Genomic DNA, 144,179 nt, shown 5'->3' with positions numbered 1-144,179 from the left:
AAGGCTTTCTTTTGTATTCTTTCGAGTTTGTTTATGTTTGCCGACGTGCAAAGTGTAAACGGAAATTCAAGAAAAAATGGCGTAAAACTGCCATTGCACGTAATCAAGTTATCCTTGTTGTAGATATTAGATGAAGATCGTTCGAATCCTCTTTACGCGCGATATAGCACGTATCAATCGCTCGTCTGTGCCGCGGGTACGAGGCCGCTCTTTTTCCCACTTCCTCTTTTATTTATCTCCACTCTTTGCGAATCTCAAATTAGGAGATCACATTTCCCAGACGCGGTAATACGCATTTCGTGTCGCAGGCCCCGTGCACTCCAATCGCACACATACGCCCGAGCGAAAAAAAAGAAATAACGAAGTAAGGCGAAACCTCCGCTATAACGATGTAAACACAAAACGTATAAAGTAACGAGATAACATAACTGCAACTAAAACTAAAAAAGAAAGAAAGAAAAGGAACCAGACTCGAAGCAAATTGGGGAAGTGGGGATACCCTCCGGACGTCCCAGCACTCCACTCCGCCTAATGAACTGAATCCGACAATAAATTCACACACACACGCACAAACACTAGCATAAGCGCACCCACATACGAACACACGCACGGACACATGCATCGTCTACGCGCACTCAGTGTGACTGGCTTGAATCGCGCACGCATGCCCGGAGGCGTGCCCTTCCCTCGTGTTGGGGGTGGCGTGCATCGTGCGCATGTCTGTGGCGGCGGCTCGTCCCGCCGAAGCGTGGATGAATTCGCAAATAAGTGCGGACATCGCCCGTCGCCGCTGGGGAAGCGAGGGGGGCCTTGTTCGACATCCACTTCACGGCACGCGTCGTCGACGTCGATGCTGCCTGGACCATGCAGTATACAGAGCTGGTCAAGCGCGGCGTTTCCAGCTGGTGGTGTAACCGTCAATTAACGTTAATCACGTACTTTATAGAAACAAAACAAAAAGAAAAGAGAATGTTAGTCCGGGAATTGAATGCGTATATTAGTATCTATGCACGAAGTATAGGTAGCGAAAGTGGCGATCTAGTTAAGTAACGACATGGTAATAATATTTCTGACGAGAAGTAATAAGAATCAGAGGAGTCAGGACAGCGCGACAAATAAACCGGTCTTATAGTGCTATCTGATTTTTTGTTGTTGTTGTTCTTTCCTTCCTAGTGTCGAGGTTCAATACCATTAAAAAAAAACATGTCTAGGTTTTTTTATGTATTCATTGCCACTGTTTTACGCGCCAAGAAAAAACTTCGTGCAATTTTAAGGGAGTGATGATTGCTCGTGAATATAGTTTTTTTATAGGCGCATAAGTTTATGGAGCATAATTGACTTCATCTCAAAATGAGGTTTTACCTAACTACAAAGACGCTTGTGGTTTTTTTTTTTTTTTTGCTTTTTTTTTTTAGTTAGATGGAAAAGCACTTCAGCGTTCGTGTGCTTGAATTTCAAGATTTGATGGTTCAGCGCTCAATAGCAGTTGGCGCACATGTAGTGCTTAATCAAGAGCTGCGCCCTTGCGCTGCAGTAGGCATGTATACATTAGCTGGGCCGTTTTAGAAAGGTTTATCCAAATCTAGCAGCACCTCTGTTTTTTTAGCACGCAGTTCACAAATAAGTGAACTCACTGTTGCTGATGCAGCGTCAAAAAATTGTATACGTATCCAGATCACCATCGTGTAAACAAAGCCCAGTTTCCCTTCATATTCATGCTATGTCTTCAACCTCTGCCCTCTCATATACAGGTAGTTCTGAATTCCCCACTTTATGATATAATATAGGAAGCCTATGGCACTGAAATAAGAAAAGTTCTTCCACAAATTTAAATTATCAGGTTTGTGGAAATTAATAACCTGGAATTTACGCTGTTTTGAAAACGCTAATTTCTAGTTTTCAAGCGCGGAATTATAATCTCCTGACTATATATATGTTACTGAATGTGTCTGCCTATATGAACTGTGACACGTCGTGAAATGTGTGAGATAAGAACTAGATCGAGATTTTATAGCATTCCAGTTAAGTATTTAGGAGTCATGCTTATTAATTAAGGTGTTTTCTTTTGGTTAGGAAAGTTTATCTTTCCAGAGTTGCGTCGGCATTGTGTTTTTTTAGCTTTCTACGTTTGGGTCGGCGGGGCCAGAGCGGCCGCGACGCGGGAGCGGTCCCCCCGCCGGTCGTTAAGAAGCGTCTCGGGTTTCGGGGGTCTGCTCGGACCGGGACCGAAAGAGCCCGCGCTGGAAGATGCTTGTGGCTTATAACCGAATGTGCGTGTATGCAGAGGGTTTTGCCGCTTATTGTAAAATTGTCCTTTTTGCCCGATGCAATAATTTAGCGGTTGGCGCCAGTCAGGCTGGGAAAATAGCAGAGAACAACTCTACAAGGAGTTTGGGTTTGGCGGTTAGGACGCCAAAATGACAGCTCGCCGACCATTGGAGAACAGTGTACCACGTGTGAGTGGCGGAATTTGAAGAGATTGGTCGGTTCCTGGGGGGAAAGGAGGCCCCTACGTGCATACAAAAGGAGCGCGGAGAGGATTTTGAGGGATTCGGACTTTGGATTTGATGGAGAGAAATTGGGGACGGGGGTCGAGACTTTAGACGAGGCAGGATGGTTTCCCAAGTTGGGACTTGTAACTAGAGTGTAAATAAATGCACATAGTTCTATTCAAGCAGTGAGTCGACCCGTCACTCAGCGACGTTCGTGCCACCGCGCTCCAGACCATCGAAGCGGAACCTGCCTCCCACACCACCGGGAGGAACAACTTTAACTGGCGCAGTCGACAGGATGGTGGCGCGATTTCCGGTGAGACGACGTGGCGGCGACCTGCGGGCAAGTACGTGAGCTTCGGCTCAACAGCGGACGAGGCAACATCCACGTGAGAAGCCTCGTGGGCTCCGGCCCGAAGTGACCAGGACGACATCCACGTGAGAGGTCTTGGGGGTTTTGACCCGACGTCAACGGTGGACGAGGCAACATCCACGTGAGAAGCCTCGTGGGCTCCGGCCCGAAGTGACCAGGACGACATCCCCGTGAGAGGTCTTGGCGGGTTTCGACCCGAAGTGGACGAGGCGACATCCCTGTGAGAGGCCTCGTGGGTTTCGACCCGAAGAGAACAAGGCGACATCCTCGTGAGAGGCCTTGCGGGTTTCGACCCAAACGGGACGAGGCGACATCCCTGTGAGAGGCCTCGTGGGTTTCGACCCGAAGAGAAGGAGCGGACGGAGCAACATCTACGCGAGAAGCTTCGTGTGCGGCGGTCCAAAGTGCAGCGACGACGCAGCATCGTCTACGTGAGGGGTTGCGTGGTGTTGCGACCCGGAGAACAGACCAGCCGGGCCCGAACCCAAAACCAACTTCGGCGGGTGACGTCCGGCGACACCGGAGAGTCTTCGCCTCAGGAGCAGCGCACTGACACAGGTGGGACTCATTTCTGTTTCCTCCGGGTTTCGCATGTCAGTGGTGACTCGGTCGATGACCAAAGGAGCTCAGGAAGCGATGAGTGAGAGCGGCGGTAAGAGCCCGGCCATGCTGGACGACGTGTCGGAGGGGGGAGGGAGTAAGAGCGAGAACGAGCTCAAGCTAAAAATTGTAGCCTTAAAACTGGAACTCCAAATCGCACAAATTAAAGCGAAGGAGGCAGAGGAGAAGTCGTGTCGCGACGGAAAAGACGAGGCCGAGAGAAGCCAGATGTCGAAATACGCAAAGGAGCTGCGCGCAGTGTTAGCTCAGATGCCAGAGGCCGAGTCCATGGTCCCAGGGTGGTTCAAAAACGTAGACACGCTGTTCGCGTCAATGAGCATACCAGCGGAAGTACAGGGGGCGATCATACTTCCGTTTCTAACGGAAAAAATGAGGGCTTTCAGCGCGAATCAGTCAGACGGACGGATAATGCCGTACCTAGAATTGAAAAACAAAATTCTTAGGGAGCTTAAGATGACCGCCAACGAATACCGGAGGTTATTCCTCACATCTCAAAAAACGGACGGCGAGTCGTGGGCACAATTTTCCACGAAACTGGAGACATTTTTTTTGTACTATCTGAACAGTCGCGAGATTCAGACTCTGGATCAGCTGAAGCACCTCATGGTGTCGGATAGGTTGAAGCAAGTCATGCCAGACGAGGTGAGAACCTACGTTCTCCAAAATGAGACGAAAGGGTGGCTTAGGCCAAAAGAGGTAGTTGAGCTGGCAGAGAACTTTGACGAAAGCCGTCGTGGGAGAAAGCCTCAAGGCAGGGAGAAAGCTTCGGACAGCGCACCCGTTCGAGGGCGAGATGGACAGTCGAAGGAGACTGTGCTGACGACGACTGGCGGTGAGGGACGCGGCGCTGACCGAACGAGGGCGATTCGTTGTTTTGGCTGCGGTCGAATGGGACATATCCAGAGAAACTGTCACCAACCACGAAGGCAAGCAGACGAAGGTCAGGGGAACCAAAACAAACATGACCCACGAAAATTGGTAGCCCAGGTGGCGTCTGTGCCAACGGAAACAGCTAAAGCATGCGTAAAAAGGGCCGGTATGAGCCTCAGGTGGGTGGATCTCGTAGTGGCAGACAGACCTCTGAAAGCCTGCCTAGATTCCGGGACAGAGATTACGGTGTTGAGATTGGAAACGGTTCCTGCAACGTGCTTAGAACAGCGTAAAGGAACAATCAAGTTGAAGGGAGCGTTCGGACAGGTGGTAACCGCCGATTTGGCCTACGTGCCACTGAGTCTAGTAGTGGAGGGAGAAAGCGCGGGCCAGCAAGTCCTCACACTGTGTGCGATCACCGACGAGTTGTCGGACAGTTTGGGAGCGTTGCTTACTCCAGAGGTGTACGAAGAACTACTGCAAGTTCGATCAGTTCTCGAGAGGGAAGCGGTAGAAATTCAAGTGATGGAAAATGAGATGGACCAGGACTTCCGACGCACACCTAAGGACACACTAGAGGATAAGGTGTTCGAGTGCGAAACCACAGAGAACGAAGATGCGACGGACGTAGATGCAGTAGAGGTAGATTTGGACCAACCCGATATTGGGCCACGTGACGAATGTTTCGCTCGCGAACAGAGGGACGACCCAACACTAAGTGACGCGTGGGAACAGGCTAGGGATGGGACCCACGGAATGCTGGTTGAGGACGGGCTGTTGTTCCACCGAGACGAGTTTGAGGGAAAGTCCTGTAAGCAGCTTGTACTTCCGAGCACGCGGAGGCGTTCCGTGCTGGAACTGGCCCATGACACTCCGTGTGGGGGTCACTTCTCGCAGCGGAAAACGAAACAGAGAATCAGGAGTGCGTTCTTTTGGCCTACGATGGCAGCCGATGTCAAAAGACATTGTCAGACATGTCACACGTGTCAGACGTTTTCGCGAAAACAGGTGACCGATCGCGTGCCAATCACACCGCTCACCAGGCCGGAGCAGCCGTTCCAGGTAGTCTACATGGACTGCATCGGTCCCCTGGAACCTCCCTCCGCACGCGGGTACCGCTATGCGCTGAGCGTGGTGGACTTGTGCACGCGTTGGGCGGAGGTGATCCCGTTGAGAGCTTTAACGGCGAAGGCAACGTGCCAGGCGCTTTTAGAGGTGTTTTCGCGGTATGGGACACCCGAAACGATTTGCTCGGATCAGGGCACAAATTTTGTTTCGAAGCTCACAGCCGAACTAACTGAGAGACTGGGAGTGGGAGTGCGATTTTCCACCCCGGAACACCCCCAGAGTAACGGAATTGTAGAGCGGTGGAACGGGACGTTTAAGTCAATGTTGCGACATGTCGTGGAGGCCCACGACAGGGACTGGGATAAGTACATCCCATGCATGTTGTGGGCATATCGCGAGGTTCCGCATGACACAACGGGGTTTTCACCGTTCGAACTTATGTATGGACGCGAACCACATGGTCCACTGAGCATACTAAAGAAGTCGTGGACAGGCGAGTGGACGCCCCCTGCTGGGCTGAACAAACCGGCAGCCCAATTTTTGAGCGAACTCCGAGCGCGGATGGCGGAGGCAGCACAAGTGGTGGACGTGCGATCAGAGCATATCCAGAGGGCGTACGCGAACAAGTATAACCTACGGGCGAGATCGAAGGAATTCCGAGTCGGAGACGAGGTGCTGATCCTTGAAAGTGGGAAGGTGGGGAAGCTGCAACCGAAATGGTTAGGCCCCGTTAAGGTGAAGGAGAGGAGACGAGATGACAGCTACGTCATAGAAACGGAGAATGGAGTGAGATGGATACACGCCAATCGGTTAAGGCCTTACCTCGCTCGAGCAAATAACGCTGGAGTTATTTTTGAGACCGACCAGGAGTTCGGTGAGGTACCGATCGTCCCATGCGGCATCGGGCGAAGTGAAAGCGCGAACAGGGTCGGTGAGGTTAGCGAGAGGCTCACTGGGCGACAGCAGCGCGATCTAGATCGAGTACTGGGTAACTTCTCTCATGTGTTCTCGGAAGAACCGGGAAGGTGCAATGTCGGGGCCCACACGATCACTCTTCTTCCTAACGCCGGATGCACTAGAGTTCACCCGTACAGTGTACCAATCGCATTAAGAGAGGAAGTAGAACGACAGGTGACCCAGCTGCTGGAATGGGGCTTCATCTATCCAGTAGATAGCCCGCACGCTCACCCTGTGGTGTGCGTAGCCAAAAAAGACGGATCTGTAAGGATGTGCATAGATTACAGAAAACTCAATGCAGTTACGGAGCCAGACAGTTTCCCCATGGGGAACATGACCGAGCTTTTGTATGAGGTGGCAAAGGCCAAGTTCATTTCCGTTTTGGACATGACGCGGGGGTATTGGCAGATCGCGCTCGATGTAAACTCGCAGAGACTTAGTGCGTTCGCCACGCCGCGAGGACTCTACGCTTGGAGGGTTATGCCTTATGGGTTGAGGAATTCCGCGGCCACCTTTCAGCGGGTGATGAACGAGGTGTTGAGAGAACACCGCGGATACGCGTGCGCGTATATCGACGATGTAGCGGTTTTCTCGGAGTCGTGGGAGGAACACGTCGAGCACTTGAGCTCCGTGTTGGAGACGATCGCTGGTGTGGGACTGACGGTGAATCCCACGAAGTGTAAATTCGCGCAGTCCAAGGTTAAGTACCTCGGCCACGTTGTGGGATCAGGGACTCATTCACCGGACCCAGAAAGAATCAGTGCTATATCTGAACTGAAGGCACCCAGGACCAAACGCGATGTGCGCAGTGTGCTGGGTCTCTTCAATTACTACAGAGACTACGTCCCCGGGTATTCCGAGATTGTCCGCCCATTGACTGACTTGACGCATAAGAGGGTGCCAAACCTGGTACCATGGACCAAGGCGGCGAACGATGCCTTTGAGAGAGTCAAAGAGGCTCTGGTGGCGCTGCCGGAGCTCACCGCACCCGATCCTGCTCGGGAGTACACGGTGACCACGGACGCCTCTGAGTTCGCTGTCGGCGCGTGTCTGTCGCAAATTGTGGAAGGCTTATCTAGACCGATTGCGTTCCTCAGCAAAAAGCTGACGGAAAGCCAGGCAAAATGGTCCGCCATTGAAAGAGAAGCGTACGCCATTGTGTGGGCACTGGGGAAACTCGACACCTGGCTGTTTGGGGCGAAGATAAAAGTCGCCACGGATCATAACCCGCTGACGTATCTTACGCACGCCGCTTCCTCCAGTGCCCGACTGACGCGGTGGTCGTTGGCCTTGCAAAAGTACGATCTGGAAATCGTTCACATTAAGGGCTCGCTTAATAAATGCGCTGACGCCTTGTCAAGGCTAGACAGGCATGACTAGGGTATTATGATCATGCACTAAAGTTTGGGAACTCTCACCACTGATTTTGCGGGACCACGGAATGTACGGGAGTGGGTCCGGCCTGTGTGTGATTGTGGGTTGCAGTTGGATTTTGAACATGACAGCTATCATGACAGTGTTTCTTTTGTGTGCCCATTCTGGTGTGTGTTGGACGTTTTGCCTGCGGCAGCCGTTTTAGTGTTTCTGGTTTGGGAATTGTAGTCATTTTCTTATTTTTATCGGTGCCGTTTGATTGTGTTGACATTTACGAATGAGCAGTTGGTGAACTTTTAGAGCGTAATGTCGACGTTGTTGCTTTTGGTTAACTTTGGGACAAGCGGTCAGTTCGAATATTTGCCAGTGCGATATTCGGGGAAGGAATTTATGTTGCGCTTACATCAAGTGTCAACGCAACAGTCTTGGTGGGGAGGAGTTAAGTATTTAGGAGTCATGCTTATTAATTAAGGTGTTTTCTTTTGGTTAGGAAAGTTTATCTTTCCAGAGTTGCGTCGGCATTGTGTTTTTTTAGCTTTCTACGTTTGGGTCGGCGGGGCCAGAGCGGCCGCGACGCGGGAGCGGTCCCCCCGCCGGTCGTTAAGAAGCGTCTCGGGTTTCGGGGGTCTGCTCGGACCGGGACCGAAAGAGCCCGCGCTGGAAGATGCTTGTGGCTTATAACCGAATGTGCGTGTATGCAGAGGGTTTTGCCGCTTAGTGTAAAATTGTCCTTTTTGCCCGATGCAATAATTTAGCGGTTGGCGCCAGTCAGGCTGGGAAAATAGCAGAGAACAACTCTACAAGGAGTTTGGGTTTGGCGGTTAGGACGCCAAAATGACAGCTCGCCGACCATTGGAGAACAGTGTACCACGTGTGAGTGGCGGAATTTGAAGAGATTGGTCGGTTCCTGGGGGGAAAGGAGGCCCCTACGTGCATACAAAAGGAGCGCGGAGAGGATTTTGAGGGATTCGGACTTTGGATTTGATGGAGAGAAATTGGGGACGGGGGTCGAGACTTTAGACGAGGCAGGATGGTTTCCCAAGTTGGGACTTGTAACTAGAGTGTAAATAAATGCACATAGTTCTATTCAAGCAGTGAGTCGACCCGTCACTCAGCGACGTTCGTGCCACCGCGCTCCAGACCATCGAAGCGGAACCTGCCTCCCACACCACCGGGAGGAACAACATTAACTATTCCATAAAATGCGCGTGCGAAAGGTTTGTGTCTAGGCCTGAAACATATACGAAGTGAAAACGATACTCGTGCCTTAGGGTATAGTAGAAGGCTGTCCACTCTGTCACGACATCAAAAGACATCGCTCTATTAGAAAGGTCCCGCAGTCGCCAGTCCGGCATTGCATGTGTCTTGCAACAGCGTGGTCTGGAGTGAAAGTTCGAATTGATTCCAACTGCTCAAAGTCTACATCCACGCGTCACGTGACCGAGTTCAGAACCACTAGAGTACGTTTGAAACATGGGAGAGAGTTACGCCATGCTAGTAACGAGGAATGTTTTCAACTAGCTGCCATGTAGATGTTTCGATCGTCTGGGTCATCACAAGGAACTGCTCACGTCTGTCAATTTTAACTACACTGTAATTTGAAAGGCAACCATTTATGTCTGAGCTTCATACTACCCAAGAACCAATAGCAAGGAAAAGGGAAACAATGTGCAGCGCTCAACGAAATTAAACGGAGAAGTAGACAGCGGGACACTACGCAGAAACAGTGACTCCATGCGACTACCCGACCAACCAAACGGCGGAGCCATTTTGTTAGGCTAGACTAGCTGTATTTGTTGGACGTCAGAGCAACTGCATACGCCCCTCAAGGGAGTTATACGCGATTGATCAAACGAGACCGTGTGCTGCGCTGGTCCATTTCGTTTCGCTGAGCACTGTATCTGAAAACTAACATTATATATGGCGCTAGTCACGATTGCTATCGAATGGCATACTTAAAAAAACAACTAGAAGGGTGAAAGGCAACGACGCAATAACGAGCTTTATTTGTACCATTTGCCCGTGTGATATACAGTTTTGATAAGTACTAAACACGTTTTCACCGGAAGAAAAAAAAAAGTTTTGCGCACTGTTGACACGCAGCGACAAGGGTTTTCTTACGAGATTTGCTTGTCGGAGGAAACAGCAATGCTTTTGGCGTTCGGAAAGTGTGTGTCTTGAAAATATAAGATATATCTAATCTAAAATGCACCTACATATATTTTAGGTATCCACATAAAGGATGAAATTAGTAATGCTCCACGAGGAGCCGGACTCTTTTTATTCCGGTTCTTTAGGTGAAAGCGGATCCCAAGAGGTTCGTGGTTTCTCCTTTCACCGTTATGTGGCGCGAAGGGCGTTCAAAGTCCCAGAACATTGCCGCTTTATTGACCGCTCGCAGTCGTACACTCAGGGTAACGAAAGAATGCCTCGCTTTAGCATTTCAACCGGTGCTTTTGACTGACAAAAGAAAGTACCTACGCTACTATATCTCGTTGGCTCCGAGGCGAGAGCGCCGGCCTAGGGATCCCCATGTGGCTGGTTCGAATCCCGGCCGAGGTGCCCGCAATCTGACGGAGGCTTATTGCGGAGAAGGCGCCGTGTAATCGAGCTTTCGGTTGCACGTCAAAATATCCCCAGGTGGTCGAAATTAATCCTCAGCCCTCCGCTGGGGCGTGCCAGATGCCCGTCGTTGGTTTGGCACGTAAAATCCTCAAATTTGACTACGCTACTATATTACAAAAGAATAGCAACGACCACACAAAGTAGCTGCTGCATTGTGGAAACGCATGTTGGAGATTTGGCTTCAGCCAGTGTGCTGTACAATGTTCGCAATTGGTTCTTTGCTTTCAGTGGATTTCATGATGGAGACTCGTGGGAGGAGATGTGTGCTTTGGTGGAATGATTGCGCGAGATGTTGCTTTGTGTTAAACAAAAAAAAACAAAAAAAAAAACTTTTCTTTTCAAAACTTTTTTTTCTTTTTAAATGGTGGCGCCCGTGCCTGCACCTGCGGTGAAAGAAGGTAAAGTATGTACGGCGAGCTGTTTTGTAGAGGCTCAGAGCACCTCTAGGCTACAGGACAGCTTTGGGCGGCGGCAGTGGGGCGGCGAGGGAGCGTGTCCGCACAGCGCAGCGACGGGAATATTTCTCAACAGGGAAAAAGGGAGAGCGTTCTCTTCGCGATCACGTGTGCTTTTCGGAACAGCGCCGGCCTACAAGGGCGAAGGGGGGAGAGCGAAAGAGAGGGCGACGGGAAGTGAGAGAGCAGTGCCTCTGCTGGTAGAATAGGCTTTTGAGTTACCGCTGTAAAGAGCTTAGCAGAAACTCCGGGGTCAGTTTCTTTTTATAGACCAGCACGCGGTTTGTAAACAAGTCAGCGGTCGCCTAGACCCCGTGAAGGCGCTGTGCTTGTGCAGAAAGCGAATTCGCAAAAAGATTGCTCTGTGCACATGCGGTGAATCGTCTGTGTATGCGCCTCTCCATCGCAGTGACGTGGCATCGGACGCGCATGTCCTTGTTTACAATATACTTCGTTTCAGCTTTATGGCCCGTTCACACGTTTTGCAACCGAGTAGGACCGGCCGAAATCAGACCGGTTTTAAGCCTCTTGCGACGGCGTAGGACCCATTGCGCTGCTGCGGAGCTTGTCCTAAACCGTCGCAAGATGCTTAAAAACCGGCCTTGTCTCGGTCGGTCCTACTTGGTTGCAAGTTTGTGAACGGGCCTTTATTTGGCAAACACTGAAAGCCACCGCTCCAGCAAACTAATCAGGGCGTCGGAACGAGCCATCTGATAACCTTCTGCCGGAGTTCACTCGTTAAGGAAGCTATGGCATGCTTTCACAGGAACCATAACCGTAAAATTATCTTTGGTCGCGACACGCACGAACCTGTGAGCCGCTATCAATGATTGCTTTAATTAGTGACAAGTATAGAGGCCAGTCTCGAACTTGAGGAAGGCTGTACTATGCCTGTCTGGAGTACAAAAGACGGCCCAGGGCGCGCACGCTACCAGGCGAGACTCCCGCAAGCTAAAACCCTTGAAAAGAAGTGCGGTGCTTCATTAGCGCGTGCCCGAGACGCAGGGGCCGCAACCCTGCTCAGCCTCTTCATTGCAGGACTGAATAGGCGGAGGAGAAAAATAAAAGCGGAGGAAAGGGTGGAAGGGGAGAGCTGCAAGAGGAGGACCACCTCGCCGCCATTCCCGAGGAACAACAGCACCGCACCACGGCGAGACGGGAAAGGACTATGCAAATGAAGAGAATCAGTTAAGCTTCGAACCTCGCGATTGTCATTAGGCCGTGTTGCCGGATATGAATATGTATAAGCGGAGCTGGCGCTGGGCTCAGCTTCAATTTCTCTCACCCTCTCTCTCATCACCTCTCTTTCTCATCGTGTGGCCCCTGGAGGCAGCGGCGGCGCGCGGGCTTGCTTGCTGGTGGTGTCCTGCACGTTAGTGTGTGAGGCAACCCGGAGTGAAGTCGGTTCCTCTGGGGAACGCACGCGCTCTGCGTATTAACGCCGCTCATTGCCAAGAGAAAACTTTGAGAGAAAGAAGACGGGATATCCCCCCTTTCTCTCCTCGTCTCTTTCTCTTCTTGCGCAGGGCGAACTCTCCGCGACTGTGGAAGTATACGGTGATCGCGCAGGAGGCTTGTCTTCGCTCGCGGGCGAAGCACCGTCCGCGCTGGGTGTGTGCGTCTGCCCGCTATATATGCAGGCGTTTCCAAAAAGTAATAAAAAAGAAAGAAAAACACGAAGGCTGTAGCGTTTGTCGGAAATATGGGCCCGCTGAGCGCAGTGTCCCGAGTACTATACCTTCTCTTCGGAAGAGAAAGAAAGGTGGTATGCGTTAATTATGGCTGGTTGCGAAGCTGCGTCCTGTCGCAAGATTTTGTTATATCCTTTTTTTTTTTCTCTTTTTTAGAGAGGAAGTCCTTCCCTTATGTCTCTGTAGTGGCGTATTAAGTCGGATGATTATCTCAGGTTCCGTTACGCGTGGCGCTCTAATTAGTGGCACCGTTGTGCGAAGTGGCGTGCCCTGCCGCACGTGTCAGTATTGCGGGGTAGCGGTGCTGTGGTGGCAAATGATGTCGTCGGAGACAGTTCGTCTCTCGCGTTCAGTAGTGCAAATTAATATAACTCGATTCCCTACGAATATATTAAAATTTTTGAGAAGACTGTATGCTGTCTTCAATGAAAGCCGCACGTTTCGGTGTGCTGGGGAAACTTTCGTTTTCGAAATTTTCGAGACAAAGAATGTCACTGAGGTCTGCCTTTCGTGAATGGCGCAAAGCTCGATGTGTCGCCGCAAGAAAGCGTTCGCAAGCTTTCCTCGGCAATAATAACTTTGCAACAATAACTGATAACTTTGGTTATGCAAATGACTAAGACAGCACGAGGGTTCAAAGGTCAATCACTTTTGACATCTTATGTTTGTTTGCTTATAGTGGTAGAGCCTTCGCAATAAGAAGGGGGTATGTTTATGATCACACATTTATGATAGGAAGGTGACAAGAATATTCAGCGTGAGGAGACTATGCGTCTTTCCTGAAAGCATCGTCCTTTGTAATCTTAATATATCCAAAACAGTTTCTGTTGAATATGTGAGGAAACTTGTGGAGGAGACAGACAACGGACGTTTAACTTGCATTTTATCAGATGCTGGAAATAAGGGTGTGTCAACATCAGGGGTTTTTTAGTTCATAATATCACACCTACGTGTGCTTAACGTTCTCAGCCGTTTCTTTTTTTTTTTCTTTTTGCTATATTAACATTATTTGATTGGTTTATTTATGAATTCCAATGAACTGTACACCGCGTTCGGTCCCGCGGGTGCCTGAAGTCTTTCAAATGATTTTATAAATATAAGCAGTGTAATCGATAATGTGCTAAACCTAGGAGCCCCTAGCGGCTCAGGGGCATTCTGAGAAACGTCTGCCAACCAATATTTTAGTTTTAATTTCCTCTATCGAACAAACGTCAGCCGCAAGCGGACACCGCGGACCTGCGTCGCGCCCCTCAACGAGCGTACCGCACCGAGTCTTCATAGGTTGGTATTCGTGTGCATGTGATGCACTAAGTATACTTCTCTTCTCGTGCCTTTATGTCTCCCAGAATGTTAGTGAAAGAGGAAGACAAAATGGCTGCTAGTGGCCAAATGAACCGGGGCAATGAAAGTGAAAGAACAAGATGACTTCAAAACGATGCTAATTTTGGTGCTGGCCCTCCTCGAAATCTGTCTGAATCGAAGACAAACACCCACAAGGAGTCGGTGCGTAAAGCAGTGTACGCCGGTCGACATTGGGTTTAGTTTCGCTCAAGCGATGTGACTTGCCTTCGCCCTGAAAATGAAAAAAACCTTCTGATAAAGCAGTGGTTCTTAAATGGGGTCCGCGGACCCTTTGGGGTCCGCGAAGGCATTCTAGGGGTCCGCGAAGTCCAGCCTCATCAGTCGAGCCCGGAAATAAAAGTTGTCTTTTCTCAGGTTCAGAAGAAACGTTCCAATTTTCGGGAGCGTTTTCTCGTGTATATGTTAATATGTGAAGCTTACTTCACACTAGCCCTTAGTTGTATCCATTTATTAAATCACTATCCTAATTAACCTATAATTTCCCTGCCGCTCACCACGAACGTGTCCTCCATCATCTCTGCCGATCCACAAGGGGTCCGCGAAACATCAATGGCTGAAAACCACTGTGATGAAGTAACGAGAAGTATATTACTGCATCACATGCACGCGTAAGTCAACCTACGTTCAATCCCCACCCCTGCATGTTTTGATATCGATGAGCATCATACCGGCGTGCGGTCTTGTATCATACACTGCGTAGTGCACGTTAAAAACCCCAGGCTAGCAGTTAATTGTACTGCACTAGCTAAATTTCTCATCTACACCTAAGACTCCAGACATCCAAAGTGGCTGACTAACTTCTCTCTATATAAACATACACACTGCATAATTATTTGGTCAACCTACAAAGACTCGGTGAGGTACGCTGCGTTAAGCGGTGTGGTGCAGGCCCGCGGTGCCCGCTTGCGCTGCAGGTCGCGGTCCGATGGAGGAAACCGAGACTAAAATATTCGTTGACAAATATTTCCCAGAATGCACCTGAACCGCTAGAGGCGTCTCGGTTTTGCACAATGTCCATTCACCTAATTTATTTTAACACAAAGGTTGGGACTTTCTGCGTAAGAAACTGAAGCAGACAGCTTAAAACTGGCGAGTTTTAGAAGTGTTAACACAAAATGTGTGTACACAAATAAAGCGGCGTTTCCTCGCGCCAATTGTAAACGGATACTAATACTCTAAAGGTCATATTTTTTATGTCTAAACCGATTCAAGTCGTAGTCATAAACACACAAAAAAAACAACGCAAAAAAAATTCTAAAAAAAAAGGCGCGCGCGCGCCTTCTTTTTATTTGTGACGTCAAAAATTATGAAATTTAAAGTGTTTGTAAGCGCCATTTCTCTAATATTTAATAGCGAAGTTCATAAAACATACTTTTTAGCGCATTTCTGAAGGCATTGCGGCCGTTCGTTTTGAAATATCAAAAATCAGGGTCGGAAGTGATGTCGGCTCCTGGCTTCTTATCCACCGTCGAAAAACATGACGGCGTCGGCACATGCACTGAAGATGATCGGTGAGTCGGGGGATCCGACGAAGTTTTCTTTTTCACGTGTCCAACGACCTCTCAGACATCCAAAAAGAATTAGTCAAACGGTCAAAACAACTGGGTTTGTTGTCTGTGTACCGTATCGGTTGCGACTCCTCCGGGACAACCTTTCACGCAGAACCGGCGCCGACGTGGCCCCTCACATCACTCACAATGGTCCATTGCGCGTTTTGTTCGACCTCATACCGTTTCAATTAATTTGAGATTGCTGAAGGGGCCCTAAAAGAACTTCAAACTCGAAAGTGAAGCGTTGTCTGCTCAAAGCGATAGGCGGCACGAACGTAGAAGGGCGGTTGATCACGGGACGCGGGCGAACACGACACTTTGTGTGGGGACAGTTCGGAGGCGTGAGAGCAACTCGTGTTGCAGGACGACTCAAATTTTGACGTCACTGCACTGGCGCGGATCGCGCGGGAACTTCAAATACATTACAATTTTTTTTTTTTTACGTACAAATATTGAGTTTCCAAGTTTCAAATTGTGACAGTAATGTCCAGGCATCGTTTTCAACGGTTTCAGATAACAAAAACAAAATATGATGTTGACCTCTCGGTGCTTCTTTACTTTCAGCTCGGCGCGCACAAAATAGTAACAACGCTAACTTCTTTTTTTTTTTACGCTGTTTTATATTTTGTTAGTGTCTGGGGTCTGCAATAGTTATTGCCAAAAAAAAGCCGTCAGCATAAAAATCACCTCAGTCCAGCGTTGGCGATGTGGAATAGACAAATGAACAAAATGTAAGGGCGCAAACGAGCTGGTGTACATTGCACATGGTTGAAAAAACCACGAAACTGCGGGTAAACGACACAACACTAAATAGTCTCTAAAGATTTTTTTAGACTTTTTAGTGTTGTGTCGTTTACCCGCAGTCTCGTGGTTTTTTCAACCATGTCGAATAGACATTTATTTTTAGTGGCTGGCGACGCCAAAAAACTAAAGAGAATTTGTTAAAAAAAAGAGACATGTTTTCGCACATCAGTACCATGGCGCCTAGCGTCAAACTTCAGTCAAATCAGCCTTTTAATTTTTATTTATCTAATTTTACAGAAGACAAATGTCAGATTTAATTTGACAGGCATGTCGCTTATATTATAATAATAATAGTACCTTTACTTTTCCTTGAAAAACAATACATTCTGAGTACGCCGTAATCAAATTTACACATAACAAATAGGTAATTGCATAAGGTCACATTTGGGAAATGCTGCTAATGAGTACTTTAGCGTGGCAGATAATTAAAGAAATTTGTACTCCGCCTAGGTTGGACTGTCGAAATTTTTTTTGACTATTTAATTTCTTTAAATAAAACTAGCCGTTACAATATCTCTTGTTTTTATAGACTCTGAGGTTTCGTAAGAGTCTTTTTTAGTCTGCAAAGTTCAAAAAAAGTTGAGTATTTGAGAAAACCTAACAGTGACTAATAAGCTCGCTTGTTCATCTGTTTTTCCCGGATCAGCAGATTGCTAATCAAGATGCCGACCTGCTTCTTTAAATTAATGTAGTAGTATATTCACTAATTCTATATATACTTTTTTAAACTAGTGTAATTGGGTATGGCCTTGGGCGATGGTATTCCTCTCTGTAGTCCTTTGGCCGCTAACCATGGCCGGAAGTAACGACGAGCGTAAATAAAAGCGTAAAAAGTTTCCGTAAAAAAAAGAAAAAAAAGGGTATGCTTAAAATTATTTTGTGGTTCTCGAAGTGGCTCGATACCAAGGTTTCATTGGTTGTGTGCTACAAGGAACACATTTGTATCACAATATTAAGCTTAGACGACACGAAACAGCAACACAGCCGCGGCCATATTGAAACCGAAACTAACCAAACTGAAGCAATCAACTGATGGCGAGTGGGTCCGTGCCCTCTATCCGTCGGTCAGGCAACTACTGAGATGAAAATGTCTACCAGGAAAATTAAATTAGAATATTACCTTGATTGTATGGAAGCAAGCGCGTAGCTTACAGCCGTAAACTTCACTTGCACTGCACACTTCAAGAGCCTGCCTTTATTATATTGCATTTAACCGACCAAGACTCAGAATGTTCTTTCAAAGTTTCGTTCAAGCGACAACCGAAGCATACCACTCGAAGCGTCAATCGGTATCCTCCCGAATAATCTAATCACAACATCAGAAGTGTAAGAGAACTTCGAGGAAGAAAGCATCTCTTCGCCAATACTGGCTCTCGGCAATTTAAAGAATACCTTTCATGGACTCCACAGCGAGCCCAACCTTTTTCTCCAACACTTGCCAACGAATTCCTTCTTTTCAATTGTCCACCCATCTGCGGCTCCTTTCACCATCCACCGAAAACGAATCCCTGAAAAGATTCAAATCTTTACAGTAGCCCAGTCGCGCAGCAACCACAATTTATACGGCGCGCTATTTATAATGCACCGAAACGCGCGTCAGATGGAAGCGGCACGTCGCCCATACGCCGCCCCTCCGCGGGCGCTCGAATTCGAATATGCAAATTGTCGCGTGGAACCGTAAACACGTGCTGCACGGACAGCATGAACTCCTCGAAGCAAAAAAGAAAATGGCGAGCTCGGAATACGTTACCGAGAAAGGCGCGTATATGGGAGAGGCGAAGATGAGCGACCACGATGTGATAAACGACGGCGTTGCGCGTGTTTGTCACGCCACACGTGCTGCCTATCTCTTGTCTGATAGGGGAATAAGTAATGAAGTTCGTCTTGACAGCCTGCCGGGCCTGCAGCGATTCGTTTCGCTCGAGTCGCTCGCGAAAACAATGCGTCGTCATAGTTTGGTCGTCCGCCGCGCTCGCAACAATGGATCTGCGTTTTCCTGTCTCTTTCGGGAAAGTGAAGGTCCTCTTCAGACGGCCTTTCGTGCATGTTAGAATAGTGTCCGTTTAGAGTTTATGGTGTATTAAAGCATTTCGAATGTGAGGTGTTGTCCGACCTCAGATAGGTCATGTTAGACATGTACCAAAGCAATATTTTGCCTTTTGCTTCCAAGGAAACATGAATCCCTGATATAAGTGTAGCGTCTTTAAATTATTTTCATCGAAAAAAAAAAAGAATCTCGTTTTTTTTTTTTTTATGAAAAATGAATTTTGAATATAAATGGTCGAAGATTGCTGAAAGTTAAAGCGGAATTTTAAACACTTTTCGAAGTTATGTTTTGTTTCAATCTTTTCCTCCTAAAGGGCATAAAAGTGAACGAATTGGAGAGAATGACCGAGATAGTGGAGGTGTAATAGCTAACTTGTGATGTCAGACTAATTCGTGCAATAGCAGTACGAAATTGCGAAGCTGGATTCATAGACAAGGATGCCTGTCCGTGCTCTGTTCTTTACGTTTCAAAACTACGCATTCGTAATTTTGATCATATTTTCTAGAGCTCCGTGTGTACATCCTCACAGTTGGAATAGAGCTGTCCGGGCCAAGCCGCAACCCCGCACCGGACTTGGCCCTCGGGTCGGCTTGGGCCGGAGCGGAGAGCACGCATCGTTCTCGGGACCGGGCCGGGACCGGGCTTGGGCCCAATACGTGTATTATCTCTTACAGTCGAGGGACCTCCACCTGGGCCGGGCTCGGGCCGGGCCGGGCTGGGCTGGGCTGGGCTGGGCTGGGCTGGGCTGGGCTGGGCTGGGCTGGGCTGGGCTGGGCTGGGCCGGGCCGGGCCGGGCTGGGCTGGGCTGGGCCGGGCCGGGCCGGGCAGGATCAGGTGGGTATCCCGTCGAGCCGGGCCCGGGTCGGGTAAGACTGAGAGTCAAAAGCCCGGACGGGGTTGGGCATCAAAAGGTAGGCACATGTGAATACCCTTCTGCTAGTTTATTTTCTTCTTTGTATTTTTCGGTTACATTTCGTAATTCAATAGAACTCGTGAGAAAGTTTGGAAGGCCTTCTGAAAGTGGCTTTGCAATTGTCAGCTTCGGAATCGCTGCTAGAAATCGCACCGGACAGATACGCATCTAGAACCTGACATTAAGCATGCGTCATGTTTTCGATGCTTACGTGTTTCTTGCGTCCTCAGCTCCGTCATCGAACAAAGAACACAGTCCACAGATAGCATGAAAAACAAGAAAGAAAATCTTTGTTTTTTTCGTCCTTGCCCGCGACCGCAATCAGCGTTGGCTTGTAGTCGAAGCCGTCCCTTCGACACCTCACCGCCGGCTTTGGTCATCGAACACTTCTCCTCGCGAGCGAAGCCTTCCATTCTCTCGTGCACGGCGCGCAAGGCGAAGAAGGTCATCGAATGTCGAAACAGCTCAGCCAGCAAGCATCTCAGTGGTGTTCAGCGGCGGCGGCCGCCATGTTGCGACGAAAACAATGACCACCTTTTTTTTTTTAAATATTATTTCTTTTTTTCTGTATCTCCAGAAAGTCCCGGCGGGCTCAATGGCTAAATCGTGATTTTCTTTCTTCCGCGTTATTGTATGGGCCACAGGTAAGCTAACAAAAAAAGAAAAAAATCAACGATAAAATAAAGCGAAATATTTTTTTTTTTCTCCTTCGAGAGCAGAGAAGAGAACGCGGCGCGTGCATGCTCGCTCCCTCCCTCCCCCTCCTCTCAGCAGGTTCTTTCTTTTGCTGCCTTTGAAGCGGGAAATGGCAACGTGGGACATTTGGCTTAATGTCTTTCTGAAGGAAGACGAAGGACGGACAGGAAGGACCCGTTCGCTCGCGTCAGGCCGCACTGTGCGCGACGCTGGGTCACAGGTGGGAGTCGGAGCGCCGTCCAAGGCCTCTCTTCTGCGCCCAAGATTTCCTCCGATGCCTCTTGGGAAGAGTCGTCAGTGCGTGGCAGGGCGCCCAGCCTGCCTTCCAGGAAGAACAAAAACAAAACTATAATGCGAGAAGAAAAAGAAAAGTATGGAGGCACGTTCGGAATCTTTCCCGCAGCGGCTGCGATCTGTGTGTCGCATCGCATCGTGGATTCGAGCATGAGCGGGTGTGTTCGGAGGCGGAGCAGGAAAAAAAGTAAAAAGAAAGATATCGTACTTTTTTACGAGGATATGAAATCAACAACGAGCAATGGGTAGCTTCCGTCCGTCCCTCCTCACCTTGAAAAAAAAAAATAAAAAAATAATAGGGGGATGATTTTTTTGTCTTTCTTGTTTGTGGCCATGGAGGCTTTCTGTCCTTTCTGTCTCGAAACATTTGATGCATATTTTGTTATTTCGTTTGCCTAATGATAGAAAATTCGTGAAAAATAAGCAAAACAAGGATTATCTGTGCCGCCCCTTCGAGGGCACAAAAGCCCGGCTCTGCCAAAACATCTTTAAAAACAAAACAAAATGTGGTTTAGTCATTTATTTGATTTTTTTTTTAAATAATTTAACGATGAGTTCAAATTTAACCCGATGAGTTTTCCTATTTTCTTATTTGGGCAAGTGATTAGTGCTGCATTTCGTCATTCTTCGTGTCTATATTTCAATAGATACCGTAGGAGCTTTCTTTCGTTGCTGATCTCATATTTATTATTTATTATTCTTTTTAATGCGATGAATTATTTAATTTATTAATGCAAATTTTAATCGTGGCGACCAGAGGGAACTATAATGGTCCACCAGAGTTACTCATACTGCGGCGAATAATAGCTTTTAGTAGTAGTTCGTTCGGTTACCCGAGGAAAGCAGTAATCAAGCATTAATACAGCCACTTACTCACAGAAACATCCAAATACTAGCAGTTTCATTAAAGTATATCGGGCCAGCCTCCATCTTTGTTTCCATAAATTATAGAACCATCTGCAAATAAAAACATTTCATATAAAAATTGATCTGAGAATAAACGGTACGTTGTGTCTTTTTTTTATAAAATGGCCTATCGCCGACGGATTAGAGGGAAAAAAATTAAGATCGAATATTTGTATGGGAGTACAACAACAGCAAACAGGGGGGGAAAGCGGGGGCATTTTAGTAGGAGTGAAGGTATTACAGAATTCGCGCACGAAAGCCAAATTGCAGATGCGTTCAAGTTAAACCTGCGTCAACAGCTGTTTCGGGCTAAGGTCGTTCAGCTTGGTGCTTCATCGTTCGCATGCGATGGAGTTGTTAAAGAGCAAGAGAGCGCAGCTTGGAAAGAGACGCTGATCGGTGGTTTTCGTTAGTACAGGTGTTCCATCGGAAAACCGGAAGCCGGCGTCAAATTTCGAGACAAAAAAAAATTTAAAAAAAATCGAGCAACGAGGAGCTGCTTTTGGGATATAAAATGACTCATTGCAGCGAGTATATAAATGAAGCTAAGCAAACGAGAACCCACCTCGCCTGTCCGCGGATGCGCATTAGCAAAAGTCCGCCTTACTGAAGGCGTACTGACTCAAGCATGCTAGATTCAATGCAGTCCTCCAGCGGATGGTCCTGGAAAAACCCTGTAATTTTTGTTTTGTTTTAATTAGCCTGGCCTTTATTTGGCCGCTCTGCAACCGACCTTTGGGAGCGCGTCTTAGTATATAACACACACAGTTGCGAGGACGTTGAAAGGAGAGCAAGCTCTAACTGTTCGCCCGCTAGAGGGGTGGGTATGTCAAGGGCATCGTGAGAATTGTGAGTCGCTCTCTGTGGGCCGAGCAACGGAACTCCTAGACCTCAAATTCAGGTTGGAATGATGTCAGAAAGGACGATTTGAAAACGAGTTAGTGTTCATGTAATAATATTAGGTTGCACCGTCAGAGTACTGCAAAATACATCGCGGGGAAGGCCATATATAAAATTGAAGATGACCGGTTCTGTATTTATACAATAGGCTTCGCTTATTGAACGCGCACTACCAGGTCCATTCCAATTCGTAAAATAAAAAGAGGAGGCGCTTTTGAAGGAGGAGAGAACTTTAGAGAGAGGGAGAGAGAAGTAAGGCGCCGTACTATATACTACATATTATAAGAAAGTAGATAATAGACGATTTTAAATTCCACCTCATTAAAGTATGCATATTTTTTTGAATATTAGTGTAGTAATGTTTCATATAGTGATTAATTACTTTAACGGAGCCTTTACATGTCTGACGACTCAGCTTGGTTAAGTGAATATGTTTACAAGCCTTTCTATTTCGCAGTAACATTTTTAGAAACGCTAAAATTGGTCTGAGAGTAGACGACAGACAATTCTGGTTAAGAAGACACAACGTTATTTTATTACCCTTAATCAAGGTGGAACGAACGACAGTTAAGATACTTCGATGTATTTCAAGAATAGGCCAATTTCTTCAGGAAGTAATTAGAGCACACATTAGGCTACCTGCCATTAAAAAAGTCCAGCAATTTAGAATGTGTCCCTGCTGTGTTGGCGATTTACGGCCGCAATAATCACAGAAAGAAGTTGCAACTTCCGAGCTTTACAACAACACACCCACAAATTGTTGTAATGGTCTTTTATGGGTATATAAGCTGATGAGTTACGCACGCACAAATGTGCTTGAAAAAACCACAGCATATTCAGCAGCTTCTGAACGTTGACGGCTGCCGCCCTGGAGCTATAGGGCCCCTTCAAGTTGCTCTCGTAGCCGCATTTTGCCCTAGTTGCCATCTTTCGTGTAGAAAAAAAAAAAATAAAGCGTATCGTTACTCCATTCAACTTGCTCAAAGAGTCAGAAAGAATGTTAAAATTAATTTTGAAATATCTATTAACATACCAAGATTTATTCGGCTGCTGCATTCGGGCCCACACAAAATTTGGATGACATGTACGAATATAGACAGCTTTCGAGCGCTTATAACCTGGCCGAAAAAAAAATGTTGAGTCACTGGGGCGTAGACGCATGCCCGTCGTCTGGTATTCCCCAGAAGACAGCTACGGCGCGTGCGCAAAACGCGTCCCATTTCTGACACGCAGGAAGCGATCATTCTAATGGCAAACACACCAAGACACTGTTTTAAAACAAGCCCGCGTTTGCCCACTCCAGCTGCTTAAACTGCGCATCCGCAAAAACCAGATTCGTCTGCGAAGAAGCGTCTGCAGATGCGCATTAGCAACAGCAGCGTTGCACAGTCGCGGAACGTCACAGACTAAATAAATGGACGTTCTACCGACCGCCAAACTAATGCAGTACTTACCTTTTGTTTTCAAAGAAAACACCGTTCAATACTATTCCCACAAATGTCATTTTAATTGAGTGTCATAATGTGATCGGGCAATAAGCGTGCGCCACTTCTGGCGCAGCATGGCGCTCGCGCGACACTCGCATAGCCAGGATCATGAGCGGATTCGCCGATCAGATGGTGTCGACTGATGGAAATGGGAATAACTTCACCGCATGGCAGGGGACTTCTATGGAGAGTACAATTAATCATTTGATACCTGCAAAAACCAACAACAAAAAAAGCCTAAAACCGCGACCTGTTTACGTGCCCGGCGGTTTGCCTGAAAGACCACGTGCAAGTTTACGAAACGCGAATTGCGTTGCAGATGTCGAACACCATTCTAAGAGGGCTTCGCGTAACTGACTCCCATTCTGAAGTCCGGACCGACTGGCCGCGGTATGCCTATACAGACTGCATACCGAGGAGCCGCAGCGAGAAAAAAAGGGGAAAAAAAATTGGTTTGCCGAGCGACGGAAAAGCGGGGCATACCGTACATCCTCGAAGAGAAAAATTAAAATAAAAAAAAAAAAAATTATCCAGGAAGAACTTACAGGTTCGAGCTCAGAACGTCTGTGGAGCCATTTTTCTTTCGTTTTTATTGTTTTTTTGGACGTCGTGACCAAAACTATATTTGCCAGGACTTCTTCCTCTAACCGAATAGAGTCTTTGACGGGAAGTATTAGGACTCTACGGCTGTGTCGAAGTTGGGCGTTTTTCCGTGCCCAGATTTTTTTGAGACCATAGATATTTTTATGCGCCGAGACCAGGGGTAATTATTAGTGTGTTACGTGGGATGATTAATATTCGTATTCTAAGAGCGCTCCACCTGAAATGGAGAGGTCCCGGGTTCGATACCCGAACCAGGCGGATTTTTTCGGTCGCGTACCAGTCACCTAGCTGTGATTGGAGCTTTGCGTTTGTCCTTTGTCCCTCTTGCTCCCCTACTTCAGGGATTATTTTCGTCATTCTTTCCAGCTCGCTCGCACCTTTGCATTTAATTGCATTATAATCAAAACTAAACGTGTAGATATTCATACGCATGGCATTCAACTGCGGAAAACCTAACAATTCATTTATTTAGGCAAGCGTCTTCCTTTTACAACTTGGAAGCGAGATTGGATGGAACAAACGCCAACGGTAAACCCCTCGCTGAAGGAGACATAAGAAGAGTTTAGAATAGACTTATGTTAAATAAGCGGAAGGGCAACAATCGGAGACCCGCGGCTTGAAGGGAAGGGGAAAAGCCGCAGAGGGAATAGTGAACCAATCGGTGAAAAGTTGCGCCAACCATGACGGATCGATGGGCTGAACGCGGTCTCTGAGAGAAGGGTTCACTCACGCACACGCACTCACACACGCAGACACAGGAGGGTGATGGATGATGACGCAACGTATATAATAATGGCGGTTGCGTGTCTTTTTTTTTTTTTTTTGTCATTGTCTGTCCGTGTTTGCAGTTTGCTGGTCCCTAAACTTTTCACTCTCGCGCAGGTGGGGACGAGACACCCACAAGCGAACGCACACGTGAACGAACTGCCGCGGCACCCCCCGTACTACGTTCGTGCACTCATACCCGTGAGCAATGGAAGGAGTCGTCGTTCGGGATCTGGAAACCTGTAGTAATAACCCTTGTTGGTGTTCAATGGAACTGAAGGGTTTGGACGATTGTCTCCCGCCGTCTTTACCGAGTGCGCGTAAATTAAGAAAAATTTAATCATTGCTGCAATAAAAAAAATCAACAGTGCGTTTAATCTGTTTTATTACACTTGGGTCAGTCGATGGCTACAATCTTCAGAACTGACGAGAATGAATATATATATATATATATATATATATATATATATATATATATATATATATATATATATATATATATATATATATATATATATATATATATATATATATATTCAGACTGCAGTCTGTCACTGCAGCACGACGTTTCACGTTTACTTAAGTTACGTTCAGTGTCACAACGCAAAATGATGTTTCTTTTTTTTTTTTAAGTTTAAACATAGCTTTTAAGTTTCAACCTTGTCAGTCACTGAACTTCCTCCGTGCAAAGTGTTCAAAGTGCAAAGTGTGTTGACTCTCCCCAGTGCAAAGTGAAAAAATAAACGCACTATATTTTCACTATTTTTTTTAGTGCTCGTTCAAAGCTGTGGGGTTCGTTATCGCATTTGTTTGCTTTCACATTGACAGTCCATTGAGTTTACTGGGAGTTCAGAGCTTCGATCGTGTCAAGCCCCTGACCCTCGTTTTCTTTTTTTTTTTTTTTTTTTCTGGCCGGTGTGACGAGAGAGCATAGTAAAGATCGCCAAGTAAAACGAAGAAACAAGCAGTGTCGAGAGCGAGGCGCAATCCCTTTATGTGCCGAAAGTATACCCTGCCGTGCTCCAAATGGGCCTACCGAACACGAAGTGATTTGGCATGGTGATTCCCGTGCAAAACGTTTTGTACGAGAGTGTTTTCCCGAGTCGTGCACATTCGTCTGCGGTGTCCGGCCCAAATATTCACCTGATTCTGGGTATTATGTAAACCTTGTAAATAAAAAAAATAAAAAATAAAAAAGAGAAAAGAAGCACTATATATTTACGCGCAGGAAACACTTTGCCATCTTTATTGACGGTAGTTAGTAAGGTATAAAGTAATGGTTAAGAATGGTTCTCAAGGACGCCATATTGTTTCTTCGCAACCAAGAAAGAATGCTGCGATTGGGAGAGCGGGGTAGAAGGGGGAAGGGAGCACGATTATGCGGGGACAGCGTGTATTCCACCCAATCCGGATCGTTGTTCTTGGCAGACAATATCGAGTTTTAGTACTGCGTATAAGAGTAAACGCAAACGCTGCGTGTCTGCTTTAGCCTTGCACGCTCCCCGCTGCGAATGCGGGTCGTCGCCATGTGCCAATCCAAGACCGTAGCTCGGGCTCCACGCACGCGCAGGGTGGAACACGCAACGCTAACACAAACGCACAGTGCTTCCGTTCGCTCATGCGCGCAACACTGAAACTCACTACTACACAGCACTTAGTCCAAAAAAATGCGTTAGGAACGACGTAGAACAACACGGCGCTCCTTGAATACCTCCCATTAGCTGACGAAGGGAAGCTCGAGTTTGGGGGAGTATATAACTTTATTTGCCTTAAAAGAAAGCTGCAAGGATGTAAGAATGAGGGTAAGTAATTCTACACCCATAAAGTTCTAAATTTGTTGTTTTTTAATGCTTACGTTATTTAACTAGGCCGTCTTGTACGCATCGCATTTCAAGGTGCACGGGAGGCTAGGGCATCGATTCGCTCAACTCCGTCCGTGGCGTCTGTATACACAAGCTATAGGTCATGAGCTGCAGGTTCGTGAATCGCATGCGTCGTTCACACACTAGCGTGGAGAAGCTTTACTTGGCCATTGTTTGCCTTCCGTGCTTTGAGCAAGAACCGAGGGCGACCTGGGCTAGCTGACCGTCGGTGGAATAAAGCCGTCAGTGCGGCGCCGAGTGCGTCGCACTCCGCGGGAAGCATAGAAGCCCAGTAGCGTGTCAATTGTTGATTTGCCCCGTCAAAGACGGGAGCCCGGTCGTTTTCTCCCCGAACTTGCATGCCGCGCCGTCGTCGACACGCGCTTCCAGGCACAAACACAAAACTGCGAAGCGAAGCGCTGTGAAATTGCCGGAGCCGTTTGAAAACCATCAGGACACAGCGTCCTTTTCTTGTCGGCACTCCCCGACTCACCAAAGGCAAACAAGCGCGGGCAAGGAGAAGGCGTCCGAAGATGCACGCGAGAGGCCATTCTTCCCGGTCGCGTATCCCTCACCGAAGAAAACAAAAACAAAACAAAGAAATACGGAGGAAAAGCCGCTCCTCTCAGAGACAAAGGCTAACCGATCCCAGATTTCTAGTTCCGAGGGATCCCCGCGGCGCTAAGGCCCCGCTCGGGGACATCTCCAAAAATGATCTCTTCACGGCGAAGCGCCCCCGCGGAACAACGGCGGGGATGACCGTGGAAGTACGGTGTCGGTGTCGCTAATGAAAGGCCCATATCTCCCCAAAAAGGGACGAGCAGCAGAGGGGAGATGGGGGGAGCAGAGAAACGCAGAGAGAGGAGGAAACGGTGGGGAACGTCGGAGAGGGGTCATTTATTTTGGGGTCGGACGTCCCGTCCCCCTCGTTTAGAAGTTTTATGGTCCTTTGACAATCGCGTTCGACCTCCCGCTACGGGACGTCCTCGAAACCACGTGCGAGCCCCCGAGGAGCCGCTGGGCTCTCTCGTTCCGTGAAATTCGAGATTGCCCCGACCGCGGTCGCTGTTCAGCAGCCGGCTCCGTTGGTGTGCCCGCCGCCGTCAGTCGCCGTCTGGTCCTCTGATGCCGGCCGACGTCGTTCGCTCTTCCCTAATCCGTAGAAAATGAGTCTCGGGGTACGCGTCTTCTTTTGTTCCCTCACTGCTACCCGGCCTTTGTCTAGCTGGAGCGTATCGGCTTATCGCGACGTGCGAGTTCTTCGTCTAAAAGGCAAACGCATTTTCTCTGCGGTGAGCGCGCACGCGCCATGGATTTCTAGGGGTTCCCGTGTTCCCTGTCCTCTCTGAGGTCAGCTCTTTCTTGCCTGAGCTGGGCCGTCGCCGAGGTGCCTTTAGGAAATGAGCGATCACTCACCCTTGGATATATGAAGTCATCAACCGTCATCGGCTCTTGCTCAGGTACGTTGGATGGTGTTGTTGCTCGTGTAATGATTCGCGGCTCGGGTTTATCGAAAAAAAGATTGTTCAGTGATCTGAATCTCTTGCACACATTTTGACTGTATTGAGAGAGAAATTGTCGTTTCAAGATGTGCTTTGTTGACTCGATATAACTATTATTTTCTGTCGTTGAATGTGGCATTTGAGAAAGCTCGCACCTTTCTATCATGTTGAGTTCACATCGCTGACTTCGTTGATTAGTATTGTGAAGACAATGGCTCGAAGATCGTGCAATAGGTGTGCCTAAAACGCTACTTACTCACTATTTTCCTTTACTTAAAGAGCATGAGCTCGCCGACCAAACGGTGTACAAGCTATGGTTATAGATGTAGGAACAACAAACATATCTTGCCGGAGACCGGGTGATGGCTTAGAGGTACCCAAATAAATTATCTTTGTGTATGGCTGACTGTGGTGTGATCGGTGTTGCTTCCTACGTCACTGTTGATGGTTTAAAAATAATGGAGCTTGAGCCACAGGGTTTCTTTAGACAAGAGCATCTCGGTTCTACAATTTGCGCTTTTATTTATACATTCGACCACTACTTCTTTTATTTTCTCAATACGAAGAGTGCTTGAAATACCCCCATTATATGAACTGAATGTTTTGTAATTACTGTGTGGTACAAACATTACCTCGCCGATATCAAGAAAAAGAAACCAAACTTCAAGAAATTAAGGTATAAAAGAACGAAATTTGGATATCTTCTGTTAAATTGGCGATAAAATAAGTGAGAAAACAAAAAGGTCGACGTGCAGTCAAGTTGGTACGTGTTGATCATGATGTTTAAACCCAGAAACTGGGAAGGAAACTTGAAGATACCTTTGAAGAGACAGTTTCTTTCCGAGTCTCAGATTTTATACGTCATGAATGACTAAAATATGTGTTCCCGAGTTCCGAGAAGTTATTTGAAATGCTATTTTCTATTCGTACAGAACACACTCTCATCTTTTCATCGCTTGTGTTAACAAACCTATGAAAAAAATGACAGACGTTGTAGGGCTCACACTTAATTAAATCATCCTTTGCTACTCGTAAAGTAATTTGTTGTTAATTAGGAAGGATGATACTATCGATTACTTCCGTCATACAAAAAATAAATCCTGTATGCATAGGTACCCAATAAGCATCCATGCACCTGTAATATTATCGGTAAAGAGTACAAAAAAGGAGTTTTAACATATAGGTTTACGGACCTTTGCATTTTTAGGTAGGTTTCTGAAATGTATAAACGCATTGTTGGAACATACCGCAATGTTTTTTTTTAAGCTGGAAAATAAAACAATTGATCAGACCTAAAGCTTTGGAGAAATTCGGTCGGAATACGAATAAGTGAAAAAAGGCATTTGCGCTAATAAATATCCTCTCGAGGTTACCTTTGACGAGTTTTGCTGACAAGATAGAGAAGAATTTAAACACGAATGAAGTAGATTGTTAATATAGTTCTATCTTATAATGGTGTGGTCGTTTCCCTCCAGATGATATCCTAACAAACAAATTGCTCGAATGTAACATGTTATTTGGTGTCTTCCAATACTCTTTTTCAGGTTTATTTGGAGTGGCCAGGTGTTCATAATGCGGGATTAATTGCGTAAACTTTGACAATTGTTTGCTAGCGCCGATTACTGTGTGATTTCAGTAAAGCGCAAGAAGAGGAGCCTCAAAATCATGCACACTGCTATCGTATCAAACTCTTAAATTTTATCGATTGCATCCAATACTTCGCTAGCCGCCTCGGTGGCTCCGAGGCGAGAGCGTTGGCCTACGGATCCCCATGTGGCGGGTTCGAATCCCGGCCAAGGCGCCCGCAATCTGACGGAGGCTTATCGCGGAGAAGGCGCCGTGTAACCGAGCTTTCGGTTGCACGTCAAAAGATCCCCAGGTGGTCCAAATTAATCCTCAGTCCTCCGCTGGGGCGTGCCAGATGCCCGTCGTTGGTTCGGCACGTAAAACCCCCATATTTGATTTGAATTGACTACTTCGCTGCAGTCCGAGAGGAGACTGCAGGGAACCATCAAGAGAACACGTCAGCACCTTAAAAAAACTAGAGCCACTGTATTACAATGGGTCGATGCAAACATTCGAGCTTCTGCCCATACAAACACAGGTGCATAGTTGAGGTGTGGGAATATAGCACACCGACGGCAGAAAAGCCGAGATCTCCTGAGCAGCTGATCGGGAACTTGATCCATGGGAGTTGCTTTGAGCGATTTCCGTCGAGTTAAGCGCCGTTCACACACTAGCAACCGAGTAGGACTGAAAGATGTAAGACCACTTTTAAACCTCGCTTGACGGCGTAGGACCAGATGCGCTGCTGCTGAACAGGTCGTACGCCGTCGCAAGAAGCTTAAAAACCGGCCTTGTCTCTCGGTCCTACTTGTCTCTCGGTCCAACTGCGAACGGCGCTTTAGCGAGGCTCAACACAGAGTTTTGTTCAGGGAAGATCATAACCCCTTGGGCGTTTTTTTATAAATACAGTACACCTAGCTCTAACGCACATAACACCACCCATACTGTGACTGTAAATTCGAGGCTTTGTACCAATTTTGTAGTAGATTTACGTAACTCGTTTATTTCACATCACTCGGGGATGGTTTTCGGGTCAAATTTTGCAGTTTTACAAAATGCATCTTTTGTGTTTCTCCCAAATAATTAACTGAGGCACATATCGCAAGTCCGGTGAATTCTTCGTTGTGAGGGCTTACTGGCTATCTAAGCGTCCATGCCAAAAATTGACGTTTCTTCCGACGGTTGGTATTGACATGCTTGCCCCCTTCCACTCTCCTCACTCGTTATTCTACCAAGTATCTAGTTACATTCATTATGCGACACTACCAAATGCGCTTCTGATACTGCGGACATTTGGGTTATTTCTGACGATTTGGAATATTCCCAAGGAATTGCCACAACTGAATTTGGCGAATCGTAAGTTGGGAAAGCTTGCAATTTTCCCTAGTCTGCAGAAACTATAAATTAACCACCGTAAGGTATCTATGCGGAAAGGTTAATGTACCTTAAAATACAAATTAAAAAAATAGTGCCACTTTGGACTCATTTTTATAAACCTAAAAATAAAGATGGGAGAACTGAGAAAGATAATTCAGAAGTTGCACCCCGCTTCAATTGAAGCTCCTATGGATATCTGAACGACTGCTAACAAATAAGCTTTAATCACGACTTTATAATATATAAAAATACAAATTTATAATTTTCACACATGAAGAAATAATCTAAAATAGCTCGGACGTATGCCGTCCACGAACATTGCCGTTGCCGAATGGCGTATAAAAACAGTCTTACATCCTTTTTATTTATGTATTTTACGGACTTTGGAATTACTTAGTAAACGAAATTGTAATTAGCGTAATTGAACTCATTTTGAAATTGTGGAAGAATATATATACCGTAGATTAAGAACTGAGTGGAGGGAAAGAAACTTGCAATCTCGGAGGGCTTAGGGAAACGTCAGCGTCTGCCTGTCCACTTGATCCAATTGTTTTCCAGTCGATAAGAAGATGCGCAGAGCTTCGCTGTTTCAGCGTTGAACGTTATACTTCTGCTCAGTTTAACAAAAAAATGCCACCGCTTTTCTTTAGCTAAAAAATAAATAACGTTAACTTCAAACTGAGCATGCATGCAGGATGTACGCAATAAATGGGAATAGGTATACGTATACACCAACTCATGTTTACAAACAAACCGGAGCGCCCCTAGCGGACGCCACCGGCGCCGCGCATGCGCGATGGATGGTGGGCAAGAAGCCCGCCGTCGCCCATAAACAAACCATTGAATTGTGTTGTTGTCGGCGTCGGTGGGAGTCCCCGTGCTCTTTTTCACGTTGGAATTGTTGATGCTACGTCCTCCTAACAATGTCTGACTACTTGAGCGGCTTCAGCAAAACTAACGAGGCAAAACTTTGCGTGAATATGACGTGCGCCGATTCATTTCACGTGGACGCCGCAGAATGGGCGCTAAAGCCTGACTCCCACGATGAGATTCTGCTCGCTGTTTTCAGACGCGACGTTGCTCGGACTGCAAAAGCGTGGACCGTAGCTGAGATGATGGATGACGATACTGAAAACCGCAAGTAGAATCGGGCATTACAAGTCGGTGATGGCCACTGGTAACAATAACGATAAACATCTTGTATCTGTTTACACTTAGCCTACTTACCCCAACCAACCTTCAAAAGTGTTTTGAGGCCTGCACTTAGTTCTTATCGCAATTACCGGGTCAACGTTTGGTTTCCGGGTCGCTGTCGTTTGAACGAGCTGACGACAAAAAGCAGCCAAGTTTGAAAGAGCAGACGACAGTTCGAACGCATGCTTAATGGGGTACGGGCAAGAAGCACCGCGTCCCGCGTCAACAAACCACTCGAATGTCGTGTTGTCGGCGTCTGTGTGAGTCTGCCTACTCTTTTTCACGTTGGAATTGTCGATTCTACGTCCTCATCGCAAGGTCTTACCACTTTAATTGCTTAAGCGAAATTATCAAGGCTCGTTACGCCGCTAAACTTTCCGTAAATAATTTGACGTGCGGCGATTCATTCGCATGAACGCCGCAGAATGGACGCCAAAACCATGATGAGATTCTTCCAGCTATTTTCGGTAGCGACGTCGCTCGTGTTGCAAAAGTGTAGAAGGTAGCGGCGATGATCGACGTCGATACTGAAAATCGGAAGCGGGAACAGACCAAGCGTAACAAGTCGGTGATGACCACCGGTACCAATGATCAACGTCTTGTACCCACTTTTTACACCGAGCCTACTTAAGTCTTTTGAGGTCTGCAATTACTTCTTATTGCAATCACCGGGTCAAAGTTTGGTCTACGGGCCGCTTTTGTTTGAACGAGCAGACGACAAAAAGCAGACGTTTGAAAGAGCAGACGAAAGTTCGAACGATCAGCCGGCCGTGTGAACTTGAAGACGCACTGAACCCGTGGGTGGTTCGGACAACTTGGCGGTTTTCTCTCGTTTATGTTGGAACAAAGCAAATACATCTGGCGACCACAAAGTGTTGCCCGCGCACGCAATCGTAGTTCGACAGCGTCTGGTTTGCCCTTTTCACGGCTACTATCCACGTTCTCGGACGAACGGAGGGGGCAAAAACACATGAAAACTGATCTTCAAACCTTTCCAGACTCTCGTGGTACAACCCCCGTCGCAGCATTTTGACGAGAAAGCAGGTTTTTTGTCTCGTTTCTTCCAAGGGAACACAGGAATGCATGTCTGGCACGGCGACTTCTGCCCACCGCCACAGACCGGAAGTGCGTCCGGCGCGCCACCACCGCGGCGTGACGTAGGAGGGTTGAGTTGGTGTATATCGCGCTAAGCGTAGACAATTAAATGTAAAAATTCCATGTCTCATGCAGACGTGCTCGGTACCGTGTTACAGCTATCGTTGGTCAGTTTACTTAGTAACTGTACTGCAATGCTTACCTTTCTTCCTGAGCAATGATATTATTTACACTTGGTATATAAGCTCAAGGACCAGGTTATTAGATTTCTATTTTAGCTTGGTTTAAGTCAAATGCATGTTTTAAAGTAAACCCCTCTCCCACCCCGAGAGAAGAAATGGCAAACCTATAGTTTAGAAAAGGAAACATTCACCAATAACAAGTTCATAGTTTATTATTGGCAGACCAAGTCGAGTCAGTATTTTCGGTTAACATTTAAATGCCGCTGTACAAACGGGACGTTCTGCAGGGAAGAACCTTCTCTCCCGAAGCTGGGAGACGGGGAGGGAAAGGGCGAGCGTTGGATGGAAAGGGCGTCTAGACTCTAGAGAATGGGATTAGGATTAACCTCGGGGCGAGCCATCCTTTCGAGAGGGAGTAGGGACGGAACAAAGCTGCCGTGGGGTTCCGGCTACCAGGTGGAAGAAAGATAAGCTTGTCAAACGGCGACCTCGAATGCGAGGACGGGCACATCAGAGAATTTGAAAATAGCTGCTTGATCAGCTGGACGACCCAGAGCGGTCTTCTGACTCTAGAAGGTGACTCGGATGAAGAAAACTCTAAAACTCTAAAAGCATTCTGGAACGTGAACTCTTGCCAAACATAAAAATAACACATGCATGAAAAACTACGAAGGCACCTAGGCTTTCTCCTATGATGTGAGAATGCGTGAGCATTACATACAGAGTTATATTGGCGCAACTTGCAATAAAGAAAAAACAAAAAAAAGTTATGTTGGCGCAACGGATAGCGCGCTAGTTTCACGATCAAGCGGGCCTAGCTTAGAAACCGGGCAGGGGATGGTTTTTTTTCTCATGTTCTTTTTTTTTTTTATTTCGTTTATTTTTTTTGTTAGGTCACGTGACAAGAAGAATCACATGAACAGACATTTTTTTTTTGTCCACGTCCCCAGAGATTTTTTCTTATTTCTCCTTTTCTTTTGTCCTTTTTTTTCTTTTTTTTTCGGTTTACGCTCCTTTTCGCAAGACTCTTTGCACCTATTTCGCGTTACCTTGGCGTTAGCCAAATCATTTTATTTATGGCAGGGAATTCTGCCGTACGTATCTTGTGTTACTATTACCCAACCCTGGCTTGCAATTCACATAGAAAATTTTGTCCGGCAACCAGTTTGGGAATGACGAGGCCAAATTTGTGTTATAAATTTTATTTTAGGTATAAGCATAATTTCGGCCTCGTTATCCGTCGGTCTCTATGATCGGCTCTTCAAGTATCTTTTGGGAAGGCAGACGACGGGCATTTTTAGAGAGCACGTGTGTCGACCAGAGTGAACATTGCTGAAGCGCCTCCAGTGTGATTTTGGCCGTAAATAACTGGAAGTCCCGGGCAAACCCACCCAATGTAGAAAAGTATCTACCTTTCTGGTTTCATACAGAGCTATGAGAGCCAGAAGGGACGAATCTCAGCCGAGATAAACAACCGGCTTGCAAACGCAATCGTGTTGATAATAGCGCAAATAAGTTTGTATGACTCTATCTGGCGGGTGTGCAGACGGTAAAGGCACGGAGGTAATATATGCTTTTGACTAGTCACCTCGCTAACGGTTGGGTATTGGCTGCAGAGATCCATTTCGCTTGGTTTTATTACCGGGATTATATCTTGATTTCTGTGTTCCTAATTTCACAGACAGAATGAAATTGCTTTTCTCCTGTGGCGTCATGGCGGGGAGACAGAAATCATTCAGTGTATCGAAATTTGACGCTTGTGCTGGTTCAAGAGCGCTTCCAAAAACCGTGCGTTCACGGCTGTGCAACATCAACATTGCGTAAACTGTCGTTACTTGTACTCGTATTGCGACGTGAGGGAACGAGCTATGACTGGGTGAACAAAAATAGGGAGAATGGGCGCGTGTGATTTGTTGAAGTTCGAATCAACAAATCGAGCTTCAACGAATGCGATAGTACTGCATTCACTCAACCAGCTATATGAGTTTTCAGATGGAGTATGCGATTTATGTTCTGCCTGTAGCACTTCAGCTAGATTAAAAAACAGAATCCACGTTGAAAAAAAAAAAAGTTTACGGTGACTCGAGCCGCTCCCGCGCCGAATCATCTTTCACGTAAGCGCAATTTTGGGTTCGATGCACGACGGGTCTTCAATCATAAAAAATATTTTGATTACGATCATTTGCAGCGCTAAAAATTTGAAAGCCAAGCAGTGAAAACAACGGTGTTCTTATAAATATTATATACATTTTATTTTACACTGTTTGAATACGCTTCCGTCGTTGGCGGACAGGGAGGTCTTGCAGGACCGTATGATAAAACCTACACTAAACCTGCCGCGCTTCGAAAAATGTTAATCCAATGCATACCAGCTTGTTCAAGGCGGACGGAGCGTTGCGCATCCGGCAATACGCATTCGGTCGCTGCCCGCGGCATTTCTTTTTCTTTTTATCTTTTTTTTTTTCTTCTTTTTCGAGCAGCGAAATAATTTTTAGTCAAGCAGCAGGCTTAACCCGCTTCGGCGGGTTAAGCTGGGTTTAACGGAGGCGTCTCCTAATCCATTCTCCGTCTTGGCCCTTCGGGGGAGGGCGGTAAACAGGTGTCGGAGGGCGGTGAAGGGAGGAAAGGAGGGCAGGAGAGGAGGAAACGCAAAAAAGTGGAAAGCGCGAACTGTACGGCGGCCTTTAAGCCGTGCTTGTCTTTTAGACTGACCATACGTCAAACAAATATGTACTCCAGCCCAATATTTCTTGCAAACTTTATTTTAGTGGTCTATTTCGGAGAACAAAAAACGATCTGATGATCAATTTTTGTCACGATTGTGAAGGAGCATCTTGTGGAAATAAATGTTCTTACACAAGGTGCTTTTTTTTTTTCAAATAAATATTGGTAAAACGTTGTACGTTTATGGCTAATATTACACTGCACGCCCGAAATAATATTCGCTCGATAGTGGTGTTTGATCCCTGAACCAAAAATGCTTTCCGAACACAAAATTCTCAAACTTTTCTTATTTATTGGTGGGTTCTGAGCAGACTTGGCGAATAATCAGAGTAGCGGATGACTTGTATTCCCAAGTTATTTTGCAATTTCCACATTTTCCCAGCAGTTATTGTAACATAATTTACTTACACAATTTAAGTCACAGAAAATTTCATGATTCTTCGCTACCTTTATAAAAAATAATCTATAACTGAAACTGGATTCTTTAATAGTGTTCCCCTAATTATGTACCTTTTTTTTTTTTTTTTTTTTTTGGCGGGAGAACATTCGGCATTTTGCACTGCACGCCACGGAGGCTAGCTCAGATGCTGTTACTCTCTCATTTCTTCTTGTTGTATAGCATGGACCGACGCGGCCATCGGTGTGGTTTGTCCCATGGGTCGTGTATTCCGTTTCACCTTGAAATGGATCGCAACGGCCTCTACGAGCAATCGGAGTCAGTCCTAATGCCGTACGACTGTCATGGGACCTTCGAAAAGGAAGCAGCTTCCCGTACTTGTGTAGTCACGCGATAGGTATACGTCTACAGCGCTGGACCTACTGAAATGGCTCATAGTTTCCGCTGCAGTTCATCGTAGGGCGTACCAATCGGGGAGCAAGGGCTTGCACCCCCCCCCCCCCCCAGTTCTCAGAGTTGGGGGGGGGGGGGGGGAGAGCAAGGCATGGGTTTTCCCACATGAAACAGCCCCCACTGGGCAGGGCAAACACTGACCCACGGCCCCCAAGAGATCACAAGGGCACCGCCCCCCCCCCCCCCCCGACCCGGGGGGGGGGGGTCAGGTTGGCCCCCCCCCCCACCCAAAAGCAAGTTGGTACGCCACTGTCGTAAGGTTAAACTGAGTATAGTGGCTGGCGTGCTGAGGTAGCGGAAGACAGGCGGGCAAAGGGAAGACAGGCGTCTTCCATTTGATCATCTGCTCGTGGGTTGAAGCAACGTTCAGTCTATAGGTTCAGTCAGTTGGACTGGGCGTGGAAGGAGCGACGGAAGTTGGAACGCGGAGAAGAGGACCGATGCGTCGCTTCACGCCTCCGATAGTGTGTGCACATAGGTGATTTTCCCTCTACAAACAAAAACGCCGAAGAGTTTCAACGGGCGGTCCGGACGGTGGCCTTCTTTGGACGGTCCGAACTCAGGCTCGCAAATTCACCCGTTGTATTTTTTTTTTTTTTCAATCTGGTTCGCGTCAATTTTTTTTCGGTGCTATAACTGGTTCCTGCGCAACCAAACTGTACCGGGCTTCATTAAAATTAATTTTGGCTTTTATTCTTTCTTTGCCTGTACAGTGACGTAAATTAAATGCCTAAAGGTAGCAGTATATTTATTTTATTTTTTGCATATGTCGATTGTGCTATAGTGCCTACCGCGCGGCCACCCCACGCTTCTCTCTTGTCAGCTCGAAAAAAAAAAAAAATGTAACTCAGGCATGTGCTTAAAGGGATGGTGAAGCGAAATTTTGATTTTACAAAATAAGGTAGCAGGAGTGTTTAACGGGGTGCCACAAACCCCAAAACACCACTCATAAACCGATATCTCGAACGGATGGCCGTATTTTTGCAAAATAAGGATGCGATTGAGTGAGAATTGCGACGTCGCGTTTCCTGCAGAATTGTTGAGGAGGGAGAAAACGGCCTCGCTTCCTTCCCTCTTCGCGTCGTCAAAGCGAGAAGAGGAGGAAACGAGAATCGCGACGTCACGGGCCTTTTTAGTCTTGTTCCCCAGCGCGCTCTTCTTTCACAAAAATACGACCATCCGTTGGAGATATCGCTTTATGAGTGATGCTTTCGGGTTTGTAGCACCCCGCCTAGCGCTTCCGCGTTGTTTTCTGAAGTCAAAATTTACATTCAGCATCCCTTTAAGGCAAGCATATTTAGAATTAGAACCGCCAAGCATTTTACAAGTCGGATATTCATTACGATACCGGTTTCCGAGGCGGTGTAAACAGAAAGAAGTTCTCGACGAAACGTCGTACAAGATGTGCCGTTAAAACCGACGTGAGCAACTCTCCATGCAATGAACGGTCGATGAAAAGTCGCAGTATAGAAGAAAACGATATGACGATGAAACGCTGTTCGATGAACTCATTGACATGGGTCGGAAACGTCATGAGCACAAGGGTATGACTATGGTGCCTGGAGCGCGTCTCCAACTGGTGTGTTTAGCGTCCTATTCCGGCCATACATCAAAACTGGTCACCAAGTGGCAACAAATGACGTCACACAAGCCGGAGTGCCATGCTATCGGATGTCGCGATCCTGGCGGTTGGCCGTAGAAATGCTGATGAAAAGCACGAGCGAAAGCGAGTGTTGCTGTCGTCACGGCGTCCCATCTTCCGGCTGTTGTAGCTTCCGTAGACTGCCACAGTGGAGAGCGACCTACAGCAGAACAGGCGTCTGCCATATACACCACAACTGTTGAGACGCCGCCAGGATCGCGATCGGCGACAACATGACACTTCTATGACGTCATCAGGCGGAAATCGAGGGACCACTTTTTTGGACGCGGTAAACACACCAGTCGGAGACGCGTTCGAGGCACCAAAGTATGACGTTTAAAAATGCTTTGATGCCCTTCAGCACCAGCGCAACCTGAGCTTTCCCAAAACGTGCGCTCTCAGCTTTCTACCGTCGATAATATTTGTAGTCTGACGAGCGCGTAACCGAAGCACGACCAAGGTTCTGCTTCCAGACTGCGCACTACAAACTGCACGGTCTGGAAGCAGAACTTTTATTGGATTATTTTTTGCTTTATTATTTTGCCACCGACTAATGAAATTATATATATCTACCATTTTTATTACTATGAACGGTCACAATAATGTGGCACTGCGTGATATTGAATGCGGTATCGCAATACAAATTTATGAGAACATCGAATTTTCGTTTACTTCTTAAAAAGTATTCGAGCAACAAATGTAATAAAAAACAGTGAAAGTAGCTGGTAAGGTAACGAGTAAAGTAATCAACTACTTTTTTGCAGAGGCTATTCGTAACCGGAATCCTTTACATTTAAGGCGGAGTAATTTGTAATTCTAATCCATTACAGTTTTCAAGGAACGGGCACACGTCTGGTTGTGAGCAAATAGTCGAGTTTCGCTTTCTGCACAGCGCCCCTTTAGAATCATTTGTCCGGTACGATGCGCTTAACTTCGACATGAGCAAAACGTTGCATTAAGGATTATGCCAACAAATATTAGGCGCAAGATGTGGCATGGTTTTATAAAACACGATCAATATGGGCGGCTTATTGCTGAGAGTGCATCACGATAATGCCTAGGAACGGTGTTTGTGTGAAATACTTACTTACACTTCACGAACAGCAGCAGATTTTTAATTAATTTTCTTACTCTCTCGCACTGTGGTCGTTTCCCAACAAATTTTACCGTAATGAACAATTTGACTTTCTGTTTTAAGTCTTTCGATAATTTTTGTTGCTAGGCTTCGAAGGTCCAGGGGTTCATTCTATTGATAATTATTGTTGGATTGAAAATTATCTGTTAACGTCGATTTAGATGACCTTCAAGCGCTAAAAGATATATTTATGATTATGTTATGTTTTAAATTCTTAATGAACGAAATACACCAAAAGTGTAATGCCGAAAGAGTTCAGCCTTCAGTACTTATTATAACTGCAATCCAAAATCCACACTACGAGACGCGATGCAACGGCAGCGACTCGCGCATATTTAAAACTTTTATTTTTTTATGTCACTGTTTTATATTTGACTCTAAATATTGTAAAGGATGCGCCTGAAAACGGGAGGTGATTTTGTTATCTAAATATCTGGAAGACCAACCTGGATATTTGCTCATTATCATGGAATTGTATTCAAAGTGCCCGAACTTACCTGACACAAGACACATATACGTTGCTATTGCAGTGGCCACCGGGCAGTGCTGGTATGCGGTCGAAAAATCAGGCGTGATGGCGATGCATTGACAAACGCGGATTAAGTGCCTATAACAGCACGCAACTAAGTTCACGCCTTTCAGCAGTATTGTTGAAATACGATTGCAGTTACCCGAAGCACAGTACATGTTATATGCGTGCGTACTAAGTCAGGGGAATAGATTAAAAAGATATTGAGATCTCACACTGAGCAGAAAACATCTAGAGCTCAAGCACATCCGTAATGCTGCCACCTTAGTCAGATTCAGCGGAGTAAGAGAGGCATAGTATCAAATTAAAAATTTATTAAACCATTCAAACAGAAAAACACAACAAAAAAACACGCTGGTGGTACGTTAACCAGAGCAATTGTGATAAGTATTTTAAAATAACAATTAAAAAGAAAAAGCACGGTTTTTTATTTGTCAGTCGTGATTCTGGAACACAAGTGTAGTTCCGTAAATTCTGAGCGATGTTTTTCTTTACATTTTCAGATTACTTTCGATACATATTGGTCTATACCACTGTCAACACGAAATGACTATTAGATATTTCTGTGATCTATTTACTGTAGTCTTTTGTAACATAAGAACTGCGGAGAAGCGATCCATCCCAAAGTTCAGACAGCAGTAGCGTCATTAATGGGGAAACGTCAGACATGCCATAACTGAAGTAGCGATGCAACACCACCGTTCACTTCTCAGGTTTCCAGCCAATGAAATTACGGCGTTAGTTAGATTTGGACCCCGAAGAACGAATCGTGAGGCGAGATGCGTTAACATAATTAGCTGCGCTACGCGTATGCTAATTAGGCTTTCAGTCATCAGGCTGGTACATCGGAGGTCTCACCTAACTTGGGAACAGTATATAGCCACACTTCTGCTCATATAAACACAGAAAACAACAAAACAATAAAACTGACACATGAAAATCAAGTTGTTAAGATATGTGCAATTCGACGCCGAAGGGAAACTTATTAAATGTTTAGTCCACCACCTCCCACTGCGCAAGTCTCAACGCTCCTTCAAATGTCTTCCCACCAAGTTTTGTTGCTTCTGAAAAACAGGACTTCATTCTGTTCGATGCCGCTCGTCTGGAATCTTCGGATTACGTGTTGCACGCAAGCGCTACCCCTGCTGTGCAATTGTTACCTTGGTACGACCTTATTCCCTACCAGTTCCTCTACGTACACCGTAAGCTCATTATTTATTTGTGCAATTGAGACAAGAACGACAACCTAGGTACGTCAGCATATATTATGCTAAAATAAAACCATATGCCTAAACATATATTATGATAAAACCCGGAGGTTCGCTGCTTTAAACTATTTCAATATTCCCTTCCCGATTCTGGAAAATGTAGTATAAAAGGCACATTGAAAGAATATATTTTAGACTGAAGGACACAAAGGGGGAGGAAACTAAGGCACACGGGTGTCGTCTCCCTGTCTTGGTGTTTCTTCTTATCATTGGGGGTGTAATTGTAATCTTTTGTTTACTGCATATCTGAAAGCTTTACAATGTCAATAACAAGACCATATGCCGAGGCGAACTTTTTCCTGGTTCAAGATACTTCACCAGCTGGATTGCACCTGTAAGAAAAAGACTACAACACCGGAAAATCAAATGAAAGGAAATTAGCTGTGATTGTTTATTTCCGTAGCAACAAGCACCCATCCACGCACTCTAACACAAACACAAAAAAATATTAATTTAGAAATCAAATAGAAATTAAAAGCACGCACCCAGCAAGTCTCCGTTCAAGACATTACGACACGACAATGCCATTTGATACTAAATGATAATAATAAAAAAAAAAAAAAAAACGCTGCATTCCTGAAAACAACTGTAGTTACAAACGACCCGTGTTCTTCCAAAGTCGCCCTCGTGAAGCTCGCAGCCGCTGCTCCATCGCCGAGTTGTCGTTTCGTATGTACCACACAAACCTCTCTAGAACCGAATTTGTAGTCTTGTTGCAGACAAATTCGGATCTACAGGGTAGATGTAGAACACTAGAGCTCAACTTGCGATGCCAACGCCGCCGCCTCGGCAAGCCCTCGGTGCCATCGTCCCGCTTGCGCTCTAGTATTTGAGAGATTGGATTAAACGGGAGGAACATTGAATAGAGCGGCCGGACCGCTGGACTCGGAGTCCAATCAGCGGGGCCCGGGGGAAGAAGAAACCGGCCGATCCGACACGCCTTGTGTCAGTCAGGCTTTCTTCTCGGAGTCGGCGGCAGTTTGTCTTCCCTAATTGGTCCCAGGAAGCGTTTTTGTCCTCCGTGCCGTGTCCCTCGCCTCGGCTGATCAGCCCGCGGACCGGCGGCCTTGTCCTCCGAGTTCTATGGGTGGCCACCGCCTCAGCCCGGTTCTTTCGGCCCGCCGTGGCTCCCATCCTGCGGTGATCTGAAACGATTGAATGAAAAGAGAAAATGAGCGCTTCATCTCGCTCTCCGGAGCTTTATTTTTATTCGTTTTACTCTACTATAGTCAGCGCTTCAATGTGAAGCGTCTGTTGGAGCGGTCGCGAGCTTGATCGACCGGGCTGTAAATCATTAGGGAGTTGAGTTTAGTACGTCTGCCGGAAAAGAGGTACCCTAAAAGAAGTTACTACTGAGTGACTTAAGAAAAGAAAAAAACAAAAACTATAGTCTATTCTACACGGTAAAACTGCATTAACAGAAGTCGACATGACCAATAATTGAATGTTGACGATGAAATATTCGTCCGATTCGAAAGCTTCGATATGACTAACTCAGTGGCAGGTGCTCACAGTCGCTGGGCGTGCCAATAGGGCTTGTAATGCCAAGGATTTACAACCCAGTGGATATTCCGTGTTTCACTTCAAGGTGTTATTTCATACACAATAAAGGGTATTGGTGTACCAAATAATGTAGTATCCCGAAGTACAGCAAAATACAAGACAAAAGAAAACAACAACAATAACAGAGATCTGTAAACAGTCACTGCGCACATGGCAGTGGAGCCACCCGTGTGATAGAAAGTTCAGCGGTACTTCAGCCGAACGCATGGTATATTTTTACTACATTTACCCCCCCTTCCGCGATACGAAACGTCCGTTAGCGCAATTCGAGACATCCACATGAGACTCGCATTTACAGCATGAACAAAATTTGTGTGCAGTCGCCTCAATGTTTAAGAGGGATTCCCACTTCTACAATGAGGCTGGGATATACCCTAAAAGAGCATCAAACTTCGCCAAGATGGAAGCACAATACGTTCCATCGTGGGATCAGACTTGGCCCTCTCAATCTTCTCCCGTGAAGTGAGCGATCGAGGAGAAAAAAACTCAATCCGCTGCGCGGACATATTGAGGAGTCAGGTTGCGATGGTGGGGATATCAAAGGGCCCCCTTTCTCTCGTCACGCATCACACCTCCTCTCCTTTCTGTCCATGGGGACGGAGCGCGCGTTGACAGGCCGCCAAGAGGGCGAGAGATGCAATGATTAGGAGGGCGACATCGAGCCGAGCTGTCGAGCACGGACCGAGCGCCTAGCCCCACTTGTGCCCAGACGTGACTCGCATCCAGGCCGGGACGGGCGCGACAACCGGCGACGTCGAGTTGTCGACAGCGGAAGAAGCTTCGAAAGAAGGCGGGGAACCCAATGAACGAGGGTCGTTGGACGTTGATCTGCGCCCGTCGCCACCTCGCGAATCCTTACTTGGTCTTTGCGAACCCGCTAAAAATCGAATACAAAAATATTATATACATATATAAAATACAATAGTGCGTCGAATAGTACCTGATGAAAAAACGCGCGCCTGTGTTTGCGTGTAGTTCGGAGGCTGCGCAATACCTGATGCAAAAGGAACCTTTATAGTGAAGCGTGCAAGACAGAAAATGCCTAAGATAATACCTCACGTTCGATGGGTGTGGTACGGTACGTTGACACAAGCAGATGCGACGGAGAGACACATGGTATGAAACACAACACTAACAGTGCTGTTCAGTAGTAAGAGTACAACAGTGCGCGAAAGAGTTAGCGCGAACACGGCTTGGGCGCTTTTTCTCATGTAACTTCGAAAGGGTTTGGCAAGCATCAAAATTTAGCCTTTGGGTTATTACCCGAACTAGGCAGGCCCTTTCCATCAGTGTAGCAGTTTTGATGACAATACTTCAATGCCGAGAGAAAGACAGTGAAAACCGGCGATGGTTTGTTCGCGCTGACAGTGTCCCAGAGTGTAGATCTCAAAAATATATTTATGTTCGTATTTTCAGGGGTTTACGAGAAATTTTGCCTTTAACCAGGAGAAACTATGGCGAGAGCTCACCGGGATCGAAAAACAAAACAAACACAAAAAAAAACAAGAAAAAATAAAGCTTTTTTTAAGTATTATATTTAGTATTAGTAAACGCTAGCGAAGTAAACGATAGCGAAGAATATACGAAGAATTCTAAAATAGCGTTCCTCCACTGCAACCCAGACTCAATTACCTCACGCTTTGAGTCCCACCAAGATGCAGTACTAGCTGTTCTTATGCACGAGAAATGCTGCCATCTGGAGAACATGTTACTTCCTATTTATACTACGCATGTTCTGTCAACGCCAATATGGTAAGGCACATGTAGCCTAAAACTGGTTTGTTGCATTTCCTCTACACCTGTTAACTAGACGATTTGAGACAACTCAATACGCTTTGGGGCGAACCAGGAAAGCCACGCTCTTTCCGCAGGATAGCATGCGCACCAAAGGCCGAACACGCGTTGCGAATCCGGCACACGCACGGTGTGGCGACCAGAAGCGTTTGAGGTTACGTAATTCCAAAACTCCCCAAGAATACTCTTCAATTTACGCTAAGACAGGTCGTCGAACAAAGAAAGAAGTACGAAAAGTGTAAGAGAACGGCAGAAGCGCCGACGGCTCCGAATGCGAGCGGTCCATCCGACGGGCCCAGAACCAGGGGAGGGGGGTGCCGGCGTGCCGCCGAAGGGCGACAATCGGGAAAGCCGGAGCCGCCATGAATCATTTCGCTGACACGAGGACGCCATCTTGGAAACCAGCCGAGCGACGGTGGGAAGCGGATAAAGAAAAATAAAGAGGAACGAAAAGAGAGTGGAAACTCAGGGGGGAGAGGGCAACGGACAAAGAGAAGGCGAACGTGGAGAGGGGCAGAACCCCAAAGCGCATAGCAAAAGAATAAAAACTGAGACGAACGAAGAGAGAAAAAAAAGAAGAAAGAACCCGGTGCAAAACACGATGTGAGAGAGAAAAAAGAAAGCGGAATGAAATGAGAGAGGCAGAACAGAAAGAGGAAGAGTCTCTTCTGGTCGTTGTTTTTCGTTTTGTTTTTTTTTTCTTCTCCGCGCGTTCTTCTTCGCTCGGCTTCGGCGTGAGGAGCAGCGAAACAAAACTTGCGCTCAGTTCATGGAACATACGGGCGTACAACCGCGAAGCAACCAACGCGCAGCCTGAGCCTGAAATATATAGATTAAAAAAAGAAAAAAAAAAGAAAAAGAAATGTAAATTTCGAGAGAGACAAAACCAGTCCGACTTCGGTGTATGCCGCCCCAGCCGCTCGCGCATTCGGCGCGGCGGCGGCGTCGGTTGCTCCTCTTTCGTTTATATCTCATTATTTCCTATTCGGAAAGTGACTAGACCTTCGCTTTTTTTTTTTACTCTCCCCTCTTCCTTTTTGCGTTCCCCCCTTCTTATTCCGGGACTGGAGGAAAGATGGAGGAATAGAAGAAGACACAACAGGGGAAAGGGACGACTTCGAAAGAGGCGAAAGCGCAGATTAAAAGGAGAAGAGGATGCGCGACAAGACGCGGCGAAACAGAAAGTAAATGAAAGAAAAGGAAAAACTGGTTTTTTGCGCGTTTCTCTGACTGCGGCGCGCGCGCGCGAATCCGAGCTCGCTGCTGCTTCTTCTCGCGCGCACACAAACACACAGACACACCGGTCGGGTTCGGGAGGTGGGATGGGCAGAGAGCAGGCAGCAACTTCGCCCCGTCTGCCTCGGCACACTGAAAACGCCGCCGCCGCCGCCGGATTTCTAGAATAACGAGAATAAAAGCGGAGGAGCCCGTGGCACCACCCCTCCCCAGCGGGGTCTAAATACGAGGGTGTAGCGACGGCGCGCTGTCTCCCCTCCGCCGCCCATCCCAGTCGGGTTCCTCTGATTGGGGGGAAGAGTCCCCCGCTGGCTGCTCCCTGGCTCGCCCTTATCTCGGTCGGATCCGAAAGGTTCCGTTCCACCCCGCGCGGCGGTGACTGCGTGTCGCCAGCGGGGGCCATTTTTAGGTTTCGAGGGGTTGTTTTCGCCCGACACTGAGACGGATGCCGCTGCAGCAGCGGCGGACTAAATGTCATTTTGATCGCCCAGCTCCGATCCTCCACCCCACGTACGGGACGCGAGGCTCTTTCCTTCTCGTCCTCTTCCCCCTCACTGGGAAAGGAAGCGAACGGTTCCTCTTCGTACGTCTATATGAATGTCTCCATCATCATCTGATCATCCTGCACTCGGTTTTGGGGAGGGGGAGTCAACGGCATTGAGCTCGTTCGGATCATTGATTCGGACGTCCAGCAGCGCCTCTTCAGCGGCCGGTGGTTCGGGTGTGCATAGTTCGTTGCAACCATGGGAAAAGGGCCCAGAAGCACGTGCGGAACAGAACACACAGTCGCCTCCCCCACACCCCAGACTACTCAATATTTTGTAGCCTGCTACGTTCTATATATCGCTCCATTTAAGTCAGTCATTTGACACAATACGCGGGACGGTTCCAACGTAAAAGAAAAATCCCAGATGAGATCTCCAAAACGCATCTTTAAATTTAAAAAGAAGAGGGAGCCACCGCCCCCCCCCCCCCCTTTTTTTTCCCCCGAAACCTCCCAAGCCTCAAGGTCAACATTTTTTAAATAAAAAATGGGACATGCATCGGCTTAATTTCGGAAGAAATGCGGAGTGTTTGATGACGTAACACATGTAAGATCAACAAAATAAACATGGGAAACGTCTCGCCTGCGACGTCATATCTCTTCTCCCCCCGCCTGACCGGCCCTGCTAACGCCGCATCGAAAACAAACCAAATGTCATGAAACCACACATGCTGCAAGTGCTGTGTATGTTCTATACAACATCGCGAAAGGGAGGCACCGATAGGCCCGACGAATATGAACAAATACAAAATAAAAACAAAGAACTCCCAGTACGTAATACCCTGAGGATGACAACCCTAAGAATTAAAATCCACTCCCTATCTGCACGCAGCCAGTCGATGCCGAAGAAGCAAAACACCACCGCCACGAAACGCCACCCGACGCGAACTCCGAGAGAAACAGAATTTCGCAAAACACCAAGATTCGAGTGTAGTATATCCTGTATATATCGCCCGCCCCACGAATCCGTTCTCTTTTCCGTACATTTGTAAAACAGAGTTAGCGCTCGTTTGTCTTCATGAATTGCCTGATTTATCGCGGCACGGTGGCCTCCTCGCCGAGCGCTCCGGGCCAGACCTCGGAAATGCTCCATCCACTTTAAAGGCGCTTTCTTTCCCTTTCGCCAACTGAGGCGCGGTATATAGCGGGACTCGCCCGCGGGACCCCGGCGGGAAACCAAGCTGCGCACACAATCGTCGGCGTGTATATATACGCTCGTAGATGTGCGTGGTATGCAGCAGCTCTGTACGCGGGGCCTACTTACGGAACGGCACAGCGCGCAGGATCCAAGGGCACCAACGGAGAAGCATGCAGCGAGCGGCCCGCTCCAGTGCCCGCTCTATATTCTGTATTTCCGCCGTATCCCACGAGACTGCTTTCTTTTTCGCAACAGATTGCTCTCTATCTCTCTCTCTTGTGTAGTTATAACTTATTCGAAATACTCGTATGTTCTTTTTTTGTTGTATTTTTTTTACATAATTCTAGAGTTTAATTGGATACCCAGTTGTCACATTTCGAGTTGCGCTGACTTCGTGCGCACGATTTGTACCTGAACAGTTACAGGGGACGTTTGCTGCAAATATTATGAAAAAGGAATCTTCGGACACGCCTCAAATGTGTTCCAAGCAACTTTGCTTCACACATATGTGTGTTCCAAACATGCTTGCGGGCAGTATTTGTATGACCAATGTGCCGACCGTCAAACAGAGAGAAACATGCCTCGCGGAGTGTCTGCACGCTGTCTGTTTTATCATTGTATTCGTAGCGTAACCGTCGCCTTAGAGCGGGCGTGTGATTCGGTGCACTCCATTCACACATCGCTGTGACTCGGTTCTGTTGTGCGGGAAAGTAAGGGTGGAGGCAAAAACGGGCATTGGCTATAAACGGCGGAGCCGCATTTACTCCGGCGACTAGTCGCGAAAAAACGATCACAGCCATAAACAGCACGTACCGCTTACCTAAATGCGTGCCGTACGATCAACGGACTCGACGAACCACTTGAGGTCACAGAAAGCGTGCGTCTGAAGGAGACACGTGTGAGCTGAGCTGCAGCGTTCCACTGTCTCCTTTTGCGCCAGAAGGAACGAGGTGGGGAGGGGGGGTCGTTTTCTTTCTTTATGATGGCACGCAGTAACAATTACGAGCCCATAAATCGTCGGCGGCGGCCACGAGTGAGGACGCTTCACGCACGCGCGTTCGTCGTTAAACGGGAACGCTCGTTGACTCTAATTTATGATGGTCGCCCCCTCGTGTCCCGCACCGACACAGCGAACGTGCTGCGCGGCCCGCGCGGCGCGTAACCCAATACTCCTGCGGGCCCGTCGACGAGCCGCCGATAGACGGCATGCCGCTGCCGGTCTTGACCTTTCCGCCGACTTCCGGGGTGAACTTCTTCGGAGATCTGCGAACTGACGGGCTCAAGTGGTACGTTGTCAAACACGTCGTCATGCATGAAACGTCGCAGTGAGCGAAACGAAGCCCTTTTCATATACTATTAGAAATACATTCGGAGGTTAAGTTATATCCGTAGTAGTAATCTATAAATAGAGGTTTTATGAGCGTATATTAATTACATCGACGGAGATGAGTACAAAAACACAAGTCATCTTTTTCTGTATGATTGCGCACGACTGACTCACATCGTTCGGCTTCAGTCGTGTGCATCAGACGTACCAGTAGACAAAATTGAGAGCTGTGCCAACGCTGACCCTCACGCACCGTAGTAAAATAATTGATTACTTTATATATATATATATGTGTGTGTGTGTGTGTGTGTGTGTGTGTGTGCGCGTGTGTTTGTGGGTGTGTGTGTCTGTGTGTGTGTTTAAGGAGAAACACTTCTATCTAATGCAAAAATTCAAGTATAGTCCGTCCATGTGTTTTGAAAGGCAGATATTTTACACGAAAGTTTCACACTGATATCTACTTAGCTGGGCTATAGTCAGCAGTTGGGAGTTCAGGGGAAGCTCCTCCCAAATCTTTCAACTTCAGCGGAGCGAACACTACACTCCGCGACAACTTTTCTTGGCAATGGAGTGCAAGGTACAGGCCTGCGTTCCCTCCCCCATTTTGAGTGTGCGTGGTTCTCCTCCTCTCCCCGGAAGTGGGGACAGGAGAAGAGCCTGCGCACACTCAAGATGAGAGAAGGAACGCAGGCCTGTACCCTCCACCGCATTGGCAAGAAAAGTTGTCGCGGAGTATAGAGAGGAGGTCGCCTCCTCTCCTCTATCCGTTCGCTCTGCTGAAGTGAAGAGAGGTGTGAGGAATCTCCACTGAATTCTTAACCTGCCACCGACTACACTTTCGTCATCGCTCTCCGTGTCAACGAGACAAATGCAATAACAACGGACACGCCCCAAAGGGGCACACTAACCTCTTGACACAGCATCCGAAGCAGCTCAAAACCACTCAGAGCAACTTAGAGTGTTATCCGCCTATTTACATACCTCGATATCGGAGAACGACTAAGGGAGAAAGGAGAAGCCCAACCAAGCCACCGGAACAGAGCAAACCGAAGCTTTCCTCCTTCCCTTGTCCCATCTTGCTAAGAGAGGGGGAAAAAAAAAGCGAGGAGGCGCGCACTCGAGCCTGGGTAAAGAACGGCGCTCTGCGACCGCTTATCGCGGTCAGGGTAGCGCAGTAAAAGAAATTAGTTGCACTTTCGGATAAAGCCGAAAAGGAGCGGGGTTAGCAGAAGAGAGATAGGAGTGCAGAAAGAGAGAGAGTCAAAGGAAACCGCACGATAGAAGAAGAGGGCGCGAAAGGCGAGCGACAAAACGGCGGCGATTTTTCATACAAATGGCCACCAAGGCGGAGAGGGGAACTGCAAAGGCAAAAGGAACGAAGAGCGCTTTTGCGGGGCCCAAGCTGTTAACGGCCCAGCGAGTACATAGAAAGAGAGGTTCCCGAACGCGTTGGAGTGTTATAAATTGCGCCGTTTAGTTCTCTCTCTCTCTCCCCCTGGCCGCGGTTTATTACGCCCGGCCATAGATATACAATATTACGCGCCTGGCGCGTGGCGGCGGAGAGTTCTGCCGCCGCCGGATTATTTCGGAGACGTGCCTTTGGCTCCCTTCGCTTATTTGTTTATTTATTCTTATTATTTCAAGCCCCCCCTCTCTTTCTCCTCTCCCTCTCTCTCTCTCTCTCTCTCTCACGCGCACTGCAGGTAGCTGTGGGTGAGTGATTTTTGATGGGGTTGTTTTAGTGTCGCTTCCCCGCCACATAAGCTCGCGGCTTTGTAATTGCGAGCCCGCTATACGTAATGACGTCGAGGGTGTGTGCGTGCGTTGTATACAACAAGTGCGAGATTTATCTTCCGGTAAGTGTTTGTACATAGCGCGGGTTGTGATTAACTCCCCGCATATTCTTTTGCCTAGTACAATTTTTGTCTTTGTTTTTAGACGCAATATGTAATAACACTCGTGCGAGGTGAAACGAACTGAATGCTTGTCAACGCGGTCTTGCGGGAAGATGGATCTGCCTCTGTTTCGACGCCAAGTGGGAACTGGCCTGCGCAGCACTTTTTAATCGTTCTCATTTCTTTGTCCATATTTATATGGCACGTAACAATCAAGATACCGGGTGCGTGTGTCTCGAAATAAGTCTGTGATGAAACGAGCTGAATTGGAGTTTAATTTTGTATGAACGTTTCGAGTGAACAATAGGCAGCGGCGGTTGATGGTGCACAGTAAAACCGTTGCCGCTTCTCTGAAATCCCCACATTGAACTTCAAACAGTTTCATTGCAATAAAACGCTCTATTATTACGCGAACCCCAGTCAGGAAATTGTTTCGATGACAATGCTTGATGATTAAAATAGAAGCTTCCTATCGAAAGAGTATCTTTTCGGTTACTTCTCAACAAGTTTCGATGTCCAGCCATACTGTTGTGAGCCCCATGCAGGAGCAGTTGAAAAATTCAATTTATATACTAAAGCTTCGTTGCCTTCGAGGATCTAGAAGAAATAAAAAGACGCGTTGACGTGAAATTTTTTCTTTTCGTGTTTTCTCCCACGCGGTTTATATAGTGTATACTCTCCTCGTTGCGATACGTCTTTTGTTCCCAGTCGCCGAAAGAATTATAGCGGCGTAAATTAACAGCGAGTCTTATGCGCGCCACGGCCACCAATTAATCACAGTGTCGCCCGTTGTAATGAATAGTCATCTTGAGAGAGTCGTTGCTCGAAGCCTTCTCAAGGCCTCGAGCAAGTTGCAAATCGAGGTGCGGCGGCGCTCTCGCACGAGGCCCCTTTGCTTCGCCGCGCTGAGCGCGGGACGAACATTCCCCGGGGGGCCGGCAAGGTGGCAGTCTCATATATCAGCATTCTTGGCACAGCCGCGCGCTGGGGCTTTCGTCACCTCTGCCCTTCGTTTTCTTTCGAGCCGGGCTCGCTGCAGCGTCGCAAAACACGCGCGCGCCCGGAGTCGGTTGGACCAAAGACTGCGAGAGAACAAACCGTGACAAGGGAACAGGAGCGGGAGCGGTCGACTGGGAGAAGGAAAAGATTATGCTCCGGTCTCCGCTAACTGACAGCACGGTGAAAGCTACGCGCTCGCCTAACCAATCAGTCGCATCCCTTTCATTGCCTGACTCCGCTTTCTGCGACACGCAGGGGTATATATGGACGGTTTGCAAGCATTTGTTGCAGTACATGGGCGCCGGCATAACCGGCCTTCAATGTTTGTTTTTCTTTTATTCCGTTTACCACAGCAGGACAGGATAATGCCTTTTTAGATTTTACCGTGTATACTTCTACCCAGCATAGGTATTTGTAAGGAGGCTCGTTAACGCCAGCTTCAGTGGCTCGGTATCTCGGTAAGACGCGAGAAGGTCCGCAATGGCGACTGTCGCCGGGTGTAAAGCGTCTAAATGGGCAGAAGCGCGATCGTGAGGCGAGATGTAGGCGTACGACATGGCCCAACAGCACGTAGCTTCCTCAGCATTGTCAGCTTAGGTGTGGACGAAGAGCTTCCCACGGCTCGACTAAGGAACAAAGAAAGGTTCCAACACCTCAGTCTTCAACTTCGTGCAATCGGTTGAGCAATCAGAGATACAGTAACGTCAGGCGTGTGATTAGGGGCCCAGATATGTAGGGTGACCATATTCCTCAAGGTAAAAAAAACAGGACATCCCAGCGTCGACGACGAAAAAAAGGGGCGGGGGGGGGGGGGGGGAGGGGGAGGGGGGGGGGGGGGGGGGGGAGGGGGGCTTAATAAAGGTTGAAGTTGAGACAAAAAATTAATAAAATAACGGCTCTTATTTCAAGACGTTGCCATATTGCACTAAGCCCTAGGAAACAGTCACACTCACAGTTCAGCTGCATGCACTAATTTGGAACGCCCTGCTTGGGGTCCTTCGTTGGTGTGGGCGTATTTTGCAGACGACTGAAGTTTCCTAAACAGGACATTACCCTTCAAGACTCGGTTATAACTGTCTGCGCACTTAAATGGTAAGTTCAACCGCACAAGTAGTATTACTCGCAATGTTGAAACAAGAAGGCGAGACTTCTCGCATGTCCACATGGAGTTCAATACTGAAAAGACGCGCTTCACTGGAGTCGTGGTTTCAGGGAAGCACAGAGCCAGTTCCAGGACCCGGGAATCTCGGCGAGCATACATTCCCTGTTTTCATGTCTTTAAAGAGTTTCACCCCATCTCTCAGAGATTGTAATACCTAAAGAGTTCCAATCCTCTAGTTTCTTTTCAATGCTTTTATTGACAAGAATCCACTGGTAAAGCACACGTAGGTTTCTTCGCCATTTTCGAAAAAGAGTGTAGTGTCGCCAACCGAGATTCAACATAAATGCTACATCTAATTAAAAAAAAAAAAAAAAAAAAAGAACAGACCCATTTTTGCGAGAATAAAAGTGTTTGTGGGCAAGAACAGTTTTACATTCTACTCTCTGGATAAATATTCTAAAGTACCTATTCCTATTTTTGAAAAATATACTAGTAACGAGTAGGCATATTTTCGGTTTGCTTCAACTCGCGTGGTGCCAATTTCAGAACTATGCACTCCAGCGAAAACCAGACATGATTCATTATTGAGACAAAAAGACGGGACGGCAGAAGCGGACCTCAAAAACGGGATTGTCTCGGCCAAAACGGGACGTCTGGTCACCCTACATATATATGCAGCAGTATGAGCCACACATGCTATAATGTACTCTGCAGCATATATATGAAGCAGACTACAGAGCGTAGACTTTTTTCACCGACCAGAGAAACAAAATGCAATTAAGCGCACCGGATAAACAAAGCACGAGTAAATTACTTCCTAAAGATAAGAGCCAATAAAAAATAATAATTTAAGCGGCCCACCTGTGCTTCGTTAAAGCGTCAGTGTTTCTCTCTTTGTGTTCAACAGAAGAAACGGAGCGTGACAAAGTCATTCCCGTCGCACTTATCGACTCATGAATTACACGCAGCGCGTGTTATTATAGAGTAGACGTTCCGCCGATTGAGGTAATGCCAGTATGCCCAGTCGCTGGCAGGAGTTCGCTTCCGAACGCAATACAAGCGAGGCCTCTGTATAGTTTCCTCGTGCGAGTAACGCCAACGGAACCCTCGCTCTCCGCTTCCCACGAACGAATCTGGACCACCTTGCTTCTATTATTATCGCGCACTCCCTCCGGAGAACGTCGCAACCGGCATTCCCGTTTCTTGGCCTGGGCTCCCCGTGACGTCGCCTGACGCAGGATTCGGACTAATTGGGACATCAGTCATTGTTTCACGCGTGGCGGGCCACAAAAACCGCGCGCGCCGAAAACCTGAACCGTGTGCCGTGCACACACGTGCGGGGCGGTGCGACTGAAGCATTCTCGGCAGAGTTTAGGCGAGTGAGTCGGTTGGTGGACAACGAACTCGGCTGTACTTTAGGAAGCGTGCCAGCGCCCTGAAAAGCTCTAGATAGAACAGTCGCGCCGACAAATGATCGTACCGAAAGTCACAACAGTGGAAAATAGCCAATGACCGTTCCGCAATGGATGCACTCTACGGTCTGTGACGTCATACCGAAAAAACGGCGTCTGAATACAAAAACAAAGAGGCGGTAACATAATATTAAATCATTTACAGCGTTTTGGCGCTTCTGTGCAATTTTGCATGCATAAGGTAAAAAAAAAACGTAATTATGTCGTGTGCTTGTTTAGACAGCGGTAATTTAGTCCAAATAGACGTCTGGCGCATACGTTGATACGAAATTTAGCCAGTGGAGTGAGCATTGCAAGCTTGGGTCCTTAACGTGCATCACGCAGTAGTCATACAGGGCAGAACCCCAGTTACAATGCTCATCTTCATCGAAACGGGCAGGAAGGGGGGGAGGAGGGATCGAACCGAGAATCTTTGGTTTCTGCAACCCGAGCTTTCGGCATACACGTGCTCCGAGCTGCTGTCTGTTAACACACACGGCCCCCGTTTCCCTACATTCGTTTTGCAAGTTAGCGAAAAACGCAATATAAAGTTTGATGAGTATACTCTTAGGTACTGGCACTTATTTTGATATGCTCAGTCACCTTTGGTCAGTATACGACGCGGAAAACGCCGCTTCCCCCCCCCCCCCCCCCCCCCCCAAAGACTCAAACGTTGAAGGTTAAACATCTCACGATCAGATTAAAATGCTACAAAGCAGATGCAATGCTGAGATCCCCCCGATCGCAACATCACCAATAAAAGACCGAGAAAAAATAAATGCAGAGAGCAATACCGACACTTCAGGCTTGCGCGCACTGCGCGCCATTCTGTTTTTTCCCAATTTCCCACTCCTGTTTTCGGATCGCGCTCTCCTCGTGGCTGCAGCTTCCAAAGGGAGCGTCCGCGCAATGTCTCCTCGGGCCCGACGTCTCGCAGTATGTGGCTTCCCCGCAGTGCAGGAGTGCACTGCCTGCCACCCCTCCGAGCCCCCCGCTTGAAACGAAGGAACGGCCCCCGCGAGAGGTTAATTAATGGCGTCGACCGCAGTAGCCCATTTGTCTCCCATCGGCAATCCGTCTTTTGGGGCCGCGAAACGGTCATTCGCTGCCCGCCATTCCATGCCGGCTTTCCCTGGAAAGCACCCCCATTGAAATCCGTGCTTTGCTTCAGAAAGATGGAGTCCCCCCCACTGCTGCTCTTTTTCGCAACAACTGACACTGCCGACTATACAGTGAACTGGCATCGCTGTAAACTTTCCTAGGGTAAAAAGGGGGATATTTTCTAGCCAGCTATTCGACAGCGTGAAGGATACTACCAAATGAAAAAAAAAAAAACCTAGTTACTGCCAGCTTCAGAAATTAAGGGCGAAGCTTATTCTATTCGCGCTCCTTGCTTCCTGATTGGTTGTCTGGCGTTCGTATTGGCTAATTCTGCAATCCCACTGGCCGAGAAGCGACAATAAGATGATTGAGACTGACCACGTCCGGCCTTTCATAAGCCTCCGGGAACTATAGGATGACGCTATTAGATGAAGAGAGAGAAATCTCACACGCAATCGCAACAGAAACAAAACATATTGAGAACTCCGATATATAGCGGAATAAATATAGTGGAACACTGTCGTCCCTACAAAAAGCTGAAAAAAAAAAATAAAGAGAATAACTTTTTTAAAAAAATGCACAGCTATCGTGGACTCGTGGAAGAGTACTACGTCATCGCCAGAAAACTAATGGCGATTATTATTTCTTTAACTAAATACTGAGCCCCTCTGGTGAAACAAACAAACAACACAAAAACGGAGGGAAAAGCATCTAATGTCGAAATGTTCCGGTGTCCACACTGGGAGCAGACCAGAACAGAAATCATACGTCCGCAGGCTTCACCGAATCTAGACGACATCGAAACGTTTTTACTGTCCCAACATAGCAACCAAAATAGCCATTTCGCACAAAAGTTACACATTCGACGACCGGTTTGGCGTTGGTATACTGTGTAATCCGGAGCCTCGAGCAACGTGACGAAAAGAAAACAAATGTGTATAAATCAATTCCAGGCAAACGTTGTCATCGATTTAAGTAAAGCGTTTATTATATATATATATATATATATATATATATATATATATATATATATATATATTAATAAAGGCGTCGAGGAAAAACGTTTCACACCTCCACCCCCCCCCCCCCCCCCCCAGCCCTCCTTACCCCCTCAGACGGACGAACGTTGAAGCTAAGAACCGGAAGCGATATTATTAGGACGTAACACCCTCAGCACAGCTTCCCCCTGCGTCGATTTTTTACAGCGTCTGCCGAGAGTGTATATACGTGAACCAAGGGGACGGCGAGAGCAGGATATTACAGCCCCGGGCCATGGATGTCGCCCTGGCAGGGTCTGGACGTACGGAGAGCGTAGTACCTACGAGTCCAAGTACACGGACTACAATAATAACAGAACGAGAAAAAAAAAAAAAAAAGAAACAGTTACGGGTTGCTTATCTTCGAACGCATCGCTCGAACAGCCCACTTGGCTCAAACTCACGACGTCGCCTGGAAACAAGCGCGCGCGTCAGCAGCAGTACGAGTAGCCCGTACACGAGCGCGCCAGAAGAACGGCCTGGACATGCGCCGCCCTATCCTCCTTCCTGGTTGCTATCTTAGGCCCGAGGTGCCAACAGAACACCATTACAGATTTGCGCGCTACGTAAGACGTGCTCTGTGGCGGAGAGACTACCGGACCAACGAGACACAACATATCCAGAGGAATGAACGATGGCAGACTTGATGTGGCGGATGGATAGCCTCTGTTTATCCGAATGCGAAGGGGCGTGAGATTGACATGACCTCCGGCCAATCACACCCACCCGGTTCTTATGTCACGAGCCCTATCAACCAATCGGAACTATGGATGCCTCCCACGGGAACACTCGCGGACTTCGATGGTGCGTGCCTTGGAGGTGCTCGAACAACCGAAGTCCACGCAGCTTCGACCGGAAACGACTGCATCGTAATGACATATGCATCTGATGAGTTGCTGATGTGGTCGTAATCGTTGCGTTTGCACCGGTGTTGATACGGCTGAGCGTTACAATAAAACGAATGCATTAAAAACAAATTTTTATGACGCACGCGAATCACAATTACGAACGGGCGTGTCGAAAATATCGGAACGAGATAATTATAACAAATTATGACCATAAAGTATTCAGCTAGCCATTCAATTTCCACAAGGGTAGAACAAGGGGCAAATTACACAATACTGTCGTATTTAACACGATGAATACCAAATAAAAGTGAGTATGGCATCCCTCTTCACTTTTCAACCAGGATGAAGAATGCGCCAAGAGAATGAAAAATGTTTACATTATCATAAGCCATGCAGTTTTCGAATAGATTATGTGCATCGTAAGTATGGAAATTAGGCGCCGATTTCCCTCTCAAAAGGGGAAGGTTTAGAAAATTAGAAAACTGGGTCCGCGGAGTTCCCCAAGTTCGCAAAACGCAAAATAAACACAGGGTCCAACTTTTTCACTGATATTTCGAAAGTCGCCTGGATAACTACAGAGAGACATCTCTAACAAGCAATCTTGCTGGATTCCCATCATCATGGCGCTCCGCAACTTCGAATGGTCTGATCGTCTTCTACGCAAAGCGAGTCCAGACTTCACGGCTTGGAGATGCACAAATAAAGTTTGACCACAAAAACTTTAACCCAAGTTAAAAGGGAGCTCGCAATGCGTATTGACACAACGATAGCACGGACAAACTCAATTGCGAGTCAATACTGAAGACATATCCAATTCCGCTTAGTACTTACTTCTTTTTTATTTTCATTTTTTGCTGCTCGTAACTTAAGACGTCGTCCGTTTCTTTAACGCGTAGGTACCTGAAAAAATTGTATACATTTATTTTTTGTGAAAATAATCTTTAATAATAACGAAAATAAGCCGCCGTCTAACATCTATAAAAATTAAAAAAAAAAAAACGCTTTTGCTTTCAGGCGCCAAAAAAGAAAAAGAAAATGAAACGAGTGTTCTCAATCTGTATTTTTTCTCTCTGCTCAGTTTCAAAGCGCGCCGACATACACACACACACACACACACACATGGATACGGGCTCGGTCGCATAGGCTGGCGAAAAGCTTCCTTCTCCGTATACCACCCGCTGAACACGTCTGGTTGCCGCAAGCAACTCCCAGCACCGGCTCTCTCCCGTTCCGCTGTTCCGACGCCCACTAATCAAAACACAAAAAAAAAAAAATACATAAAAAAAAAACAAGTTCCAGAGTTTTGCAGACCAGACGACTCGCAGCAACACACGAAGGTCGCGTTCAACTCCCGCGCCAGAACGAGTTCTTTCGTCTCAGTTTTTTTTTTTTTTTTAGCTTTCTTTGTTGTTGTTGTTTCTTTCGCGTACGTATACGTGTATAAGCGACGCTGATCCCCGTGCCTGGGGCGTTCGCCATTCTTCAAACTCAGCCTGGCGTCTTTCGGGCATAAACGCCCACGGATCGGCGGGTATATATACGTATACCGCGGCGCGCACGAGAAACCCATGCGCGGAAAGGGGTACGCGCGCACGCACGCAGCCAGTGATTAATTAAATTCATTAAGCGGGCCGCGTACACTCAAAAACTGATTGCATAATGAAGCGAGTTCCTCGCGAGGAAAGAAAATCCATCTGGCCCCGCGCGGAGCTTGCAATTCCCTCCAGGTTACGCCGAGGTATATGGTTAATGGCGCTTAACTAAGGTATCCATCTCACTTCTTTAAACAGGTAGAGTTTTTTCGTCGGCTTAGAGACGCTACTAAAAAAGAACTTAACGCAGCAAGTGCGAGAAAGGTCGCTTAGCAGTAAGAGCCTACCGACCTTCTCATAGAGCGAACTGCGTGAGAAAGGGAAGAGGTTCAAACATGAGTGCCACCTAGTGACAGTCACTGGAGCTTCGACACATGCGTGAAACGCCTATGCGGATAGAAACTGAGAGAGAGGAGGAGTGACAGCGGGAGAAGGACGCCAGACCGACTGGAATGATTATAAGTTCAGTGTTTGAAAGCGTACTCGAAAAGTGAGTAGAGACCATACTTGTACGCTACTCATTAAAATTAATCAAATTACTAGTAATTGATTACTTTTTGATATAGTAACGTGTACAAGATTGGTAGAGACGAAGGCAGATAGTTTTCTGTCCACTCACTAATCCTACCAACCAGAGCACGGTATTCTGAAGTCCCCCGCGCGCGCTCTCGTATCCTTCTCTCCCTCAGTTTCTTCCCGCAGAGAAGCAAGGCTTCCTTTGTTACCGCGTCCGCTTTATACTCGTTACGACGTGCCTTCAACGCTAGTATAGTGTCCGCGCAGTCAGCCACCATCTGCCACCGTAAGGTCGAGCAATTAAGCGGTGGAGGAGAAGCTCTATTTAAAAGCTCATCAGTTTTAGAAAGAAATTGATGGATAATATATCGTGCACTTTGGTAGGACCCGAGATGGCGAGCATAGTGTTGATCGAACAATGTGTCAAATTAAAGCAAATGGATGAATGTTTAAAATTGTCAATTGAATTATTTTTATCTGCGTTTCTGTTTCTTGCTCCCTTTTAAACGACATATAAAGCAGTGATGGCCCAAACGAGCTGGTGTAAGATCGCCATTTTTTTAACAACCGAGACTGGGTGAGGAACGTGAAGAAACCAAAGTGGAAAGTAGTAGGGACAGAACGAGCGGGTTGGTATGGATAGTAAACTTGAGGAAGAAAACGAGAAGTAGTTGTCAGGCCTGTTCCTTACAAGTTTAATTTCTTCATGTGCTTCACCCAACCTAAATTGTAGAAAAAAAAACAAAAAAATATTGTTAAAGAACGTAGTAGTACCATTTTTGTGTTTCTTTTTTTTTTTTATTGTCAACGTTCTTCTAGAAACGCTTTCCTATACATATGTGAGTTCGATTTCTAGTCATGTCGATACAACTTTAATTGCCGGGTCCAGCCCAAGGAACACAACCCAGATTTAAAAAGACGAGTCCGCTAACGCGTGAGTCCTCTGCCCGCAGCCTTACGCCATCGACAGTGCGCAATACACACATTTCACGTGTTTGAGAAGAAACCCGCAATAGAAATAAGATGAAAAAAAAAAAGCACTATGCTAACCGTACCCGTAGACAGAAAAGTCGAAACACGCATCAAATTGCTCGAAATATCATACAGAAACGTCAAAGGAAATAGATAAAAAAGGGAAGACAATAAATGAAGGGAGGGGGGGGGGGGGGTGTAGACATTTGGCTTTTGTTAGATGCGTGTGCACGCATTTCGTCGAAAACCCGAGGGCGGGCACATAGAACAAAGACAGTCGTGTTTTTCTTTTTCTGTGTGTGCACAGACGGCGCTTGGCAACTTATATAGAACAACTTTTCGGAGGGGCATGCAAAGCCATAGAGCGGGGGGAGGAAGCGGCATCGGCGGAGGCAGTATTGACCGAGCCCGTTACCCGGTAACGCTGTGTGTATACAACACACTAACGATTGAACAGCCACTTCCTCATTGGCCGATTTTCGGAGATCGAAAAGGAAGCGGCGAATGAAAGCTCTCGAGTGACGCCAAGGCCTCGCGTTTTACTCTGCGTTGTTTTTCAAGCTCCTTTTCCTGTACCAACTTTCGTGCCCCGTGCCTGCGCCTCCATTGGCTTCAACAGGCGACTTGCGACTGAGAAAGATACGACGCAGCCGTATTGCGTTTCTTTGCTGCATATCTTCGACTGTATACCCAACGCTCCAGTATTGACGCATGTTAGCAGGAATAAAAGAAAAAAAAACAATATTGAAGTATGAAAGGATTTTGACGAAAACTCCCTCTTCCCCCCCCCCCCCCCCCCCCCTTTCCCCTCCACCAAATGCCAAACATTTCATACGACCGCACGTCCGTGCATTTTCTGCTAAATTTAGCGGTAAAATTGACGTCACGGGACCTATACACCCCGTAAAGAAGTTGAAATCACGTGACCTCTACGCCAATTCAGTTTCCCCGCTAAATTTAGTGGAGAAATCGACGGCGTGACTTGCCGTCACATGACCTTTAACCAATCCAGCTTACGCGGTTAAATTTCGCGGGAAAATTGACGTCATACGACAAAAAAAAATCGGTTTCTTAGCTAAATGTAGAAATTCTTTTATACTTAGTTTTACAATGCGCGCGAGTGTAAAGGCTGCTTTACACAATTGCGTTGGAGCGCGATGAAGTGCGTTGTGATCGGCTGTAATCGCTTATGGCGACAGAACGCACTTACGCCATCTATCAGGTGGCACTGAAACTCTTGTTGTCTGTGTACACAATTTTTCACGCACCATTCGTTCACCCTGAACTTCAAAGAACACCTTAACATCGTTAAAGCAACCATTTGTCATAGATGACGCGTATACTTAATCTCGTTCCACTTATGTTCCTGTTATACTCGGAATACTTTTACAAAAAAAAGTTCTGCTTAACCAGGAGAAACCGTGTTCCGTACACTTTCGCAGTTTATACAATCTAGTGTCGCAGATAATTGTAAATACGTCAAAGTTCCTACAGAACAATGTTTCAGATAACTGATGATCTTAAACAACAAATGTAAAAAAAAAAAATATTCTGGGACTTTTAAGTGGAGCAGATTGGTGATTAAGTGAAACATAATAAGTGGAACGGCATGTAAGTGAAACGACAATCCATGCAGCACCTACTTGTGCCAAATAAGACAAGCAGACATAATGCGAAGAAAATCGGCGTTCCACATATAATCCCCGATTTACATAAAAATTTGACTTGTTCCAGATAGAATATGTGGAACGCTATCTAATAGGGGCCTATGTGGAACCAGATTTTGAGTGTAGATTTCATCTCCCATGTGCTACAAAACCTCCAGTCAAGGCATAAACAGATCGGAGCTGTTTTTAGGGCTACGTGATAGGTAGCGCGAGTGTTTCTCAGTCTGTTTTGTCGTCGTGAGCAGTTAGAAGCGAGCGGAAAGCACTCGACCACACTCAAACACAAGTGTATGACCCAGCCGTAACAGAAACCAAGAGTGAGCTACGCATTTTGAGTGTGCGTACTGTGCACGCGTGCTCGTGTGGTGGGGCAAGCATCGTTCAGGTCACCATGCTCGAGCTTGTAGCTTCTCTTTCACTGGCACTTAGGGTAAAAAAAAGTACAGGGAGTTTCTGAGAAAAGAGAACCGTGTTGTTCGGTTCGGGTATATAAAATATGCATCGCAGAAAACTCAAACTTCGTGGGGGTTCTAGCGGTTGGGATAGAACGCGAAAGTTTGGGAACATGATATGTTACCTGGATTGAAAAGATAATTGAGAAAAACAAAATTTCTCGAAGATCCGACGTTACCCTAAGCCTAATATCGTCAAAACAATAAATAGCACTCTGGGCGCCTGTAACATCTAAATCTCCATGGAAAAAAAAATTGTCAGCAATTTGTTTTCATGTTTTGCTGGCAAGCTTTTTTCACTAAAAAAAAAATGCTACAAGCGGCCACAGTGCAATTTCTTGTTTTGATGATATTAGGCTTGGGTGGACGTTGGCTCACAGAGGAATTTCGTTTTTCTCAATTATGCTGTGATCCCGGTAATGTCACGTTGTTAAACTTTCGCGTTCTATACAAACCGCTGGCGTCAGATTCTCACGAACTTCGAGCTTTCTGCGATGCGTGGTTTATTTACCAAGCCTAAATAGCACGGTTCTCTCTTTTTTCTTTTTCTTTTTTTTTTTTTTGGGGGGGGGGGGGGAGGAGTATTTGTATAATTGCTGTACTTTCAGCCAATTAAAACACGTAAGCAAAACAAAAAAGCAATGCTGGGTTTTGTTATAGAATCAGTCAAAGTTTGCCGAGCGAGCGAAATCGCAGGCACACCACCTACCACACTTGTAACGAGCTTAGACTACATTCACTAAAAATCCTCCCGTGCATATAAGAAAACTGTAGTGTCGTAGCATGGACGTACAAAAATTCACAAACGATTAGGCTACTTTTCCAAACAAACAGAAAAAAAGACAACTCTTTATCCGGTCAAATTCGCCTGGAAAATATACATGACCATCTATTTCAATAAAGCACGGTATTCCAGCTATGGGCGGCATTTCCTGAAACAAAATATGAGCTCAGTCCTTAAGACGCGGAAAGACCATAAAAGAGAGACAGCCAGACGGACAGAAAGGAAAGAGAGCGGGTTATGTTTGATCTATTTCCTACACCGAGAACGGCATTGCAGGCATCGTTCGCATTTGGCGCGGTCGTAAATATTCTATCCGTTATCCGGCTCCAAGCAACCAGTAAAAGGCCGGGTCAGCAGCGTCGCTCCATTCAAATCGAAGGGACGGCGGCCTTCCCGAAGAGGTGCCCCCGAGTCTAAAAATACTCGTTTTAAACATCGATCAGCGGCATCGACTTGTTTCGAGCTGCGGGTCGCCATAACGACGTCTGCTCGTCATCGAAAACAAACAGACCAAATAAAGATAAAGAATCAAATGGAATACGAGGTTTGTCCCCCTCCGCGAACGCTCGCCTCGGCGGAGGCCGCCTACGTCAATATTAGCGAAAATAAATGGGGGTGAGATTGACACGGAGAGACTTTTACGTTTCCGTTCAAGAAGTGCAAACTTAGAAAAAGACCCGCGGTGATAAGCGACGGGAGAGACGTTTTAGCGTTTCTTATAGTGGGGACACGTATCAAATTGTATTATAAACGTTTAGCTTCGAATTCTATGTCTTATGTTACAGGTGCGTTAAATTTCGAGTTCAAATTTGCTCTGCCACGAACGACAATATCGCGAGCGCTACAGAGGCAAAAGTGTACCTCCCTTCCAGAAGAATGTATCTCAATAACTCGAGGTATTATGAACTACAAATATTAAAACGAGAAGCAATAAAAATAAAAACGGTGGACTGAGCTATTATTTACTATTTATTGTTGTAAAAATACGTAACTAAATTGGCAAAACACAACGACACCTTGTTCCCATTAAAGTGCGCGATTGAGAATGACCAAACTTGGACAAAGCATGCTTAGGACGGTTAAAATACTTCACACAATACAGGCCACTCAAGAAAGTTCGAAATTTGTTTTCCCAGCTTCGACCAGTATTATCCAATCACTACGTCATTAGAAATTGTATGGGAAAATCCCTAGAGGAAAGAGCTTCAACGTCACGTCAAGGTCCATAACTCTACTCGCTCTCCCAACCCCTCAGACCACCAACCCAACCCCGCTTAAACTCAACCTCCCAAAACCCCAACAAATCTCGGACGCCGGTCCCCCAACACAAAATGAAACTTTCTCACACCGGTATCCGTCCTCTGCAACAAGGAAACACCTCATACAAATCTTTGAATCCTACATAATTCGGGCGGCCATTCGTGTTGGTGCAGCTTTTTTACCGCGCCGTGCCGGAGTGAGCGTGTGAGTGGGTGAGTGTGCAGGGAGTGCGCGCTTCAGGTGCGGACTCACCGCGGCCGGCCGGTCAGTGTCCGCATCTCCTCGCGGTCCGGCGGCCAGTGTGAGGCCAACCCGGCGTCGTCGTCGTCGTCACGAGGCGACCGGGACGCGAGGTCCAAGCCCTCCTCTTCGCCCGTTGTCCCAAATAAAACGCATTACCGGGGCCGCGGAAACAAAAGGCTCGCCCCTCGCCGGCTCCTCCTCGAAATCCCCGCCGCGCGGTCCTACCCTTGCAGCCAGCCAGCCCGCGTCTCTTCCCCATAAAAGCGGAGGCCGGTGCCGTACAACAAGCCTGCCCTGGCCAGTCAGCGCGCACGTCGAGCTACCTGCGTCCAGATCGATGGGGAACGGAGCAGATCGGCGGCCGATAAAGTCCGTCTAAGCGCTTTTTCTTCGGCTCTCGTCCTCGACTGCGTTCGTGTTTGCCTTTCGGGTCCGTCCCGCTACTGGTGGTCGTCGCCCGAGTCGATATAGACGTCCGCCTTTTGTGTTTCTGTTTCGGTGCTGCGCGTATGTGGCCTCTCGGAGAGCCGGCGTTTTGCCTCGCGGGGCTATTCAGAACGTGCGTGTACGCATAATCGAGTGGGAATCGGGGAGTTGCGCTAATGTTCGCTTCCGTGTTTCGTTTTTTCGTGTCCAAGACCGTACTTCGCTTTTCTTTCGTCGGTGACTTTTTTGACAACCCAAGTTTTTAAGTCTACAAAGGGTAAACTCGTTTTTTTGTGTGGGTGTTTTTTCACGTGGCAGTTGAACCGAATGATCGGCGCTGGATGGATTTAACCAATAACTTTGGGGCAATGACATACCCTAAACTAAGGTAATGCTGAGGAATAAACAAACGTTACTTCGGCATAGAAATCCTTCAAATGTCCACTCATAAGGGAAGGTGTCATGTAAACTTACACGCGAACTATAACTAAAATGCGTACCTACATCAACAGCAAAAAAGAAAAAAAAAGGAAACGGAGTTTATCTTGACAGATTTGATGTCAGTGTACGCGCACGCCATAAATGCAGCTCACTGGCGAGCCAGCAGTGTATGATTCAACGAGACCCTCTCGCTTTTTACACATTAGCCCTTTTCAATTTGGGGCTTTAATTTCCGACACGACTCGCCGTGACGCATCTAGCCCCTTTTGTGTTCCCCTTTCTCCTTCCCCCTCTCCAATTCTCCCCCCTTTCTAAAGTCTGCACGTGGAGGTCTCAAATTTTCCACATGCTGAGATCGTACAGATTCTACTCTCAGTGTCATCCATCCCCTTCGTTCTTTCTTTCTCTCTCCCAATGCGCGAATTCGCCTCCTCTCCCGTTTCCTTTGTTGCTGAGTTGGAGGCGGTGGCGGCGGCGGCACAGAGTGAATAATGAATGGAGTCCCGAAAACGACGGTCGGGATGAAACCGAACGTTATGGGACACGACGGCCAGGCAGCCGGCCATAAATGTATTGATCGTGGGTGTGTTATCCCCAACTGCGCGGGGAGAGAGAGGGAAAGGGCGACGGGAGGGCGCGACACGCGGGAAGGAAAAGGGACGAGGGGAAATTATAACACGCGACTGGCGCGTGGGGCACGTAGAAACCCACTGCACGTAGTTTGAGGCCAGAACAATCGTACCCTTAATTCGATGTCGGGAGAAGACGAACGGATTAATATGAGCATACTCGGAAAAATCCCTATACTGAGAGTGTTTAAAGGTTGTAATGGAGTCAACGCTGCAGGGCAAATAGATAGACAGATGAAGCATACGTGGTTTATTTCAAGTACTAAAATTTTAAGTTCCATCAAGCTCTGTACAAGACAGCAACAAATGTCACTCGACGTGCGCTATAAGACAAATTCAGAAACTACCGCCAGAGCACAAGTAGGATATCTTTTGTTCGTCCACATCGGCAATAGAATATTCTATCCGCCAGAGGAATCTCACAACATTCAAATGCAGAATAACAGAGCGAGAGAGAGCCTCGAGGCAAAGGCATTCCGACTTAGGGCTTCTCGTGAGGTTATGAAGACATTCAAGAGAAAGCCGAAAGGGTTTTAATGGGAGTTGCCTTCCGTTGGCCTCCACTGCTTTCCATGTCTTAAACTAAACATTGTGACTAATCTAATCATACAAAAAAAAAAAAAAAGAAGAAGGAAGCATGATTATTAGTACAACCCACGCAATCTCAGGGGAACACGCCGCCTTTCGAGTTTCCCCGAAACGACGGCCGGTTTTCAAGGCTCACATCCAATCTTCGAGAACCATTCGAGCCAAAGTCCCAATCCCTCCAGCCGACATAACGAAAACTAACCAGCGTTATTTGTCTCACGCCGCTGCCATTCGCGGGCGGCAAAAACAGACCTCCTCCCACCGACCCCCATAAATCCCAACACGTCGTAAATATAGCTTTGTGCCACCGCGCTTTCTACTGCCGGACAAAAAAAAAAATAAAAAAATACTATACGCGCCAACGAAAACACAAGTCTCATCCCCCCACCGTCAGACGTTGTTTCTCGAGCGAGAAAGTTGGCACCGGGACCAGCCAACAACACGCGGACCGAACCTTTCCTTCCAGGTGGAGGGGGGAGCTGTATGGCGGTGTTTTTCCGAGAGAAGCATTTACACACTGCCACTAAAGTAACAACTCGCTCCCCTTTAAAGAAAAAAGGAAGCCGCGTTCACACAAAAACCCCACGCACAGGCTAAACAACTGGACACGGCTTCGCTCCGCCTGCATCCAACACAGTAACAGCAGCGCCGGTAGGAGAGTTCCCCCCCACCGCCACGTTTGCGGTCAACCCTGAAACTCATCCGAGCATGCCGCGTTGGCAAGGCTGGCCGCCTCGCTTCCTGCGCGCTCTTGGCCGCTTCCTCTCGACGCACCGCCACAGGGGGACAAGGGACCCTCCTCGCTGACCCTCCCACCCACCTCTCGGACACCGCACACCTCCACCAGAAAGAAGCACCGAGGTTGCGACGGCTTTTTCGATTTTTGTATTTCCCGTGCCTTTTCGTGTGAGTGCGTGAGGACCTCTGTCGATCGGCCAGCAGCCGACCGACCAAGTCGTGACGCTGTCCTTCGAGCATTTTCCGCTCGCTCTCCCGTCGTCGGCCACCGCCGGCGCTCCACCAAAGCGTTCGCTGGCTCCGCCCCCCCCCCCCCCCCCCTTCCACCCGCGTCCTTGGTTAGCAAGGATTCCAGCGACTTGCTGGGAGGCGAAGCAAGCGAGGCACAAAGGCAAGCGTGCGGCAGGTTGGCTTCGCGGAGCGGTCAGGTGGCCGGCGGCGGCACGGCGGCCGCTTCTGGCCTGCCCGGGCTTGCCTGCCCCGTCTCGCCTCGAGTCAGCAGCCGGCGCGCTCTCAAAGGTTCCCGGAAAGATTGCTGCCGCTGAGTCAGCGCGAAATACGTCTATATGCGCGCACGAATACGGGCGGATCCTTTTGAAGAACAGAGTTCGATGGGGTAGTGGTTCACGATCCCAAGTAGGTCGCGCATGGAATCGTGTTAGTGGGATGAACGAAAAATACGACCTCATGTGATCTTAAAATCCAAGAATGGTACAGAGGGTGCGGAGGGTGCGGACTGGTAAAAAGGCTGCGTGAAAAATATAGCAAAACGTGAACCTCATATTCACAAGGGACACAACAAAAAAACTTGGAGGAAGCTTAAGCTTCGCCTTTAAGAGTGGAACGCGATAGCCTTATCCTGTCCCGTTCGCATCCCCTTTTCATGTTCTTCCTGCCAGTGAGCAGAAAGTGCGGCGGACATAACCTAGTTAATAAAGGAAAAAATAAAATTATGACCTAGTTAGTAGCGTGTCCGGCTAGCAATCGAAGAGTCATGGCTCCAAATATCGCCTAAAATTCTTGAATCTTTTTTAAGGTAAATCAATTACCTTATTAAGTGATATCATTTGAGCCATGCGGTGACCTTTAGTTCGCATTACATATTATGTTTATTAATCGTTTTCATTTCGCGCGTGACGTCATGTGTCACGTGAGCGTTGTTTCAAATTCCCGCACGAGGTCACGTGACTGTGACGTCATGACCCTATCGACCAATCAGGATTTTCCCGTCACGACGCCACCGACGGCAGCGTTTCTGCGGCGCGAGCTCCCTAACGCAATATCGCGCTAAAAATAACATACGTCTAATATCCAGCAAGCATTTAGGAGTGCCAATCGGTGCAATCGAACGAAGAGGCTGATAATATGTTAAGTGTTCGAAAAAGAAAGTGGTCTGCGCTGATATACTGAGCATAAAGTAGGCAGTGAAACGACACTCGTTCTGTATCAGCGCGCAGCTTAAGGATTTGCGGGTCTAAGCATATTTTCAGCCTCGTCGTTCGCCCAGTTCCCTCCGAATATTGCGACGATTGGCTCTACCCTGTGCATTGCGCGGGCCAAATAGGCGCATCAGGTTTCTCAGATTGTACAAAATGGTGTGGCTATTTTGGACAGCATTGCAACATTTCTATACTTTTTGGAGCTATTTCTACTTGAAACATTACCCTATAGATCTGTCATGCGTATCACTCCAGTCTCCAGCCTTCTTGACACATCTCTATTTCAGCACGAGATACCTTCACACAAATACTTCCCTATTTCAAGCATACCAGTCACACTCGTCCATTTTTGCGCATGTTTTATGATAATAATACCACTAAGCAATGCTGTCTTCCAAATATCGGAAATATGTTAAGTTCCGCTTCAAACTTCCATAGGAGGAGGGGATAGAGACAGCTGGTTTGCGACTGCATTGAATGTTTAAATCCTACAAGAGCGTGAAGCGTCCTCAAGCAGGCCGCTGCGCTGATGCCCGTTCATCCTACACACACCAAATCTCTCGAACGTGCCGGAGCACAACAACACGGTCCGGCAACATCAACGCCAGTTGCGGTCGGAAAAGCCAGCGTCGAGCACGTGCGCGCTCCAAAGAAGCCGCCGCTCCCGACTCCTACGCGGACGAACAACAGCACGAAGCTCGCGCCTTTTTAGCCCGGAACTAACTCAACGCGTTTCTCGATGCGCGTGGCTGCGCGGCGTCCATTTCTCTTCCGAAACGCCGCGTCATATTTTACTCCGACTCTCGCGCGGGGTACAACTTCTTTCCTCCCATGCCTCGTCTCGTTGGGGGCCTCGTTGCTCAGAACGCGGGGCTTTTGTCTTCACGCGCCTTTTGTTTTCTCGTTTTCCAGTCGCCCGTTTAAGCGCGTTTTTCATTGTCAGGGAGGCGAAGGTGTGAGCGTGTCAGTTAGGAAAATTCGGCATTCATCTTCATTCCGTTCGCATTTTCCTATCATGTCGGGCGAGGGAGGGGGAGAACGCTCCCTGATGTACTGCTACAACGACGACGACGACGAGAGCAGAGTGGAGCAGGGGGAGCGATGCGGGGGCGAACGGAGCACAACAAGGCGGGCGCGTGTGCGCCAGAAGAGTCGCTGTTTTTCGCGAAGCGGTCGCTTCCGGCGCTGCCTGTCTGCTGCTTGCTGCTGCAACAAGGGAATCCTTTGTCTTGGGGGCCGAGCGCGGCAGCCCGGCGCCGGATGCGAGAATGCAAAGACGAAGATGCGATGCGGAAGTGATGGAAGAAGGAAGTTTTGGAGGCTACTCCGGAGCAGATCGACTCGCGGGGGTAACCACCGCAGGGAATCGGGGTTGGCCGGCAATGAAGAGGTTTAAAGAAAGCGCAAGCAGAGACACGAACAACACGAACCGTTCAGGAACATAAAGAGAAACCGAGAATGACGCAATCATACTTGTAAGTACTCACTACAAGTAATCCAATTACTTGCAACCTTTACTTTTTCCCCCTCTCGTTGCTAATGACTCCCATTTTTGGTACAAGCTACCCACCAAGGAAATCATGCGATGAGTATATACGCGCGACGAATTATCTATCTATGGAAATAAATGTCGCACTAAAAGTCTGGGTAATTTTAGGCGGTTAACTTCCTCGACCTTCTTAATCACTCCTTTTTTTTTTCTAATAGTGTATGCAGCTTTCCTCTTTTTTTATTTTTAATAACATACTACTAATATAACAATCGTTTTATTTGTAATCATGCCCCCAAAGTCCCTTCTCCCAAACTCTCCAAATCTGACTTTAGATAGATCGCCTCACAAAGGCCATGCCTCTAAGAAAGAACAGACGGAAGAAATCTACACCACATTTCTAAACACAGAGGCCAACAAACAAGAAGCGACCCTCGTGAAAGCGGCACACCTCCTGCATTCGGAAGACTCCCCCAGCCAGCCAAACAAACCCAAACTGGCGCGAGCGTCGAAACTCCGTTCCGTTTTTGCTCCAACGCCTCTCCTCCCCGGCCGTCTCGCAGTCCAGCGCATTCCCCACCGCCAAACTCTGTCCGCTCTCAGACCCACGACGAAGCGCTGGGGCGAGGCGTCCTGCTTTCTCCGCACGACGGACTCACCCCAAACCCCGCGGACTCCGAATCTCTACCCCGAGGCCACACCCCGCGCGGCTTCAACCTACACTCTATCCTCCCTCGCGCAGCTGCCCCGCAAAGCAATACAACACCTACAAGAAAATGCCTCGCGCCTTTTCGCTCTAAACGCCACGACGCAGTTGATCTATGCTGCGCCGTCAAGAACGTGTCAGCATCAGCGTCGTCAGCACGTCTTGAAGCGTCTTACAACGACGCTAGCACGCGGTGACGCCAAACGCCGGCCTCTACTGGGTGCGTGTGTCGCTTGGTGAGGGTCGGGCATCCACTATATATCCCGAACTCGCCTAAGGATTTGCCGGCTTGTCGGGGCCTCAACCGCCGCCTAAAGGCTCCCCAATCCGCGTGGATTACCGGGCTTACTTCATCGCGCGCTAAAACTTGCCGCTGGTATATCTCGCCCCTCGCCTCGCTGCTCCCTGCAGCATCGCGGCCGGAGTAGAAGGCAAAGGGAGGAACCTCGACTCGCCGAACGCCGATGTTATCTCGCCGGACGGCTCGCAAGAAAACTCGAGACCAAGTACCAAGAGCCCCCTGCGCTAATTGGAACGCCCGTTGTAACCGACTGCGTGGCTGCCTGCTGCTGGCCCGGCTGGTTTTATTGGGGCTAGCTCTATAGACGCGTGTTTGTGCTTAGAGGTGTGTACGCGCAGGAAGAAGGTTTCAATATCCAGGCGTATTGTTGAGATGCAAATTTATCGAGGGCGGGGGGGAAGTGAACGGGGGGTTCTTTGCCGGGCCATCTGGCGGTGCATGGAGTAAAGAGCGGGTAAGTTCGATTTCGCAGTGCGCGTTTGGCGAAGTTATCAAAGACGTTCTTTAGCACTAAAAACGCCCTGAACTAAAGTCTTCAGGCTCTATTTCAGGGCGTTTTGTGGGTGACTGCAATATGACCGGGGGCTCTTGCCTACAACTCGAAGAGCAAACTCAATATTAACCAACGCATACATAAAAAAATATGCTTAAACCGTGTACCGGGTTCCCCATGCAGACCAAACTAGGATGAATCGATTAAAGGTCTGCTCTTTAATAAAAGGACGCCGTTTTTAACCGGCGTTTTGTTCAGCATATTTCAATGATGTATCACAATGTAATCAAAGAGCGAACCTTTTCAAAAGGGTAATACTACACGTCTAACCTTCCATATTAAAACGAAAAACCTGAAATAACCAGGAATACAACAAAGAACTCATTCCCCCATGGCGCCCATCCGAACCAAATGGAACTTGCCGCATCCCCTCCCCGAAAGTGGTGTAACCCGCGACTGAGACCAAGGGGATGTAGAGAGCCCGTTCTTTGCAGAATGCAGGTACCCGTGAAGCCCCGACGACCACTAATCTCCGCCGCGAATGCGCCCTCACCGCTTCGCCGCATATCTGCCCTCCCAGAGAGGGGGAAGTCCCCATTGGACGTTCGGGGCCGCACGGCTTCGCCAAAACCGCGCGAGGGGGACGACGGTCCCGTCCCTGAAATCCCCCAGGGACCAAGACGGCGAAGAGGCAAGGGACAGGCACGGTCGCAGATACAATAAGCTTTTTCACAGGAGGAGAACGTGTCACGTGTGTTATGGAAGCTCGTCCCGGGGAAGGTAGTAGTTGTTTGTTTTTATGTTTTTATTTCTTTCTTTTTCTACGAGGATTGTAGGGCGACACTAAACAGAGGTAAATCTGGCGTTTGTATAAATGCATTGGCACGTTTAGAGTTCATCGCGCCTCTGTCAAGATAGATCGTTTTCGCTATCCCACAATGCTCTGCGAAAAACGCTAGGAGTTCCAAAAAGCTTTCGCGGCGCGCATGCGCAGTAGTGGTGTCTACAGTAGGAAGAGAGTCGTGGAGACAACAAAAAACAATATACAAAAACAAAAACTCACGAATATTTTATGTAACTTTCTCGGTTACACTGTCGTATCCGCTGGCCGTCCCAATGTGCGCGACTGAACTGATTTTTTTAATACTGCATATAAATAAAAGCTGGCAAAAGTGAAGTTACTACATTTGCGAGTTATACCCGTGATGCGATTGGTCGGACACATATCGGAGCACCTTTCGGAGCAGCCAGCAGTCACGAGACCATTTTGGAGCGGGAGAAAGCAATATTTTGGAGCACTTGCATACGCTCCGTTCTCATTTATTCCACTGCGAATGCAATCTTAAAAAGCACGTGTTGGTCTTCCCAACTGAAAGACAATATCGCCTTTCGATTTCCATCCTAGTCTTCGGGGCACAGAGTTTGATTTCATCAAACACGAGTCAGCCGGCTGTTTGGTTAAACTTTAAAAGCCCGCAGCAAAAAGCTGATTGATGAGGGTCGTCAGATACAAATCCGTTAACGCTTATTTTAGAAATTGAATTAAAGGTAAGCCAAGCTATATTCCACTAAAATAGTGTTGCATCAGACTAATTTCAAGAAACAAAATGCAGTTTTTACTGCAGTTAAAAATAAAGCTCGCGTGGTTTATTTATGCACCGCATTCTCAATTTAAACGCGAATCTTCATACTGATAAATATATGTTCCTAAAGCAATGCAGGCTAACTCGCGATTCCCATATCTGCTTCGATTCCGCTGGTCAAGGTGATTTAATCTTAATTAATCATTTTTAGAGTGCCCTCGAACAGTTAGGGACTTACATAAAGGTGGTAACTAATATGAAAATAAACCTTTAGCACAACCTATATAAATCCTTTCACAATACCAGATTATCCCTTTTAAACCTCGAATTAATAGAGGAAAAAAAAAAAACAACAACGATGCGAGCGATTGGCCGCGGTTTTATTTTGCAAATTTTACAGCAAGCCAGAGTTGTCACACCAACGTTCAATAAATTCCTTTTTTTTTTTGTTTTTTTTTTTTTTTTTACATTTAAACGCAATGCGTGCGCGAGTCTTATCCCGTCTTAGAGGAGGGCTTTGCCCTTAGTACGAGACTGCGATGTGGCGAAGCAAAATGCAAAGCATTCCCATGTCTACTTTGCGGGCGTCGCTTCCCTGCAACACAGCTGTGCACGGCGGGAAGCGCACTCAACGGAGTCAACTCACTCGCTTTAACAGTCCAGAACAATGAGAAATATTGCGAAACGTTCGAACACTGTTAGTATTTGATTCGGCGGTAAAACAAAAGAGTACTCCACCTGAAGCCATAATTGTAAGCTTTAAAAACAAATTGCTTAAGCCTACCGTAACGATTCGGTAGTGAAGTGAAACTTTTGTCGCAATGTTGTCAATAATGCGTAGCATATCTTTCTTCCTTTTTTTTTTTGCGAGATATAGCAGGATGTAGCACAGCTGTAAGGCCGATTATTTTGACATAGATTCGAGGTCTTCGTGAAGAATTTGACGGACATAATAAAAGGGCGAATGGCATTCAAGGACGAGCTCGATCTCGTTTTAGTGATAGATCTGGACGCACGCTTCTTCTATCTAACATACACGCACGTTCTAAAACCGCACACTGGCTATGTTATACGCAAAGAAGCCACCGAATGACAACAGTCAAAGTGAATAGTCACTGAAAATATTAAAAGCACTCCATGGTTACTGACACCTCAAGAAACCCAGGGCATGACTTATGTTAATTCACGCTTCTTGCTTCGTGATTGGTCCATTGGCGTTCTTATCGGCTGATGCCGCAATCTGATTGGCTGCGGAAGGATAATTAGATGTTCGCGTTTCCAAAGTTGTCAGTGTCTAGAGAGAATTATATTCCCGAATCTGCCAATTTACTATTTGCGATGTCAGGAAACATCAACGTCCGTTACTCACGCTGCAATCGCCTGGATTGTCTCCCTCCGTTCCTCCTCCATCCACCACCTGGACGAGAAAAAAGAAGAAAAAGAAATTAAAACTCGGCGCTGAATACAAGGCATCGACGAAATTGGCGTTACTACATATGCTACGAGTCGCCAAACATTGCTACGGAGTTGCATTTGTCCGAAATGGCGGCGTCAGTGGTCATTATTATACAGCTAATACACTGCACACCCGTTGTCGTTCACTTTTGCAGCGCAAAACATGGTAGTGCTTGACACAGCTAAAACGCCAAACAACGGAGGGGAAAAAACGCAAAACCTTCCACGCGGCTTTTGCGTTTTCTTTGTCACCCTGCCGAGACAAGACAAATTGCGCGCGTGCTGAACCTGCAGAGGTGGCGAGTGCTCCGGGTCAGTCGACATAGCTTATATACGCCGAAACACCGCCTATGATATTACACGTAGCCCTATGGGCACCTGATCGCACATAATGAAACGACGAAAATGTAAAAAAAAAGAAATAATAAACAAGATTCACACAGAGAAAATTATAGGAAACAAAATAGAACGTTTCTGCAGAAATGCAATGTAAGAACAACCGTAAGAAAAAAAAAAGAACATGGTTTAGAAAGCGAGAAAACAGCTCGTATTATCTGCGCTAATAACCGCAACGCACTCTAACAAGGATTCGGCGAGTAGAAAAACAGAAATAAAAACGGGCCGCGAACAACTTGCAACTGCCGGTCACGACCGCGAACGTGATTCCAGTCGCAGCCCTCACCGATTCCCCGACGCCGAATTCGCCCAACGATATTCTCCCGCCCACTCGACCCGTGAGGTGCGCACGTCGTTCTGCAGAAACAGCACACGCTCGGTTTCGTGTAGAATCCTAATTCACTTTTTTTTCCCTATCCCCTCTCTTCCTCTTCTTTTCGTACATACGATCGTGTCGACTGTTGACCTTCCAATTAGAAGGAAGCTCGCTCAACTTATCTTCGTTTTTAACCCCGCGCATTTATCTTTATTTTTTTAAGTTGTTGCTTTCGCCTTTTAATCGCAGCGAACTCCAGATGTGGAACGAGATTGTATATAAAGTAGTTTGATTGCTTGTTCTTTCGGCCTAATGCGCATCCGTTTAAGCGAGAGGATGCTGATAAAACAATCTGGCGGACAGCGCAGCCGATTGTGTGTGTGTGTGCTATCTTAGCGGGTACGCACGACCTTTCCGTTACCGTTTTATTACGCGAAGGGTCGCGCAGTTGGCCGCCAAATAATTGCTCCGATTGACATAATGAAGCAGGTAAGCTTGTTGAAAGGGTGAAGCCGTTATAGGTTTATGAGGATAAAAAGGAGTCAATTTGTTATTAGAAATCTGTCCGCGGCGGGAGAAAAAAAAAAAGGGGGGGGGGAGAGAGAGAGAGGACGAGGAGGTGGTAATAGCGGGTTGTATATACGATTACAAATCACTTACGGTGATAAATCTTTCGACGCGCCGTGCTCATTATTCAACCCAAAAGCGATCGATCTTTCTGCGTTCAACAGCGGCAGTAATACTCTGAGAAAAAAGCCTTCCCTTTTTGAATTCTCTTCTTTCTTCAGAGCGAAAAACTCCGTGAACATCGGAATTCAGGCTCAATCACTAGGATCTGTAACCATATATTTGTTTTGTTTTGTAAATAATAAACACAGCTTATGCGTCAGCAGAGACGCGTGACGAACGAAAAACGCAACGATCGTTGGCTGAAGGGCACGACCTAAGCAATGTTCGAGCGACCAACCGGCGTTGTCTCACACGCCGAAGGGGATTGTTCATGAACAGTTTGTCGGGAGGCTACGACAAAAGCCTGTTAGGATTTGAAATCATGTTTCCTTCTGGCATCGTATGTTTCTTTTGGGGAGGCGACATAGCGAACCTTCTAATTAATCAGAAAGTCAAGCTTTAATGTCGGCGTATATTCAGTTCATTTCTAGAAGAAAAAATAAATACTTCCAAGTATATCGAGGATAGGTGTACTTCTACCCAAATGTACTTACCCAAATCCCTAATAGTAGAAAATATGTATTTTCGCTTCTTTTCTTTGAAAGATTCATCTTTATTGGAATAAAACAATTTATAGATGTGTGTCGAAACATGGTAGACGAAGAGGTACGCGACGAGCCAGGTTGAAATTATTGCAGGTGTGCGTATGAGAACGTTCTTTATTAGTGTACTAGTATCAAAACGTCATAATTGACAAAGCCGATTCGCGTGCCTACCTTTCTAACCTGTCAATGCCTACACGGTTTCATAATGCTGATATTTCAGGATGAATCGACAACTTGCAGGCAAGATATCAAACAGGGCACACCACACACATTGTGTGTTCTACTGAAAGCAACCAACACAACGAAATATCTATTCAGTCGTACTCTACACTATTTTTTATGTGATTTTTGGTCGGGAATTACTGCGTACGCTCTTAGAAACATAGTGCGTCTATGCACCAAATTGCATACACCAGATTGCCTACGGTGCACATACCAGTCTATCCCACGCCACATTTCGGACGCACGTACCAGAAAACAATGCTTACGACCACCTTCTGTGTCATGACGTCGAACCAACCACATATTGTCTTGAAACAAAGTTAGACAACGAGCATCAAGTATAGTTCGTCGGGAAGTAAAGCTCTAGAAAAGTTCCTTCATATTCTGTCGCAACGTCCTTTAGTTATATATTTTTTGCATCACCTATAGCAACCACGAATAGTGCAAAACAAAATCATCTACGTTTGTTGTCTCAGTTACACACACACACACAACAAAAACGAGGTTGTCATTCGTTGTTACTCGCTCCCACCCGAAAGCTGTATCGAAATATGCGTGTATCGAACACCATACAACCGTTTTAGCGGCTTCTGACCTCTTTAACCGAAAGGTAATTACTAACAAAGATATCAAATTTCTGTAATTTATTTGATGCTATTTTATTATATCTCACAACAATATACACAAAAAATTGCATCGTTCGACCAATAGCTCTAAAAGATAGTACGGGGTTGAGTAACAAAATAGACGTTTGAGTGCCACAGATAACCTTAGCACATCATAAAAACAATATAACGTAAGAACATCAGCAAATAATATATAACTATAAATGGTACTAATCCCAAACACAGGATGACAAGTCTTTGGTCTTAAGGTTACAAAAAAAAACTTAAGGTTTATATTGCAAATCAAGGAAAAACACATTCAAAGTTACGAAAGACGTTAATTTTCGCTTTCACATTGTTAGTATATCATTCACAGCTAAAGGAGGGTTAAACTCAATACATCTTTGTCCCACAGTATTCCGACATAGCGGAAAATCGAACGGATTAGACGTTAAAGTCCTCGTAATTCGTATACCTAGATTTACACAACCTCAGGGGAAAAGGGTCGTTGGATTCAAAATATTGTACGGACTGTTTGGACAGGTTTTAATTTGAATACACAGGCAAGAGGGATACCACGGAAACTGATCGAAAAAAAAGTAAACATCTCTACTTTGGAATTCTAGCGCCCTCTCTTTGTCTTACGGTAATTGCCGGTATGATTCTGCACCGTTAATTATCATCAACACGCTCAGAACAATTTCCCCAAAAATACATTTTGAAAAAAAAAAAAAAAAAAAAAAGAAAACGCCCACGAAAATGCGGTAGAACCATCGATAATCCTGGCAGCAGATCTGCCCCAAAACGTGCGAGACGCACCCCAAGGAACAACAACAACACACAGACGCCGCGCAGTTCCCCAATTTGGCGACCAAGCCAACAGCGATCCAACCGCGGCCTTCTGAAAGACTTGCCCGCCCAAGTCGGACAACGTCGAGTGCTCCAGCGTGCGCACGTTCGCGGTCCTCTCGCTTTCCTGCGCGCCGTACCGTCGCCATTTTTCTCTGAGCGGCTCGCTTTCTTTTTCGTTTCTTTTATTTATTTTTTTTTCCTTCGGCGGGCCGTTTCGTCTCCTCCCCGTTCCTTCCTGGAGGGAGTCTTTAATGCGTTTTAAATCGACCTGCGCGGACTGTGCGAGCGTTCGAAGCCGTCTCCGAAGCGTGAGAGCGCCCGACGGCCCGCGCGCCGCCTCCGTCGCTGCGGCCCGCCGTGCTCTCGAGGCTCGAGTGGCGCAAGGGAGGCAGAGGGGGCCGTCTCGACGAACTGCGTGCCCCCTGTGCTTCGTCGTCGTCGTCGAGGCTCTCTGTCTCGCTGGCTGACGGAGCTTTGCCCTCGAGCTCGAAGACGTGTGCGTGAGTTGTACGGACAACAACGGCGCGAGAGCTTATCAGCCACGTAAAAACGGTGGTCATTTTCGAAGGTGGTAGAGGAGGGGGACCCCATGCTTACGTTTTGCTTGATCCCTCTCCGCTCTTCGCTGTGTCCACTAAATGGCAAATAATATGGTAAAAAAAAAAGTTGTTTGATATTTGCGTGTAAAACAAAACGTACCTGCAAGCTACGTTTTGAAAATTTGATTTTAGACGCGGCATGATATAAAGCTATATCAAACAGGAGTGCAAAATGGAATTCAAGGCACCGAAGGGTCAACAACATAAACCCCAAACAGACGGAAAGAACAATTCACTCGAACGTAGGAAAATCTTGCATGCCTGAAGTAGACACGATCAAAATATTGTATCGGAAGTGTTGTTCACCAAGAGATGTCGGGATGAGTGCATCATTCTAGACTATACAATTTTTGAACTGCAATATGTCACACATCAGGGGAAAAAATTGCAGAAATAAAAGCCATGTAAAGGCCCCCCTCCGGCTTTGAATGTTTCCCGTTAGAACAATAACTACTCTCCTCCCCATACCCCCCCCCCCCCTCCAAAAAAAAAAAACAACAAAAAACACACACACACACAAAAACAACAACAAAAAAACGCGCTGTTTGTACGGTGATTGAGCTGCACACAAACTTCGTGAATCTGGCTCAACTTTGAATTATTGTCAAAACCAGTCTCTAAGTTAGGCTCTTTTGAAAATATTTCGCGTGTGAGCCCTAGAGAAAGCTTCTAATGAGTTATAACACAAATAGTAACGCTCGAGGCTAAGAAAACGGACCAACAAAAATAACTTAGGGATTTCACAACGTTAACGCTGCCTTTTGCCTTCACAGACATTCGAGCCTCGTATCATGACATGATTACCCGCGTCGACATCATCATGTTCCGTTCCTGGTTAGCCAAAGCTGCTATCACCGCTGATAACACCGAGTCGCAACGCTGCATTCATTTATCTTTTTCTTTTTTCCCCTTCAGAATTTAGCAAGATTTATCACTTCCGGGAAACAGCCCATGGCGGGGGAACACCAGACGCCTGCTCCGGGCTAAAAAATGCACGAGCGACGAAATTAGAAACAGGGACTGAAATCCTTACCTCTCCTCGACCCGGGGTCTTCCCGAGTCGCAGAGTTCGCGCTTTTTTCGACTGATGCGCCCATATAAGGACTATATATATATATATATATATATATATATATATATATATATATATATATATATATATATATATATATATATATATATATATATATATATATATTCGAGAAAGAAAAAGGGTGCTTGTCCGTTGGTACCGCCTTCACTGTGTGAATATCAGGCTTGGCGTACGTTTGACGGGGATATCCATTACGATCAAATGTCGAATGAACTTAGATGTTTTGTCACTCTCATAATTGGTTTAGAGGCCCGGCCATACAGTACTGCTATTTCGAAGCTAATTGAGATATTCATCAATCCGTTTTAGTGCACTTCTCGAAGCTAGACTTCCGAGTGCTGTCCACCAAGATGTCTAAGAGTGCCTGTGGAGGCTACATCACCCACATATCTCTCCAGTGTGCAATCTGCGCTCGAACGAACCACACTAACGAGATAACAACGACGCATCCGTCACGAGTACATAACTTTTCGGCGCGCCATTTTGGGCAGGGGCCTGCTGTGCTTCCGCGTCCAATTTCAGCATCATGCGACAAAAAACGCGAAAGCAGATCTAATGCAAAACTGAGTATATAGGGCTGTACAGTTAAACGATTAAGGTACCGATTAATCACATATTGCATTAGTCGTTTACTAATTTCTTAAGTGATAAATCTGTCAAAAGCTGAAACTTCAAGGCGGTTGTCACGTGCATCATCTTCGCCACGCTTTGTGCACTGTTTGCTATAATTGTGACAAATGATAGTGAAATATTATTTCGCCTTACCTGACGTCTGTCTTGTCAGAAAGGTACACGTCAAGTCTACCTTGCAGACAAGTCTCTTGTTCTTTGTATTTTCGCTGCTTCATTGACAACCGACACTCAAAGAATATAATCTTGCAGAAAAGCTCGGCTATAATTTATGCCATTTTCGTGCTGAAGAATATTGTTTATTAACGTTCCGTTCCGTTTTTTTCACGTTTTCACTAACTATATGTATACAGCAAAAATTATGAGAAATCAGGAAGACGCCACGCTTATTTTTTATTTATATTTTAAACTCAATGTTTGGCATTTCGTAATATCCTAAAAAAATCGATTACCCTTTACATTAGACCGATTAAGCAATGAATATTTACCGAGCAAGGGTCGCCGGCCAATCGGTTCAAGATTCTTAATCGCAGAACATGCCCTTACTGATCGATAAAAAAAAAAAAACATTTAAAAGCCACGCGTACAGACTTTCCAAGAAATGGTTCCATATAATGACCATATTTTAGTAATGATTATACAGCTGTTCGCGACAATCATCCACGGCTCTAGTGTCTCTGTCTACCTCAATAAGCATCCAGTGAAAACGGCACCACTCCCAAAACTAACACCCTGCTTCTTTTTTGTTTTGGTGTGTGTGTGTGTGGGGGGGGGGGGGGGGGGGGTGTATTTGTTATGGAACGCAAATGTGGTCTAGGAGCAAGTCTAAACAATTGCATACATTTCTGATGATCAAACCTGAAGGCGCAGTCTCAATGCTCTCAAACACCATAAAAAAAAGACACTGTGTTCCCTGGAGAGAGAGAGAGAGAGAAAAAGAAACGTCTTAAGAACGTTCGAAGCACGTTTTTGCTTCATAAATTTATGTCTGCAAACTGTTTTATTATTTTTTTTATAATGTATTAGCATTAAGAAAGCGGCTTGTGTGTACACTATCGGACTTGGCTATTGATAGATTCACCTTCCGATTACTCGATCGATGCTTTAATCGCGATAATCTTTTTCTTAACCAGCTAATTGGTTAGATAGGGTATGGGAAAAATATGCGAAAAAAAAATAATTGCTTTGTTCTTTTTTTTTTTGGTTGCTCATGTTTTTTTTTCTTTATGATAAGGGGGGGGGGAAGGGGGGAGGGGGGGGGGTGCAGCACAGTTGTCTTCCAGGGCAAAGCACTTTAGGATTTCACATACGACTGTCATCTACAGCGCTTATCAGGTTAAAATAACGGTATAAAGTATTTCGGGTTCAAAATTGTTTGCTCGCGTTTTAAGTTTTGTGGGTGGTTGTAGTGTCAAGTTTTATATGAGGCTGGCTGTACAGTACCGCCATCGATCCCATGCTAAAAAACCGTCGAAAGAAATAATGTATACTTCGGACGTTTTGGTATGTGGGTATGCCTTGGAGGTTAACGAACCGATTAATTAATTAGTTAAATACATAAGGGTCAGCGATTCATCGGGCTAAAACTTTTGTCCGGCGACCAGCCCTAGTGTACACCCAACCACTAATATTGGCAGTGCCTTGAGCGACTGAATACATAAGAACGATTCTTACGCGGTAACGTGTGATTAGCAGATTATACGTCACATTATTTAGACACTTCCAAACTCTGTTAAAGGAAAACCCCATAACGACCCGCAGATATAACCTTACATTATCTGGATCGCGTACTGGGGTTCAGGCTGATGCCAACCTATAACAGGTGCTTATGTTCCTCAGGGCTCGATATGTAAAATATAAGCTTTTGTTCTCTAAGATTGAAGCTTGGGCGAGTTGGTGTGACATACTGAAAAGGTAAAAACAGCGCAAACAGCCCTGTCCGTTGTCTTTTGCGCTGTTTTAACCCTTTAATTTTGTTTTCTTTCACATATATTATAATCAATTAAGGTTTCTGTGCAAAAACAAAAATTTAACTTTAACATAAACAGAACATTTAAAACACTGGTCACTCCAAGCATCAACTGCCAACAGTTTTTTCTGTTGGTACTCCAGTCTATGTAAGATCAACTGAACGAAGGCCGACAAGGATGTGCATTCCGTAAAGCTACACAGCCCGACACGCGATTAAAAGGAGTGACTAAAGAATTTGGAATACATTTTAGCGCTCAAAAAACAGGGACAAAGAGGCGCAAAATCAGAAACTCGGATGGTATAAAAGTGTCGTTTCACGTAATAAAATCAGTTGTTAGTAGCGCACTACTCTACTGACTAAAGAAGATTGCGGTGGCCGAAATGATACGGCAAATTCTCGTAAGAAAAAAAAAAAAAGACATGCCTAACTGATTCTAGGCCCTCCTTACCAGATCTAAACAAACGAAAAACCAGCTTTCGTCTTGTTCTGTCATTTTTATGTTTGCAGATTTTGAAACAACCCGTAGCCATCGATCAGTCGTCATTTTCAAAGCCTCAAGATAACAAACAAAATGAAAGACGGCTAAAAAGAAGAAGATACAGCAGCAGAAGGAGCAGCAGCCAGCCCGCGTATGACGCGTAATTTGTTTTCCGACGCAAATTACGAGGAATGTCGTTGTTTTGCTTTTTCCTCCCACTTTGTTCTAATTGCGCTACAATTTGTTGGCGTGAGCTCGTCCTCCCGCCGCCGAGCAGAGAAAGCGGAACGCACTGAAAAGCAGTCGGCGCCGTTCCGTGCTTTGTTCCTGGCTTTGTCCGGATTCAGGTATGCGTGAAGTGCGCGCTTGTTTTCGTTATGTAAGCTCGGCTGCGCCGGCACTCCGTAATAAAAGGCCACGCTTAGGAGAGAACACACTCGCCCCGATGTTCCGGTGCCAGCGAGAGGTGCAACAATTAGAGTAACCATTTACTCTCTCTTTTTTAATGAGCTTTATGAGATTGCAGCCACTAGTTGTCTACCGTAATTACCTAAGCGTATATAACATACTTAAGTAGGCCTATGTATATGAGAAACATGATGGTGCGATATACTGAATTATATTTGATGCAGCGCAGCTGTAAGAAAAACCAGACACCTCAGACGCCTGAACGTGTAGCAACGAAGCGACCTTGAAATATTCACTTCATCAAACGTAAACAAGAACGACGTTTGGTAACAACGCAAGAACTATCCCTCTATAGAGGAAGAGAGAGTCAGGAGGCGACAAGACATACGAGGCAACAAACAAAAGCGAAGGACATTTTACCGCTACAAAACCACAACGGCCAAAAAACAAACACACCGTTGCATGCAATGAATAGGCCGACATCAAAGCATGATGCAATCACGTTTCCAGGTTAACAATTAATGTTGACAGCTTGTTCTAAAAATTCTCTGTCGAACGGAACGGAAACGAAGGTGGAACTGCCTCCAAACTTTACCTACAAAGAGGTTACATATTGTTACAATTATCAGAATTCATACTCTTCTCAGCGCTGGCAAGCGACAAACCCACGGACCATCCTGCGCTCACTTATACTGCCCATGGCATATCACAACTATAGATATATACGTTGTCCTCAGTAGCGATCGCGAACTTTTACGCACTGTCTCCCTATGTTGTTTTTCTTGTTTTTTTTCCAAACTTGGGCGCCGAGAGTGGGTCCCCTCCCCCCCCTGACGCGGTCCGAGCAAGCGAGTACAGCGCGCCATGCAGAACCCGAGATCCCAACCAGCGGAGCCAGCCAACCAGGCAGCGGGTTCGCCGAGAACCGTGACCGACGTTCCCCTCCCGCGGGGGGCGCTGTGATAGATGACGTTCCAACGTCACTCACGCAGAAGCGCGGACCCCGACGAAGCGCGGCCATCTTGACGGCTTCCTGGAGAGACGCCCGCGCATGCACGCGCGTGCATGCATGCGTGCACGCGCGCGTACTCTCCAGAGGCGCGTGAAAGGGGCGGGAAGAAAGCCTGCAAGACGCACTGTATGCGCATTCCTCGTGATATTCTACGTGCCTGCACCCTATTGCCGTCCCCCCCGCGGTTCTCGATGGTAACATATTGCGACAACTCGCATCGTGTAAAGCCACGGTCACACTGTACGGTATACCTTGGTCACGCTGCTCAATGATCATACAAAAAAAAACAAAAAAAAACAGTGCGCACACAGTGACTGAGGCGTGCTTCCATACGACGTCTCAACAGATTGGTTACACGAAAACTGTCTGCACGGATGTATAAAGCGAAAGTGCTTGGAACAATGCTCGAGGTTGTGCCCGAAGATACTTCTATCGTCGTGTCTTTTAGCGAACACTGTGTCTTTTGTACGATATACCGGGTGTTTGTGAGAAATCCGAACCCGGCTTTCCGCAGTGCAAAAATAAACTAGACACCGAGGAGAGCTCAAACTCCCTCAGAACGTAGCCCCAGCCGTTCGAGCAAGATGCTAAAGTTTCAGCACCGACCGTTATCTTATTCAAAAGTTAGGAGTGATTTCTTGAAATTTTCAATGGGAAAACGGGGTTCATTTTCGCCCGTTTTCGGTTTCTGGCGCCACAGAGCTCCAAGCTTCGTCGGTGACCATTTTTCCATTAAAAATTTCAGAAAATCGCTAATAGATTTGAAGAAGATAACGGTTGGTGCTGAAACTTTGGCATCTATACTTCCTTTCACCCTACGATGGACTAAAGGCAAAGCTACGAAGCGCCAGATCCAATCACTAGCCACTTAGAAATCGCGTGGAATTTCGCTTCGATGCACGTATCGGTGAGTGCCCCTTACAAAAAATGTATATCTGGCCAGATCTGAAGATTTCAGATATGGCCATATCAAAAATTGGCCACATATAACCTGATATGGTATATCTTCCAGATATAGCCTCATAATGCCAGATATAGTCTGATATCCAAATCCCAGATCTGGCTAAGTATGGAAATTCCAGATCTGGCCAGGATTTCAGGACACAAGCCTGAAATCAGCACTTCATATATTTTCATTGTTTACAATTCTCCCAAGTGCCCCGGTCCGCACTAGAGGAATTATGGGAACGGTGATCCTTCAGCTCCCTAGTGATCGCTAATTTTGACCAATTCCATGGTTACAAAATTTCGGGTGTAATTCCTAGTCACCCTGAACACGCGTCCCATAGGGCTCAAGGACCTGTCATATAATTTTTAAAATTTTCTCGTCAATGGCTGCGCTTATGATACTGTGCATGCGATCCACCTTTCAACCAGGCTGAGCCGCAGAAATCATTTACAATATTATCATTCTCGTGATTGTTGTTTTAGCAGTTTTAGCAGCTTAAAAGCCGAGAAATCACAACAACCAAAATCGGGATTTAGCTCGGATTCAGCGGAGCTGTTTATAGCATTTTTAGCGTTTCTAACTTAATATCAGCGTCTTTTCAGCTGTACGAGAATGATAATATTGCAAGATATATGTCTGCAGCTCATCCAGGTTGAAGGTTGGACAGAATGCACCGTACCGACATCCCAAGCAGCACAGAGTTGGCCAGTCATCGGCCAATGGCTGGCAATGGTCCTTGGCCAAGTGGCCAGACAGTGGCCAGAGACTGGCCGGTGACTGGCCTTTATCTGGCCATTGGCCAATAGCCACTGGCCATCAGCCATCGGCCAAGCATTGGCCAATGAATGGCCACTCTCTGGCCACCGGCCAAAAGACCATCGCCAGACACTGGCCATTGCTTGGCCGAAATCTGTGCTGCTTGGGATGGGGGAGAAATTTTAAACGTGATATGAGAAGTACTTGGGTTATATACACTTGTTCAGGGTGATTCCGAATTACACTCAAAACTGTGTAACCATAAACTGGTCGAAATTCCCGATCACTAGGCAGCCGAAGAAACACCGTCCCTATGATTCCTCGAGTACGAGCCGAGGCGCTTCGGGGATTTAGCAAATTGTCTATTCGAGCGTAATGTTAACACTTCGAAATAATTAAGCTACATTGAAATCCTCGTGAAAATGAGCACAAATAATCCCAAACTTAAGCATGCCAAAGCTGAAGTTTGGGATTATTTGTGCTAATATTTAGCTCGCGAACAATGAGTATTCACAGTTTGCTAACACAGCACTTCTTTTAACTTGTTTTAAAAAACCTTTTTTTTATATATTGAAAACCGGCCGCTAGATGAAGCTGTATATACTCCAGATAACAAAGTATATACCTGAAATAAGGCTGTATATATGCCAGATAAGTCTGTGTATATGCCAGACAAGGCTGTCTATATTCCAGATAAGGCTTTATATTTGCCAGATAAGGCTGTATAAACGCCAGATAAGGCTTATATACGCCAGATAAGGCTGTACATACTCCAGATAAGGCTGTATATAGGCCGTATATAATCATATAATGTTTGATATGGCCAGATATGCCCCAGATATAAGATTTCCACGCGTCTCAGGTCACTGATGGGGTGGGCGGACAGTGGTTCGAAGCCCTGACATACACACTTTTTAGTGTCGAAGCTAAAGAAATGATGCAGCACTTTTTGTTTCGCAGCATTATTCGTCCACCCCTAATCAACGTTAAGCATGTCATAGTTTATCGTAGAACGTGATTGGACTTAGTGGCCCGTGGCTTTGGCTTTTAGTCCAACATAGGACGAGACGAGGCATAGCTCGAACGGCTGAGGCTACATACTGACGGAGTTGGAGCTCCCCGCAATGTCTAGTTTATGCTTGCGGTGCGAAAAGCCGGGTTCGGATTTCTCACAAACACCCGGTATATGAGAAGTGCTACTACGGCTTAAGAGGAGAACGGGAGACATCAATACGGCCGTAATATCCGTGGTTATATTCTGGAAAACTGGCGCGTATTATGTTCATATAGTCTAAGAAGTCAAGCAAACGCAGTGCCACACCGTAAACAGTTTTTTTTTCAGGTCTTTACATATATAGCGTTAGCCTCGTCATCCGCTGAGTTTTCGCTCCGTTATTGCAGCGATTGGCTGCTCGAAGTACTGTACGAAAAAGTTGATGCCCATGATTCATCAGAGTGCTATAGTGACGCGGCTATGAGATGTATTTGACCTTATATCAAATTGTACGGGCCCTTGACGTTTAAGACATTATTAGCCTCGTAATGCTGAATGGATTTTGATATCGAGGAATGCGGTCGTATATGAGCGCCGGTGCAGAACTTCGTTCGTTTGCTTCAAAAAAGGAATCCCATCATCATAATATTCCGAAAACCTATATAAATGAACATTTTTGCTTATCGGCTGCACGGAGGTTGACCACTCTACAACGTTCTGAACGAGACAGGCGAGATTAGAGCTTCTTATGAACAAAAAACAAAATACCGATTTTCTATAAAAAGTAACAAGAACAAAACAAACAAAACAGAGGCCACGTGAAAACCGAAACGAAGGTTCTACCTAAACGCCACCTATTCCTTGGAGGATCGGTAGCACTTAAGAAAGCTAAAAAATAATATACCATACTTGTAAAAGAACAAACGACATAGAGTAAAATTTCGAAACTACCATAAAAAAACCGTATATTACAAATCCTTTATCTGCGCTTACTCCCGGATACATGTAAGTCCAATGGCAAAGGCATCTGCACAGGAAGCAACAATGACAAAGTAACTTCTTTCAGACGGTCTAAGCACAAGATTTTTCTAAAAGTGCATAACTGAACAAAACCGAAAGCCTGCTTAATATATATATATATACATATATTCTCAAAAAGTAAAACTGAATATAACTATCAAAAAAACATCGCGTCTCTAACCCCGACGAACACTGAAAGTGTGGCCAGTGTACAGACGATCGGTCAGGTGCGTTAACCACCGCGCTACACCCACGTGCTCGTCGGCGGTTTGAGCCCGACTTATACATCGGTCCCGTAAAGTTGCCAGCGAGTTTCGCGCGAACAACCAGCTCCCCTTTTGCGACACGAGAGCTTGAATGATGGTTCCAGCCCTCGGCCGGAGCTCCCGCGCCCAGGGCTCGTTGTCTCGTGCCCCAGGGACATCCGTCATTCCGACTCCTTCGCCCTGCCGACAAGACAGATGAAGCCCCTGACTCACTTAGGGCATCTCGCTGAAACGCCGGCCCTGGCTATACATATATACGCATCTATGTATAGATATATGCAAACGCTGGATTGGTGTAACGAGACGAAGGCTGATTTCGATGTCAATGAACGTGTATACGGACCAACACGTTGGATCGGGCGGCAGCGCCAACTCGCTAGTAATGGTCTAGGCTTTGCATAACGACCAGAACCGATCCATACGGTTACGGAGGCATGCGATCCAACATAGCCCTAACGAGGCACTTCGCTGGTCGTTAATAACCCCAAAGTGGTTCCCAACGTTTTTGATGTGCGTTCAAACTTTAAAAGGCAGTTATCCGGCTTCCTTTCTTTGAAGTTCTAGTTACGTTGCTACTCGTTTTTCGCGAAGATGCATGATCTAGTTATGTTAACGCAAAATTGACTAAGATATTGCTATAATGCGAAAAATTGATCCCCGGAAGTGAGCGTATATACGGCTGCCCGGCCACCATTTTGTTTCTTATCGGCGGCTTCCATTCTGAAGCAGCAATTGACCGAATAAAACAAAAGTGCGTAGACTGAGCCTCGATGCACTTCTTCCACTTCATAGCTCCAACTATAACGTAGAGATATTAGCGAGATTAGCGTCACAGCCACTTTCCTAAACAACTGCTTACAAACGTCTGCTACAAACGTCCCTCGATCATCACACAGGAAATCGCGCGAGTATATGAAACACCAAGGACTGAAACATCGGCACTGCGCAGGCGTAATTTCTCGCGTCCAGCGAGACCCATGTGTCGCAATACTACGGGCGGAACCATCCTCACGGAAGCCTAAGCATCTAACCTCTCATTCACTTTGCTTCCTTCGCAAAGGAAGCATTGTCTCGTCGCTCGGACGCGCGCGGCCGCGCTTCGCAGCTGCAGCAGCGGCGAATCGAGAGGCGCTGCGTTCGTTACGAGGGAGACCCGCGGTGCCGAGCCCAACTCGGGCCGCTGCCAGCAACGGACGCGCCACGCCGCACGCAGCAGCCACCAGGCAGCGGCGGCAGGCAGCAGACGTCGGCGGCGGGTCCGCCTCGCATCTGCAGCGTGCGTTCAGGGCGGAATTAGAAGTGGGTCCTGCCTCGCTCCGGCGCGCCCCGTGCTCCGACGGGGAGCCAAATCTCGCCGAACAGGAAGAAGGACCGAAGAGGAGCCCGCGCCGCCGACACACGAGGCGGCACCGCTGCCTGCCGCCGCCGGCGCTCCTCGCTTGATTTTTTTTTTTTCTTCTTTTCCTTCCGAATTCCCGCTCCGCGAACAACACCTGGCTCCTGGGCAAACTACGCCCCGAGAGTAGTCCTTCTTTTCCTGCGTCTGTCTGATTTTCATTTCACTTTTTTTTTTTTTTTTTCGTTCGTTAAGCGCGTGCAACAACACACAGAAGCGCTCACGCTACGTTCAGCGAGGTCTTTCGGTGTTTGTATGTGTCTGTGTGCCGCGGGATTGCGTCAGCAACACACTTCCTGCTCCGTCGTCCTCCGCGTATGTATGTTCAGGGGTGTGCAGCTGTGAGTATATACCGAGTGCAGAGCGCGAACACCACGATTGTCGGCATCGGCAGCAGCGAGCGAGCGAGCGAGCGGGCCAACGTCGGCGCGAGCGTGTGCTTGTGCACGCGCCACACTCTGGGGGTTGGTTGGCTAACCCAGTTCGCGAATGCCGACCGTATAGTTTCGGGTCCCCCTTGATCCAGTTTCCCGCGAGCGACTAGAAGGGATGTCGAGAGCGACTTATCCGAGCTCCTTGTTGCTGTTGTTTTATGCTGGACGCCTCGGGCCGTCTCGAGGACATGAAGCGGCGCCACCGCCCCTCACAGAACACTATTAAACGCGTTCTCAAAAGCAAGTACTCGCATTTATTAATTTTTTTTTTTCATTTTGAGAATTAAGAAGTATTTTAAACTTGAAACCTCTAATTAGCGGCACCGGAGAACTTCACGCGCCTGATTTTAGTAAGGACACTGAACTGTGTAAAATTCCCAGAAGCAAACCCAACACTTATTTTGCATCGTCTAAAAAAAAAAAAAAAAAAAAAATAGGTTAAAAGTGAAAAGAACAAAAATAACGTATGTAATCACTTCCAGAAATATACGACATACAGATCAAGTGCGGTATCCGAAGAAAGTCTGTAACAAGGGAAGACAGGAGTCACTCAGTCAATAGCGGAGTTCAAACTGGCATGATTTTCCAATTAGGGTGCGGCGAGCAATCAATCTTCACGTCACCCCGGTCTAATTATTGCTGGGAAAGTGGCCGGATAAATCTACACTAAAGGCTGAACCGCATGTAAGCGATTTAGCGAGTGACGAGATGAGCGACGGCAGCAACGACGAGAGTCAGCGACGAGCGACAGAGATCTCTCCGTCGCTCGTCGCGTCGCTCACTTTTTGGGCTTCTAGAAAACGTCGCTCATCGCCTTGGTCGCTTGCTCCCGTCGCTTTCATGCGGTTTGCCTCGTCGCGCGACTCACCGAGCGACAGCGAAGCTGGCCGCCGTCGCGTCCCACGTCGCTCGCCAAATTGCTTACAGGCGGTTTATACATTTGTCGAGTAATGCCTTAATCGCGCGATTTGAGGACCTTCCGAAATCTGGAGAGAAAAGTTGAAGGATTATTTTTGTTTCCCACGTTACAGCGCAGGTACATGTTGTATTCCGGGTGTCGCAATCGCATTTTGCTCGTCAAACAAAATACAAGCGCAAACGCTTGTCGACACTGCCTCCGCAAAGAGTGGAAATGTTCTGATGCTCGTTGGAAGAACAAGAAATGAGCATTAACTATGTTAACTAATAGAATTCTATCTTTAGCACAGCGAGAGAAGAACCAGAGAGAAGTTGGATGTTTACTATGAATTCGAAAGGTTATTTCTCTACGCAAATGCTGCAGACTTGCTATTAAGCCCTTGTGGAATTATATTACACCCCGAAGATATTGTGTTATGGGTTAGTAGTGGTAACAAACATTCCGCAAACTTCGCTATTCTCTTCGAAAAAGTGAAACAACGGAATCGTCACGCGTACTGGTTTAAGTTCTTGCTGTTGTTGTTTTCATTTTTCTTTTTTTTTCTTTATATATATATATATATATATATATATATATATATATATATATATATATATATATATATATTACATTATGTTTTAAATCTTCAAAACCGATGCGAAATTACTCATTCATCATATGTGCCAAAATACTCGTCATATTTTTAAGAAAAAAAAAGTGTAACGGAAAGAAATTTATGCATCAAACTACGCACGTTACAACTTTTTTTGCAGCGGCAAAAGTTTGCACCCCTATTTTTTTTTTGCGAGCGCGCGCTCAGTTATGACGCCAGCGAGCGGACAGCCGCCGGACAGGAGAGCCGGAACGACCCGGTGGCGCCACCGCGCGACGGGTAGGCGAGGTACTAGTTGAAGCGTCCGCCGCTAGGGCGAAGAGAAAAAGTGGGCGTCCGCCGGCCGGAGGCGTGGCTTCTAGCTGAGGGGGCCGTATAGCGAGTCCGCGTCGCGGGCCAATCGCAAGCGTATCCATCAATGTCGGCTCGTCGTCTGCCTCCCGCAATCCATCTCCTTCACCCCACGGCGGCCATATTTCGGCGTCGAACGCGCGCCGCTCTGGCCTCCATTTTTTTGCAGCCCCGGCGGCATTCTTCGAGGCGCACACAGAAACCAGAAGAAAGGGACGAGGAGAAAGACACACGAGCAATGCGAATATAGATAAGGAAATAAACAAGACATACTAGATAACAGAAACCTTACCAACCCGCTCGTTAGGAATATAAACAAAACATATGCTTCACGATATTATGAACGCAGGAAATGAATGGGTAATTTCGGTCACTCATGCATATATATCTTTTCAAGTAAATAACAAACTTCACTGGCCACCTATTATACACGAACATTACTCGGGGTGCCAAAATACATCTATAGCGGTACTGGTAACTGAACTGCCTCCCGGTGAGCCACGGTAGTGTTCCGTCTATGGTTATCAACACGAAATGTATACTGGAATCGGACCAGGCTCAAGACCACTCTTGAACACGTTAATAAAAAAAAGCAATCGATCACAGTCCCAATTAGTCTTGATTAAAAAGTATTCAATTCAATTACTTTATTACTTAAAAAAGGGTAACGACAAGGGGTGTCCAAAAGCAATCAATCTGTTATGATTACTTTCAAAGAAATTAAATCACAATTTACAATTACTAAAAAGGGTAATCGGTTACAGAAATTTGATTACTTGCAATGAGTACCGTGTGCAATTCTGCCCAACACTAATCACCACGTCAAGGAGTTGCGAAAGTTTACTGTTCTAGCGACATCTCCATTCAACCTGAAAAATTACAAAGACGAAGGTGTCCCTTGGAGAAGGGACACTAACTAGCTGCACGTGAAAATAGAGTTAGAGGGAATTTTGGCATCTGGATTTCGGTCATGGGTCGCGAAGTCTAGTACACAATGTGTATTTCAGATTCCAAAATAGGTAGAATAAGGGAGTTCAGACTCCAGCATACGTATATACTTCGTTTCAGCTTCGGTCCGAGCGCGGACAATGTTATGAGCCGAAGGGCCAATCAAATAGCACAAAAAGCGCAGCGTCATGGCGTGCTCTCTGCGTTTGGTAGGATTAGTCGGCGGAGGAGCGTGCACCGAAAGACGGCGAATACCGGCTGGTCCTATCAACTGCAGAGAGCACGCCATGACGTTGTGCCTCTTTCGCTGTTTGATTGGCCCTTCGGCTCATAACATCGGCCGCGCTCGGACCGAAGCTGAAACGAAGTATAGTACACTGGAATTCAGGTTCCATCATACGTAGCATACCGGAATCTGAATTATTACCGACTAGAAGACGAATTGCATTTCTAGGTATAGAAGTGACAGAGACAAAAGCTATACACAGTCATTTTTCAATTACTTTGCATAATTAAAAAAAGGTACTGTGTACAAACTACATACAGTAATTGATAATTATGAGCAGATCAACGCTTTTGCAACTTGACGTCCACGAAATTAAACTAACTGTAGTTACGTGTTTACCTCCACACGCGCGTTGCTTTGTGCTCGCTTCTTTTTCTAACCTCTCGCGATGCCTCGGGAGAAGCTCACAAATTCTCGCCAAGTGCTTTGAGAAATCCCCGAAAAAGAGGCATTGCATGGTTTTCAGGTTATTTATAACTTCATCTTATAAACGGTTTTCTGGTAGTCACATCTGCGTCACGAGAGTCATGTTCGATAGATACATACTCAGATAGAAGACAACAGACAAGACAATTCTCAGTTCCCTCGTAAGAATGACATGCACGGAGATTAATCGAGAGGTTCAATTAATTTACCCGCAGTATGAGCTGCAGTAAATAGCGCATTTGGCTAGTTCGCGGCCAGCCTCCCAGCGGCGTCGGGTAACTGGACAGAAGCTCACCGGGCAAAAGCTCACCGGAGAGAAACTCACCGGAAAAAAGCTCACTGATGTTTTGGTGGACAAAACCTCACCCACTTTTCGACGGTAGGGCTTCATGCCCTCTGCTCCGCCTTCTGCTGACACGTGTGCAGTACTTTCACTTTTGGTAGAACACTGCTGTTGCCAGCAAAAACTAAAGCCCACCTTACAACATGGTATTGCGAGCATTACACGTTACCTGGGTTTTTCCACCTAATTTATAGATATTAAACTTTTACAATAAACGTATAAGCAAACGTACAGAAGCAAAATCACTTCCGTGCATTGACATTAGTGTCATTTCCGTCCTTTCTGATAAAATGTTGATAACTCACGAAAGAGACAAACGATTTTCCTTTCCACTGTGAGAAACCATTGGGCGCGGTTGGGTTGCCGAATTTACCAGGTTCCAAAATATGCGTTCATTCCTGTATTTTTACACCTTTTTATAACGCAGAAACCAAATATTTCATTTATATGTCCAGTATTTGTAAACACACGCTCGAAGACGAACGAAAAACCCCTAGACAAAAAGAAGAGAAGATGGAACAATCCTTACTTTCCTTTCTTACATATTCACAATTTAAAGGGGGGGAAAGGGAGGAGGGGCCAATTGAAGCGGAACTCAAATTCCAAAGTGGTCGGTTATAGCGTGAGTAAGACCCTTTCCTTGAACCATTAAAGTGCGCATTTCGGCCACGAAAGCAAACTATTCGTCCCATTCAAAGCGAATAAAAACCGCCAGGCGTCGGCTTCTGCGCCTTTTCACCCAACATTCCAAGCAAGCCCCTCTACCACTACCCCTGGCGGCGAATCGTGCGTTCCACCCCGTGCCTCCTCGCTGACCCGAGAAAAAAAATACAATAAAAATGAGAGACAGAAAGGAAGCCAAGTACGCAACGTCTATAATTACATAATCTTCGGGCACGCTAGGCCGGCTTCAGACCAGCTTACAATGGAGGCCGCCAGGGTCGGACGCGGCGCTCCCGGCGCAAGAAGCCACAGCGCAGCGGAGCTCACTCACGGACCGCACCGCCCTCTGGCGCTGAGTCGGCTCTCTTCACTGCGTGAGGGGCGCACGCAACAACAAAAGGACGGAGACTGGCGGCGCTATGAAACCAACATAACACAGACAACACTGCACGCAAGCCTCGAGAGACAACCCAGCAAACGCAAAAAGCGCGATAAGAAAAAAAAAAAAGTATAGAAACAAAATAATAAGAAAGGAATAGGACAGGGGCTGGGATGGCGGGACTGGGGAGGGGAGGCTCGGTGTACTACCATATAATCAAATACAGCTCTGAGCGGTGAGCAAGAGAGGAACCGTGCGTACGTTGGCAGGGTCTGCTGGCTGGGACCGGAGGGGGGAGAAAAGTTTTCGGGGAGACTTTGAACCCCACAATCCAATCGCGCGAGCTGGAAAGTCCCCCCCCCCCCCCTCTTCTCCTTCCTCCCAGCGCGCACACTTTTTTGGCACGACTTGGGACGACGGCGAGTCGTGGTCGGTCGTCGTCTCTGCAGCGAGAGCCGGTCGGTGGGATCGGCGCCGACAAGGCCGGCGCGGGACAAGCGTCTGGCTCCGCTCGAGTCATTGTTCTTTATCCCTGCGGGTCCATTGTTCTTTTTCCTAGTCCTCTTCGGGGCTGGCTTCGACAAAAGAGGCCTCTTCGCTTTGCGGCTTTTGTTTGATCGCCGCCGCCCGTTTGTGCGCTCGCTCTGGAGCGTTGCATACTCGTCGATCTGTATCTGTCGGGCGACGGAGAAACGGGATTTGGGGAAAACGTGTCTGCCGTGCGGCTGCAGGCAGCGGCGCAGCCAACGGGGTGTTGTCGAGACTTCATAAGATGCTTGCCGGTTCCCCATTGGTCCCGGGATATGACGTGTAATATGTTCATTTTTTTTTTATGTTACGCATAAAATAATACATCAGTCAGTATTTACACATCCGCGCAAAGTATCTGAAAATCAATCGCTTCGGAAGGAGATTCAAACCGAAATATGAGGCTCAGGAGTTGGACAGGTTTTTAGCGAAAATCGTAGCTTCCGTTCGAACACCGCATCGATTAGCATATTATACAAGCGTGTACTGCGTTTTGGGGTCAAAACATGCAGACGGCAATAGCTTGCTTTTCGCATGCTCTGTAGGATTTTCATTGCGCGTATATTGTTGTTGTAGTGTATACCGAGATTACCTAAAGCAGATCGCGCAGGAATAGTCCCAATAGGAACCTGCATAAATGTGATTTTTTTTTTTCGATCTTACCAGAATTTTTTGTTAATATCCTTCATAAAAAAAAGAAAAAGAAATTAAGTTTCTGTCAAGGCCGCTGGTTGCGAACGCACATTTTAAAATCCTCAAATATCAGAAGCTCATAAAAAAAAAAAACTTAGAATTAAAATGTTTCTTATGAACAAAATAAAAACCACAACACTTAAAAAAAAAAAAAAAAAAAAAAAGATACCGTGCGTCTACTTTTCCGTACACAACACTCGGAGTGCCAATCACCGCAACTTACGTAGGTAGCTCAGCGAATGACGATGCCGAAACATATTTATTTAGACCAAAAAACGCAGTCTGAATTGTTACATTAAGCAATACAAGCGTGACGTTTTGCTTTGCTTAACGTCACAATTCAGACTGCGGATTCTGGTCTAAACATATGTTTCGGCATCGTCATTCGCCGAGCTGCCTCCGTAAGTTACGATGATTGGCTCTCCGAGTGATGTGCGGGAAAATACACGCACGGGCATTTTTAGAGTTTGGGAACAACGCTTAGGCAACACCACCTAGAATAATCAGAGCCTGTGGACTCGAAGTTTGACGTCATCACGTCATCATACGGTTTAGAGAAGCTCGTTTTAGCGACTACCGCTCTACCGACCCCAGTTTATCGAATCGCGTCACAGAGAAGCTCAGTTTAGAGAAAATGGCGATGAGCCGCTTTTTAGCAAATTCGGCCGCGGCGTGTACGGGTGGAAAACCCAGGTGGGTTAACATTTTTGTGATGAGCAGTGATGAGCAACACCTAGGGGGGGGGGGGGGGGTACACCCCCCCCCTGTTTTTCTGAAGGCGCCCCCTAGTTCGCAACGACTCCTCTATTCTCAATACTCCCCCCCCAAACCCTGCCCCCCCCCCCCCTCCCTAAAAATTTAGACAACCCCCATAATTTTAATTACTGGGGAGACCCCTGGTGATGAGCCGCCGCAGACTGTCGCCACGAAGCGCCGCAAACAGGGGTGTCCGGGTGGGTTAACACGCGACCCAATGATACACGCGCGAAGCGGGGGTGCCTTTTTTTAAGAACCGTCACCTTTTCGATAAACAGCATTTCTCTAGATTGAGGTTCCGCTTTCTCTAAATTGAGTTTCGATAAACAGAGCCCTTTCTCTAAGACGTGTTCCGGTAAAATAGCGTTGGACCAATCGTAGTAAACTCCACGTTGAGACGGAGCGAAGAAACTGATTGGATACGAGTGCTGCGCCAGTGCTCGGCTGGGCCTCGTGTCCAATGAACGTGTGGGAGGACGCTCGGCATCGGGATCGGTTCAATCGCCGAGTTGGCGCCATCCGACGCTGATGAAGTTCCATGGAGGAAGAGTGGGGCATTCAAAGACCATCAATGTTCTAGATGGCGTTGGGTTAGACGATAAAAAACATACTGCCTCAGCGCGCTGGATTTGAGAGTGCGTTAGCTGCGCCAACACGGCTATGGCTGCGCCAGCAGGGATGCAATTTTGACGCGTCGAATTGAATTATCCCGTCGAATCCTCTTTAACTAGCACGTTTATATGGATTCGAATCGACTGGTGGGGACACCTCGTGTCGAAGGATTACAACGCAACCCCCGTGACCGGTCCGTCGTTTCCGGTTTGCCCAGCGCGCGGGATATCGGAATGACGGGGCATAGATGATTAGGGTAGTCCATCGGCGACGATGCGGTCTGGACGGTGTGACAAGACGCTTGAAGGTCATCCCAAAGCCTTTCGCTCTCCCTCCCTCCTCTCTCCCATCCTTCAGGTACTCGATTCGATTCGCTAGAATTTACTATGGAGGTTTCGATTGGAATTGGAAATCTCAAAGCACTCCCTTCAAACGGGTCGGATCGGACTCAGCTCGATGCGCTTGGCTAGAGCATCGAGGCGCTTGCATGGGTCGATTCGATACGCTACTGCCGCATTCATGTAAACTCAACCAATGCTTATGCGTGCAGCCTCCCCCTCCCCCCCCCCCCCCCAAACACGCACACACACACACACGCTCCCCGCACCTGAAAGACCAAAACAGTCAGATATCTTGAGCTGGGGCAAGTTCCCTGCATGAAGCAATATTAACAACATCTTCAGTGACTATTACATAACACGCAGTATTGAGTCTAGACGATGATTTTCTGGCGCACGCATTGACGTCAGAACCTGATCGTGATTTTATACTTATACCTCTAACAGGTAGATGATAAACAAAAACATTCACTTCGACACGGGCACAAGAAGAAAAAAAAATCCTAAAAAGGTAGGACTGTGATTAACTAACGGATCCATTAATTTTATAACGCAATAATCTCTCGTCACAACCCTTATGTGGGATTGTCAGAGGCATTGCGTCTGTCGCTCTCAAAATGAACATGAATCTAAATACCGGCGAGGTTTCTTGTCTTCCGATGCTCCAAGTTTCAAAGAGTACAACTGTAAAAATTTAAATGGTTAATATTGTGAAGAAACATTAGTGGGCCATAAAGTCTAGGGTTCCATGCTTTCGAATAAATCCGATGAAATCCGAAAAACACTCGCAAGTAAAATTTTCTTAACACCAGATTTCTCAAAAAAAAAAAAAAAAAAAACACCTCAGAATTTGGAGGCTACGATGGCCAAAAAGTAACAAAAAAGGAATTTTTCTACAAGTGAGTTTCGTCAGAGCAACGCTCACACATTACATTACAGCAACACTCACACATTACAGTTTCCTCAGAGCAACGCTCACACATTACAACTTTTCAAAACCCTTCATATAGTTCCAATTACAGAGCATTATAATTATAAACCTTTTCAAACATATCATACGTCTCTCAGGCAAAATCAACTTGTTTTTCTATCAATCGCCAATATAAAGCGGAGGGTGCCTGCATATGCAGGCTGTTGTGTTGACACAAGGTCAACGCCTCGCTCGAGAACAGGCTACGGCCTCCAGATGTTGCTGTACTCGTTGCTTAATGTTATAAACAAAATATATAGATTGGGCACGGATTTGATGAATTTGAACAGAAAGGATATTCGTTCAATGTTTCTCTATCTCTAGTGTTATGTGTGCCTATTCTTGATGGGACCTCCGACCTGCAAGAAATGTTCGTGATGTATGTCAGATATTTTTTTCTGCTTAATGTTGTGTGTTTTGATCCTATGTAATCCTTGTTCTGCGGGTCACTAGTATGTAAAATAGTTTCTCTCGTTGCTGGTGGGGAGGAGAAACTCTGTGAAGCGACAAGTCTGCTTTTTTTTTTCTTCCTCCCCCTCTCCCCTGGAGAGAAACAATAAAGTTGAAGTTGAAGATTCCTTCAAAATCTCGTAGTAGTGACCAAAGAAGGTTCACCGTTTATCCCGTCGGGCGGGGTTCGTCCAGGACAGCGAGGCATTGTAATTCTGGGTCGCGACACAAGCCACTCTTTTGATTTCCAGATTTATCTTGTTAGAGAAATGTAGCAGTCAAGTATCCAGGATTTTTTTTTCTTTTTGAGAGGGAGGGGGCTGGATGTCTATGGCTTGAGGTAAGGCGGAGGGGGAGGGGGGGGGGGGGGGCAAAATGCACGTGCATATTATGGAGTCGGCTAAATTTTTTTTTTTTGGGGGGGGAGGAGGGGGGGGAGGAGGGGGGGGGGCGCCCCATAAGGCTCCCCACTGGCTCTGCCGCTGCAATGTAGGGTTGTGATTTGATAACCGTGAAACCTGTGAACTCTTCGATTTCATTGGAGGGACAGCTGGGGCTTCTATCTCACCACTCCACCCCGCACACCCGCAGGGAGAAGCGGTAGAATAGGATGAAAAGAAAACAAGCTTTCAAACGACTACGTCAGGGAAGAAGTTCAGTGGTTTTAATGTGTCTTTTTCAATTTTTATCGCGGGACAGCTAGTATTACTAATGCCAAGGGCGCCAATGTCATGTACACGTGCATTTTTTATAAGTCTCGGGCAGGGATATCATACCCGCCAGTTAGTATTTTTTATTTTCAATCTTGAAAATTGAGAAACATACCAAAAATCGTTCAGCCTTTCCACTCTCGTGAAGAAGGACGACCAGCGGAGCTGTACTCGATACACTGTGTGCTTCTTTGTCGTCTGTTTTTCGCGCTGTTTCCTACGATGAATTCCCACGAACGCGCCGAACTATCCCTTCGTCTATTATAGCTCGAAAGGTTGCCGCCATCTACGAGCAACGGCGGAAACCATACTGGTTGTGTGCTTGCCGCCGTCGCTTATAGATGGCGGTAGCTGTCCAGGTAGGATTGTGTCGACATACCGGACACGATCCTGGGGAACCTAGCCCTTAACAGCTCCGCTGTAAAATAAAGGCCCTACTTTGGAGAATTGGAAATCTAACAAAAATAAACTCCGAATATTTGGCAAAAAAATAAACTCCGAAGTTCATGAGAAATAAAATCCGAAAACACGGAGCCCTAGCTATAACTGATTTCCTTGGCATGAATCTCGCCCGTTACACTTTTATCCGTACCTAACGCATGTCTCAATAACCGAGATTTCACTTTAGTAGCTGGCACTACTATAATAGGGCCAGCTGAACTTAGGAAGACAGAATATAGAGAGAAAAAGGGACAGACATACCGCTGGACTACCAACGGTATCTCTGTTCCTTCTTCCCTCTATATTCTATTTTCCTAAGTTCAGCTGGTACTATCATAGTTGTTGGCACTAACAAGCTCAACTTCAGCCCGTTACTCAGTAGCTGGCAATTGGGTATCAGCAGTATTGTGCTTTACGCAGATTAAGAATTTGTAGCCGATGAATAGGGAACCTTCACACAAATAATTAATCGGTCAATCGGTGTAACGCAGAAGCTGATATTTCTCCCAGGTATGTTGAGAGTTTAAATAAACACTATACATTTGGGGAACACAATTACTGGGATTCTTTTAGCTCTAGCCATACAGGAACAGTATACGTTTGAAAGACAACATTTTATTTATTTTTATTATAGTTTGGCATATATTCAAATGCTACGGCTAAAAGAAGAGAGAAGAAGAGAAATAAATGTGCACACCTTTTTACTGACATGAAGTTGCCAGTTAGTTGTACTCTGTAACCAACTCAAACGCATGAGGTATGTGTAATTTGCCTAAAAGTATTTCTGATCCATGTACGAGACAGCAGATTTAGAAATATTACCGTGATGCTTTGCTGATCACTCATCCCCCTTACCGTAGGCAGCAGGAACACGGAGAAGGAAACACAACGCAATAAGAATATTCTCCATCGTGAAGTTAAGCAGCTAACAAAAAATATGTTCTTTAACTTTTTAGACACGTCAGTTTATTTACATGTATCTAGAACAGATTGTCAGTGAAGCACTGATCTTACAGTGACTAAGTTCTTGGTGTTTAAGTTTGAAAACGAGACAAAGGCGATGCCCGGGAGAACATCAGAACATAAAAGGTCCACTTTAACTGATATCCCGATTAAAAAATTAGTCAGTAACTAATACAGTAATCGGATCAACGGTTGCTTAATGCATTATTTTACAGACCTAGTATTAGTCCCATATACATTGACTTTTTTTTCTTCCTACTTACCTTTGCCATCAGCAAGTCGCTTTCGAATGTATGACAAAGAAACCAACAAGCAATAGTGTTCCCGAAATATATATTATATTTAGAATCGTGATAGAGTTTATCAATTCTATGAGCACCCGGCATTATGCTGATTAATTACTTAATTTATTGACCTAAGGTCACAGATAAATATGCTAAAAATAGTAATCGAATCACAGCTCTACAAAAATTGCTAAAACCGTAATATTCCAACATCAAATCACAATGTCGAGTGCGTAGCGGAAACACGCCCTCATATTTTCGACAAATTTGTGGAGCACAACCTTCTGGAATGCCACAGCAATAGAGCCCCAGCACGGACGACCACTCCGACAATTGGAGACGATGCAACCCAGATGACATTTATAACTTATTTTTCCTTACTAATAACCTAATGAAATTGTCATAAAAAAACACAAATAAATAATTCATCTCCATCCTCGTTCAGCTGTGTGTGGCAATTAGCTTGTGTTTACGCGCGTATGTCTGTATGCGCGTGGATTCTGTACCAAAAAAGGCTAGCGACAAATGGGCATGAGGAGTAAAATAAAAACAGTTTTCATAAAGTGATGATGTGCCGTGTGTTCAAGATATGAAAACAAATAATTTACAACGCACACTCTTAAAAACATGCTAGTACGTCACTAGGAAAAAGCTAGCAACTGCTTGTCACATATGTTATTAAATACATATCGTAACAGTAGGTAGTAACGGTCAAGCTAGTAATGGGTTACTAACCAATCTAGTATATTTTCGCACCTCTAGCTAGTAACTGGCACTTACTCTCAAAAGACTCAGGTGGCGCTAGTCAACGTCAAATTCAAAATTGGCAAAAACATTATTATCACTTGGATAATCTTTTTCCACGCGGCGACACGCTAACCCAATCGCTGCCGCCAATAGCTACCCATGCGTCTATTATACAGATCATTTGAAAGAAGTCGGTTGGTCAGTGACCACCTCGTCCGTGAACGATGTTACAAACTGGGAGCTACCTTCGCATCAATATTGTTCTCCTATATTGTTACTAAACATTCCAAGAAATGTATATTTTACTAAGTAACGGTACACAGAGTAATGATTTGCGACAGCCTATAAAACAGCGTCCCCATACGTTCCCAGCAGCCATGTTTTCGCGACCCCACATAGCAGCTGCAGTTACTACTTGTCGCGCTTTTGAGGTAGCAAACATAGCTAGTTAAAAGGCAGTAACGGTCAGGAAAAGGTAGCAACTGCTGCACTTACTTTTTACTACATATCCAACCTTTGAGGTAGTAAATAGTTGGTAAAAAGCAGTAACAGTCAGAGAAAGGTGGTAACTGCTGCAGTTACTAGCTTTTTAAAAGCTCTTTTCTAAGAGTGTAACATACGCGAGCTATCAGGGAGGCCTGAAGTTTCTCAGTCTAAACTGTCTATACAAAGAATGAAAGGAATTGATTTCTTATGAAATGTAGATCTAAAGTAAGTCTACAAGATGCTTACTTGCAGATCCCCAGTCAAATCTGCATTCTTTCTAGAAACTGTAGATTACAAATCCCTGTGCCATAAATAAAAACTGAGTAACAGGCTGCATCAAGAGCTCCTTCTAAAATGAAACAAGAAAAACGACATCCTTGTTCACCGGCGAGTCCCTTGAACTGAGTCAATCTTCCCAAACGCTGGACCATGCATGACCTCTGCAATTATATTTTTCTCAATTTCAATTCTGAGTTTCATAAATTTCGTTAAAGACCTGAAAAAAAAAAGAAAAAAAGGACATTTCGCGGCTAAGGATAAATAACCTTTTTAAGGGGTTTCAGCTGCCGGATGAACGAATAAATAAGGATAATATTATTAGAATGTCAGGACTGATTCAATTAAAATCATATTTATATCAAAGTAAGAATAAACACCAAAGCACTTCTTTTTGTGAAAGGTAATGACGAAAAGCTGCCAATGAGAAATATACAACCGAACTTGGTCCACACCTTTTGGAAGTCCTATGTTTAGTGGAAAAAAAGTGAACAATACAACACTTGCACATAGTAATTCTTTTAACTGAATCTTTTCAACGACAACCCTTCGTACGTTCAGTGAGCACAATCGTTGCAATACGAATCTTACCTTTTTTTTTATAAACGATTATTCAGAGATGCTTGCATGCTGTTATTACTTATAGTTGAACCCTGATGATGTGTTCGTTTACAGTCGCCATAGTGTAAAACGGAATCTAATATGGGGAAAAAAAAAACACCTGACAGTATTTTAAGGCTATTTGTACCCACCGGGCACCGCTTCTTTCCTGTGTGTCTTTAACCATAACGACGTGTTCAAAAAATGTTTTTAAAAAGTCATAAAAATTTACAACACCGGTGGATCTGATCTTATATGACTACGCTTAAATTTAACCGTAACGGTTGAAACGGGTAGATGTTAGGAGAAGGGTAACTCTAGACTTAAAGCCTTTCTATCCTTTGTTTTTGTGGTTATTCCTGATCAAGTTTTTTTTTTTTTTTTTTTTTTTTGTGGTTATTCCTGGCCATGTATTCTTTACGCCACGTCATAAACCTGCCAAGAGACAACAGAACGGCTGTCAAATAAAATACAACATTATATAGAGTAGATCGCTAACTTCAAACAACCTAATAAATAAACACTTAACCACCAACACTCGGTTTAGACTGGAGCGAAAACATAAATATAATAAACAATTCAAATATTTACAATGCAGGAAAAACATGGAAGACAGAACAGTTGCTCGAGTAAACGTAGACATTACTAGCACCAACAATAAGGTACACAGGAGCGAACCATATTTTTTTCTAATCGGAGTTGGGTCAGAACATCACCTTAATATTTATCCCATCTGCATACCTCAATCAGTGACATTATCATTAGCGACACCTAAAAGACACCGACAAACTCAGATTCTGTAAGCAAAAATTACTCGACATATGCTACTCACCGACCTGAAGTGTGCAGCTCATCTAAGTGCGCCAAGGTCATCTGAAAAAGATTAAAAAAAATATACACACATATATATATATATATATATATACATATATATATATATATATATATATATATTTTTAGAAAACCAGATTTTCAGAAGACTAGAACAGTCGAAGCTCACCAGGTCCTATGGATACAGGTCGTGACACAGGAAGAACATTGTTCGCTCGGTTTAAATTATTGACTCTCAAACGTGGGACACTTCTATTGAACCCTATCTGGCAACAACGGTGGTGCATTGTGCACCTTGAGGGTACCAGCAAAGGCGCTAAATATGTTCTACATTCCTATAATATCTGAATAAGTGTGCTGAGAGAGCCAGCAAAATGGTCTGCGCTAAGGCATTGAGCACCGTGAAACTTAATGTTCAGTGCCAAAACACAGATAATCTTTTTTTTTTTTTTAGGTTTAAAGATATTTTTGCTTTCGTCATTGGCCGAGCTCCATCCGTTGATCGCAGCGATTGGCCCCCCCAAGTGCTATGCAAATAAACAAAACTATATTTTTTTTCTTTGTATGTCGTTAGTAAGAAACATTAAGACAGTCGCCCTTGGAGTATAAAGCTTTATATATATACGAACTCTGTTCCCCCCTAAAAATAAAGAAAAAGTACGTTTTTCTTTGTGTTGCCACACAAGCTATAGATATGCTAGTTCAACACAGAATGAGCTCTCTTTTTTACGGTAATCACGGGCTTATAGCTTGATTATTGATCACACACATTAGCGTAAGGCGGTGTTTTGCGAACGCATAGTTTCACATAATCGTCCATCCTGCTTTAAAGTAGAAACAAAAATAAAGGACGCTCCGAGCCGTATGCATGCATGTCTGATTATGAGGTAGGGGCGAGGGCCTAAGATCGACTAGAAGGGAATACGAAGCAAAACTGAGCTGCGGAAGCTCGCAAGTTTCCCCTTCTTACGAGAAAGCCCCGCTTTCGAGCCATTAAAGCTTCCAAAGTTCATGCTTGAAGCTGATGTTGTGCGGCAAAGCCCCTATAACGAAGATATGTCGGCTCATTTTGAGCGAACGGTCTGTTGCCGCTTTCCTCGCTTCCTGGTCATGCGTTTACACGATGCTTCGCCAGAAAAAAAAAAAAAAGAAAAGAAAAAAGACAGGTTTGCCAAGTCGTCGAAGAATGTCTAGGAGCTTCATTAAGTGATGCGCATTTTGACATATTTTAGTATTATTAGAAAGTGTTCATATGCAAATTGTTTATTTCTGGAAATGGTTCCCCAAACCTTTCTTGAATGACACAATTCATAGTGTCTTTTATTACTACAGAGATACATGAAATTGTATTTTCCAACATGCTGTGTGCATACCTAAGAGAACTTGTAAAATAAATTATGTAAGTTGTCAAGACGTTGATGTTTCAGTCATAAAACTAACTGTCGCAAAAAGTAGCACCTGAAATATCGTCAGTTTCCAATGCCTGAAATTGTCCTTGTTATATTTCCGCGAAACACACCTGCTCCGTGTCAATGTAGCTTGGCAAAAGATGAATGCAACGGCCCCCGTTCTTCAAATTGTGAAGTATCCTGCCATCACAATTATTAATACCTTTTTTTTTTGAGAAGTAGGTCTTCACAACTACTCTCCAGCGCAAACGTTTGTAACATCTATTCATATAATAATAATAATAATAATAATAATAATAATAATAATAATAATAATAAGAATAATAAAAATCTGCCGCGAAGGGACGTTGTTTACACGCTCATTTTACTTTTTTTTTTGTAATTTTGAAACATCTTCACAGCTGGCGAAAAATGTTTTTTTTTATTAATAATGTCCTATGACAACCACATTTGGAAAGTAAAAGCTCGATAATATGTACAATGCAACTACCAAGGTTTAACTAAATGTATGTTTTATATTTATAAAGACGTAAAAACAAATTATTTTGTTACGCCTTTGAAAATTGGGTTTTTGCGATTATAATTTATTTTCTAATAACATCGTTCTCATACATACAATTTTTGTTCATTCCACTCAGTGGTTTAAAAGGAAAGAATTAGCCTATTTGCTAGGCCCTTTTAAGTGTGCTGCCATGTCTCGCTTGCATTCGAGAGTATGTTTTGTTTTTTGCACATGTATTACATCCAGAACATAAAAAATACAAGCTATATAAGAAGTTCAGAACACGGGGTATATACGAAAATAATATAAATCTCTCTAAACTGTTAAAAGTTCATTCAATTATCGAAAAAAAAAAGAGTTGCGCTTTCAGTGAAAGTTAACAAAGAGGTAGAAAAGTTGTCTCACTAAATATTTCGTCCGGAGATATTTACATTATTTCATCATCCCGGAAAATATTTTTAATGTTCCAAAAGGAAAAAAAATCGAAGGCAATAAATAAAAGAAGTCAAAAGAGAAAAACAAGTGAACGCACACAAATGAAAGCAAAAACTAAGTCGAAGTTGATCTAGGAGTTCAGAAAACTACTCTCTCAAAAAGGTCTGCAGGTTGACTGCTCTGAAAATACGAGATAGCCAATAACGGCGAGTGATAGAAGGATCACACGAGATAGCCAATGACGGCAAGTGATAGAAGGATCCCAGCGAATAACAAAGCTCGAACACAATTAAAGATGAAGAAAAAAAAAATTATTCGCAGGAACAATGAGCATGGCGTTTGAGCGTTCGACTTGCCGACTGTCCCTGCGCAAATTGCATTTTTCAGTATAACCAGATTCGTCATTCGCTCAAAATCTTACTGTATTTTTTTTTTTACTGGCTTTTTTTATGGGCTGCAGGAAGGGGAACTAAACAACTTTCTAATTCTGAACAATTACCGACAGTTTCACCCTTTTGTGGCCAAAGTTTTAAGGGAATGGGCAGCCTAATTTATTTAGTAATTCAGGCGATAGACTGTGAGGCGAGTGTCACACAACAAAACGTATTTTTACCCGTAGTGGTAAAAATACCGTAGTGGGAAGCATAGCTCCCAACCGTATTGGGAGGCATAGCTCCCATTGACCAATTTATGGACCATTTTCCGCGAAATTTCCAGAAGCGTGGCTCTGTGTAGATAGATTGGTGCGCAGCAGGCAGTGCATGTGCACATCGTTCTTTTTTCACGCTGCTAGCTACTACAGTGCCATCACCGGTGGAAGTTGGGGTTTTCAACTTTCTTCTTGGGCAAAATACGGCCACGGATAAGTTTATTTATTTCATTTATTTATTTCAAATACTGCCAAACCTTGCGGGTTATAGCGGGAGTGGATACAGCAATATATCAAACAAGATGCAGGTGACACAAGAAATTATCATAGAACAATCATTTTCACAGGTGCAACTACTCCTCAGCAAACCAGGTCATCAACTTTTCTTCAAATTTTTCAACAGAAGTGACGTCCGAAAAAAACACTTGGGGTTAATCTGTTCCATTCTTCAATTGTTTTGACAAGAAACGAATATTTAAAAAATATCGATATTGGGCATAAATGGGTCAACTGACAATTCATAGTTCAATCGTCGAGACCGTCTTCCAGGAGATCTGATATAAGTTTGCGTGTCAATATGGAGATACTTAAAATACAAAAAAAAAAAAAAAAAAAAAAACTTCAGCCGCGCAATTTTGCATCTTGATGCTAAGGAGGATGACTGGGCTTCCCTCAACAATGCCGAAACACACTCGTGTCTGTCGTATTTAGAAAACATAAGCCTTGCCGCTAGCCTTTGAATGCGCTCCACTTTATCTATTTGAGTTTGTGCGTGGGGGTGCCATATTATCGATGCATATTCCAATGTTGGGCGCACTAGAGTTTTATAAACGCTGGTCCGGATATCGGAGTTCGTCCCTCTTAGAGATCGCCTTTTAAAACAAAGTTTCCTATATGCTGAATTACATACATTTTCAACGTGCGTATCCCAGCAGAGATCACCCGAGATAGTAATACCAAGCTACTTATTAGTGTTAGAACGTTGCAAAACTACGCCGTCTATTTCATACGAGAACATCAACGGAGACTTCTTTTTGGTGATGCTTAAGCCAGTTGTTTTATTAAACTTAATTCGCATATCCAATTTTTCACACCAGTGAAATATAGTTCTCAAAGAGTCATTCAATAATTCTTGATCATCTACAGTTATTACGGGGATGTAAACAAAACAATCATCAGCAAACAAACGCACTTCTACAACTGGGTCGATATCTTTAGCGATATCGTTAACATAGACTAAAACAAAACTGGCCCTAAAACAGATCCTTGGGATACGCCATACCTGACCGGTAAAACAGATGACGCATGACCGTCAATTTCAACGTACTGTGTCCTATAAGATAAGCATGATTTGATCCAAAGAACCAAGTTCTTATCAACACCAAGAAGCAATAACTTTTCAACTAACTTTGTATGCATGACTCTGTCAAATGCTTTAGATAAGTCGACAGATACAACATCGACTTGGCCACAAACATTTAGCACTTTTCCAAACTGATTGAGTTCATTCCTGCGAAAACCGTGTTGTTTATCATAAAAAAGGTTGCTGTCTTCTAGAAAATCAACGGGATGCTTAGAAATGATGTGTTCGAACATTTTCCATGATGTTGATGTCAACGATATTGGCCGGTAGTTTTTAACTTCAAGATGGTTGCCCTATTTGTGAATGGGCACAACTTTGGCAATTAACCAATATTTGGTAAGCGAAATTTACCTATAGTCCGTTACAAGTCAAGAAGGTAGGAGAAGCTCCTCCCACAAGCGTGATGCGCCCGTTTCAAATCTCTCCGCAGTCGAAAGAAGAGTTCACTGGAAACGCTCCTTGTTCCGCTTCAATGGATTCCAACTTGACTCCAATCCCACTTTTTAAGAAGGCGACTTTTTTGTATTTATTGGAGGGGGACGGAGCCCCTGAAATCAGCCTTTGTTTCCATCGGAGGGGGAAAAACTAATCTCCCTCTCGTGACTTCCACAATGCTAAGTCAGAGTCTAAAGAAAAAGCAAATATGTACTAAAGGAAAGACCCTCCTCGTGCGTTCGCCGCGACGTCACGGAAACGATGGGACGCTATTGGATACGGAGGTGGCGGAGGGATATCTGATTCCCTTTGAGGGGCATTTGCCGTTACCTTCTTAACCTGTAACCGACTATAGCGACTTTTGAAAGATAATGGTCAAAAAGCGTGAAACCGGTTCGCAGTAACGCCTCAAGAATTCATTTGGGATTTTATCTGGTACCGGTGATTTTTCGTCTCGCATGTTTCATTCTAGAAAAAAAAAAAAAACAACAAAGCTCATCTTCCTTGTCTCTGGTCACGGTATTGCACAAAAACGCAAGCGTCCACAACTTTAAGGTCCATCAGAGTTTGGCTCTACAAGCAAAATACGGCTTTCCTTAATTAAGACGCACGAAGGTTTTGAAACCGGACAAAAACAAACAAAGCGTTACCTCTATCTATCTACGAGCCCCAGCACACGCACTTGCCGAGAAATGAAGATAACTCGAAATCTCACTCCTTGAAATAAAAAGAAAAAGATTTTGTTTTGTTTCGTGTGTTCAAAAAAGGACATGCCGCACTCCAAAAGTGGGTAAGCGGGCATCCGAGTGGCCATGTTCGCCGCACTTATTTTTCTCCCGGATAAATATACTGCCCCCCCCTCCCCCCCCCACCCCTTCTCGCCACGAAAGGGTTAAGAAACGAAGAGCATGGGCCTCTTATATGATCTCGCTTCGTGAATGGCTCTTTGGTGTTCTTATCGTCTAATGTCGCAGTCTTGTTGGCTGTGGAGCGATAATAACAACATGCCGGCGACTCGCCACGTCCTGTGTTTCTTAAAGGCCGACGAAAAACCAGAAAGCAGAAAACCCTCCCTCCATTCCTCCTTTCCATTCGAAAAAGAGGGAGATCTTTTTTTTTTCTGCGAGGACCAACTGATGAGAGCAACCTCGGAGACCCCCTCCGGTGGGGAGAGGATAAGACAGAAGGGAGAGAAGGAAACTGGGAGCCGGTTTTCTGCCCGGCAGAAGACGATTCTGTGGGTCGGGCTTTGAGCTGTCGGCGAGTATTCAAGGTGTTCCAAGTAAACTTCTGCCAAGTCTTTAAAAAAATAAAGCTGGCGAACAGTATGCGTGTCGAGCCAACGCAGCATTCTTCACAATCCTATTGAGCGAGTCAGGAATTTGTGTGTGTGTGTGTGTGATGTGCCGAATTTGTTAATAAAAGCAGATTAACTATAAAGATTATTTATTATTAATTTTTTGCGCGGACTTTATAGTGCAAAAAATTGTGTTGAAAAATATCCCATCTTGTCGTTTCCACCAATGTGGTCTTTCTGTATCTAATTGTTTTAAATACAAAAGAAAAACACACGAAAATAAAAATACACAAAAAACCATATTTCACGTGGTTACCCGCTAGCGAACTGCGATGTGATAGCGTCCTTAGCCAAGTGAATTTTTTTTAAACCTACTCCGCTTTCTTTCAAACGACGCGGCATGATATTATGATTCACTATAAACTATCGGAAACGACACGATGGAATATTTCTCAGCAGGCTCTGCGACTTTTGTATTGAACGGCTTGAGGACAGAAATGAATGTTTAGAAAGTTTGATAAGTAATATGTGCTAATTAGCGAGTTTAACACATCGCAAAGAAATATTTTAACTTTCGCATTAGAACTGTGAAGAACACAGCGTTGGGTGGACACATGTGGCAACAACTTTTCTCCAGTCTTGGTTAGCTAGAACAGCCCGCGCAAAAAGAATCGATGTTAATATTTCAGGTTATTTGTTATTTTAGGCACGTAGCTGGGGGGGGGGGGGGGGGGCGGGCATGGGGCCCGGGCCCCCCTCGAAATCTTCCATTTTGCTCGGACTTCCTCTCCCCCTCCCCCTCATACAGACTTTCGTCATGAGCGCCCCCCCCCCCTCCCCCGAAACAAAATCCTGACTACGTGCCTGAGTTAATTATAATACTATAATGCCGCAGTGCCTTTACGAGAAATGGCACAGAAAAGAAACCTGCCTAAAACAAATAAAGTGTTACCAAAATGTTTGGACCGTTCCGTTTGAAGCCTGAGGCCCTCAATATATATAGGGTGTCCCAAGTCACCATGCTCGATCTAAAATGGACCGTCAAAATCGCCGCCTGCACCTAGCAATCAAGACATCTCGTGAAAGGTGTATTTTACAGGCCGGTTTTTTCTTGTAAAACTACAAAGCGTAGCTCTCTTTCTGCCAAAAAAAAAAATAGGGCCAAAAAACTTGCCAGGGTCAACGGCGGGCGGCGACGCAGACGACGGTGTCGAGTTTCGGGAAGCGTTTAGCGCTCGTATTGATAGATGGCGCTAGCTCTTTATCGAGACTGCTCGCGACTACCGTGGTGTATTAAAATGAACATAAGCTTTTTGTAATGTAACTTTTTTTTAAAAATAAATGCGGACAATAAAAACAAAACTTAAAGTAAAGCGCGAAACACATGAACGACGAAACCGTCCAATCCGACGTCCGATCAGGCAATACGACGGTCGGAGGCGAGGGTTTTCAACGCTCTCTGGTGCTACGGAAACCCTCTCCCCTCAAGGTCATTCCGGCAGTCTGCACGTCGGATCGGAAGGTTTCGTCGTACATGTGTTTCGCGCTTAAAAGAAAAAGTATCTCAATAACGATGGTGCTTCTGCTGCCAATGGATTTCGTCTGCGTATCGTCTACTTTCTTTCGCTGGTCGGCTATACCTTCGGGCGCTGCTTCCGACGCCATCTATCAATATGCACGCCAAACACACCTCGCAACTCGACTCGGTCGTCTGCGTCGCAGCCTTCCGTTGACGCGGGCAAGTTTTGTGGTCCTAGTTTTTTTACCGAAAGAGAGCTACGCTCTCTAATTTTGCAAGAAAAAACCGACCTGAAAAATACACCTGACAAAAAGTTTTTTTTTTTTTTTTTACGGTCAATTGTAGATTAAGCCTGGTGACTTGGAAGTTGGGACACCCCATATATAAAAAATAGTAACGGATTCATTCATAGAAAGAAGAAACACAAAGTAGTATGTCATGTTTCCCCACACAGCGACATTTAAAGGTCGCGTACTGGAGACATCGAGCATGGGACTGTCATTCTTATAGTGACATTCAAAAAAATGTAAAAAGATGGAGGTACAAAACAAGAGTATTATAAGCAATCGCAAAAATGCACACACGCACGCAAACACGAGCGCACGCACGCACACACTTACCCACGAAATTGCTAAACATATACATGGCCTGCGCAGCGAACGCGAGATAGCAAATGGCTTTCCTATGATTTTTAACGTAAATTATAAATATAAAAAAGGCAGCACGTGCATGGTGAATGACCCTCGACCGGTATCCTTCTGTGATTTGTCAAAAGTATCGGTAACCCGCGGGTATGTTGCACCAGTCTTGAGGAGTACGCGATACTCGCACCGTGATACTGTAACTCGTTATTTTTTCTTGTAACCTTTAAATGTAACTTCTTACATTCTTTGTCGAAAAAGTAACTAAAAACTACTTGCTAAGATACAGATAGTTTTCGCGATAAAATTACCTTATTTTGTGACGACTACAGCGGGTTCGACCAAGTGCTGAGGTTGGGCCCCACATTAGACGGGACAAAAAAAAACAAAAAAAAAAAAGAAACAAGAACTCAAAACGTTTTTTGTCGGAGCACAGTGCGGGCGCAGAGGACCGACGTTTTTCTACTTCTGTTCTTACTTTTCAGCGCGCGGAAAATCGCATTTAGTATTTGCCTTATTTCAACCCTTTCGTGCGTGGTTCAATCGCCCCGTCTTCCCCGTTTCCGGCCTCGCTGAATACTCCAGCCGCATCAGTCGAGGGACAGAGTCACCTCGCGGAAACACGCGACGCGTGGACACCTAACGGTGAACTGTTGAACGCCGAACGAGAGCCTGTGTCATCGGTGCCAAAGCAATCGCAGCGACAACTTTCTTTGTAAAAGCCGTCCCCATGCAGTGAACACTGCCTGACCGGGGCCACAGACGATGTTTCTACTGGGGCCCTAATCTACGCGGCGGAACCAAGCGGGCCCAAAAGACCGGGCCATCGCCGCCTGCTGTGATTGGCCAGCTCCTCAATACTGACAATCGCAGCAGGTGGCGACGTCCCGGTCTCTTCGTCCCGCTTGGTCCCGCCGCGTAGATTAGGGCTCCAGGTCGACTCGCCCGTTCCCAGCGGCCGTGAGCCCGTAATCCAGGGTGGACGAGTATTTTGTGCTGCGTCGCATAGAAGAAATTAAAGAGAAAAGCGGAACACATCCCGCGACGAGTTTGTGTTGTTTTTGTTCACTGCTTTCTTCACCTTGCTTGTTACTAACAGTCTTTTCCACCATATTCAGTTCCAAATGGTTTAGCTTTCTGCTCACTTCCCTATTATTGTAATGGACCAGTCTGTTTATCGGTATATCCCTCCCTAGTCAGCTGAAAAAGGCGAATAAGAGAGCTCTTAATATAAAGAGGGAGGTAATAAATATAAAGTTTAGTCAACTAGTCATTGTGCGGTGACATCACATTGTTCATAGAAATTTAAAAAAAAACTAATATATCTTGAAAGTAACTAAGCTACTTCAACGAAGCAACTGACTGTAACGATATATATTTATTTTTAAGTAACTGCAACTGTAACTTAAATACTTTTTTGCCAAATTATTTGTAACAAATTATTAACGGGGACCAGCATGGATGTTTTCAGGAAAGATCAGATGAAAGCAAATCCATACTCGATCTTTAATTACTCGACCCCCGTGATTTTTAACGAATGAAAAGGTTGATGCTCTATACTTTAATATGCCGAGGAGTTTGAAAATACTATACTATGCTGTATTGAAGTAAGGACTTCGGTTAAATGTTAGTACATTGGCGAGTATAAATTAGATCTATCTTCACTCGAGAATGCGGTTTGTATTTCGAGTTATTTCTTCGATTATTTCCTGTCAACATTGGTTTCAAACAGGGTTGAAGCCTGAGGTATTCTTTATTTTTTAAATAAATATTTGTCTTCTCTGTAGACGCGGCAAGGTTTTATTGCTGACTGACAACATCAAGCATTACTAATTTATTCATCGCTCTAATGCATGTGCATTGCTTGAGCAGAATATTGATTATGATTCATCGTAGCAATAATCGAATCAAATTTTTAATCACGAAACTATAAAAATTATTCCGTTATACATGAAGCGCAATTGGATATATTTTTTTTTATACCACACTGATATTTAAGACGACGATTTAACGCCTATCTGCCCTCCTTGTATCCCTTATGCCCTTGTTTAGAGTTGTGTTACATTTTAAATCACGTTTCATTAATGTTGGCTACCCCCTTATGTGTGCTGGGACGGACTTCATGCATGTCGCGCAAGTTTTCAGATTTTTCTTTAATGTGTTTTAGCGTCCTACCTTTCTTCCTCGGTACGTTCAAGCCTTGAAATTAGTTTAGTAGTGTTTGCCAACCATTGTGTGTCTTCTAATCAGAACAGTGAACCTACAAAGAGTTCACAAGCGTCTAGTCCGCCGTGTCCACATCAACACCATCTAGAATAATGAAGGCCTCCGAGTGCACCCTAGTTGGCGCCCTCTCAGCAAATGGTCCCGAAGCCGATGCCGAACGATTTTAGGCGCGTTGATTGGACACGAGGACCAGCCGAATGCTGACGCAAAACTCGTGTCCACTCTGTGTCTTCGCTCGATCTCACTGTGATGACGTCAAACTTTTAGGGCACAGACCTTGATTATTTTAGGTGGTATTGCCTATATACTCGTAGAAAATTTAATCGACACTCTTACAAAACTCATCGAAAAATCTCTTCAATGGGTTCACTTGAAAAAGCTGTCTCGACGGCGAATTATTCGTCGTGTTTTCTTTACGTGAAGTAATTTCAGTCCCACTGATGTAAGATTTCATTAGCAACTTTCGCAAAGTGTCCTTCCCTTTGCCATGCAGACGTCTCGAATTGAACACCCTCGTAGCTAAATTTAGGGACCTAATATTGACCTATATTCAGATGCGTTTTTCTAAATGGTAAAACTGTGTGCCGTTTCATGTTGTGCTTTAGTTTGGCGTTGCATTCCGTAACGTTTTGGCTTTCTCTATTGAAGTTTGTTTTGTGGTTTGCAACGCAGAGTTTGGTGTTTATTCAAGCATGTTGATATCTATGTATTGCCTGTGTTCACATGATCATAGTATTGTTCGCATAGTTTGAAAGATCAAATGGCAAGTGTGTGCAATACTTTAATGTTTGATATTGTTCCTATGGAATAGTTCCTTTGGTATTGTTTAAAGTGCATCATTCATTTGATATTGTTTATAGTACATCGCTTACTTGATACTGTTCAGAGTACAAAGAAAAGCAAGCCTCGTGGTTCTGCTGAGATACTAGCACAAAATAAGGAAAAATGATTAGTAAAATCAACTGAAGAGCGTGTTGGTGAAATTGACTGACCACAGTAAGACTAAAAGAAACTCGAGACGAAGGCCGTTTTCTTCAAATGTTTTTTTTTTCGTTTGAAAGTAAAATTTGTCGTCCTTCGTCCAGTGTTTATTTTATTCTTTCTGTGGTCAGTCAATGAATAACAACACTACATCAACATTATTTTTACTGAATGTCAACTGAACGACAAGTAAGTACAGATGTCAAGAACTTTCAATGAAATGCAGCCTATTTATATGGTCCTTCTTTTACGGGTAAAGCCCAATATTTCCCTATATTTACATCACGAGCATGTTTCTAAAAAATGATTAAACCCGATTTTATCCCGAATTCGGAACATAAATTTCAAAATTTTTCAGGTTCATTGACGTTCATAAAGTGTGGAGTGCACCAACAAAACTTGTTGAAATAACAAATAAAAAGAGATACGCAAAAAAAAAATATATGTATATATATGTATATATATATATATATACTCAATAAATATAAAAAATTAAACAATTCCATTTTTGCGAAGCCAAATTTGATAAGAAAGCACCGCCTTAGACTACTGAATGCTGTGCTGATGTTGCTATGCTTTGCAAACGGAAGCTTTGATCTTGTGAAAGCATTATCTCAGGATATGCCTAAGGACTGGACAGGTTTACTATCGGGACAGAGAGGCTGCGCAAGCAGATGATTAGGTATGTTAACAAACATTTGCTGAAGATTGCAATGAGCAAGTGGGCTTTTATACCACATTTTAATACAAATCATCCGCAGATTAGTGGGTTGTTTGTGTAAATAAAACAATATATGAAACAGCCCGGAAAACAACGAAGACGGGAAAGAAGTACAGAGGACGAGCGCTGAACTGACGACCAAATATTAATTGAAAAACACACAACAAAGTAATCTACGAAATCACTATCGCGTCAATACGTGTTCATGTTTAAGTAGGTTATCTTTTTTTCTGTTCTGTGTACATCTCTCCCGTCGCCGTTGTTTTGCGCGCGGTTTAATCTTTGATATATTGCTTAAACATGAACCAACTCGCCCACATCGCCACTCATATTCAATAAATAAATCGTTCATGTCCCAATCCCGATCCATACTCTTTATTGGTAGTTATACTTAATGGTTCTTATATAAAACAACAAAAATCCAAATTCCATAATTTTCCAGCAAGGAACAAAAAAAAATTTCTCCCCTATTACGAGCTTTGAAAATACCCCCTCAGCTTCACTCCCCCACTTTCGAAAATATAATAACCGAAAAAGAAGAACCCTTATTTAACATGGACCAGACGCACAGCGGGCGTTGGGAGATAGCCACTAAAGATGTGATGTATATATATACAAAAACAAAAAATTACTAGCCTCACACCAAACTGCTGTGGCTAAAGAATCCGTCCAGAGAAACGCAAATAAAGTACCCAATATTCCCGAGACAAGTATTTTTTACAGCGCCACGCTGACGTCACGTGAACTGACGTCAGCTACGTCACCTGGCCATGATGTGATCACATGACGGGATCGTTTTTGTGACACCATGAAGTCACATGATCGATGATCTATGTTCAATCTCTGACGTTACATCTCTTTTCAGAATCTATCCCCAGCGAAGAAAACACAACAAAGTAGAAATACATTCCAAAAGCCGGAGGTCATGTTTCAGAGTTTTACTTCGGCTTAACATAAGGGTACAAAACACACACATTTCGCCACCTGTACGGGTGGCGTGATCAGTATGCACTGGTTAAGGCGAAGAGGGGTCAACAAGTCTACCCCTCCAAATATATATCCGTACACGTCCGGTAATGGCCCCTGGTTGAGATTGCACGCCGTGGAATCATGACGGATATACTACGACTGCACGAACTTTCGCGGCCCCCACCTTTATTTTTTTTGTTTTGTTATGTTAAGCCGAAGTAAAACTCTTCGAAATAAAACGGATTCTCTTTTAACATGAGGTATATTATCTTTTCCTTTCACAGTTAAATTCCCGAAACATTGAACAGTTTTCAATGTAACAAACAAAAGGCCTGTTAAAATGCGAACCTTACCTTGAACTCTGAGAACTTCTCAAATTTTCAGGGGTTTATGTGAAGGAGACGCCGCTCAAAAATTTTGTGGGCACGTAGCCCCATAATACTATGTCGTCAAAGATATGAACAACGCACTACACATGCAATCCTACCCTAAATACCAAGTTCATCCTAGAAAGATCATAACAACTATGATGGGGGGGGGGGGGGGGGGGATTTCAAACCCCCTTCCCTTACACCGTTGTTTTCTCTGCCATGCTCAACCTTGATTTTTTGTGTTAATAAACAGTTCCCTCGGCATTTAAAGCAACATTAGGTTAATGTAACCTTCGCAGTGGGTATTTTATTTTATTTATTATTCCTAAAATAAAATAACAAAAACGAAAAACAACTAAAGTTTCACTTTTTTTTTACAAAAAAAGCCGGGATACAGGCATGATGTCTTTAAAACATGCTTTTGAGATAAGCCTTTCTTTTGAAAGGAGCTAAAAGCCTAAAACGAATACATGCAAACCTTGCTATTTGTATCCCTCCCAGGAGTATTTCACAATTGATATAAAAGCAATTATCTTTACAATAATTAATTTTTAGACGTTCCTCCGAGGAGGTAATTTCTGCAAGTTGGCAGTATATGTCTGTGGTAAAGAACACAGAATCCCGTACAAACAAGTGGACTCTGCTCAGCCGTGTAGGCGGTCACAAGACGATGTGAACCAAGCACAAATAGCAGACCGCAGTCGTCATTCAATGTCGCAATTAACTAATTATGCACTGGCCAAAGATCTCTTGTGTATTGTCGCTGATCTGTGACTTGCTCACAAAAATTGTACCGAGAGACCTCAAAGAAAAAATGCACCATACTACTGGAGACGCTAATATGCCGAGAAATGTCTCTGAGTACAAGAATCTCTGAGGCTGCCCAGCAGATAATTGTTCTTGTAAGTACACGCCTCCTGTGGCATAACACACGCCTCGCATTTGAGGCTTTTTGCAAGGGCTTACGCAACATTTGGCGCACCAACTTATTTTTGAGTGAGGGGGGGGGCAAACCAGAGCTCCCCCCTCTGCCCCCTACTCCCTCCCCCAAGGTCGGGGGGAGGTGCCCGTGGTATCTTTTAGGCGCCGTCGGCCAGTGTTTGCCCTGCCCAGCGGCGGCTGTTTCGGGGGGGGGGGGGGTGAAAAACACATGCCTTGCCCCCCCCCCTTAGAACTGGGGGGGGGGGGGGGGGGGCAAGCGCCCCCCTTGCCCCCCCGCCCCCCCCCCCCCCCCCCCGGTTGGTACGCCCATGGGCTTAGAGCACTCCGTAACCCAAACGACTATTCAAGTTGATCACTCGTGGTGACCATGATGCAGGGTTGGGCAGAAATACTTAAAAATGTATTTGGAAATACAAATACTGGGATACTTTAAAATAGTACCTAAAATACTGATACTGAAATATATCTGTAAAAGTGTATCGCGATACGTATCGGAAATACATTTTAAGTAGAAGCAAAAAGTATTTGGAAATACAAATACAGGAATACATTTTAGGGAGGGCAGAAATACAAATACAGAAATACTGATACTGCAATACATTTTGCAAATTTATTTGAGAACAAATTAGATGAAGCTTGGAGTAGGAAGTGGAAGTTTTTGATCCTGAAATTACTTTCCCGTAGGCTTGGCACTTTGCCTTGAAGGTAGTGATTTCGGACGACGAGGAGTTTTCAATGTGCTCGGAAAAAAACGTTCCATCAAGGACTGACCGTCGTCCCTCCCCTGACATCCTGTCTGTCTGACAAGGGATGCGAAAAGACTTCGACCTCTAAATAAATCCTCTGTCATCCTAAATCCCATCAAAACATCACCACGCCCCTGTCAACATTTATCACACGACGTGACGGTGGAATGAACTGGTATTCTTTATCTGTAGGTATGGCCTTGAACATGAAACTTTAACACACTGCTGTATGAAAGGACAATACATACTTTCGTTGTAGGTTACCTCGTTAAAGATCGTGCAGGATATTCAAGAATGGTGGACCACCTGAAACATCCTGGAACACATGTCTTATCTTCTGTTACGGTTGGAAAAACGGGTGGCATCCCTGTTGTGAAGGTGCTTCCTGCTGACCCTCCGCCACCGACGCATGGATTGCAGTCATCAAGTTTCGCCTTGCATACTCCAAATAGAGACCTCGTTGATTGCGACCTGATATTGCCGGCAGAGGTGCGAGCTCTCCGAGAAACAGCGCGCTCGAGACGAGTCGCAGGTGTACGAAGTCTGGGTCGGCACAGCGAGGCCACGTCTGAACTCCTTCCTGGTTTTGGATCACCAGAGCAGCGGGTCACTTTCACGTCGGCTTATGACGTACCCTTAAGCCGCGCAATATTACGGCGCTTTCGAATATGTGTTGAACTTCACTGCGTGAGTCATCCTACTATTTCAAGTCAACCACCGCCAGGCTCTTGCTGCAACAGACTGTGACTCAGCTTTGCCGGCCGGGTGTACTGCGTACGCTAAGGCAAGAGAGACGGTTAGCAGCGGGCATTGGATGTCAGCAAATAACTCAAGAAATTTCTACCTAAGGACCTGCGGCAGAAGATGCTCTGACTCCACTCCTGCACGCCACCTAGTTCGGGTCCTCGACTACGCAACACTTGTCAGAAGGGAGAAGAGGACGCATAGGAAAATAGTTGGGAGAATCGGAAGGAACCTTGGTCAGTATGGTAACAATTCCCCAGCGCCTCCTTGGCCCTGGTGCCCTCAAAAGTAAAAAAAAAAAAAATGCGTTGAATTTTCTTTCCGGGGGGGGGGGGGGGGGGTGGGGGGGAGTATTTCTCAAGAAATGTAACGAAATACATTTCACCCTGATTGTATTGCAATACAAAGGAGCATTCAAAATGTATTCCGATACAGGAATACAGATACTGGCGAAAAAAATGTATCGCGATACAGAAATACAGATACAAAATGTATTTCTGAAATACTATCGCGATACATTTGTATCGCGATACTGCCCAACCCTGCCATGATGTAATTCTTAAAACAATTGTAAAACAAAAGAAAAGAACACAACAACATGGCCATACTGCAAACAGTGTACCGAAAACATATGTTTCTGCTCGGAATGCAGCGCCGTGTGTTTTTAAAATATGATGCGACCAAGTATATTTATTAAAAATCATGTAAGCAGATCTAAATGAATCTCAAACTCCAAACTGTTTTTATATCAGCATGGTCATATAATAGACTTGTCTGAATAAACATGGTCTGTTTCACACATAATTCACATCATAAAGGTTTACGATTGTTGTGCATGGATACGCTCTAAAATTATTTGAGTTTCCCTTCCTTGCAGACCACGAGGACAACCCTTTACAGCGAACAATCGGATGGTTCTAGCGAATGACGGACCTCGGAATAGCATTAGAATTGTAATTTGCGGTGCGCACAAGGCACATTGCCCCTGAACACACCGCATTTTGAAGTCTAATCGTATTCTGACCTTCCTCATTCGCTGAAATCCTTCCATTGTTCACCATGATTGGCTGCCTCCATGTCCTGCAGAAAATTGAACACTCAGCCTTGTTTAGATTGCATGTAAATTACAGTAGTTAAAATAAAATGATTTATGAAAGTTAGGGGCTTGTACCATAAACTACAGCGGTGTCGTGCTGTTGGGACTTACCGTGTTTACTCGAGAAATGGCCGCACTGCTTATGAAGAAAACTTGAGGGTTCTCTTTTCCGCGCAGCACGCGGATTGCCAATCACCGCGATCGACAGCATGACTCTAGCGGTTTACAGGACAGAGATAACGTCTTGGCGCGAAGATACCATCTGTAAAGATTGCATTTGTATGCAGAATCGTGTTCTCGGTCTAGTTATTCGCTATGTTATTTATACGCAACGCGATGATTGGATGTATATGTGTTCCGCGGGAAAGTAGACGCAGGGGCCTCGTTCATAAACAGTGCGGTTATTCCTCGGGTAAATACGGTATTTGGTTTTCCATTTTCAACAAGTTTTTATGAACCGTATGAGGGTTCTTCTTGTTTTTCTTTACATAAAACTGCACTTTTGTGATAAATACCATATTTCGATGTGCGGGAATGCGTTCATTGTGTCACCAAAAAGAATCAGATATTGGTCCACTGACGTGATTACTATCACCACAATTTCGCCGGTAATCTCATATAGTGGTTTCTTTTAATTGAGCAAACCTAATGAATTACGTAATTTTAACATGTACCTGTTTTTTTATTATTATTTACGTTACTTATCAAGCTCATCATCTAGCGACCTGACTGGTCGGAATTATTTGGGAGCACCTTTTGAAGCAGCTAAAAGTTTGTTTTGGAGAAGCGAGAATACCCTTTGAAGCATAATCTCACTTCATTTTCATTCATACTACTGTGAATATAAAGTTAAGATTCATGTGTTGGCCTATACGTCTCTTTGCCGTGTTACTTGTGTGCAACCTTCTGTTATCATGAACTGGACAGCAGGCCTGATTCCCTCAAATACCTGTTTAGTTCAGCCTAGAAGCACCAGAAGCGGCAACAATATGCTGGTCGATGAAGGACAGTGTGAACTGCCATGAATTGTTAGTTTATGCACGCAATGGAAGGTAAACCAATAGAGTTTTACACTGAAATATTGTTGGAATAGAATAAATTTGAACACTTCGTGTTCTAAAGGTAATAAAACGGTCGTTCTCAATTCGGTAAGAGCGAAGCATTTGTCATTTGATTATGAACTTCAATTACATTTTATATGTTGAGCTTCATGATAACAAATACCAAAATTTGGACAATATATATATATAATTAAAAAAAATAAACTGCAGTCGAACCGGTTAAATGTGATTCCCAAGCTTCCATCCACTGTCCCGGATGTTTCAGATAACTTCGGCCGATTATGCCCGGTGACTATTTTTATTTCGACGACACAAATATATTTATTGACTCAATGCCTATCAAAACAACCCAAGCGTGTGTTTTGCAAAAAAAAATGTTTCTGCAAAACCTTTTTGGAAGCACACTATCAGTCCGAAGCGCATTGTGCGGATTACGGGAAGTTGGCCATCTCGGGCGCCTCCCCCAAAACAACCGCTGCGTCTACGGGTCTAAAAATATTTACTGACAACATACGCATAGAAAAGATTTTTCCCAAGTAATTACTACAAAGTAACGACGTCGTAAACTTGCCAAAAAAAAAAAGAAACAAACACAGCACATTGCGCAATAATGTTTAACTTTGATTTGTGTTGCCCTGTATTTTGTTAATCTTTGCACTAAACATTCTTCTTCTTGTTATCGGGACGAAATTATGAGAAACGCTCAAATGGGGACATTTTGCTAAATACGAATTATCTTATAAGTCAAACAAAAAAAAGGCCATCTTGAATTTTTTTATCTCCTCCAATCAAAGTTTAATGATATGCACTAACAGAATCTGCGAAAACACGTTGCATTATTTGTGTGTCTTTGAAGTCATAAAGCGAAATCTGGCCAAGTTGACGCTACCACTGTGCCCGTGGTTGACAGGCTCATTATTTTTACGCAGAAATGTAGGGCAGTAATCAAATATAAAAAAAACAAAAAAATATTCATAATTACGGCACAGAGTCAGACAGAGGGTTTTAAAGTCAAAATTCAAAGTTCGTTTTTGTACGATAGTCGCAGAATATGCGCATACGGGCCAAAAATATCGAGAGGCGCTATCATTACGGATGCTCTCAATAGCAGGCGTGTAACGTCTCTGTGCACGCCACGTAAAAAAAACAAAAAAACAAAAAAAAAAACGATTCGTTGTGTTGAACATGTTAATCTCAGCCTTTTGCAGGGCGGTAAAATGATACAGCGCGGCAGCACTGATTGCGCCTCCGCGCGGCTATCGGCTGGCGTTTCGGAGGGCCGCAAAACGGAAAAATACGTGATTCAGCCAACGGAACTCCTAAGCTGACAGCGTGGTGGAAGCTACGTGCTCGCTGATACCTCGGTTGTTGGTCACGTGATCACGGTCCCCGCTCAATATCCAGGCGGAGAGAGTGGGCTCACCTGACGAAAAAGAGGTGGCTGATTGGTCCGGCGAGCGCGTAGCTCATACCGCACTGCCAGCTAAAAGGGGCGGGGCAACGATATTCAGCTTCTATGTTTTTCATTGTAAACGAATAATTTACTGTCATTATGGGGACCCGAGTATACTCGCACACAACGCCATCTCACCAAGAGTCTTCTATGCTGCGGTGTAATTTGAAGTATAAGAGCGAGCATCCTCTTTCAATCTCTCCCTCGCACAACTTGAAGACGTAATGCTGCGTCCCCAACAACACCCCCCCTCCCCCCTCCTCGATATTCAGATGACCCTAGATTGTACACATGCATGTCAACAAAATACTTTGTCGTCAAAATTAAAAATGGTTACCAGACATGTTCGGCCAAACTTAACTGAAAACTCTCTCCCAGCAAATTTATTTTTAATTTTTCAACTGACTGTGCCATCGAACAGATTAAATATAAATAAAGGTGACAACTAAACAGAGTTGACATAAAAAGCAACCTAAAAAGCAGTCCATATAACTCTTCTCGCAATACCGAACTATACTTGCTGAATCTAGTATTTGAAGAAAAAAAAACGAAGCCAGAGTATTGCAATCTATCACATATCCTAGCCACAGTTTTGTTAAACAATTACAGCAAGGTACAGTTGTTCTAGTAGCATTTACTAAACTCTTATTTCTTTTTTTCTTTTTTCTATACTCAACGTCTTCGGGTGTAGCGACCTGCTCTGGAGAAGTGCTTTCTTCTTAGAACAAGGGTGCGCGGCGGCGAAGCAACCTGCGCAAAATCGCGATGACTACTCCGCGGTTCTCACTTCGCTGCAGTGCACCCATGAGCGGTGAGAAGCGCCCTCGGCAGAGCTAACGAACCCGTCCCGACAGAGCACGAATATGAGAAATATTGTGAACCTTCCGAGTAGTGTAAGTGTTTGATAGAGCGATAAAATCCACAATATCTTACTACCGCAGGAACTAAAAGAGTGTCTGGGTAAAGAATACGCCTGTTCACTTAAGTGCTTTCATTTAAATACAAGATCTGCAAAATCGAAATATGCTGGTTTGGAAGAATTCTTCCATGCACTTGACGTCCACTTAGACGTTATCATGTTATCGGAAACTTGGTACAAATGTGATGGCGATATTTTTAAACTATATAACTCTCATTGGATACATCGGTTATCTCTGCCCAGCGGTCGTGTTGCCATGTTCATAGATAAAAGTATGAGTTATGAACCTTCGACTGAATACTGCACCTCGACCGATGACTATGAAGTGCACTCGATAAAGGTTTACCTAGATGTGTCTCTGTTCTACCGTACCCTCAGATGGAAACATTTTGAAATTTTGTGAATACCCGGATGACTATATGTTTATCGAAGAAAAGAAGTATCATGCAATTTGGGGAGGGGACTTCAATGTTGACATGTTTAGTGATAGCACACACACACAAAAAATATTACTACGCTTCTTTAAATAAACAGGAATATGAATGTCATAGCTCAGCCAACACGTATTTCTACTACACCAGAAACGCTGACGGATTCGTTCATCAGTATTTTTGGGCCACACGTTATAAAATCAGCTGTATAGCTTGCAATATCAGTGGCACTTAGCAAAATTTATTTGTAAAAATAAAAATATTAGTATATGTAAATGCCCTCAAAATCACACGGGTTCAAATCATTACCGCCTGGAGCATTTCAGAGAAAGTCTCAACAATTCAAATTGGGCTGAGCTTTTAACCCAAACTTGTGCAAATCAAGCTTACGAAGCATTTATTCATACTTTCAAAACTGTTTACGATAAGCACTTTCCTTATCAAACGATCAGGTGTTCTAGGAAAGCTCGACAACTACGGGTAACAGCAGAATTAATTGCAAATATACAAGGAAAAACCACGCCATATCAAACTTTCATAGAAACAGAAGACCCAGAAAAACCTGAAACTTTTAAGACGTTCAGGAATAGCCCACACAAAGAACTGAAGAAATGTAAAGCTCTCTACTACCATAATTTGTGCAATACGGTATCGCACCGCACTGACGTGATGTGGAGAAAGATAAATTTTGTATTGAATCGTAACAATATGCAAACCGATATATAATCAAACTTACAACAATATTGAATTCACCGGTCGTTCCCTTTCTAATCTATTTAATTACTTTTGTTTTTGTAGACCTAGGAGGGAATTCTAAAATATCCGATGCGTGTCATTTTATCGACCGCAACATTGAAGATACCATGTATTTAGATCCTGTAGCTGAAGAAGAGGTGGTGTCAGTATTCCGCACTGTGAATATTAGTCATTGTTGTGAAGCCGATTTTATACAAATGCGCCCAGTTTTACATGTTCTGGACATTATCAGCCGTTATTTGGCATACATTTTCAGTATTTCTTTAGAAACGGCCATTTCCCGGAAAAATGCAGTTAGTCTAGGGTGGTGGTTCTTTATAGAAAAAGGTAATAGAAATGATAAAAACCCCAGGCCTGTATCACTTCCTCCGGTATTTCTGAAGGGCCTAGAAAAAGTTGTTTATAATCGTCTTATCAAAGTTATAGATAAACATAACATAATTACAAAATCCCAATTCGGGTTCAGAAAATGAAAATGAAATATTCCCTAAAAGATTAGGGAATATTTTTTATCAAAATAAACCTTTTATATTGTTGATAATTATTCCGTATACTTTTTTTCAATGCTTTGCTTGTTCGTTCGTTTCAATACAAACATAAGCAACCTTTGAAAAGCATAAAGTGTATAAAAAGATTTTTAACCCTAAATGACTTGAAAGATTACCTAAACAAATAGCGGAAAAACAAAAACAGGACATGGGTAATTTGTAAGTGGAAACATCAAAATCAGTAGGAGCTCGCGTATAAATGACTTGGCGTACGACTATCACCAAAACAAAAACCAAACAACTACAGCTTAGGTCACGCAGTTCCGTTAAGTCTACATTTTTTTTTTTTTTTGCAACGGAAACGTTTATTGTAACACATCATTCAGATATAAAAAATTTCGCGTCTTATTCCAGATGCCAACGGCATACTAAAAGTTTGATCGAGCGACCGCCACTTTGTGATGCAACGTTTTATCTAATAAGCAGCTCTAAAGTGTCGCTGGTTGTCGCCTACGGACGTGCTCAGACTTAATTAAAGCTGAGCTACAGGCTTCGCATCCTTCGGAGTGGAAATCACCTGTCGCTCGCATGATAACAGTGTCGGTGTTCGATTTCCCGGATGACGGATCGAGTTCTTAAACGGTATAAAGAATATCAGTTCAACGACCATGTTCAGGGAAACGCTGGCTTGGTATGCGCCGATATTATGCCGTATTCAGTTTTCGTTTAGGGATACCAAGATTTTAGGCTCATTTTCTATTCTGGCAATGGTCATACAACCTTAACCCTTTAGTTTCAGGTGAAGAAAGCCATCAAGTGAAAGCCCCAGAAACTAGCGCCAGGGTTGTAAAGTTCTGCGTGTACTGATGTTCAACGGTTGTTCATTCAACAGTTACTGAGCAGCTCAGAAATATATTTTACAGGGTCTAATGAGGCAATTATTTTTAATATGAACAAAAAATAACTTTTGGTATGTTTATCTGTGCGGGCATATAAAAACCTTTCAAGTTTTATTTGCAGAAGAAATAGATTCTAAAACGGGATGCGTTCGGCCCGACAACAGAAACATTTCGAAAGTAAGAAAGTAAATTGATTTAGCACATCCTTTAGAATATTATGGCAAGTATTTTGCTCGAAAGAGCTAAAGAAAAATTCTGAGCAAGAGTCCAGTAAGAATGTGGGGATAATCATGTAAAACTGAGGAATGGGCGCTCCTTAGGTACACAATATGTAAAAATGTGTCATTTGTGTATTTTTTCTAGCATAAAATGGAGGGGTGGGCACTTATTGTGGAGTGGGCGGATGCTTGGTATCTATAATTTTAGAAGGTACAAGAAAACATGTTCCCTTTGAATCAATACATTTTATTTATATATATATATATATATATATATATATATATATATATATAATATATATATATATATATATATATATATATATATATATATATACATATATATATATATTAAGGACTATTTTTGACGAGAACAATTACCTTGTTCCGTTATTAAGTGTGAAAGAGAAAACATGTTTATGTAAAATATTATTTATGCTACAACCCAGGTATGAAACCAAAATGTGGGGAAAGGGGAAGAGAGGGGGGGGGGCAGGTTCAAAACAGGAAACGAAATGTATAAGACGAAAAAGAACTATAGACAAGCTCTGCTCCGTATTCGTAACCCATTCTGGCAACAATGGTATGTCGGTTGTTAAACCATAGAAACTACACATGAAAGGAATAATTATTCGGTTATAGGAAAGAGAAGCATGCATTCAATTTCGTGTTCTCGAGCGGACGTCCAACATCTTCTAGGGAAATGATGAAGTAAAGACATGAAAATACTATGGTCTGTCGCCATAGAGGTATAGGGAATTTCGAACCCGTTATTACTTTCCCGATGACCATGCCTTCTGGTAATATGAATAAACAAGTACGAAATCAGATATTCGTAGGGTTCCTATCAGTTCGTATTCGGTATTCGTGACAAAGGACACTCGAATATTGAAAAAAATGAAGACAAGAGGATATTGGTGTTCACTATGTCTGTCAAAGTCAGGACAGTGACACCTGAGCTTCCAGTGAGAAAATAACAAACAAATGTGCTTGTGGAGCGAGCATTATGTCCATACGTTTCAAAAACTCCCCAAATGTAGACTGGTTCATTAACAAAAGTAAAATACCTTAATTTCGGGAACTGCGCAAGTGGGCATGTTACACAGAGTGCATGGGCACGGAAAACAAGCTCCAATGAAGTCGCCTAAATTTACCCTTTTTCATGTGCAGCTTAGAACCCTGGCATTGGCAGTGGCCTTGCAACGTCCCCCTCAAGAACAACCGTCACGCCGGCGGCGACAACAGAGGCTGCCCCGCTGACTTCCCTTCCCGACACACTCGGTGGTGAAGATAACGGTGCTGGAACGTTGCTGCAGTTACTACCATCCAACGTTACTTAAGCACTCAGATGGGAAACTCTTCTTTGAAACCTGGAGCGCTGGCGTCCACTAAGACCAAACTAAATACAATAACAACGCCACCGTTTAGCGACGAGTCAAAACATGAACGTTGCCTTGTATAGCTGCTGCGAGATGGCCCTGCGAGATGGCGCCACCGGCCCTTGCGCGACTGGACCTGAACCAATGGGATCGCCATTAGTTCGGTTCTCAAGTACGAATCCGAGCCACTTTTTCAATGCAGGCTCCCATGGCAGTTTCCCAACTGAGCATTCTAGTAACGTCACCACCAGCTGTGTTGGCGGCTACGGAAGTCTCCCCGACATCGACATCATGCGCACAGTCTTCAAATGCCTTGATGCGGAATTTTTCGACTAGCGGGCACGGCGAACGAGCCCCTATAGAGTCGCCGAATATTCCGCTCCTGTTTTTTGTGCAGGTTAGTGTACATGATATTAATTACTTTAATAGAAGTAACAACGTTTGTCTAGTTATATTGCCGTGCCCACGGACGTGTTTCAAACGTTTTCTCGACTTGTGGCTTCTGGGAGGGGATGTGGAACGTAATCCTGGTCACATGTCTCAAGTAGAGGCCACGAGTCACTTGCAAACATTGAGGCAATTTTATTTCAAATACATACTGGCCTGTCAAGCCTCATGAGCGAGTTAAAAAAAAAAAAAAATGACGAGCAAAAACGTACAAATGACTCATTACCTGCCCTGACAGCGCATGTCGGGACTATTGAAAGTGACCTTGTAATTTATAAATCTGAAATGAACTCGACGGAATAAGTAGAACGAACAGTTAAATCCGCACTTTCAGAAATACCATACCCCATGGTTTAACCATGAGTAAACAATGGGGAACACTTCAAAGGAGAAGTTTGCGGCTTCGCTTATAAGAGAATGTATGCGTCGTGTGAAAAAAGAGTCATATACAACATCCCAGTATCATGCGGTGAACCCCACTACATAGGACAAACCAGTCGTTGCATCAACGACCGGGCAAGAAAACATGCTGCTTCATTAAGCAACATAGCAGGAGCACATGTACCAGTCCATTGTCGAGAATGCCGGTGCACTGCAAGTTTGCGAAACATCAAGGTTCCGGGAAAGAACAAAGAAAATCTTGCGCGTGAAATCCATGAGGCATTGGCCATTGATGAAAAAGAAAGTGAATGTGCCAATGCCCCTTCTCTGGCGCTGCACAAGCGAGAAAAACTGTTTCTGCGGGGGTCCTGAAGAACACCAAGCAGCTCCGCGTTTGTAAATAGGTATAGTAGTAGAGGAAAAAGCCTTTAATCCAATTTGTAAATAAGGAAAACGACGGCTTCAAGCCAGGTTGTAAATACTGATAGTAGTGAAAAAAAAGGCTTCATTATAGTTGATAGCCCAGCGGTTGCATATTTTTCTGTTTATTAGTGTTCACTTGGCACCACCCAAGAGTATGAACCAACTAGCTCTCCTCCAACCATTAGTAAGGCAAAAAATAAACCCATAATCTTCTCACACTACCCACGATACGAGGGTATTGTAAGATTTATCTTTCTCAAAATTGAGATTAAATAATAATAACTTGGCATACTAGCCGCACTATTATTCGGCAATATTTACACAAAGGTAGAGTTTTTAGATAAACGCCCAGTGAACTCTACTTTTTTTTTTTTTTTTTTTTTTTTTTAATACACCATATTTCAGCGTGTGCGACATTCCGCTCTGTGTGAGTGCTTTGCCCTCAGGACGCAAATATGCTGCGGCGAAGCCAGACACGCAAAATCGCGATGCTGACTTAGCGGCGTTTGGTTCACTGCAGTGCACGACAGCGAAGTGAGAAGCACACTTAACGAAGCTAACCAAACCGCCAGAAAAGACCACGAACTTCAGAAATACTGCCACATTTCCGAATACTGTATGTGTTTGACACGGAGATCAGATCGCGTAGAGCATTATTTAAGGCGATCTCGGCATCCACTGCAGGAATTGCGGGTGCTCAGCATATTTTGAGAAATGTACCGTCATAGCAAAGAGTAGGAATCAGCTCACCAGGGAAATAATGGAGGCAGAGATGATCGCGCGCCTAGAAGATAATTGTGTCAGTAGCCCACCCTTAACGCTATCTAAAAAAGGTAGAATATTTAGCGCGATGATCGCAGTGGCTTCTGAGAATGATTTTGCTTTTTACTTGTTTTCAGTTACAAGCGATCTGGTAATTAAACTTGTTTCGTGAAGAGTAAGTCGAATACGAATAGAAAGGAGTTGTAAGTCAGGGCTTGTGTTTGTCTCTGCGTGTCTCACGCTTTCTCCTCGTCTACTGCGCTGTAACCTTTAAATACCCATATCAATAGCTCTCATACGCAGCAGCTTTCCTCAACAGTGAGGTGTTCGGGACCTAAACGTAGCCAAGCTAAAAATATCGCGACACACAAGCGGCTCGATAGCAGCCACAGACTGGAGCCGGAAAGGAAGTAACTTGTTTTCGCAGTTGCGCAAAGTCCATATTTGCGACACAATCGGTGTGCCGGCACGCTTGGCCGCGCAACAACACTGTCTGCGCTCGGCCGCTCCCAGCTAACATGTTTTGATCGATGGTCCGCTCTCTCATTGGTCCGTTGAAAGAGGAAAATAAACGCGATACCTCTGTCCGAAACTCGTCCTTCCCGACTACTCCCAGAACATTCCCGCGCGGCTTAGAGATGAGCGAGAGATTGGTTTAGCATTCAAGGCCTCCTCGTCGCTCATGCGCTCGCGCACGAGCCCACCCATCTGTCGACGAGGGAAGTTTGTGCCTGTCAACGCTACAACGTCAAATGATGGATGCCGGCGCCCGTACCCCCGGAGAGATGCGCCTTTGAAGCGCTCCTATTGGGTGGGACTAGTGGACGAGGAAGCCAGAAATATGTCCGGGCACTACGTTCCACCCATGCATCCCTTTTTTTTTTTTCTTTATATACGTAATCTGCGATATGAATTAGACGGTTTACTTAAAGCACTCAAATTTCAGAAATCGAAGGTCAGTGACCCCGAGGATGACATATTTACGAAGAAAGGGCAATATGTGACCAAAATGTAAATTACAGCTTCAAGTGAAAAAAAAAAAAAAGTTTTCAATAGTTAACTTATTGCGCTTTCACAATTTATATAAAACGCGCCTCTAAAAGATTTTTTTTTTTTTTTTGCGAGATGTCGGAATCCTAAAGTGCCACAAACCACGGTACTCAGAAATACCACCGGTAAGACATCATACTAGGTACCAGACTAGGTTTCCGCGACATCCCTGCACTTTCGATAACGTAGAACCGAAAGAGAGCCTCCCTCCACGAAACCAGCTAGCCGTATATATCGCAGCGAACGAAGAAACAAACAAACGAGCAATCACAAAACAAAAGCAAAACCAAGCAACACCCGGCACGTGATAATTACTTCGCCAACAGCGCGCGCTGCGACCACCGGACGGCTTCATTAACAGGAGGGAGAACCAAAAGCAAACAACACCCAAGTGTCTATGGGATTACCGCGCAACGCGTTCGAGCCCCCATTGAAACCTTCTGCCTCTGGATCGGCTTGGCTCCGGACAGCTTCGGCTATAGACCCGGTCCAACGCGCCCCAAGAACGCCATAGAGCCAACGCAGGTGGGCCACACTGGCTATCGGCGAGGCTATGAACCCACTTCACCCGGGTGGAGAGAAAAGATATCCCCAGCGCGTGCAGCTGGCTAGCGAGTTCCGGTGAGGTGATTAAATTCTCCTCACGACGTCTATCCCAATTAGGGCTTCGTGCAACAATTAACGGAGCACTGTGTTGAGCGGAGATGGCCTTGGCGAGTGAATGGGGCGAAAGGGAATCACGTGCCGTCCGTTGTTCAATGGCGCGCCAGGCGGAGTTTTGTTACGTTCTTTATTGGAGCAATGATAGCCGTTTGAATTTTTTTACACGAGTAATTGTCAGCAAACTGCATTTCGGCTCGCGAATTACGTATATTTTTGTGACATGCTTATTTAACGCATGTCGTGAGCGTGTGAAACACATGCACGCAATAACCGAGAGCGAGACAAGTATTAAAATGGAGGCCTGAACACTAACGACCTTCACCTCATTTTTGATCGTAGTTCCCAAGCTGATTCCAGTTTCTCGATTTTGTCAAAGCTTTCGATAAGGTATCACAAAACCCACTGCTTCTAAAGTTAAATGCAGTAAACGTTGAATCCAGCACCGTTTTTTTTCTTCTGTTGTTGGATTCATGCCCGTTTATATCTAACCGGTCACAAGTTCTATTCGTAAATGACTCTTCCTCGCCTTTAGCTTCTGTAACCTACGGGGTCCCTCAAGATTCTGTGCTAGGCCCTCTCTTCTTTATTATATACATCAACGACCTACCCTCCCGCGTTTCATCCTCAATTAGTTTATTGCCTACGTTCGCGGCGATATATCGTGAAGTGACCAATGATTCCAATGTATTTTCTCTTTAATCTGATCTTAACCGCGTGCTTGAATGGTGTGACTTATGGAAGGTGGACCTTAACTGTGCACTAACAAATGTAAGGTAATGAGGGTTTCTCGAGTTCTATAATGGTGTTTCATGTTACTACCTAAACCACACTTCTTTACCGCATATATCATCCTACAACTACTTGGGCATTCATATTTCATCTAACGTGCCTTGGGAAATTCCTACCCAATACGGCACAACTAATGTCCAATCGGACGTGAGGGTTCACAAAAACAAAGTTTTTCGTCAGTCCTCATATCTCTAAAACTACCTCCTCAGTAAGACCATCGCCTCGTTCGCTCCCAACTAAATACGCATCTTCAAGTTGCGACCCCGGTACTGATATATTAGCATGTGCAGTTGGAAGACATTGGAAATAGACCTGGTCGCTTTATACTTATTAACTATCATCGCAGTGCCAGCGTTACATCTTTGAAATCTAGTTTGAACCTGCCTAACCTTGCATCACGTAGAGAACTTTCTCGTTTGTGTTGGTCTCCACACAATTTATCATAAATCTCCATTACGTGAAAGCTACTATACCTATCTTCTACATATCATCGCATCCCGATCACGAACACACGATAGGCATACCATCGCGTAAAAATCACTTTTCACAGTTTATACATATCCCCGAACCACGCTTTCGTGAAATCATCTTCAATATCTGTGCAAACTTCGTCTGATGGCGTCGCCTTTAAAACTGCCTTAACAATGTCACTATTTTCGTGTATTAGCACCTAAATATTTGCATTCTTAGAATTTGTTGTAGTTCTTTGTTTTTGCTCTATATGACTGTGACCCCCCCCCCCCCCTGCAATGTCATCGTAGCCCTAAAATATTTTAAATCAAAATTAAAAGTAAAATGCAAAGGGGATTTGTTGGTTTCATGTTTTATTATAGAGAATAATGATTTAATCTTGCTATGTTAAATTTAATGAGAATACTTTGTTATAAATTAATTAATTTACTCCTTCAATCATCTAAAATCAGTACGAACGCAAACGAAAAAGATATCAGTATGAAAAGTGGGATTGCACAGACACCAAACAACATTAAGTTACCAAATGCTTCTCAGGAACGAACACTGCACTGACTTTGTGTCTGCCCTCTTTAGATGCACTATTTCTCAAAAGATACACCTCGAGGCATGCTGTCTACATCTGTACATTAAAATGTACACGCATGTAAAGGTAGGTCTTAACAGCAAAATGTAGAACTACTAAAAGGAAGAATGTTAAAATGCGTCATTGCGCCTCAAACATACGGGAAAAACCAGGATAAACATATCCATTTAGGGAATGTTTCAAGAACAGCGTAATATGCCTTGTCTTCAAGTCCTCCGTCTTGACAGCGCGATGAGTTATATTAATAATTCAGTGTCTCATTTACAGAATAACTAGTGAATGTACGCTTAGGTAAGGACACCCTGAAGTATTTTCACAATTCAAAGTCTGTACCCTGATATAATTTGACTCACAGCTTTGTAACAAGATTCATTCGAATATTATGCAAAACTTCGATTAGCGACTTCACTTGTTGCGAATAAAGGTTGATAATATTGTCCAGACTAGTAAAAAAGCATAAACTTGCGTATGTAACAAGTTCTATTATCTGGCACAGCTACGTATGTATCGACAATGTACGTTAGGGGGCTGGATGTATACGCAAGATTTGCTTCCTGAACGCCCTCATTAGCCATATCAGAAAATTTAGAAACGCCTAAATTACTTTGCCAATATTGGACCCCCGAGGCAGAGTCGTATCTTCTTGCTACAGCACAGCATGCAATGATAAGGCATGAAAAAACGGAAAACAATTAAATTAAAGCAATCTATTAAGAGCGATCATAACTCGAGCCAATTCGCCTTATTCTGCCCTCTGACAATCACACAGCCAATGCTGGTTTCGTCTTACGAATACTTCGCTCCGATAAAACGCAAGTCACAAACGCGACTGCTTGTGTCGTGTTGACGAAGAGGACAAAATGAACACCTGGTGCAGTTGACTCGAAACGCGAAGCGTCTTGCGCTGCACGAAGTTTCGCTCTAAGCCTTTTCCAACTTTATACCCTAACAACAGAGTGCATAAATCTACTAAAAATTAAATACCTGAATTTTCCACATACGACTGCAACAAAAAAACGCCGCTGTACATTTTTAATACCTGCGCACTGAATTAAACAGTGGTCGAGCCTAGAGTTCCTCGGCGATTACCCCCCCCCCCCCCCCCCCCCCCAAAGTACCAAATTCATCATATTTCCAGCTGGTTACCGCGTAGCTAAGTGGTAGGCATGGAAACAAATGGTTAATGGGCGGAGTTACCCACCATTATGTGCTATTGTGTTTTCACCACGTGACTTCAATCTACCCATCCAGTCAAAAGAAATCAATTGCAATACTTCGAGGATAGTTCATAGGTGAACCGTAGCGCCACTTAAGTGGACGTGAATAGAATAATAAGTTGGAAAGCCTGACGATTTCCTATCTATCTTACAGGTTCGCAAAAGTTAACATTTAGGCGGACCTTCGTCTGGTTAGGATATATTAAACATTAGGACTGGAAAATTGTAACCAAACTTGGATAAACAAAAACAAAAATCCCGACGTTTCGGGGCGTGCTCAGCACCTTGGTCACGGGTGACTGTAAAGATCCATAATCTTAAGTTCGTTCAAGATCTTACAAGTTCTTTCATTCTCGGTAATTGCTATGACATGGTATTTCCCCGTCATTTCGACTTTAAACTACTCTGACGGCCGGCCCAATTAATTCGACGTATGATTCCTTAACTGCAAAATGACAAAATTTGGTTGCTGTGGCTACAGGGAGAAAAACAGCACCCTGATCAACTTTCGTACATCCTGTTTAAAACCCTGGTCAGTAGCGATAAAATCAGTCCGTGAGAGCTCTGTACTAAATTGTATTCCACACTTTAACCACTGTTTATATTGAAACGATTCTTCACTAAATGGAAGTAGCTGAGAAATAAGCACAGAACGTTGACTCAATAGATGCGATAGAGTAATGCATTTTCAATAATATGATTGAGCATTATTTGAGTATCACAGAAATGTTATCTATAAGCTTTTCTAAATTTGATTTGTTTTGACGCAAATTCGCGCTTTCGGTTGTTCGACAAAGAGTTGAAAAGGATACGAACTATGATTACATAATTGTGAAGCATTTGTGAGCAATTCCTGCAGCTGTTAAAAAAAGGAGACAACAACATTGTACTCTACTCGCCGAATTGATATCTTTAAATACAATAGCCGAATATATTTGAATTGAAACAAACTCAGCCATGTGCGTATGGGTAAATGCTCGTGAAATCCAAGCTTGGAGCGAGTTTGTTTACAGATTACAACAGATACCGTAAAGTAAAAGATTGGCGCAATGTTATCGCGCAAAGAACGAAAATGGTTTCGTGTTCTAAATATATAGAAACAAATATTTATATTAAAAAAAACAATATATATATAAATATATATATATACATAACACCGAGAATGATTCATTAGGAAAACGAAAACATTAATCTTGTGGCGGCTGTGACACCGACAATTCACTTGAAAACACATTTCTCTGGCAAGATCATAAATTGCTATTATAAGAGGTAATGCCGAATTTGTAAACCTTGCCTTATATGGTTTAGCATTTCCTATATATATATCTACAAAACGCCGAGCAAAATTCTGCTCAATACACCTTAGTACTTGCTTTGGTTTGGTACGAAGAGAACAAACAGAAACATCAACAATTTATCATTTCATGAACCCAACACAAGACCAAAAAAAACACACACAAAGGAAGTGTAAAACAGAACAAGCAACACAGGAACAATACGTCCTTAAAATTCGACTACGCACTTCACGCAGACAAAACAAACGACAAAGACAATACGTACAAACAAAAGCAAACAAACGCAAACGTCGGCGAGGATTATGAACTTACGGAAGCTGCGCGGGCCGTGTGCCTATCGCTCATTTGTCACAGCATGGGCGGCCATAAATAAGAATAATCGTCGGCGCCACGGAGCTGCTAGGAACACTCAACGCGTCAACACAAAAAGAAGATATCGCAGGGGGTAAATATAAGGAGGACCGTGAATGATGGAGCGTTGCGTTTTCCAGTGCGCATTCAACTCGATCAATGAATAACCCCCTAAAGCCACTCGTAAGCCTTCGGCGGCATAAATCGACAAGAGTGTGGGCTCAGAAGCTGAGGCAGGATTAGTCCAGTCCTATAACGACATTGGCGAGTCATTTCTGCGCATAGCGACAAGCGTGTAGTTTGCGCAGTGTTTACATTACCCGGAGGAGCGCGCTCTCTGCGGCGCGTTTCTGCATACGCTGCTCACGTTCGTAATTCAAAACTTCATACAACTCGGAGCGAATCAACACTACGATCCTCGTTCGCCGATAGTGAAGAGAGCACTGCCACGGTCCCCCCAAAATGGCGATGGCTTTCAAACTGTCGCGGCACTGGGACGAGGACGTCGTATTATAGTGGCCATAAAGAAAAAAAAAATGGCGATCGAGGCCATCATCATTTTTCCAGGAACAATCGACGACTCTTTCGCCGCGTCGCACCGCCGTCCGATCTCCCAACTTGGTCCGACTCGGCCGTATTGAGACACATTTCACCGAAACCCAAAAAGTTGCTTTATGGAAGTCGTGTATGACGCGCGGTCGGAAAGTCTTCGCGCTTTTTGCGGCCCGCGCCGTTCGATGACGAGAGCTCGACGGCAGGAGCGGTCGGTCGTTCGCGTAGCAGACGCCGAGGAACCTAGGCCTAACTTTCGTACCGCGAGACGGAGACGGCGAGTCGCGGTTCGCATCGGGTAGCAAGGGGGCTGGCTACTCGGCGGTACGTGGAGTCGGTAACGAGCGAGCGTAACGGCAGCGACGACCGAAGCACCGGCGGGGGGTGCTTAGGGGAGAGCTCGCGGAGCGCGGAGCCGAAGCTAATCCAGCTCCGCTGGACTTCCGGAGTCGGCGGATACACACGTCGCGCGAGGCGCGAACCCGTGCTTAGAAATCGCCCGGGCGATCTCGGTACCATTGGGGTAAACAACAAGAAAGAAGGCGGGGGGCTACCGAGAGGCGGAAAAGTGGAGGAAACGCGGCGAGAAGTGTCGCAAGCTCACCTTGGAGAGCAGCCATCTTGCGCGCGCCGGAGCAGGCCGGCTCTTGGGGCGCTGCCGTCGCCTCCATGTTCCACGCAGAATCCGAGGCGGCACGGCGCGCGGAGCGTCTCTTCGGAGAGGAGGGGCGGTGTTGGGGGGAGAGGAGGACGGCGACGACTGAGAGAGAGAGAAAAGGGAGGAGTGAGAGAAGGCGGAGGAGAGCGGAGGTCCATCGGCCGTCTTTTGAAAAGGCGCCACCGCCGGCTTTCGCCTCGCGCTGCTCTTTCCCAGCGATGGCGCGATGCACGCATAAAAATGGGGAAACAGTCGCAGCCGCTGCTTGGTTCGTGAGTAAGTGGTCCGCTGGGGGATTTTCATTGCTACGGCGACGGCAATGGCCGTTTTGTGTTGAGATCGCGGCGCGACGCGCTTTCCGACTTTTGGGCTGCGTGGGGTAGCAATGTCAGCTGCAAATCCGACGACTAGTTGGCAGCGCGGTGAATTAACAACTGCTCATATTATGTTGTTTTTTGTTTTATTCTCTGAGTGTCTTACACTGATAGAGTGGTTTTTGTACTGGAATCGTAGAGCATGAAAAATGTCGCGTTCAATATAACTTACCCCTCACGCGGACATGAAATGCAGGCATCTGCCTGTAATTAAAGCTTGCGCGAAAAAAAAAAACGCGTGAAAATTATTGTTGGTATGTATGTACATATAGTACAGTTATTACAGATGAAACCCATAAAATAGACTTATATATAAATCAAAACGGGGGTGAAAAATAACGTCTTCGAATACCTTTGAATGCTTTCAAACAGTATTGATCCAGCCGTGAAGTTTTTTGCGATTAAAGGAGTTTGAAAAAAAAAAAAAATACGAGCGGGTGATATTTTTTTATCTGCCTAAAAATAGCTAAAACGTAAAGCTTTATTACTTATTTATTTATTGCAGATCGCTCTCTTAACGCGTGTGATGGGCGCCTTTCACAAGGAGCAGATACGAATGGCCGGGGCTTCAGGGGAGTTTAAGATCAGTTCACATAAGTTTTTCAAAACAACTATAAGTCAGTTATATTGAGACCGAGCACGACCCTAGCCACGTGACTATTTCTAGACAAAGTTCTTGCGTTCCTTCAATTTTTGGGGGGAATGTTCTTGATCTATGTTCTACTTTCCGGCTGAGCAAACTAACCAACTGTAAGTACACTAAAATGCACCAATACGTTTGTTTTTTTTTTCTTGGGGGGGGGGGGGGGGGGGGGAGGGGGGGAGGGAGGGGGTTGAGCGTATATTTTAACGAAAATATCTCCCGAGGTTGTCACATAACATAGCCAGGAAGATAAAAAGAGAACATTCCAATTTTCTTTGTTGCTGAGAATGTTCTACAAATCTTTTCCATGGTTAATCCTGGTATTTGCCATTAAAACAAATATTAAACTACGAGTTGCTGTTTTTAGAGGAATTATTACATGTGGCTCATGTACAGATACTCGCTAATATTCAGAAATTTTGCAACACTAAAGCATGGCAAAACCGCTACAATATTCGGCAATGATATCCAACGATATACTATATTTATTTAAACATACACTATTATTGCGAGAGGCGACATCTATTCTAAATCAACATTTTATCATTTTGTTTAATTTTGTGAGTAATACAAAATCCCACTTTAGCTAATTTCCAGTGGGTATGGCAGTGCAGCCTTGTGCAAAGACCTTCATAGCCACTCTTACTTTCCCCCGGTTTGATCAAGCAGTGTTCCCAAATAATAAAAAGTAAGTAAACAATGTATGTTTCTTTTTTCCTACTCAATGTGCTGATTTCGCTTTAAGTGATGTCACTTCCGACTGCTGATAAATACCCAGCCCATGACTCGTTAATCGTTACGTTTGTGGTCTGTGGCAACGCAATCGATAGTTGGGCAGACTTTCTTGACACAGAAAGTCGGTTGTTTTGCCATGTTCGAAATATTTACGAACAACTCACCTGAACAAGTTTTAATGCGAAATTGGCGGAGGGAGTCCAGCTAACTAATCGCACAAACTCATCCCATCTACGGAACTAACGCGTAAAGTTGTGATCCAGTATAATGAATTGCTTGTACAGTTCCATGAGCGCTCATGTGTTTTTAGTGCGCTCTCCTTCATAATACAACAGTACAAATGAACCAGGTATTCCGCTCTTAGAATATAGTTCCACAGATCTGTACATCATATATAACTTATAGTTCGTCACCTACGACAACAGCGGACAACGAGTTTGGATAGACATCGACGCTAAAGTCAGCGTTTTGCCTGCACAAGTCTGCCCTCCCACATGAATCCCGACAAATACACTCGCCTCTACAAGCTGCAAAACACCCATCCCTTTCTACGGTGAGTTTTAACCATTAACATCGGATTACGGCGAGTTTTCCGCTGGCAATCCTTCGTCGCGGACGTTGAATCTTGGGTGCTCATTTTCTCCGACATTTCAAACTCCTGGTAAACATTATGAACAAGTGTAGACCCTGCAACGGACCTCGTTGTTCAAGGAATATCACTCGCAGCACCTAATGCAAAAGTTCTCTAATGCACAAGTTCAACCAAGAGTGGTTTGTTGGAACGTTGACAAATATACATCGCATCTATTGATATATACAGCAGCTAAAATGAGCTGCGCACCAAACGCAACGTTGCGCTCAATCTGTGTGGGAGGACTGTCATCGCGGTCTCACGAAAATGACGCGAACCGAGTGAATTATATTTGGAGTTCGCTTATTTATGTGCATACATGTCGTGACGCCCTGAGAGCAGTAGACTGCCTCCACAGCGCATGCCGTGATTAATCCGTGCCGTGACTAAGCCACTCCCCTTCGCGTGCGTGATAGGGTTCGCTTGGGATTGCAACCAATGAGTTATCAGCAAGCCCGTGATGCAAATGAAGGGAAGAGGGAGCATGCTCCAAATAAACGGCAAAAAGAATTATGCCCCAACGCGTTTTTTTCTCTTTGACGAGTTTTAACCGCAATAACGCAATGGTATATACGTTGTAATTGGGTAAATTTTAGGGTTGTGCACCGCTGTTTAATATTTAACCGATGGATCGGTGGTCAATCCATTCATTTCATCGGTTAATACGTTTGATGTGGAGGCTCGTGAATTTACTTAGGTATTGATGAATTTAGACATGATAGATAAATACTGACATGATAGAAGTTGTGTGACCCAATTGCAGGAATATGAAGAGCCTTAGCTATGCAATAACAGTAGGTTTCAACAAAAAACATTTAAGTTCATTGATTTCAAATTTTATGGACCGATGACAGCTGTACAGAAGAGGTAAAAGAAATATGCGTGGATTTACCAACGTAACGTTGCCAGTCACAAAGTACTGTAAAAGTGACTGACAAACAAGGTAAAAGTGTCGTTTACCTAGAAATGGGTATTCGATTTAAATATGAAAGAGTAGTCTACAAATAAAATACAGCGTAGAGCGGTGTTTTTGCAGGACCCTCAAACACCCCACTTTGGGCAGTTGCAACGTGGCAAACGAACACAACGTCGACTAGAAGGAACATTTTCTTTATAATTTCTTTCCCGTATACCCCAACGTACTCGTCTCATTCCCGCTATTTTATTGTTTAATATTTTCCCCTAAACATGCACCAACTAAACCCAGCAATGTACTTACTAAAACATTTCAAATATGACTCTAGGCTACGTAACTATAAATATGCCAAATATTTGAGAATAGTCATTTGATGTAAACCATCAAAACAAAAGTAAAAAAAAAGAAACAGGTTTGCGGTTATGTATTTTAAAGTAATTGCATTCATTACAACCGAATAAATAATGGTGTTGAGTTCGACGGCTCCGTAGATCCTGCCGATGACAACCATATGAATGAGCTTTTGACCGATTAAGGTCAAGGAACTTAGTCGCGAAAAATGAATCAATTGTTTAACTGGTTGGCTAGTCAAATAATTTCGCAGAAGTAGTCTATATAAGATCTCTTAATTTTCGGGTGGCGCTAAAAATCTACCCGCGGTTCTAAAGCTGCTGTCCAGATTACCACTGTCTCCTGAGTTGTAGAGATGGTGGTGCGTCGTCACCTTGTTTAT

The 144,179-nt window shown here is 45.2% G+C and overlaps 1 protein-coding gene and 1 long non-coding RNA gene across 2 annotated transcripts; both read right to left on the bottom strand.

The window, feature by feature from the left end:
- Positions 1-40,808: 40,808 nt before the first annotated feature.
- Positions 40,809-75,548, bottom strand: LOC115316765. Its single transcript, XR_005718040.3, has 2 exons — positions 75,503-75,548; positions 40,809-42,924 (listed from the first exon to the last, which is right to left on the bottom strand). It is a non-coding gene; the product is annotated as an uncharacterized LOC115316765 (long non-coding RNA).
- Positions 75,549-109,322: 33,774 nt separating this feature from the next.
- Positions 109,323-109,796, bottom strand: LOC120849979 (the record flags this gene model as incomplete). The annotated part of the gene is made up of 1 exon (XM_042287438.1): positions 109,323-109,796. A coding segment is annotated over one exon (474 nt), but the record flags the coding sequence as incomplete, so codon positions are not given.
- Between the last annotated feature and the right edge of the window lie 34,383 nt (positions 109,797-144,179).

This window comes from Ixodes scapularis, unplaced genomic scaffold, assembly GCF_016920785.2.
Source record: "Ixodes scapularis isolate PalLabHiFi unplaced genomic scaffold, ASM1692078v2 PGA_scaffold0__279_contigs__length_252992795, whole genome shotgun sequence".
NCBI classification, from domain to species: domain Eukaryota; kingdom Metazoa; phylum Arthropoda; class Arachnida; order Ixodida; family Ixodidae; genus Ixodes; species Ixodes scapularis.
This window is presented reverse-complemented; position numbering and strand designations above follow the sequence as displayed.